General features: G+C 39.9%; 2 protein-coding genes, 2 long non-coding RNA genes and 1 pseudogene across 5 annotated transcripts; 2 read left to right on the forward strand and 3 right to left on the reverse strand.

The window, feature by feature from the left end:
* Window positions 1–14,084: 14,084 nt before the first annotated feature.
* LOC309835250 (metabotropic glutamate receptor 7-like) lies at window positions 14,085–27,117 on the reverse strand (the record flags this gene model as incomplete). The annotated part of the gene is made up of 4 exons (XM_082674664.1): window positions 14,085–14,144; window positions 15,983–16,064; window positions 25,365–26,161; window positions 27,003–27,117. The coding sequence occupies 3 exons, from the start codon at window positions 27,115–27,117 to the stop codon at window positions 16,029–16,031; spliced, it is 948 nt and encodes a 315-aa protein (XP_082530790.1). The 3' UTR covers window positions 14,085–14,144; window positions 15,983–16,028.
* On the forward strand, window positions 20,998–23,507 carry LOC309835582. Its single transcript, XR_014298028.1, has 3 exons — window positions 20,998–21,098; window positions 22,892–23,101; window positions 23,432–23,507. It is a non-coding gene; the product is annotated as an uncharacterized lncRNA (long non-coding RNA).
* Window positions 27,118–35,519: 8,402 nt separating the features above from the next.
* Window positions 35,520–95,578, forward strand: LOC309835251 (metabotropic glutamate receptor 7-like; the record flags this gene model as incomplete). Its single annotated transcript, XM_082674665.1, has 4 exons — window positions 35,520–35,628; window positions 43,229–44,025; window positions 53,331–53,412; window positions 95,314–95,578. The coding sequence occupies 3 exons, from the start codon at window positions 35,520–35,522 to the stop codon at window positions 53,364–53,366; spliced, it is 942 nt and encodes a 313-aa protein (XP_082530791.1). The 3' UTR covers window positions 53,367–53,412; window positions 95,314–95,578.
* Window positions 45,884–48,397, reverse strand: LOC309835484. The gene is made up of 3 exons (XR_014298002.1): window positions 48,297–48,397; window positions 46,290–46,499; window positions 45,884–45,959 (listed from the first exon to the last, which is right to left on the reverse strand). It is a non-coding gene; the product is annotated as an uncharacterized lncRNA (long non-coding RNA).
* On the reverse strand, window positions 93,551–115,533 carry LOC309835252 (centrosomal protein of 78 kDa-like; annotated as a pseudogene). Its single transcript has 11 exons — window positions 115,138–115,533; window positions 111,852–112,014; window positions 111,678–111,749; window positions 110,318–110,421; window positions 110,054–110,057; window positions 108,146–108,276; window positions 98,811–98,888; window positions 97,412–97,578; window positions 96,420–96,588; window positions 96,049–96,097; window positions 93,551–95,503 (listed from the first exon to the last, which is right to left on the reverse strand). The product of its transcript is annotated as a centrosomal protein of 78 kDa-like (transcript).
* Between the last annotated feature and the right edge of the window lie 28,646 nt (window positions 115,534–144,179).

Raw genomic sequence — 144,179 nt, forward strand, 5'->3', positions numbered from 1 at the left:
CTTTTTCTTCTTGTTCAGCTGTTCAAGGAACTTGCCTGCCCTCTGTCCCTGCCAGGACGATGTTACGTCTGCCTGGATAAGTAGGTCACCATTGTATATCAGGAAAGGTCTTATTTGTAATCATCAGGAACCAGATACGGCTAATTTGAGCAGAAAAGGAAACTTTTGGAAGTTTATGGTTAGGCCTCAGTAACTAGAAGCAGACGAAACAACCGAAAGCCAAGGCTATGCTATTGCAATTATAGGATGAGGCCAAAGTGATGTTATAAGTCCTAGCTGGCCTTCCTACCAAGCAGCAACAGGAAACAGGAGGTTGACCCAGCACTGCTGGCCTTGCTTCTTTACATCATTTATTTGTAATTCAAAATCCAAGAGAGGGGTGCAGTTGGCCAACCCGAGGTCGCCCGACTGCTTTCCATCTGTAAGGGAGACTGAGCATGTGAGTAAACAGTGTATCTGACATGTTCAGCTTGTATAACGAGAGGAAGGCTCTGTTTCTCACCAAGACCCACGAAGTGGAAAATTCCCCAGAGAAAGGAATTTCAGATCAGATGCTTGGAAAGTTAAAAACAACAACAACAAACAAATGCAGATGTGGAATTAAAGACATGGAGTCATTAGAACCTATATGTGGAGTGATTCAGACCTGAGTTCACATCTGGAGCAAGCTACTCAATCTTGCTGAGTTTCAATTTTCTCTAAAGGAAACAACGTGGAAGATGATATCCACATGTAACTTGTGGTACACATGAAGGAGGGTAGTACAGTATATGATGCCTGGCACATCCTATGCATTTGCTAAAACTACTAGTAGTACTATTATTATTGTCACTTATTATAAAATTTATTGTAGAAATTAACAGGGAGAGTATTAATAAATGTTAATACAGTGCTAAGTGTCACATTTATGATCTCAACTAATTATTTGTTGATTCAACAAACATTCCACATATCAGAAAATAACCTGTTAGTATATATGTGTATATATATATATATATATATATATATATTTTTTACAGAAGAAAAGAAATCCTGAGGCTTAGAAAGTGTAAACAATGTACCAAAAGTCACTCATTTAAGAGGTAATGCAATATTATTCAGCCTTAAAAAAATGAAGGAGATCCTTTCATTTGTGACAATATAGATGAAACAGGAGTGCATTATGCTGATGAAATAAGCCAGACAGGATAAATACGAACGATATCATTTATATATGGAATCTAAGAAGAAAAAAAGCCACACTCATAGAAACAGAGTAGAAAACTGGTTGCCAGGGGCTGGGGTGTGGGTGGCGAAAAGAGGGGAAGACTGGTAAAAGGGTACAAACTTTCAGCTGCAGGATGAATAAGGTCTGAGGATCTACTGTATAACATAGTTACTACAGTCAGTATTGTATAACTAACATTTTCTGAGAGAATAGAACTTAAGTGTTCTCACCAAAAAAAGAAAAAAAGGAAAAAGTGTCATGAGCTGTTAGATGTATTAATTAACGTGATGGGAAGGATCCTTCTGCAATGCATCTGTATATCAAATCATCATGATATACTCTTTGACTATCTTACAATTTTGTCAATTATACCTCGATAAAACAGGAAAAAAAGAGGTAATAAAGATGAGATTCCAATCCAGGATTATCTAGCTCAAAAAACTACACTCTTAACCATTACAATATAGTATCCATCCATATGTTGTAACTGTAAAATGCTTAACACAAAAGAAACGTTAAATAAATGGTATTTATTCTAACTCTAATGCTTACTAGATATGTTATGTGGTATGTTTTACTTCTAACTACAAGGGTATAAGGTGCAAATTCTTGCTACAGAACATAAAAGCCCCTGTGGTACCCTGTAGGATAAACACAGTACCTGTAAATCTCTCATCTCTCAACCCAGAGTCTCCTCAAGTTGGAGGTCTTTACCCCCTTTATAACGTGGGAATAATGCATTTCCCACATTTGCACTGGGCATGAAAATCCATACTTCCAGGTGTATAGTGAACCTCCACTTAGCTCCTCGTCACCTTGGAATCACCAGACCAAAGATCATTTATTCCATTAATATAAATGATGTAGGGATAGAAGTACAGAATATACAGAGAGTATTGGAGGAATCCAAACAACAAGTCCTCCACTCTCAAAACAAATTTTAGAGTTCCAAAAGTAAAGAGCAATGTTTGGAAATAAAACTAAAAATGAAACTAACATCTACAATTAGCCAAGTATTTATTATGGGCCAGGCTACTTACTAGGCACTTGATAAACATTACAGCTCATCTTCCTGCAGTCCTTCATAGCATATAATATTGTTTCTATTATATAGAGAAGAAAATTGTATCTAAGCAGGTTAGTGATTAGCCCAAGACCACAGGGCTAGGCTGTAAGAAAAGAAGGCCAAGTTTCAGTGGTCAAAATGGTGATGGATGTTATAACTAGAAGATTATGGCTAATCAAATAAAAATATTCAAAACGGTCCTAATGTATTATTAGGATTTCTTTAGAATAACTTGGGTGCCTTAGTGAATACAGTAGTGGTAGGCACTACAGTCTCTTTAATTTGCTAATCATACAAATCTACTTTAATATTCTTGGTGACAAGGAGCTAACTACTGATAAGACAGCTTCTTCAGTTTTGGGGCTACTCCAGGGTGAAATGCCGGAACGTCTTACTGCCTGCAACGTTACCTAGTTCTACCAGGGGGAATAAAGCAGAACAAGTAGCCACTGTTCTTGACAAATGGATACAGTTTCAGTTTTTCAAACTGTGTCAGATTCATTCACTGTATCACATAGATCTGTCAAATGGCTTTGCCCATTTACTAATGGATGGCACACTGCAGACACACGTTGGGTCAAAGGACTCAATGTCACCTCATTGATACTGTCATCAATATAATTTGTATTGGCATTTTGTCTCACCCTGACTTTAAGGACTATGTGGGGAGATCCAAGTCTCCAGACCATGGACTGATCACCTCTGCTTGACACAGTATTCTCTGCTCATTTCCAGAGGGGACCAAGGATGAGCTCTTGTACTTCTGAGTCTATTCACCCTACCTGGCAACACATACTAGCTGGGCTGATTGGATCAAGCAGGAGCCCCAGAGTTTAAATTTCCAGCTTCATTGGAGGAAACAGAGGCTATGCCCCAATCCCATAACCCCTCACTTCTTACTGCTAGCCTATCCTAGGCTGTTCTTGCTGATAGGAGTACTTCATGCTAAAAATTAATTTTGCTTACCTGATGGCAGTCACGCAACCTCAAGTGCCATTTTTATAAATAAGGCAACCACCAATGGAGTGTGATTTAGGGTTTTTTCTTCTGTAGACCCTGCCTACCCTATAAAATCTCCCATTACTGCATCATGGAGACTATAATCCCTTTCCGAGGGAATAGATTCTTTCCAACCATAAGATGAAATAAGAACTTACATTTCCATACTGCCCAAAAGGAAATACATTGATTACAAAATGCAGGAGAATGACTGATTTTCCACATTTGTTGTGTTCATTAAAGGGTTTTTGAATAGACTTGACAGTATTAAAGAAGCTCAACACACACAAAATAAAAATTAATAAATGAAGAGAAAAAAATTGCATTTACAACAAACAACAAAATAAACACATTGATATATAAAAGGTTGTTATACATCGATGAAAAATGGATGTCATAAAGTCACAAACTAAAAAGTATTAACAGCCAATAAAGATATGAAAATATGTTCAACCTTGCTATTATTAATCAAAGAAATACAAATAAAATAATTCAGGTGTCATATTTTACTGACTAGAATGACAAAGTTTTAAAAAACTTGATAATACTGGTATTGATATTGATAATACTGGTACTGATGAGTGTGTGTAAGAAACCACATTGGATGTTAAATTCTTGGTAGAAATAAAAAGCACGGTAACCTTTCTGGAAGACAATATGTCAGTATGTACCAGAACTGACAACCAGCCATTCAAGTTCTAGAAGTCCATTCTAAGGAAATAAACAAATGCTCAAAGACATATGAACAAGGATGCTTGTCTCATTGTTTAGCAGAGCAAAACAGGAATAATCTAAATGTTGAACAGTAGGGACTGGTTAAATAAATAATAGAATGCTGTTCAACCATTAAAAATGATGCTGCAGATTTTTATTAGGTGATGAGTAATCATACTTATATTACTAAATAAAAATGTTATAGAACTCTTTTGTAGTTTGATATAATAATTAAAGGTATTTTATACTTGCATTGTATTTATATGCACACCGTCACAAAAAAGTTTCAAAAGATACCCTCAAAAATGTTACAGAGATGATTTATCAGAAATGGGATTTTGAGTTACTTTTCCTTTTTTCTTTAAATCCTTTCAATTTTGGAGTTTCTGCAATGAGCCTGTATTATTTTTACAATTAAAAATATTTAAATTTACAACAAAAGGATCTAAATTCCTCCAGTTTTCCATTTATTTTCTACCCTGCCTCAGGGTATTTGTGTAAAAAAAAAAAAATCAGCTTATTTTCTCTTTTGTATCAATCTAAATTTACTTTTCATAACTTAACTATTTTAGTCTGGCAAAAGTTTCACACAGGAAAATTGTTAAGGTCTGAGTATTCTATTACCTTTAAAAGCACTGGAAACTTTGAAATTATTTCTTTCAGAATTTTCATATAATACTGAAAGGCGGTGGGGGGAGGTAGCAAAATGAAGGGAAATAGATAGTAGTAGTCAACTTCGATTAAGAAAAAGCAACAAGAGGCAGTTTGTACTCTTTTGATACGGTAGAAGCCCCATGTGTCAACTCATGCTAAAAAATGTATATATACACACACATATGTATGTTTGTGTGTATTATATGTATATGTGACACACACACATAATTAATCCCCAGTCTTAGGCTAATCAATCATTGTGGCAGAAATAACGAGCTGTTGACTACACTTTAATTAGCTCCTCCAGCCTGTAGAGGCATCACTAGGACCAAGATAGGAACAACATTCTCCATCTCCGCTTGCATCTGGGTATGGTTCTATCCCAAAGAATGTGACCAGAGGTGACTTGAAGAGTTTATATCTGAAGGATAACGAGTTGATAATTGTAGCTTGCAGCTTCCTCTCTCCTTTCCTTTTTAGGACAAACGTAGAGCCACTTGATGAAGGTGGTGGGTCCCTGAATAACTGAGCAGAAAACTGACCCTCAGACCACCAAAGTCCATACTACACTCCTGAGTGAGTGAGAAATGAACTGTCCATGTGTTGCTCCACTGAGGTTTAAGGTATATTATTTAGTGTTTAACTAACACATTTTTTCTTTAAACCTCAGTTGCCTTCTCTGTAAAATAAAGTCTTTGAAAAGGATCCACTGTAAGTTTTTTCCATTGCTTATGTTTTTATCTTAGTCTTTAATTCTCAGAAACACTGCGCGCATTTTACCTTTTACGTTAGTAAGTCTACTTTTCTTCCCACAAAGACGGGTTCTTCAAGTTATGGAGAAGTCATAGCAGACTGTTGCTTCAGTTTAAGATACGCATTCACACATGAGATGAGAAGGGTGAGGACCCAGAGAAACGCCTTTGACAGAGGGGAGTGAGAGCATACTGAAGAATGTTTAGTAATAAAGAATTCAGACGGGAGAAACGGATGGGTTACATCTAACAGATTTGCTCAAAGGAATTCTGGAAAGGCAAATATGTGAAAATGTATAGCAAAGACATGAAATGCCTTTTGGTCCCTAAATGGATTTCATTTCAAAGACGTGCATATTGCAAATACATGTACCATAACACTTCTCTGTCCACTTCTAGAATCTTCTAAAGCCTGACAGAACATGTGCAGAGAGAGGATGTCATTCCAAGATAATCGACTGCAAGTTACTAAATTAAGATAAAAATGTCCTTAACCTTGAACAGTTTTTAAAGAGATTTTAGAAGAAAGGAGCCCTCCAGGGGGTTGTATAACTATATAATTGTACCCTTTCTAAAAGGCTATTTACAGATACATAATATTTCCCCTCCATTCTTTAAAGTAAAATATAGGATAAAAAAATAGTTTGGGGATAATATTTGTTTGGGACAGCAGGCACTGCTAATCAGTACCACTCTCTCCTTATTCCTTACTATCAGAGCCCTGGTTTAGGAGACCCCATTATCCTTAAGGCTAAGGTGGCCAGTTTAAAATCCGAGCTGATGAGATCTAAGTGCAAGTCTGCTGACCACCTGTGGTAAAAAATTTGCTCTCTGAGATAGACACTGCCTGTTTTTTCTTACTTAATTTCTTTTTTTTTTTTCCTTTTCTTTCTTCCTGCCCAAATTGTTGGAACACTATTGGAGATTCTGGGGTCACTTTGAAGCTATGTGGACGTGCTAGAGATGTGGAAGCTGGAAGAGCGAAGCAACCCAGTCCCCTGGTGATGCCCTTCAGCAGCTGGACTAACGCTAGAGGGACTATCTCCAAACTTCCTGCTACCCGTGGAAAGTAAGGTAAATCACTCATTCACTTTCTGTTACCTACTAACTGATCCAGAACTCTAACCTCAGGGTTCTAGAACCCTTCTCAGTATCCCATAGTCATACTCATGTTCCGGACTCCTGATCATCAGACTTGCTTACAGCAGATGTATGGGGAGGGCGGGCTCTTCTGGAAGCCCTCATACTTCCTCCCCTACCCCCACCACACACAAATAATGATCTTTATGTCCACTCATCCTTCTATCTACACTCAGAGGCCAGGGCCCCCAGGAAGGCTTCACTGACAACCCTTTACTCCTCTCTACATGCAGAAAGGGTAGAGGTGTGGGCTCTGGAATCAGACTTCCTAGACTTGAATTCTTAATCTGTTACTTACCAGTTTAGGATGTGGGCAAAGTAGTTACCTTCTCTGGACACCCCTGTAAAAGAGGAACACTAAGTAGCACCTATGTACCTTACTGAAAGGATTAAATGAGCAAATGCAGGTAAAGTTCTTATCATTTTTTCTTGGGTCAATCAATTCTAGCTGCTATTGTTACCTTTGGCTAATTTAGGGCAGAGTCCCTTTGCCCTCCTTTGGTTCTCTGGGCCCGTCTCATTCACCACACACACAACCGCATACTGCATTCACAACACACACAACTGCATACTGCAGAGTTTTGAAAGGTGGTTCTCAAAATGTGGTCCGTGGGCCAGCAATATCAGCCACACCTGGGAACTGGTTAGAACTCTGGCACTGGAGCCCAGCAATCTGTGTTTTAACAATATTCTCAGGCAAATCTGATGCACACTAAAGGCTGACGACAACTGAGAACATCTGTCTCAGACTCTCCTGGAGGCATTCACCAAAAATAGAGTTACAGGACCTTACACCTGACCAGCTGGAGAAGGGGTCTAGTAATTGCCCTGGTTATCATGCTTGTCATGATTTTTCAGCACATAAATGTTTGAGAATCACTGCCATTTTGAATGTGTGTTTCACTTGTCTGTTTTTCCAGTGGACTTTACTTCCTTGCAAGGAAGGTTTGTGAAGATTTGTTGCTGTTGTTTGCATTATTAGTTTTATTATGCTAATTCTAGAATCTCTGGTGCATAGTGCAATCTCAGGCAGGAAGTAGTGGCTCATTAAAACAGGTATCCCAAAAGTCTTAGTAGAACTTCAAGATTAATTCCTTCAGGAAGAGGTAAAATTGTCATTAGATGCAGATGATATGATACTATATAGAGAAAACCCTAAAGACTCTACATGAAAACTACTACAACTGATAAACGAATTCAGCAAGGTAGCAGAATACAAGATTAACATACAGAAATTGGTTGCATTTCTTTATACCAACAATGAAATATCGGAAAGGGAATGTAAAAAAACAATGCCTTTTAAAATCACAACCCTCAAAATAAAATACTTAGGAATAAACCTAACCAAGAAGGCAAAAGACTTATACATTGAGAACTGTAAGACATTAATAAAGGAAAGTGAAGATGATTCAAAGAAATGGAAAGACATCTCATGTTCTTGGGTTGGAGGAATTAACATTGTTAAAATGCTCATACTACCCAAAGCAATCTACAGATTTAATGTGATCCCTATCAAATTACCCATGACATTTTTCACGCAATTAGAACAAATAATCCTAAAATTCATACAGAACCATAAAAGACCCAGAATTGCCAAAGCAATCCTGAAGAAAAAGAACAACGTTGGCGGCATAGCCACCCCAGACTCAGACAGTACTCCAAAGTCACAGTAATCAAAACAGCGTGGTATTGGCACAAAAACAGACATATGGATCAATGGAACAGAATACAGAGCCCAGAAATAAACCCACACACCTCAGTTAATCTTTGACAATTAATCTTTGACAAAGGAGGCAAGAATATATAATGGGAAAGAGACAGTCTCTTCCGCAAGTGGTGTTGGTAAAGTTGGACAGCCTTATATAAACCAGTGAAGTTAGAACACATCCTTTCACCATACACGAAAATAAACTCAAAATGTCTTAAAGACTTAAACATAAGACATGACACCATAAAACTTCTAGAAGAGAACACAGGCAAAATATTCTCTGACATAAATCATACCAATGTTTTCTTAGGTCAGTCTCCCAAGACAATAGAAATAAAAATGAAAATAAACAAAGGGGACCAAATCAAACTTACAAGCTTTTGCACAGCAAAGGAAACCATAAACAAAATGAAAAGACAACCTACAGAATGGGAGAAAATATTTGCAAATGATGCGACCAGCAAGGGCTTAATTTCCAAAATATACAAACAGCTCATACAACTTGATGACAATAAAAGCAAATAACCCAATCAAAAAAATAGGCAGAAGACTTAAAGAGACATTTCTTCAAAGAAGAAATACAGATGGCCAATAGGCACATGAAAAGATGCTCAACACTGCCAATTATTAAAGAAATGCAAATCAAAACTACCATGAGGTACCACCTCACACCAGTCAGAATGGCCATCATTAAAAAGTCTACAAATAACATATGCTGGAGAGGGTGTGGAGAAAAGGGAACCCTCCTACAACACTGTTGGTGGGAATGTAAGTTGGTGCAGCCACTGTGGAAAACACTATGGAGGTCCCTCAGAAAACTAAAAATAGACCTACCATATGATCCAGCAATCCCACTCCTGGGCGTATATCCAGACCAAACTATAATTCAAAAAGACACATTCACCCTGATCTTCACAGCAGCAATATTCACAACAGCCAAGACATGGAAACAACCTAAATGTCCATCAACAGATGAATGGATAAAGACGATGTGGTACATATATACAATGAAATACTACTCAGCCATTAAAAAAAAGAATGAAATAATGCCATTTGCAGCAGCAACATGGATGCAACTAGAGATTATCATACTAAGCAAAGTAAGTCAGAAAGAGAAAGACAGGTACCATGATACCACTTATATGTGGGATCTAAAATATGACACAAATGAACCTATCTGTGAAACAGAAACAGAATCAGAGACATAGAGAATAGACTGGTGGCTGCCAAGGGGGAAGCAGGTGGGAGAGGGATGAACTGGGAGTTTGGGATTAGCAGATGCAAACTGGTATATATAGATTGGCTGAACAACAACGTCCTACTATATAGCACAGGGAACTATATTCAATATCCTGTGATAAACCATAATGGAAAAGAATATGAAAAAGAATGTATATACATATGTATAACAGAGTCACTTTGCTGTACAGCAGTAATTAACACAACGCTATAAACCAAGTATACTTCAATAAAAAATAAGTTAATTAAATTTTTAAAAAGATTAATTCCTTCAGAAGAACAAGTACTACACATTCACAGAAAAAGCACCCTTTGAAAGTTTAAATTTTTGAATTTCTTTGCCACTTCCTTAGTTTTGATCATCTTGGACAATATATTTTCAATACTGACTTTTAAAAAGAATTGTGTTTCAGTGTTTGCTATCCTTAGAGAGACAGAAACAGATAAGTACAACTAAATACTTGTTTTTCAAAAGTCTCAAAAGTATAAGGGAAATGAAAGTAATTATATCTTCAAATGATTTTGGGGTATGTTTCTAATTTCATACTTCTGATGCGATTCAAGATTAAAACTGTATTAAGACATTTGAGACATGCCGCATTGGTATTAAATGAATTTAATTTTGTGTAAAGTGGCAGAAATATTTTCTTCAGCAAACATACCTGCAGATATAAAATCACAACCATAAATCTACAAAAAAGCAAGCTATTGAATGAAATCTGATTGGTTATTTCCCTGCAGTATGGATCTGCTAATAATTTAATTTACTACTTGCTAACAGAAGCCAAAATTTAAATATACATATATATATATGTGTGTGTATATATCTATCTCTTCAATTTTAAATCATTCATATATATGAACAAGTATACATACACATATATAACAATTGTTCATATATATAAACAATTTAAATTAAAGAAAGTACATCTGGTGGCCTATCTTTTCCCCCCGATTTCTAAAGAACACCATATTCTATTCTTGGCAGTGGAACGTCAATCCACCTTAAGGGTTGTTCAATGAGCTTATCTGAGAAACCACTGGTTTAGCCAATGATGTACTTATTGAGGGAGGCCCTAGTGCCACTGTCAAGAGCTTATCCACAGGAGAGATAAGAAGGTACTTGTTTGGTTTGTGAAAAGGAGGAGTAGTGAGGAATGGCAGGTAGCTGCAGGCTGATGACACGTGATGTCCATATATATGTAGAACCAACACACCCATAATTGCACCCATTTTCCATACCCAAATCCAAAGCCTTTATATCATTAATCCCAGGCAAAAACGGTAAGATTCATGTGTGTTACTATCCCACGGCTTCAAGATGCCTATTAACTCATATGAGTATGTCTTAGTTTTATCAGTGGAGGACAAACCAGGCTTCTATCACCAAGCCCCATTCCATAACAGGCAAACCAGTCCAAGACTTCTCTGAGTGCTGCAGGAGAGTCTATGGAAGGGGCGCTCACTCCACTGTGATGCCGAAAATGCCTTTGCACAGAGCAAACATTCAATACATGCTGAGTGAATGAATGAGTGAACTGGCTCATTTCAGGGAAATTCCATTCAACAGGCTGGCATTCCTTCCTACCCATCTTAACTGTTAAGCTTGTCATCAGACAAAAATTTAATTATAAAACGTTAGAGCTGAGGAAATTTTAGAAACTATCTACTCTCCAGAGGTATACAACTTTAATTTCGTGGTAAAAATCACTAGGAGTGATTTAGGAGTCTATCAGACCTCAGTCCAAATTCCACACCTACCATATTTTGGTGAGCAAATAACTACTTCTGAGGCTCTGTTCCATGTATGCATTATGGGATATCATAATAATACATACATTAATTGTATGACTATCAGGGGATGAAATGACACAATCCATTTGCCATGGTCGGCTAAGTAATTTGCCCCAAGTAAGCACTCAAGACATTAGCCAATATTCATAGCGGAGAGATGAAAACAAAACTCTGGGACTGATGCCTACCTTAGTGGCCCCAGTGGTCATAATGACTTTCTTCCATTCAGCCTGCTCTCTTCTCACTAAGACTAAGGAAGAGAAGATGAACAAATTAGGAATAACAATTTGAAAATGGTTTTATACTCCCTGAATGAATGGAATTATAATAAAACGATTCATGAGTTCTGCAGAAATATGATGAGACTTTAGATCTTTATGTTAGTTCTCTACAAAACCAATTGATGGCCCTAAGATGTACCTTCCCACCCAGCCCCTTCCTTACCAGGGTCAAATATCATTGTAAATGGAAAAGTCAACCACACATAATCAACAAGCTAAGTTACAAGCCAGTGAAGTCTCAGAGCTTTGATAGAGAAAATTCAGATTTATCATTATAAGTGAAAATAAGATGATATGAAGACGTCAATCTAAAAAATATTACCTGGAGATCTATAATCTCTACAATAGTGCTATAAAAAGTAAAGAGCTAGAAATCTATTTAGATGGTTTTCCTTATAAGAAAGCACTTTCTGTATAACTTTTAATGTACTACTGATGAGAACAATTCAACAAAATTCAAATAAATATCTGCAGATGTCGTACAAGAAGAAAAGAACAGAGTTAGATGTGACAGGGGATAACTGGACTTCAGGATGAGTAAGACCCTATACTTGACCTCAATAAATTAACATGAAATACAGTGGATGAGTCATGTACAGAATGTCAGAATTCTAAAAGGCCAAGCTAAGTACCAAAAGGAACATGTGGGGACTCTTAAGAAGGAAATAAAATATTGGTTAGTTGATTACGAAAAGGCAGAAGGGAGTAGGTTCCCTTTGGCTGCTCTTTGAAGAGATCACTTCCTTTCCCCCCTAGTCCTGAGGCTAGGGTGGCATGGGCAATAGAGGAATGTGGGGACTGAGAATCATTTCTACTCTCACCAGAGTGGCTGGAAGCAGATTTTCTTACCAGGATGTAGTAGTATGCTAATATTTAAGGGTTCTTGAGGTCAGAGAGAAGGGTTTGAATACTCCGGCTCCATCTCTTGCTGTGGGTCAAGTTTCTTACCTTTCCAACACCTTGGCGTCTTTATCTGAAAATTGGGGACGATGATAATGTCTCCCACCTGACTGTGAGAAATATATGATACAGTGCATACGCAGGGCTAAATTTGGTGCCTGGCAAACAGAAAGTGCTCAGTACGGCAGGCGAGTGTAGTGACAATAAAGGCAAAGATGACGGGGGTAGTGCCGGTGTTGCTTCTGCCCCCAGAACAGGCTCTGACTGGGAGAGAGTTAAAGCACCTTTGGGTTCATGGGGGTTTATATATAAGCAACGGTTGATCAATGTGAGCTGGTTGTCCAAATGATTATGTGCAATCTAAGAAAAAAATAGGCCTCGGATCTGCTCAGCTACTTAATAATATTAGCAGCAGTAGTAGTCAAAGAAGCTAAATTTTATTACGTGTTTATATGCCAAACAACGTGCTGAACGTTTTAAAAGGATTTACTCACTTATTACAACGAGGCTATACGCTAGGTCCTGATAATGTTATTCGTCTCTTTCAGATGTTGACTGAGCTTCAGACAGGTTACAAAAGCACCTAAGATCCCCTTGTCAGTACATGACGGAAATGAGTTCAAATCCAGCCTGTCTGACTTGTTCTTAATCACTAAGGTATGAAATTAAGCATGTTGCCCTTTGCCTGATTCTCCTTCTGAGGCCTGAATATTTCACTTAGCTGAGTGCAGAAGAGAGAAAATTCTCTCTCCTTGACCCAACTTGGCATCAAAATCCAACTCCCCTTCTCAAAATGGGTTGCTTCAACGAGAAGCAATGAATGCCGGGTCGTGGATCAGTCACCTTGATGACTAAGAGTCAGACACTACGGAAAGAAAATGCTCTGTGACAAACCTACCCTTGTACAGAAACAAGACAGAAATGGGGGGACAGGACAGAAGATAATGGAATAAGGCACATACGAAAAACAGCACCTGGCATCGTGATAGTAATAATAATAATAGTAGTAGTAGTAGTAATAGTAATAATAGTAGACTTTACTATGCTCTAGGCATTGTATTAAGTGCTTCATTTTAACATTGAAAACAAGTCTATGGGGATGAAATATTATTAACATCACTTTATAGGCAGGAGTATTGAGGTTCAGGTAATCAGGTAAATTACCCAAGCTCATATGGTCAGCAAGTGGAAAGCAGAGATTTGAACCAGCACCTACACTCCTAACCATTATGCTATAACCATTATGCTGAAGACATAAGAATTCCAATGGTCTTTCCCCATAACCCACTCCTGCACTCCAGACTTAAATAGTCCAAGATCAAGAGAGAGCAAGCTTGGAGTTGCCACTCTTCAGTGAGTGTCAATCATTTCAAAACACTGTATTTGCTAACAAGATGCAGTTCCTGTGATAATCTTCTCAACCAGCTATCAAGAAACAGGAAGCAAAGATTCAAGTAACAGTATGTTCCTACTTACGAGGAAGGTGGGACAGCACAGTTGACACTGGGCTTAACTGTTCTGAAAACGTGGTCCCAGTAGGCATACACGCTGGTACATTTTCCCCACCTACCAAATACAAAAGAAGTATTTCATTTCCATGTTGCTCTTCAAAGTTCCACCTCATTCGTGCCTGTCATTCATCCTCTGGCCTCTTCCTGTCTCCATTTCTGTACAGAAAGGTGCTGAGTCTCTGCTCTCGGATACGAAAAGGGTGTGTTAGGAGAGGGAGCCATGGTACCTCGATGTCCTTTTTTTTTCATCTTAATTCTATTATGCCAACTCCACTGAACTTAATTAGAGTGAATACAGAATTACACAATTACCCTCTGTTCTAGTCTTCAGATGTTATATTTTGATAAAATTTACGACATGCTGCTCTCCCCCTGAACACCAGATGAACACTAGAAATGGATGTGTGTTGACATAAAATCTGTTATAATTACAATTCAAGTATAGCTTACATAATGATAGTGTTAACATAAAATTATAGATGTGTAGAGACAACGTGGTCATGCATTTTTTAGTATAAGTACATGCTTAGACCAATATCTGTTAGCGGAATGAAGATGGAAGAGAATTTTGGTTAAGCCACAAAGGCTGTTTAAGGACTTGCAGATAGCTAAGGGGAACTCAAAAACCAGTAAGATAATATTTCCCCTGCCATGTTTGCAATTGCAAAGTGAAGGGAAGATGTGAAAGTAAGTACCCCTATGGAAATTACAACACAAGTACATTTTTTTCCTTGAGTACCTGGGTAAATGCTTAAATTCTAATGTATATCAGTGATGCAAATTTTCAACTGAGTTTGATAAATCATAAAATAATAATTATACATATATGTATATAAAACGGCATGGAACTAGACAGTTCAGAATTACTTCTAATTAAAGAGGTACCCTATGACAACTAACTTAAACCTTACAAAATATGGTTCCAAGTACCCTATCAGAGTGAAAAGCAGGAGACTGAAAGGTTTAGTGTAAATGTTTGTAGTCATGGTGTCTTAACTAAAACTACTGTGTCACAAATACTATTAAAATAATTGTGACATTTTATTCACTTTTACTGCAAACAACAAAACAAACTATAGGTATTCTTTCATTTCAGGTAATTATTTTAGCTAACAGTTATTAAATGTTTTGAGAAGACAGAGTGCTAATTGCATTACTTCATTTTACCTTTAAAATAGCGCTTCCATGTAATTATTCTTAATATCTCCATTGTATTAAAGTGTATCTCTAGTTTAGACCTTTCTTCAGAACTGCAGACTTGTGTATCCAACTGTGTACTCAGCATCTCTACTTGGACGTCACGAAAACATCTCAAATCTTATACCTCCAAAACTGGTCTTTAATCCCCCAAACATGCTCTACCCCAAACTTTTTCCGTCTTAGGTGACAGTAACCACACCTTTCCAGTTCCCCAGGTCCTACATCTCAAATTCACCCTTGACCCCCTCTTCCTTTCCATTCTTGCATTCAATCTACCACGAAATGCTGTCACAACCTTCCCAATGTGCCACTTCTGAGAATTACCAGCCGCTACCAGCCTGGTGCAGGCCACCAACATAGACCTCGAGGATCCTGTAGTCGCCTCCCGAGATTCTCCCTGACTCCACTCTCTCCCCACATCCTCAAGACCACAGATACAGTTATGCTTTTCAAACAAGAGACAGTTCATGCCACACCTCGGCTAAAATCCTGCCCCTGGCTGCCTACATTTAGAGTAAAAGACACAATGCATGTGATGGCCTCCCAGGACTTACCCAATCCATCCCATCACATATCCGACCTCCAGCCCTCCTGCTGTCTCTTCCTCCCCACTGACTAAGTCAGCCAGGGTGGCCTCCTTGATATTCCTCCAAGCTGCCCGGCATATTTCTGCCTTAGAGTTTTGGGACTGGTTATTCTTGCTCCCAGGGAGTGGTCTCCCCATCATACATTCTGACAACTCCCTCACTTCAAGTCTTTGCTCAAATGTCAACTTATAAAATCCACCCTGACTACCCTATTTAAAATCAGAACCTACCTGTACACTCCTCCAGCACTCCCAACCCAAGCCTCTTCAGTGAGCTTCACATCCTTTTCCTTATCCCGTAGCGCCCATCAACCTGTGACAAAGCATAGAATTTATTTATAACATCCGTTTCCACACGAGAGTGTAAGGAGGGAGAAAGCATGCAAGAAGGAGCACGCAGGCAAAGGCTCTTCTCTCATTTATTCATTGATACGTCCAAGCATAGAGAACAGGAAGATGCTTGATAAATAGTCCTGAAAAAGATACAGATGAGGAAACTAGTAGTAAAGCTCAGAAAGTTTAAGTAACTTCCTCAAGGTTCTAGAGCTAGAAGAGGGTCACAGTAGAATTCACACTTGGGGATGTCTAACTTCAAATCTCTTAGCCTCTCTATCTTTTTTTTTTTTTTCTTCTTCTTTGCGGTACAGGGGCCTCTCACTGTTGCAGCCTCTCCCGTTGCGGAGCACAGGCTCCGGACGCGCAGGCTCAGCAGCCATGGCTCACAGGCCCAGCCGCTCCGCGGCATGTGGGATCTTCCCGGATCGGGTCACGAACTCTCAACCACTGCGCCACCAGGGAAGCCCCTCTCTGCTATCTTAAGTCCATGCAATTCAGGATTTGTTTTAATCAGTGCCATGGAAATTCTCACTCCACTGAATAGGATCACTAAAGTGTTCTCTGTCTACATTTATATATATATTTTCCATTTAAACAAAGGAAACAGAAGAGGGGAATTCATCATGGGTTATTGCGGTAGTTTTACAGCAATGTTAGCAATAATGACATTTAAGTAATAGTGATATTTAATGATAGCATAATAATAATAAAATAATAGCTCTTAAATGTATTGAAGACGAATCGCATGCTAAACTCGGTGCTAAAATATTTCCATGTATATTTTGTGCAAAATCCTTATGAATATCCTATCAGATGAGCTTTATGTGTAACTCCACCAGGCATACTTCTCTTATTCCACTTTCAAAGATAAGGAAATGGATGAGAATGTAGTAACCGTTTGATCAAGATGAGACTGGTAATAAGTTGTGAGTATGAATTTAAATTCAGGTCTAACTCCAGAATTTGATTCTCAATCCATACATGAAAATTCTGATAATTCCTTTGATAAGGGTATGTTCTCTCCTGGAAAACATCCCCCATTATGTCTGCCTGTGCTCATACCTTCAGGACACAGTCAAGTTTGAAACATGATAAAAATGTTTAAATAGTGTGCTTTAATAAATGGAAATGTCTCCATCTAAACAATAACACAAAAAGGCAGGCTGAGCCCTTTGAAGTGGCTTCGTTGCTCTCTTCCATCCAGAACAAGAGAAGGAATCAACAGCTGCAGAGTAAAGAAAGCATGAAACCCAGAGATGGAGGATTCTGTAAATGACCAATTACAAGACTATTAAGCCACACTTTCACAGCAAGAGGCAAAATATTCCATTAAACTGAAAATTCTTCTACCCCTCACTCCAAGGCCCACACAAACATTAATGTTGCATTTATTAGGATGTATTTCCTGTGCTCTATCAACTTGACTTTCAGCAACTGTATTAATACAGTCCTTTCGCTTTGCACATATATCTGAATGATGGATTCCATTACTGGAGTTTTGTAGAAAGAGTGGAGTGAACGAAGTAAAGTTTGGGAAGAGCCATCATAATCCATAATGATGGGCACTGAATCAGGACAAGAAGAAACCTCTCTTCTCATTTATTTGAATGAAAATTCTACTATATATTTATTGCCTCTGTACAGGGCCATCTGTTGAATAATGGAAAACAAGCATCTTTCATTTGGAGGTAGGATTTGTGTGCTCAAGTTTCGATGGGCCTGCAGAATTAATCTTGTTTTAGAAATGAAATAAAATGTAATTTCTTACTGTAAGTAGATGTGGTTAAGCAACTGGCAACTTTGATGTCTTTAAATCACTGCAGTTTCAGGGTAGGCAAATCTATAATTATTTCAAGCACTTCTTTATTGGTGCAACAATTGAGCAGTGTACATAGTGGTCAACAACCTGGGCATTGTCAGACGACTCTAAGTTTGAATCTAGACTTTGCCACTCACCAGCTATGTGACTTTCAGCTATGAGAATCACTTTCTTCAGCTTTACACTGTGGATTATTATATGCCCTTTGCAGAACTACTGTAAGAACTAAATGTATGTGGGCACAGTGGCTCATAGTAAGGGCTCAAATTAGTACTGTGGTCACTACTAGTAGTACTGAAAAGAAATTAGAACTTCTATTCTCATAAAGTGGGATATGTGTCCCTTTACCATTGTAATTTCATATCATTTTACTTTTGACCTTATAATTTAATAGCTTGATCCAAGAAACATTTAGCAGTAAATATAATTGAAAGAAGATTACCTGTCAAACATGAAATACTGTAGTATCAAGTGTGCTGGCACAATACTCTTCTCAGATAATTAACCTGTAAAAATATGTTATTGTCTTCTTTTTAATTGAGCACATTGAACATATATATTTACTGTGCCAATTGGCGAAAGGTCCATTAATTCATCAGTCTAACTATATGTTGCATAAACGTCTTCTAAACATAATCGTATATGTATTTTATTTGTTGGGAAAATGTGTTTGAGATTGTTCTTTTCTGCCTATTTAAAGTAAAAGAGGATGAGAAGTAGAGTTAGGCTTAATGTACTTTGTACTCCATTATGCCATGAAAATGCTTCTGTGCCCTGGAGACAACAACAAAAGATTTGCTTTAATGACAAGAATCAAGTATGTTCTAAAGCTTCCAGGTAGGAGGCGTATAGGTTGCAGTTTATATCAGAAGTCTATGCTCTCTCTCTCAACTGCGTCTAGATGGGAAAGATGTGGTCACAAATGCTTCAAGGTGATATAGTAAATGTTGGAAAAGAGGGGGGTAGGAGGCAGAGTTTTGAATATCTCAAACCTGAGCTAGAAGGATTTTATTTAAAGAAAATAGCGGATATGATTTTTCACTTAAGGAAGCAAACCTGACATTAATGTAGGAAATTAGCTCTTTTAGCTATGATGTTTTCAAATGCACATGGCTGAAAACAAATTCAAAATAGTCAAAGGAAATTTAAGAACAAAAACCAAACAACAACAACAACCTCAACAAACAAGTACTAGAAATTCAGGGATGCAGCCATATTCAGATTCAGTTGGATCTGGAAGTTCCAGAGTATCAGCAGGGTTCCAGCTCTCTCTCCATCGCTCAGCCCTGCTTACCTCTGCAAGACTTTATTTTACAGAAAGTCTCTCCTTGTGCTGGATGGTCACTGGGAGTCCCAGAGTCATATCTCCCCAGCTTAGAAATTCCAGAGAGAAAAGACAATTCTTCCATTTTGCTCTGAGACAAAAGTCCTGGGGAGCAGTCTGATAGACTTAGCCGAGGTCAGATGCCTACCCATGAGCCAATCACCTGCTTTGCTGGAGTTCAGTCCCTGGGCAACTCATCCCCGGGGCTCGTGAGGAGGCAGGATGGCATTATCTGGCAGTTCTCCAAGAAAACCCTGCTGTTTTTTTGGTAAGATGAAAGGGGAGAGGACATGGATAATGAAACCTGTATCTGCTTCTGTAAAATCCACAGAATCTTACTCCCTGCCCTGTGTCGATGACCATGCAGTAAGCTGACCCAGGAGGTCATTTTTCCAACAACAGTCTTTCTATATATGACTAAGGAACACACTGGTAAAAGAATATGGGAGAAAGTCTGAGTATGACAAGTCAGCTAGACCGATATTAACTAAAAAAGCTGTGTGAAAATATCCTTAAAAAGTTGCCCCCAACTCACTCAAAGTCCAAAGTTGGAGTTGGAAATACAATGTCATGGAGTTTGGATAAGAACAGGTTTTCTCCAAGCTGAACTATGACACAGAGATTAGAGACTTCCAGAAACTATACTTTTTCAAAGAAAAAACATCACATGAGAAAAATGAGGCCTAGAAAAATTAAATGACTTAAGCTAATTAATGGCAGGACTGAGACTAGAGTATACTTTGTGTAATTGGCTATGGTCTTTTTTTTTTTTTTTTTTTTTGTTATCACTTCAGAACGAGACAAACTTAAAGAAAGGAAACACAACCAAAACTCAGTGGTTGGAAAAGAGATGGATGTGAACGCCCACTTGTTTCTTACGTATAAAGTTACCCCTCGCAGTGTTTTCGAGGAGAAAACGCTGGCTCTTCCCAACGTTGGTTACATACACAAAGATTCCAAAGACAAGACAAGTGCTTTGCAAACAAAGTAACTAGAACCAGCTCAGGCTTCCCCGCGCCGGGTCCTACGTTCCACGGTCAGAACCACCAACTGTATCTCCCCGGGGAACAAGGTGATTCAGAAAAGCTGGCGCCTTCAGAGAAGGCAGAAAACTTAGCCGGGAAGAGAATCAGGAGAAAACTTGCTCAGCTTCTTGCTGGGGTCTGAAACGATCCCAATAGAGTCCTTAAACCCTTCAGGTTTCCCCAATCAAGCACCCTCGCCTCCAACCTGGGCCACCCCAGATCTGACTATCAGACGACAGAAGTCTGCGGACGCACGGAGAGCTGACCACCCCACGAGAGGAACCTACGCGCGGCCGCGCCCACTCACCCGCCGCTCCCCGGGAGACGGGAGACCAGCCCGGGGTCCAAGTCCTGGGTGTGGCAGACTCGCCCCTCTCCGGGCCCGGCTCCAGCTCACTGTCGGCGCGACCCGCCTGGGCGCCGCCATCTTGACCACGAAGGGGGCCTCGCGCCGGAGGCCCCTGAGCGGGCGCCCTGAGCGGAGCCGGAGCGCCGGGGAGGCCCAGGTCGGCGCCCTACGTCCCCCGCGCGCTCGCGCCCCGTCCACGAGCGACGAGAGTCCCGCACGCAGCGCCCGACCCAGGCTTCCGCGGAACCGGCGCCCCGCGCAGCCCGCACCGCGGCTCAGGCGGCGCCGAGGGCGGCCCGGGCGGAAGAGCGGGCGCGGGGCACGCGCTCGGTAACCTGGCAACGCGGAGCAACCCGGCGTCCCTGGCGAACCCAGCCTTCCACCGCGAGGAAGCACGGACCCCCGCACCCACCGCCCAGCCCGCGCCGCCCCTCGGTCGCTCCGCCTGCCGCTGCCCGCTTGCTATGGTCTTTTAAATCCATGATACAACGTCTGTAAGTAACAAATCTGTTAAACCCTAAATGTTTATGATATTCCAGTAATCCATTATCTGAATTATTCTTGAAGATAAAACATCCAAAGACTTCTTAATTGTATGGCTATACATACATAAAATACACGTGCAGGTAACTTCAAATATAGTATGTGCCTGTCTCTATTCCTTCCCTCTCCGCTCTTTTAAAAAATGCCCCTTTAAAAATTGCCCACTCACCATCTGTTAGGTAAATTTGCTGAAACACAGTAAATGTGGAGACAGAAATTGTTATAGAGACTATTCCAAATGGCACTGACACCTGTATTTATGAAATTTTTAAAAGGGTAAGTTAGAGTTGTTTTTTTTTTTTTAAAAAAATCCCACTATAGTAACACCACATCATCCTAGGTGCCCAGTTCTAACCAATTACATAAGATGGAGAAAGGGAGAGAGAGAGAGAGAGAAACAGAGAGAGAGAGAGAGAGAGAGGAGAAAGAGAAAGAAGAAAGGAAGAAAACCGAGTACTTATGTATAAAATGTTGCTGCCAAAGTTTGAGATTATACTCAAGCATCAATGAACAGAAGGAAAACACTTACAAATTTACAAATGTATTTCATTTATGGTATGAGGGACACAGGTTTAGATTTGCAACACGCTCCCACAAGGGTCAAATTGACCACTTTTTTCTATCTAGTTGCTCTTGAGAGAACAAAACAATTGAAACAGATGCCATTCAATTCCAAGTCTATAGCTTAGACCATGTCACTGCACATGAAATATTGTTCATTCAGAGTCAGCACATAGCAAGAGTAATTTATACTCTCAGAGTGTTTGCTCTCAAGTCAATAGCAGAGAAACCTTGAATAAAAACGTTCCCATTACTTTCCATTGTAATAGATCTTACTTATAGCCCATGAAACAGTGGTCAGAGGAGATTTATTCTTTGTCCACCATATTATATAATCTCTCCACTTTAAGCCATCCCCCACTTGGCGATTATTTTTTAAATATGTTACTCGTAGTCAATATTAATTTACATTTAATCTTTCTTAGCATTAGGAGAGTATTATTTTGTACAGGCTCAGAAACAAATCTCCCGAAATTCCTCCCTGATGCTCCCTTCAGGCTGAAAATGCATTGCAGGGTGGCTGCAGTGACTTAATTCTAGTTGGCAGAGCCCTGGCCACACACTAATTTCATTAGCCTCAAACTCCTGGATTTGAAAGATCCACTGAATATGATTCCTGTCCTCTGACATGTCACTTACTAACCAATTCAGTGTGCATACAGAGGAGAGAAAGGACTTGCTCAGCTCTGGCCCACCGGCAGGCAGATGAGAATTCCCAGTCAGAGACACTGTTTACATCTGAGTGGTCATTCTTGCCCGGGTTCTTATTTTCAGGAAGGAAGTTCAATCCAGGCTTTGCTGGCAGCTGCAGCATTTGTTACATCCATTACTAGCTCCTTGTTCCTTCCTGCCCCCCAGTGCTTAGCATCCCCCATTTCAGTCACTAAGTCTTCCTTCCCCCAGCCTAGAAGCTTACCTCACCATAAATTTTTATCTCAAATGATAGGTTTGGCACGTTCCACACAGCAACCCACAGGGACTGGGGAAAAGAAAACTCAAATCTCTGGAGAGCTAAGAATTCAACCATTTAGAGGAGTTTCTTTTATACAGGACAGTCTTCATTGAGCTGAACCCTGCAATCCCAGAGAAGATTCACCTACCCGTTCTTTTCCTCTTTCCCTAAAGTGACTGTGTCTTTGAACAAGGGATATGTGTTCCACTATTCTCTCTATTCATTTTGCAGGTTTACAGAGGCTGGGAAACTGGGGACTGGACTTACATGCCAGGAGCTTCTAAGATCACACGCAAAAATAAGGCTACTGGAAGAGATTGTTGGAATCTATCTCTATATTTGAACATGGGCAGTGGTTAACCAGGATGCTCACACCAAGCTTATATCCAGCTTGCAGCACAAGCTACAAGTTGGTGCATCCCATTCATCCCATAAATGCAGGTGAAAACGGGGGGCTCTTTTCCCTCAGCTGTTCAATCCAACATGAATAGCTGCAATTTGCAAATTAGAGGAAAATTACAGTGTTTTCTCTGAATGGTTTTGGTCCCAACGCACACTGCTAATGCTGGCATTCAGTTCCTTTCCTTCCCAACCCAGGGAACGGGGGAACTAAGCATAAGGCAAGCGTTCTCTTTTCTTGCAAGTGCCTCAGATCCACACACCAGAGAAGGAATCAGCTCCCCCTGGAATCTTTTTCAGCAAACACAATCCTTCACCTAGTCTGCAAGCTCTCTCTTGACTTTAAGATTTCACTCTTTTTTCGACAGGCAGGCCCATCTGCAAGCTCCCAAGCTCCAAGTGAAGGCACCAAGATAATTTTTAAAATGTCAAACAGCAAATGTGCTTCAACCCCCAGAGATCCAGTAAAAATACTGTGAGTTGCCCCTGTGGTTCTCAGGTGACCTCTGGCCTCATCCTCCCTGCAGCGCTGCCTCCTCAGGTTCTCTAGTTTAAGCTCAGAGGTAAAGGAAGTGCTTCTGGGTTTTGCTTCCAACAACCCAGGCTCTTCCTGAAAGCATTACCTCAAAGTGAAGGCTGCCCAGAAGCACTTTTGGCCTTGCAAACATCTAGAGGTGGCATACTCAACAGGTGCTAGGGATGCTCAGAGGCTCAGAGGGGCCATACCAGACTGCAGCTTTAGACAGGCACCCCTCCTTCTGGCACAAACACAAACTTCATACCCCTGGGTGCTGATGTAGTGACAGCTTGAATCTCACAAGGAGTCCCCTCCAGAAACCCAACATGCTTCAGGAAAGGCACTTGAGAGGGAGCCGACTTTTTAGCTACGGGGAGCATAAGGGTCAGCCAGAACATCTGGAGAAGGGACTAACTGAGCTTGGGTCCTACCAGGCAGGGAGAGAGCTGTGCATTAGGAAAGGATCACTTCAAGACAGAGATGAACAAAAAACCTGGAGATAGGGGTAGAGAAGGAAAAGAGAGGCAGAAATTGAAAGGGAGAACATAAAAACAGAGAGACAAAAAAAAAAAAAAAGCAGGGAGAAAGAGACACAAGGAGAGAGACACACAGGAAGAAAGACAGAGAAACAAGAGAACCCATAGTCACGCAGACCCTGAAACTCAATTTCTTCATCCAGAAGCCATCCATCTATACCCAGGGCGGTACAGGAGCCGTAGGGCCGAGGCTGCAGGAGCAGGCGGTGAGAGAGCACTTGCAGCACCGCCCACCGCTCAGCGGGCCCGATCCGCCGTCCTCGCATCTTCCGCCGTTGCCCGCCTGCACCCGGAGCTAGAGGACCGCCCGGCCTTGCGCAGCGCACCCTACTGCCTCCCTCCAGGCGCCTTCTTGTCTGGCTCTGAGAATCGTCCTCAAAACCCAGGACTGGGGTTGGGGGCTGCGTTAGGGAGGTCGTGGGAAAGGATGGGCATAGGGTGGGTGCAGAAAAAGCGACTGTGTTTCGCAGTTAGCATGAGCTCACCTCCGGGCTCTGAGCTGGCAGGAGTAGAAAGCTGATCGCCCGGCTCCTGCCAGTGGCCGAATCGCAAAGGCAGTTTAGACGGTGCAAACAACTGCCCAGAGCAAATCACCCGGGGGCACGTCTGCGGGTGGCTTCTCCCCGCTTGAGGACAGTCCCCACGCCTTCCGCCCCATGCCCTCGCAGAGATAGGTGACAGGTCGGGAAATCCAACCCGAGCGAAATGGGCAATTCACGTCCAAATGTAGGTGAAGACCTAGCCTTCGGTTTAAGAACTGCCTCCCTAAGCTCTTCTCGAAATTTTCCAAGGGAGCTGCAGCTTGTCGGGCGGCTTGGGGCAGGGAAGCTGAGGAGTTGAGAAATGCCTAGTTTCTAGGCGTCTTCTCATCTTTCATATTCCTTGCGCCTAAGTGGCTCTCACAGGAGCCCGGCACTTTTACAAGCCTGTTTTGGAACCATATTTCACTCGAATGCAAACCCATTTAAATCATCGCCTTGTTTTTCGGAGACTTGTTTCTTGTCAATGGGGCCATAAATCCAGAATGTCAAGCCGGATGGAGTGGAGCGCGGACAGGGGAGAGATGGAAGGGAAATGAATCAAGCAGGGAAAGTACCTCCTCGGGTGAGGTGGGAGGGATTCGGCAGGATCTCCAGGGTGGAAATGAGCGAAGGCTGACCAGACCCCGCACCCCTGGAGTCCAAGCCAGCCTTCAGGATAAAGAGCGCGGGGAGCTACGGCGCGCTCTGCCCCGGAGGGAGCGCCCCCCTACCTGGAAAAGCCTCAGGATGTTGGCTACCAGGATGGAGACCGAACTTTCCGAAGCCCCAATCACTCCAACTACTTTCTCGGGCTTGACGAAAACCGGAGGCTCGCCGTTGGTGCAGCGCACTTCGGAGGTGTCCTTCTGGATGAGCGCCTGGACGAAAGTGAGCGACTGTTCGAGCGCATAAGTGTCCCTGGAACAAGTGTCCAGGATCCGCGCTCCCAGCGTCACGTTGGGCAGCAGGTTGGGATCGCTGTTGATCTGGTCCAGGGCGTAGAGCATCGCTTCCAGCCTGTGGATCCCGTTCTCCCTCTTGATGTCGCCGCAGGGCACTCCGCTGGGACCCTTCGCGTGCACCGGGAACAGCCCCCCGAGGGTGACGTCCCCCTCGATCCGAATGGAGTGCGGGGCGTACATCTCCTGGCCGCGCGCCGCCGCCGCCAGCGCGCACAGAAGCACCTCCAGCACGCAGCAGGGAACCGTCACCAGAGTCAGGGCGCGGAGCAGCTTCCCCAGCTGGACCATGCTGCTCCCGCGGCTGCGGTGGTGGCGGCGGCACTCGAGGGGACGGTGGCGGGCTCGCCGGAGTCCTGGCCCCTTGGGGTGAGCTCCTCCGGGGAAGCCCAGGGTCTCCTGCGGGCGAGGAGGGTAGGGGCGCCCAGGGAAGGGCAGCCGGCGAGGGTGGGGGGTCCCGCGGCGCCTGCCAGCTTGGGGCGCCGTGCGCTCTTGGGTTCCCCGGCCAGCGCGCCGCGCTCGAGCTCGCGCTCGGTGGCTTGCAGCTCGAGCTCTCCAACAGCCCAGCACTGGGGAGAGAGCGAGGATGGCTATCGCTTTAAATGCGCGTTCGGCTCCGTCTCCTCCTCCGCCCACTCCCTCCCACCCTCGCTCGCTCTCAGGCTCTCCCCACCCTTCCCAGCGCCCACCCTCCCCAGGGTTATGCATCATCACGCAGGGAGGGGCTGCGTGCTGAGGTAAGGGGGGAGGGAATGGGTGGGCGGCTGTGGGGGGGCGGTGTACCTCCGATTGGGAGTTTCGAGGTCCCCAGGGAATCTGGGGATTGCAGGTCGCAGGCGAAGGCTGAGCTCCTGCTTCGGTCTCACCGTAGAAGCCGCTCGCTCGCCCGCCTGCACCCACACGCACATTCTAGGCACAGGGTGGCATCAGCCCCGGACAGGGCGGTTCTAGCTGGGGCTGACTGCTTCCAACCCTGAGGTCCGGAGCCGGGACTGTCAGCGCCGGGAGGATGCGAGGTAGTCGAAGGTGATGCCGCCAAGCATGAAGGGTAGTAGGGAGACCCCAGTCTGTACTGCTAATTCGTCTGTGCCAGTTTTTCCTAAGAAAAACACACATACACACAGGAGCCTGATTTATGACCTAAAGAACCTTTACGCAGAGACTTCTCCGGGGCCAGGCACTGGGCTAGCCTGTAGGGAAAGACGCCAACAAGAAATGCTGGGAATGGAAATGCATCTTTGGTCTTCAGGGGTTACTGTGGCCGGAGCCGGATGAAGTAACCCTGGTCTCCAGTAAATCTGTGGCGGATTCGCTCCTTTTCTTCCTTTCATCGCAAGAGATGGAACAACTGAGAACTCTGCAGAGCACACTTTCTTCTCTGGCGCTGACAAGTGTAAGGCTCCCTCCTACCCATTTCCAGAGATGCTTTTGGGCTGATGTCAGGTTTCCTCGGGCAGGAAATAGCAAGAAACAGGTGGCAGTAGGAGGAGCAGACAGAAATCTCCCCATCGATCCAGTGATCCATTCTTCTTCTTTTTTTTTTTTTCTGGCTGAAGATTTGGGGGGTTTGGGGAGTGGAATCAGGATGCCAGAGCAGGTTGTAGTGCAGTTAGGAAGCTGTTTTTCAAAGGTGTCCCCTCCTGCAGGTCCAGCCCAAACTTGGCCCATTAAAGCAACAAGTGGCCCTAGTTCCTACACAAGGAAGGGCAATGTATCTGCCCTTGGTGCCCACGTGTACTGCTTATGGTGGTCTCTACTCTTGCTGAGCCTTTCTGTTGGAGTGCAGCGAAACTGCCTTATACAGAATTGAGGGCGCAGAGAAAACCAAAACAAGACTATACTTTCTGTTGTAATGTTAGTGTACTAAAGAAAAATGTCCTTGCACATAAACAAAACAGCACACACACACACACCTAAAATGTCAGAAGTTGGGAAGTTGGTTGTCTCTTCCACCAACCACCTGTCTGACCTTGGCACTTCTGTTCCTGTGCCTGAGTTTTACTTTGCCCATCTGTAAAATGATGAAATTGAATTGAATGTTTTACAGGTTAACTTTTAACTTTCAAATCCTCTGTTGAAATAGGCCATGCACCTTTGGCCATGGTGTTCTTTTTAGACCAATATCCTTTGTTGCTTTATGTGTAGGGCACCCGTTTTTTGATACCCAAACAACACTTCAAACATTTCCTGGTACAGAGGATTTTATATTTTTTCTTGTTGACCACCCATTTATCTTCCTTCTAGGGAGAGTCCAGTCCATCATTTTCTTTTCAGACATGCGCCTCCTCCAGGTTTCAATACTTAAGGTTTGAGGAGGAAAAAAACCTTCTGGCTACAGTGTTCAAGGAAGGGAATAGAGGCTAACAAGAGTTATGCAGGGCTAATCCCTGGACTTCTGCTGGGGTGACGAGGTTGATGACATAGGGTTACCACTGTCCAATAGACAATCCGTGCCGGAGTTAAAAGAAAAAGGAGCCTCCTTCCTCTAAATGCTTTATGTATATCTTTTGGACAATGTTACACTATTTGATTTTGTAAAAACATACCATTTTACTGCCATCTTCAAGAAAAGTTATGTAAAAACTATGCGAAGCTACCCCTGTATACAATGTGATCATCCATCACTCATAGATGTGATGCCCTGCTATATAAGTGCACACCTTGTGCAACCTTATGCTGTGATGCGCCCGCCCCTTCCAGCCAGCCCTGGAGCTGCGAGCGTATAAGCCCGCAGCTGTGCCAGAAGCTCCCACATAAACAGGGAAATATTTGAATCCCATAATGAGAAATACCAGAGAGGAGAAAAGGCAGAGAGAAGAAGGGGTGGGGAAGAGAGAAAGGGACCTGGTTAGAACATGTGAACTCCTGGATCCACATGTGCCTGAAAGATTGCCTCTTTTTTTTCAATTATAGAGTATTTTATTTCTGTTGTTTGAAGTCAAAATATCCTCTTGTAACTCACCTATTCTGCTATTCAATACATTGGATCAAAAAGGCTGGAACAAGTGAAATAGATATCCTGGTAAGGCAGCATTAGCTAATTTGGAAAGGGGGAAAGAAGCAAAGCAATAGAAAGGCATCCTTGGGAACACAAATACTGTGATCCTAGTATTTAGGCATCAGTACCTCAGGCTATATTTGATAGAGACTGTATCCTTATTTAGTTTTTAATTTAAGGCTATTTAGTAGGCATTTGGTGCCAAAAAATATATTTGAAGAGCTGTGTTACAAGTAATAACACTTGATTTTTCACCTGCCCATGTGAAGATCTATGTTCTCCTCTTCCATTTCCAGGTCACAGCTTGCAATTGCTCAACAAATAGTTCTTGGCTGACTGTTGAATGTTGCCTTATTCTGTGTTCTCTCTTTGCTCTCCTCATTCTCCCCAAACATCTGGCAGCAATCATTATCTTCTTTTTGTTGCAGTCATTTGTGTGCATGTTTTATTTCCCTTGCTAAGCTGGAAGATCCTTGAGGGTAAGGGGCTAGGTATTATTTATCTTTTTACCTCGGACAATGTTCAGAATGGTGTTTTGTACCTAAGAAGCACTCATGTGTTGAATGAATCAGAATTGGTTTGCCATTCCCCACCGCCTTTATCGCACAATAACAGAAACATAAAGTGGGCAGAGCAGAAACGACGGCAAATAAATTGTCCTCTTAGTCGCAGAATGCAGTTTCTAGAACTTAAAGAATAATTAGTAGATTTTGAAATAATTTTGTTTTACAAAAATTTCATAAGACTGAAATACTCCAACCTTAAAGCTCTCGATAAACTCTAAAGGAGGGCTTTAATTGGCTCTTCCTGAGTCAAGTGTTTATTCCTGGGCCGATAACTGGGGCCATTGTCATAATAGAAAGTGTGATTTGTTACCAGAGAAAGAGGAAAGTGACACTGGGCTTGCAAGATATTTATATCTTCAGCCAGAGTGCATAGGATCTGGAACTTAATTGGTGACGCAGTATTTGTTTGAGATTATATGAATGAAAAATCTTTGTGTAAGAGTGATTAATCTAAAACTTGGCCAGTCATTGTCCTAGTGTCATATTAAATTGCAGGAGAATCTAGTTTTAGGCACAAAGATCATAAATATAAAATGTGTTTCCAGGCTTGGTTCTGTGTAGTCAGTAATCTATACACACCCACTCATTAATAAAAATGAAAGTTAAGGACTCAGTCCTAACATATGTTTAGCATTGTATTTTGCTAACAATCTCAGTTTTATTTTCTTTGTTCTCCCCTGTCCATCATCTTCTGCAGAAAATAATGTCTCCACTTTCAATTCCCTGTCTATTTAAATCCAATTTGTAATTTATAAAGTTGTCCTCCTTAAGGGCTGCTGCTTCTGCCACAGTAATGTACTCTGGCCATTATTATACTCTTCCATCTTTCATGGAGGTCTCCATCCATAGGTTTTGTTTTCATAGCTTTTGTTTTTTGGCGGTACGCGGGCCTCTCACTGTTGTGGCCTCTCCCAATGCGGAGCACAGGCTCCGGACGCACAGGCTCAGCGGCCATGGCTCACGGGCCCAGCCGCTCCGCGGCATGTGGCATCTTCCCGGACTGGGGCACGAACCCGTGTCCCCTGCATTGGCAGGGGGACTTTCAACCACTGTGCCACCAGGGAAGCCCTATACTTATGATTTTATATTTGCTTATTTACTTTTGTCTCCCCCGTCAGCTCAAGAGAGACTGTATTCATCTGTGTTAATCACTGCTGTGTTTCCTGAACATGTCTATACATCATACTGAAGAATGGTGCCTGAAATTTGGTAAGGGATCAATCAATTTTCTTGGCTGGATGAAGAAATGTGTTCATAAATTAATGAACAGATCTTCGGGGCTTCTGACTTGAGGACTAATGGGAAGAGGATGGCAAACGGTTGGGACAGGGTACTGCAAGAAGTAGTAGTTGAAGTACTCTGATAGCTATCCTAACAGATAAGATTGTGTTCATTTAAGTAGTTCTAATGAGAGAGCTGGGAACTAGGGACACACAGTATTAAGGTTTTTATAATGCATTCTGTAGAGTTCTTTTTAAGTCTGTACAAATATCATTGAAAATATATGCAAACATATACACCTCTGTTACTTTAATTAGTGCCTACGAGAGCCCCTCAAGGAAGGGGTAGTAGCAACTCTCAGTATCCCTCCTTTATGATGAGCTTAATTTATTCAAAGTTACATCATAATTTATTTGTAACTGTGAAACTAGACTTAGTTATTGAATAGACCCTCCCTAGGAACGTATGACATTAATAAAACCAACAAAACTTTGTTCAGTTTCCAATGATAGACACACTACAGACTCAATTATGGGCCATCCAGTTTAATGAAGGGAAGAAGTGATTGAACAAATATAGAGCAAACAGAATATGAAGTTTTATCCTCCATTAATATTAGTAACGGATAGTGTGGGCTCCAATGCCTTCAAGATAGCTTGAGACCATCATCTCTGTGTCATGGGCAGGGGGATGTTCAGCCAGGATGTCTTTCACTGTCACTGAGAAAAATTTCCATAATATATAATGATACCTACTGAAACTGATATGGGGCATTTGGGTAATAAGGAATCCATTAGCATATTTTTCCGGAAGCCTTGACTACAAAATGAAGACAGTAGATTTGGACACTTTCAGCCATGAAGAAGTTGTTTGGATATTCATCTTTATGCCTAATGAAATAAGCTTATTTCATCTCTGCAGCTTCCCATATACCATTTTCCCACCTCTGTTTTATGTTTGGAAAGACTTTTAGAAATTGAAAGTCAAGTTAAAAAGTGAGTGACAACTTAAATGATATATGGAATATTTTGCTGACTTACAAGAGCATGCAGAATTAAATATGACCCAGTTCAAATGTTTATTTTAACATGTATGTTGAGGTGGCGTTTCCAAGGTGCCAGAAAATGAGAATTCACCTTCCAGTGTGTGTTACCAGTTCTGTTCATTGCACAGAATCATCTTCATAAAACATAGTGTTTTCTATGTACCTGGTATATATCTCAATTAGTTTGAAGAATTTCTCAGATACCTCTTAATATGTAGTGCTCCAATTCCAATCTTGCCATGTCCTGTACCAGTGACACAGCACACAGGAGTTTTATTTCTCTTTATTTCTCTGGGTTGTTCAGAACCCAATGAAAGAACAATGGAATGGGATCCAAGAGATCAGGGTTCTTGTCCCAGATTTACCATAAAATAATTGTGTCCTCTTGGGAAAATTATAGTCATTCTAGGTCCCTTTTCTTTACTTTGACAGAGCTGCACTAGATGACCCGAAATAATACAGCCCTCTTTCAGTAGTAGCTTAGATGTTATTGGTATTCTGAAACAAATGAAGACAATGACACATGGAGCTGTGCAACATCTCTGTAACTCTGTTGTCTTAGAGTTGCCTCCATTTTACAGATGATAAGATGACTGTGCATAGAAGTAGATGTTTGGAACCAGCGGTTCCAAAGTAAGTGGAGGTAAACCGCACATTTCCTTCCTTCCTGAAGCTCACTTAGCCAAAACATAGGCTTCTGAATATTAAGCTGTAAAGCATATTATCAGTACATTTTAAAAGAAGCTATTCTTCTAGGATTTCCAATTAATAGCAGGAGGTTTTGAAATTCTTAAAAGATCATCTAATTTTGTGAGATTTACAGCTCTATTTTCCTGTCAAGCAAGTTGTATTAGTGCCAGACAGTCATCTGAGCTTCTGGATGCTTCTCTGAACCTCTTGAAGTTTTCTTCTTGCTATCTGAAATTCATGCCAGATAAGCCTTTTTCTAGAGCGTATGTACAGACTTGTGTATTTTTATATAGGAAAGCGATGCAGTGAGTCAAGTCGGGGGTTAAGCCCTCATTCTCAGAGTGGTATTGAGCTCCTGGTGAAATATAATCATCATTTCCTCAGAATCAAAAAGCAGTTATCTCAGGTGTATAATCCCATTAACTATTTATACATTTACGTATGATACATGTATTCATTGTACCTACGAGGTGTGTTCTCTTTGGGAAGTACAAAGCTCTTAGAGACATAGGTTGTTCATTTTTTGCTTTCCCACAAATAGTGTGACCCTTGAGCAGGAAGGTTTATATTTTACTAACATCTAGAACCAGCAGTTAACACGGTGTCTAAGATGTAGTCAATAAATATGAAATAGATAAATGAACACATTTGAGCCATTGGGCCATTTGAGGACAATCAGTGTTCCAACCGGCTTGCTGGAGGGCGATATCTGCGAGCCTAAACCAGGCTTTCTCAGCCTCAGCATGACTGCTGGGTGGGGTTGGATGCTTCTTTGCTGTGGGCCTGTCCTGTGATGGAAGGACTTTTAGCCTCGCGTAAGCTGTGACCATCCAAAGTGTCCCAAGACACTTTCAAATGTCTCCTGGGTGCAAAATTGCCCCTGGTTGAGAACCACGGCCCCAAGCCCTTCCATATTGGGATGTACTTGCTCTCTCTCCCATTCTCTCCCCCCCCCCACATACACAAAACCCAAGAAAATCATGGTTCCTGTGTTAAAACTGGGGAGATCAACGTGCTCTTCATGTAGGTAGAATGAGCGGAAAGGAAAAAGACGCTGACTTGTGTGTAGTCAGTGGACAGAGTGGGAACCCCCTCAACGCCAAGACTGAAAAGAGTCTTAGGATGTGGGTGTGTTTCTGGCTCCCTCTGGGAAGTGGCAATGCCCCTGGTTGAACAAGCCAACATTCGAACGCCTCTACCCTGTGCACTTTGGAATCGGGCTTGCTGTGGGCGAGATGAGGAGTGATGGCGAGGCTGCAGAGATGAAGGCGCCTCTGAAGGTGCTGACTGTCTCCTCCCACACTACTTGGGACAGGGGAGAACTACCCAGCTTCGGAGAGATACCCATTGCTCAGACAATGACGATCCTGTCTTGGACCTAAACATCGGGATGAAAGAGGGCTACTGACAAGACAGACGTTGTGCAAGCATGGGGTTGCACTTTCATTACAGACATTGAGGCAAACATTTCACTCCTGGTGATATAAGACCTCCCCTATTTTTAGGAACTTACAAGAAGCAGTATTGCTTGTTCTTACCGGCCAGAAGGAAAGGCGGGAGAACGAGCACACTGCAGTGCGCCCCCATATCCACTAGATGGCGGTGTACATCTTCCTCAGAAGCCAGGCGGGCAGCGCTTTGGGCAGCTCGTTGGCCTAAGCAAGACAAGGGCCACTTTTCTTTCCGGAGACAGGCGTCTCTTCTCATTGTGGGCACAAACAGCCCCAAACAATTGCACTGACCACACAGCTCTAAGTCACGTTCCAGGGCACTGCCGTCTGTTCAGGAGTGAATGCTGGGAAAATGAACCACGCTGCTAATTTGCTTGATTGGGGTGAAAATAAGATCTCAAGTGACAGTGGGTGTAATTTATTTTTCCAACAAGAATAGGGGCAAAGCCATTTCATCCACCCCCCCACAACTGCTACCATAAATGAAAGCAATCACCTAATTAGTCCTGAATTACTAACTGGCAGGGTAAAGATCTGCTGGAAGTCAAGCTGAAGTGGGGAGTCTGGAGAAAGGGATGTGATTTCTGCAGGGGAGGAGGGGAGGGGTAGGGCGCGGTGGGAGGGGCGGGAGGGGAGGGGAAGGCCTGAAGCCCATTGTGAGGTCCTGCGCCCCTGTGGTCTGGGGGCCGTGCTGGCCCTGACCCTGGGAGAAAAAGAGGCTCAGTGATGTCTTCAGGCCGTTCATTTTGTGCAGGAGAATGACTTTATAAAGTGAAGGAAAAAGAACCTGTTGGAGAAAACCTATCCGAGAGTTTCTCTGAAAATGCTACAGATGGAGATGAACTGGCTTGGGAAGGAGAGCACAGCCCTGTGGCGCCTGGCCACCCCGCTGCTGGTGGACCCCCCCAGGAAGGTTCTGTCACGGAAACGACAGGCAGATCTGAAACCAAGTTGGGCTTTACGTCATTAAGAAATCCCCCAAAGGAATGAAATAAAGGACTCCTTTCACACCTTGGGTTTTGCATGTGTCCTGAGGAAGCGCCTCTTCCCCAGCTGAGACAGCGCGCTGTCCCCGCGACCCAGTGAGCGGCCCTCGTCCTGCGGGGAAAGCAAAACAGCAGCGGGGTGGGGGCGCGCCCAGAGCTGCCCCTCTCGCCATTGATTTGTTCAGGGGTGACTTCTTGCGTTCTAGTTAGATGTGACTTAAATCGAAGTGCTTTCCTAAGGCGATTTATCACAACTGTGAACGGTCAGTTTGCACAGCTGCTGCTCTTTTAGGGAAACGCACAGGCTCGGGAGGGGAGCGCGGGCTCCCCTCTTTCCCACGGACCGGCCCGCGTGCCCCTCGCCCACCAGAAATATGTGCGCCGCGTCCTCAGAGGCCGCCGCTTCTGTGCTCTGGCTCCTCTGCTGTTTCTGGCTGCTGAACAGCCATCTCCTCTCTCCTGGGAGGGGCAGCTGGTTTCCTTTTGGGGCGCTCCCCTTCTCCCCGTCTCAGCTCCTGCAGCGGAGACGAGGCTGCCCCTCTCTCCCTGCACGCTGTGGGCTGGGTGTGCAACCCGGCTCGGGCCACAGCCCCCCCCCCCCGCCCCCGTCCCCGCCGACCCCGCTCGGCGCCCACCACAGCCGGCAAAGCCCACACGGGGCGCCCAGTTAAAGCTGAACCGCAGATGAAAACCACGACTTTTTAGGGTGTCTTCAACATTGCATGCAACATACTTCTACTAAAAAAATTACTGTTTATCTGAAGTTCAGCTTTAACGAGGCGGGCATCCTGTATTTTGTCTGGCAGCCTTCTTGGTTCTAAAGAAAATGTTTGTCCAGAGCAGGTCAAATTGGAATCAGCCTAGGACTTTTAACTGGAGCTTTGGGGAACAAATACTTAAAAGGTATCTGTTGGGACTGCTAGGCTGGTAGGATTCATGCTTGCAACCGCTGGGAGCCAGCTTTGCTATCATGTGGGGAGAGCTGCTTGAACTAGAAGCCAACACCACAGAGAGCAGACCTGTTTCATTTGAACAGGTGGATCCAGCTGTTCTTGAAGCTGGCCTGGTGGGTGGTAGAGGTCAGGGTGCTGATGGCCAGGAGGGATAATAATTCCCTACCCCTCAAATTGGTAAGTGAAAACAGCAGGGCTGAATGTGCCCACGGGGCATGGCTTCTGTTCAACTGGAAGAGTGGTGAATGGCTATTGGGTGACCAAAACAGTCGGTCTACTATATTCTTACTTTGTTTGCTAATTGTTTTGCTGCATGTAAACTCTTTGTTGCATTAGCTCTTGTTCATGACATCATGTCTGGAGACAGGGTCTGATAGACTTACATGTGGAATTGGAGACTTCAATTTCAAATCTGCCTCTGCCTGGTTGAGTGGCTTTAGGTTTCTCGTAACCTCTACAAAGTTGAGTTTCTGGGTCTGAAACCTAAGGACAGAGGTGATCGTAATCCATTTGGACTGCTATAACAAAATACCAGAGCCTGGGTAGCTTATGAACAACAGAAATTTATTTCTCATAGTTCTGGAGGTTGGAAGTCTAAGATCAGTGTGCGAGCAGATTCACAGTCCGGTGAGTATCCTCTTCCTGGGTCACAGTTGGCGTGTTTTCTCTGTAACGTCCCATGGCAGAAAGGTTGAGGGACCTCTGCGGGGTCTCTTTTATGAGGGCACTAATTTTGTTCATGAGGGCTCTACCCTCATGACCTTATCACCTCCCAAATGCCACACCTCCTGATACCATCACTTTGGGGGTTAGGATTTCAACATATGAATTTTGGGGGAGGCAAATGTTAAATCTATAGCAGAGGTACTTTCCCCATAGGATGGGGGAGAGGGAAAGTATGTAAGCACCTGTCATAGGGCCAGGTGTGGAGCAGGTGCCCCATACAGATGTTATTACAAAATATTGAGTATAGTTCCCTATGCCATAGAGGAGATCCTTCTATCTATTCTATGCCTTCTTTGAATGACCATAGCACTTGTTGTCTGAATCATTTTTATGTCTGTTGTTGCTTTGTGACTGAAAATGAAAAATGTCTATTTGTCCATGTCCTGGCCCTTACATAAAAATGTGTTCATTTATCTATTTCATATTTATTGACTACATCTTAGACACCGTGTTAACTGCTGGTTCTAGATGTTAGTAAAATATAAACCTTCCTGCTCAAGGGTCACACTATTTGTGGGAAAGCAAAAAATGAACAACCTATGTCTCTAAGAGCTTTGTACTTCCCAAAGAGAACACACCTCGTAGGTACAATGAATACATGTATCATACGTAAATGTATAAATAGTTAATGGGATTATACACCTGAGATAACTGCTTTTTGATTCTGAGGAAATGATGATTATATTTCACCAGGAGCTCAATACCACTCTGAGAATGAGGGCTTAACCCCCGACTTGACTCACTGCATCGCTTTCCTATATAAAAATACACAAGTCTGTACATACGCTCTAGAAAAAGGCTTATCTGGCATGAATTTCAGATAGCAAGAAGAAAACTTCAAGAGGTTCAGAGAAGCATCCAGAAGCTCAGATGACTGTCTGGCACTAATACAACTTGCTTGACAGGAAAATAGAGCTGTAAATCTCACAAAATTAGATGATCTTTTAAGAATTTCAAAACCTCCTGCTATTAATTGGAAATCCTAGAAGAATAGCTTCTTTTAAAATGTACTGATAATATGCTTTACAGCTTAATATTCAGAAGCCTATGTTTTGGCTAAGTGAGCTTCAGGAAGGAAGGAAATGTGTGGTTTACCTCCACTTACTTTGGAACCGCTGGTTCCAAACATCTACTTCTATGCACAGTCATCTTATCATCTGTAAAATGGAGGCAACTCTAAGACAACAGAGTTACAGAGATGTTGCACAGCTCCATGTGTCATTGTCTTCATTTGTTTCAGAATACCAATAACATCTAAGCTACTACTGAAAGAGGGCTGTATTATTTCGGGTCATCTAGTGCAGCTCTGTCAAAGTAAAGAAAAGGGACCTAGAATGACTATAATTTTCCCAAGAGGACACAATTATTTTATGGTAAATCTGGGACAAGAACCCTGATCTCTTGGATCCCATTCCATTGTTCTTTCATTGGGTTCTGAACAACCCAGAGAAATAAAGAGAAATAAAACTCCTGTGTGCTGTGTCACTGGTACAGGACATGGCAAGATTGGAATTGGAGCACTACATATTAAGAGGTATCTGAGAAATTCTTCAAACTAATTGAGATATATACCAGGTACATAGAAAACACTATGTTTTATGAAGATGATTCTGTGCAATGAACAGAACTGGTAACACACACTGGAAGGTGAATTCTCATTTTCTGGCACCTTGGAAACGCCACCTCAACATACATGTTAAAATAAACATTTGAACTGGGTCATATTTAATTCTGCATGCTCTTGTAAGTCAGCAAAATATTCCATATATCATTTAAGTTGTCACTCACTTTTTAACTTGACTTTCAATTTCTAAAAGTCTTTCCAAACATAAAACAGAGGTGGGAAAATGGTATATGGGAAGCTGCAGAGATGAAATAAGCTTATTTCATTAGGCATAAAGATGAATATCCAAACAACTTCTTCATGGCTGAAAGTGTCCAAATCTACTGTCTTCATTTTGTAGTCAAGGCTTCCGGAAAAATATGCTAATGGATTCCTTATTACCCAAATGCCCCATATCAGTTTCAGTAGGTATCATTATATATTATGGAAATTTTTCTCAGTGACAGTGAAAGACATCCTGGCTGAACATCCCCCTGCCCATGACACAGAGATGATGGTCTCAAGCTATCTTGAAGGCATTGGAGCCCACACTATCCGTTACTAATATTAATGGAGGATAAAACTTCATATTCTGTTTGCTCTATATTTGTTCAATCACTTCTTCCCTTCATTAAACTGGATGGCCCATAATTGAGTCTGTAGTGTGTCTATCATTGGAAACTGAACAAAGTTTTGTTGGTTTTATTAATGTCATACGTTCCTAGGGAGGGTCTATTCAATAACTAAGTCTAGTTTCACAGTTACAAATAAATTATGATGTAACTTTGAATAAATTAAGCTCATCATAAAGGAGGGATACTGAGAGTTGCTACTACCCCTTCCTTGAGGGGCTCTCGTAGGCACTAATTAAAGTAACAGAGGTGTATATGTTTGCATATATTTTCAATGATATTTGTACAGACTTAAAAAGAACTCTACAGAATGCATTATAAAAACCTTAATGCTGTGTGTCCCTAGTTCCCAGCTCTCTCATTAGAACTACTTAAATGAACACAATCTTATCTGTTAGGATAGCTATCAGAGTACTTCAACTACTACTTCTTGCAGTACCCTGTCCCAACCGTTTGCCATCCTCTTCCCATTAGTCCTCAAGTCAGAAGCCCCGAAGATCTGTTCATTAATTTATGAACACATTTCTTCATCCAGCCAAGAAAATTGATTGATCCCTTACCAAATTTCAGGCACCATTCTTCAGTATGATGTATAGACATGTTCAGGAAACACAGCAGTGATTAACACAGATGAATACAGTCTCTCTTGAGCTGACGGGGGAGACAAAAGTAAATAAGCAAATATAAAATCATAAGTATAGGGCTTCCCTGGTGGCACAGTGGTTGAAAGTCCCCCTGCCAATGCAGGGGACACGGGTTCGTGCCCCAGTCCGGGAAGATGCCACATGCCGCGGAGCGGCTGGGCCCGTGAGCCATGGCCGCTGAGCCTGTGCGTCCGGAGCCTGTGCTCCGCATTGGGAGAGGCCACAACAGTGAGAGGCCCGCGTACCGCCAAAAAAAAAAAGCTATGAAAACAAAACCTATGGATGGAGACCTCCATGAAAGATGGAAGAGTATAATAATGGCCAGAGTACATTACTGTGGCAGAAGCAGCAGCCCTTAAGGAGGACAACTTTATAAATTACAAATTGGATTTAAATAGACAGGGAATTGAAAGTGGAGACATTATTTTCTGCAGAAGATGATGGACAGGGGAGAACAAAGAAAATAAAACTGAGATTGTTAGCAAAATACAATGCTAAACATATGTTAGGACTGAGTCCTTAACTTTCATTTTTATTAATGAGTGGGTGTGTATAGATTACTGACTACACAGAACCAAGCCTGGAAACACATTTTATATTTATGATCTTTGTGCCTAAAACTAGATTCTCCTGCAATTTAATATGACACTAGGACAATGACTGGCCAAGTTTTAGATTAATCACTCTTACACAAAGATTTTTCATTCATATAATCTCAAACAAATACTGCGTCACCAATTAAGTTCCAGATCCTATGCACTCTGGCTGAAGATATAAATATCTTGCAAGCCCAGTGTCACTTTCCTCTTTCTCTGGTAACAAATCACACTTTCTATTATGACAATGGCCCCAGTTATCGGCCCAGGAATAAACACTTGACTCAGGAAGAGCCAATTAAAGCCCTCCTTTAGAGTTTATCGAGAGCTTTAAGGTTGGAGTATTTCAGTCTTATGAAATTTTTGTAAAACAAAATTATTTCAAAATCTACTAATTATTCTTTAAGTTCTAGAAACTGCATTCTGCGACTAAGAGGACAATTTATTTGCCGTCGTTTCTGCTCTGCCCACTTTATGTTTCTGTTATTGTGCGATAAAGGCGGTGGGGAATGGCAAACCAATTCTGATTCATTCAACACATGAGTGCTTCTTAGGTACAAAACACCATTCTGAACATTGTCCGAGGTAAAAAGATAAATAATACCTAGCCCCTTACCCTCAAGGATCTTCCAGCTTAGCAAGGGAAATAAAACATGCACACAAATGACTGCAACAAAAAGAAGATAATGATTGCTGCCAGATGTTTGGGGAGAATGAGGAGAGCAAAGAGAGAACACAGAATAAGGCAACATTCAACAGTCAGCCAAGAACTATTTGTTGAGCAATTGCAAGCTGTGACCTGGAAATGGAAGAGGAGAACATAGATCTTCACATGGGCAGGTGAAAAATCAAGTGTTATTACTTGTAACACAGCTCTTCAAATATATTTTTTGGCACCAAATGCCTACTAAATAGCCTTAAATTAAAAACTAAATAAGGATACAGTCTCTATCAAATATAGCCTGAGGTACTGATGCCTAAATACTAGGATCACAGTATTTGTGTTCCCAAGGATGCCTTTCTATTGCTTTGCTTCTTTCCCCCTTTCCAAATTAGCTAATGCTGCCTTACCAGGATATCTATTTCACTTGTTCCAGCCTTTTTGATCCAATGTATTGAATAGCAGAATAGGTGAGTTACAAGAGGATATTTTGACTTCAAACAACAGAAATAAAATACTCTATAATTGAAAAAAAAGAGGCAATCTTTCAGGCACATGTGGATCCAGGAGTTCACATGTTCTAACCAGGTCCCTTTCTCTCTTCCCCACCCCTTCTTCTCTCTGCCTTTTCTCCTCTCTGGTATTTCTCATTATGGGATTCAAATATTTCCCTGTTTATGTGGGAGCTTCTGGCACAGCTGCGGGCTTATACGCTCGCAGCTCCAGGGCTGGCTGGAAGGGGCGGGCGCATCACAGCATAAGGTTGCACAAGGTGTGCACTTATATAGCAGGGCATCACATCTATGAGTGATGGATGATCACATTGTATACAGGGGTAGCTTCGCATAGTTTTTACATAACTTTTCTTGAAGATGGCAGTAAAATGGTATGTTTTTACAAAATCAAATAGTGTAACATTGTCCAAAAGATATACATAAAGCATTTAGAGGAAGGAGGCTCCTTTTTCTTTTAACTCTGGCACGGATTGTCTATTGGACAGTGGTAACCCTATGTCATCAACCTCGTCACCCCAGCAGAAGTCCAGGGATTAGCCCTGCATAACTCTTGTTAGCCTCTATTCCCTTCCTTGAACACTGTAGCCAGAAGGTTTTTTTCCTCCTCAAACCTTAAGTATTGAAACCTGGAGGAGGCGCATGTCTGAAAAGAAAATGATGGACTGGACTCTCCCTAGAAGGAAGATAAATGGGTGGTCAACAAGAAAAAATATAAAATCCTCTGTACCAGGAAATGTTTGAAGTGTTGTTTGGGTATCAAAAAACGGGTGCCCTACACATAAAGCAACAAAGGATATTGGTCTAAAAAGAACACCATGGCCAAAGGTGCATGGCCTATTTCAACAGAGGATTTGAAAGTTAAAAGTTAACCTGTAAAACATTCAATTCAATTTCATCATTTTACAGATGGGCAAAGTAAAACTCAGGCACAGGAACAGAAGTGCCAAGGTCAGACAGGTGGTTGGTGGAAGAGACAACCAACTTCCCAACTTCTGACATTTTAGGTGTGTGTGTGTGTGCTGTTTTGTTTATGTGCAAGGACATTTTTCTTTAGTACACTAACATTACAACAGAAAGTATAGTCTTGTTTTGGTTTTCTCTGCGCCCTCAATTCTGTATAAGGCAGTTTCGCTGCACTCCAACAGAAAGGCTCAGCAAGAGTAGAGACCACCATAAGCAGTACACGTGGGCACCAAGGGCAGATACATTGCCCTTCCTTGTGTAGGAACTAGGGCCACTTGTTGCTTTAATGGGCCAAGTTTGGGCTGGACCTGCAGGAGGGGACACCTTTGAAAAACAGCTTCCTAACTGCACTACAACCTGCTCTGGCATCCTGATTCCACTCCCCAAACCCCCCAAATCTTCAGCCAGAAAAAAAAAAAAAAGAAGAAGAATGGATCACTGGATCGATGGGGAGATTTCTGTCTGCTCCTCCTACTGCCACCTGTTTCTTGCTATTTCCTGCCCGAGGAAACCTGACATCAGCCCAAAAGCATCTCTGGAAATGGGTAGGAGGGAGCCTTACACTTGTCAGCGCCAGAGAAGAAAGTGTGCTCTGCAGAGTTCTCAGTTGTTCCATCTCTTGCGATGAAAGGAAGAAAAGGAGCGAATCCGCCACAGATTTACTGGAGACCAGGGTTACTTCATCCGGCTCCGGCCACAGTAACCCCTGAAGACCAAAGATGCATTTCCATTCCCAGCATTTCTTGTTGGCGTCTTTCCCTACAGGCTAGCCCAGTGCCTGGCCCCGGAGAAGTCTCTGCGTAAAGGTTCTTTAGGTCATAAATCAGGCTCCTGTGTGTATGTGTGTTTTTCTTAGGAAAAACTGGCACAGACGAATTAGCAGTACAGACTGGGGTCTCCCTACTACCCTTCATGCTTGGCGGCATCACCTTCGACTACCTCGCATCCTCCCGGCGCTGACAGTCCCGGCTCCGGACCTCAGGGTTGGAAGCAGTCAGCCCCAGCTAGAACCGCCCTGTCCGGGGCTGATGCCACCCTGTGCCTAGAATGTGCGTGTGGGTGCAGGCGGGCGAGCGAGCGGCTTCTACGGTGAGACCGAAGCAGGAGCTCAGCCTTCGCCTGCGACCTGCAATCCCCAGATTCCCTGGGGACCTCGAAACTCCCAATCGGAGGTACACCGCCCCCCCACAGCCGCCCACCCATTCCCTCCCCCCTTACCTCAGCACGCAGCCCCTCCCTGCGTGATGATGCATAACCCTGGGGAGGGTGGGCGCTGGGAAGGGTGGGGAGAGCCTGAGAGCGAGCGAGGGTGGGAGGGAGTGGGCGGAGGAGGAGACGGAGCCGAACGCGCATTTAAAGCGATAGCCATCCTCGCTCTCTCCCCAGTGCTGGGCTGTTGGAGAGCTCGAGCTGCAAGCCACCGAGCGCGAGCTCGAGCGCGGCGCGCTGGCCGGGGAACCCAAGAGCGCACGGCGCCCCAAGCTGGCAGGCGCCGCGGGACCCCCCACCCTCGCCGGCTGCCCTTCCCTGGGCGCCCCTACCCTCCTCGCCCGCAGGAGACCCTGGGCTTCCCCGGAGGAGCTCACCCCAAGGGGCCAGGACTCCGGCGAGCCCGCCACCGTCCCCTCGAGTGCCGCCGCCACCACCGCAGCCGCGGGAGCAGCATGGTCCAGCTGGGGAAGCTGCTCCGCGCCCTGACTCTGGTGACGGTTCCCTGCTGCGTGCTGGAGGTGCTTCTGTGCGCGCTGGCGGCGGCGGCGCGCGGCCAGGAGATGTACGCCCCGCACTCCATTCGGATCGAGGGGGACGTCACCCTCGGGGGGCTGTTCCCGGTGCACGCGAAGGGTCCCAGCGGAGTGCCCTGCGGCGACATCAAGAGGGAGAACGGGATCCACAGGCTGGAAGCGATGCTCTACGCCCTGGACCAGATCAACAGCGATCCCAACCTGCTGCCCAACGTGACGCTGGGAGCGCGGATCCTGGACACTTGTTCCAGGGACACTTATGCGCTCGAACAGTCGCTCACTTTCGTCCAGGCGCTCATCCAGAAGGACACCTCCGAAGTGCGCTGCACCAACGGCGAGCCTCCGGTTTTCGTCAAGCCCGAGAAAGTAGTTGGAGTGATTGGGGCTTCGGAAAGTTCGGTCTCCATCCTGGTAGCCAACATCCTGAGGCTTTTCCAGGTAGGGGGGCGCTCCCTCCGGGGCAGAGCGCGCCGTAGCTCCCCGCGCTCTTTATCCTGAAGGCTGGCTTGGACTCCAGGGGTGCGGGGTCTGGTCAGCCTTCGCTCATTTCCACCCTGGAGATCCTGCCGAATCCCTCCCACCTCACCCGAGGAGGTACTTTCCCTGCTTGATTCATTTCCCTTCCATCTCTCCCCTGTCCGCGCTCCACTCCATCCGGCTTGACATTCTGGATTTATGGCCCCATTGACAAGAAACAAGTCTCCGAAAAACAAGGCGATGATTTAAATGGGTTTGCATTCGAGTGAAATATGGTTCCAAAACAGGCTTGTAAAAGTGCCGGGCTCCTGTGAGAGCCACTTAGGCGCAAGGAATATGAAAGATGAGAAGACGCCTAGAAACTAGGCATTTCTCAACTCCTCAGCTTCCCTGCCCCAAGCCGCCCGACAAGCTGCAGCTCCCTTGGAAAATTTCGAGAAGAGCTTAGGGAGGCAGTTCTTAAACCGAAGGCTAGGTCTTCACCTACATTTGGACGTGAATTGCCCATTTCGCTCGGGTTGGATTTCCCGACCTGTCACCTATCTCTGCGAGGGCATGGGGCGGAAGGCGTGGGGACTGTCCTCAAGCGGGGAGAAGCCACCCGCAGACGTGCCCCCGGGTGATTTGCTCTGGGCAGTTGTTTGCACCGTCTAAACTGCCTTTGCGATTCGGCCACTGGCAGGAGCCGGGCGATCAGCTTTCTACTCCTGCCAGCTCAGAGCCCGGAGGTGAGCTCATGCTAACTGCGAAACACAGTCGCTTTTTCTGCACCCACCCTATGCCCATCCTTTCCCACGACCTCCCTAACGCAGCCCCCAACCCCAGTCCTGGGTTTTGAGGACGATTCTCAGAGCCAGACAAGAAGGCGCCTGGAGGGAGGCAGTAGGGTGCGCTGCGCAAGGCCGGGCGGTCCTCTAGCTCCGGGTGCAGGCGGGCAACGGCGGAAGATGCGAGGACGGCGGATCGGGCCCGCTGAGCGGTGGGCGGTGCTGCAAGTGCTCTCTCACCGCCTGCTCCTGCAGCCTCGGCCCTACGGCTCCTGTACCGCCCTGGGTATAGATGGATGGCTTCTGGATGAAGAAATTGAGTTTCAGGGTCTGCGTGACTATGGGTTCTCTTGTTTCTCTGTCTTTCTTCCTGTGTGTCTCTCTCCTTGTGTCTCTTTCTCCCTGCTTTTTTTTTTTTTTTTGTCTCTCTGTTTTTATGTTCTCCCTTTCAATTTCTGCCTCTCTTTTCCTTCTCTACCCCTATCTCCAGGTTTTTTGTTCATCTCTGTCTTGAAGTGATCCTTTCCTAATGCACAGCTCTCTCCCTGCCTGGTAGGACCCAAGCTCAGTTAGTCCCTTCTCCAGATGTTCTGGCTGACCCTTATGCTCCCCGTAGCTAAAAAGTCGGCTCCCTCTCAAGTGCCTTTCCTGAAGCATGTTGGGTTTCTGGAGGGGACTCCTTGTGAGATTCAAGCTGTCACTACATCAGCACCCAGGGGTATGAAGTTTGTGTTTGTGCCAGAAGGAGGGGTGCCTGTCTAAAGCTGCAGTCTGGTATGGCCCCTCTGAGCCTCTGAGCATCCCTAGCACCTGTTGAGTATGCCACCTCTAGATGTTTGCAAGGCCAAAAGTGCTTCTGGGCAGCCTTCACTTTGAGGTAATGCTTTCAGGAAGAGCCTGGGTTGTTGGAAGCAAAACCCAGAAGCACTTCCTTTACCTCTGAGCTTAAACTAGAGAACCTGAGGAGGCAGCGCTGCAGGGAGGATGAGGCCAGAGGTCACCTGAGAACCACAGGGGCAACTCACAGTATTTTTACTGGATCTCTGGGGGTTGAAGCACATTTGCTGTTTGACATTTTAAAAATTATCTTGGTGCCTTCACTTGGAGCTTGGGAGCTTGCAGATGGGCCTGCCTGTCGAAAAAAGAGTGAAATCTTAAAGTCAAGAGAGAGCTTGCAGACTAGGTGAAGGATTGTGTTTGCTGAAAAAGATTCCAGGGGGAGCTGATTCCTTCTCTGGTGTGTGGATCTGAGGCACTTGCAAGAAAAGAGAACGCTTGCCTTATGCTTAGTTCCCCCGTTCCCTGGGTTGGGAAGGAAAGGAACTGAATGCCAGCATTAGCAGTGTGCGTTGGGACCAAAACCATTCAGAGAAAACACTGTAATTTTCCTCTAATTTGCAAATTGCAGCTATTCATGTTGGATTGAACAGCTGAGGGAAAAGAGCCCCCCGTTTTCACCTGCATTTATGGGATGAATGGGATGCACCAACTTGTAGCTTGTGCTGCAAGCTGGATATAAGCTTGGTGTGAGCATCCTGGTTAACCACTGCCCATGTTCAAATATAGAGATAGATTCCAACAATCTCTTCCAGTAGCCTTATTTTTGCGTGTGATCTTAGAAGCTCCTGGCATGTAAGTCCAGTCCCCAGTTTCCCAGCCTCTGTAAACCTGCAAAATGAATAGAGAGAATAGTGGAACACATATCCCTTGTTCAAAGACACAGTCACTTTAGGGAAAGAGGAAAAGAACGGGTAGGTGAATCTTCTCTGGGATTGCAGGGTTCAGCTCAATGAAGACTGTCCTGTATAAAAGAAACTCCTCTAAATGGTTGAATTCTTAGCTCTCCAGAGATTTGAGTTTTCTTTTCCCCAGTCCCTGTGGGTTGCTGTGTGGAACGTGCCAAACCTATCATTTGAGATAAAAATTTATGGTGAGGTAAGCTTCTAGGCTGGGGGAAGGAAGACTTAGTGACTGAAATGGGGGATGCTAAGCACTGGGGGGCAGGAAGGAACAAGGAGCTAGTAATGGATGTAACAAATGCTGCAGCTGCCAGCAAAGCCTGGATTGAACTTCCTTCCTGAAAATAAGAACCCGGGCAAGAATGACCACTCAGATGTAAACAGTGTCTCTGACTGGGAATTCTCATCTGCCTGCCGGTGGGCCAGAGCTGAGCAAGTCCTTTCTCTCCTCTGTATGCACACTGAATTGGTTAGTAAGTGACATGTCAGAGGACAGGAATCATATTCAGTGGATCTTTCAAATCCAGGAGTTTGAGGCTAATGAAATTAGTGTGTGGCCAGGGCTCTGCCAACTAGAATTAAGTCACTGCAGCCACCCTGCAATGCATTTTCAGCCTGAAGGGAGCATCAGGGAGGAATTTCGGGAGATTTGTTTCTGAGCCTGTACAAAATAATACTCTCCTAATGCTAAGAAAGATTAAATGTAAATTAATATTGACTACGAGTAACATATTTAAAAAATAATCGCCAAGTGGGGGATGGCTTAAAGTGGAGAGATTATATAATATGGTGGACAAAGAATAAATCTCCTCTGACCACTGTTTCATGGGCTATAAGTAAGATCTATTACAATGGAAAGTAATGGGAACGTTTTTATTCAAGGTTTCTCTGCTATTGACTTGAGAGCAAACACTCTGAGAGTATAAATTACTCTTGCTATGTGCTGACTCTGAATGAACAATATTTCATGTGCAGTGACATGGTCTAAGCTATAGACTTGGAATTGAATGGCATCTGTTTCAATTGTTTTGTTCTCTCAAGAGCAACTAGATAGAAAAAAGTGGTCAATTTGACCCTTGTGGGAGCGTGTTGCAAATCTAAACCTGTGTCCCTCATACCATAAATGAAATACATTTGTAAATTTGTAAGTGTTTTCCTTCTGTTCATTGATGCTTGAGTATAATCTCAAACTTTGGCAGCAACATTTTATACATAAGTACTCGGTTTTCTTCCTTTCTTCTTTCTCTTTCTCCTCTCTCTCTCTCTCTCTCTCTCTCTGTTTCTCTCTCTCTCTCTCTCCCTTTCTCCATCTTATGTAATTGGTTAGAACTGGGCACCTAGGATGATGTGGTGTTACTATAGTGGGATTTTTTTAAAAAAAAAAAAACAACTCTAACTTACCCTTTTAAAAATTTCATAAATACAGGTGTCAGTGCCATTTGGAATAGTCTCTATAACAATTTCTGTCTCCACATTTACTGTGTTTCAGCAAATTTACCTAACAGATGGTGAGTGGGCAATTTTTAAAGGGGCATTTTTTAAAAGAGCGGAGAGGGAAGGAATAGAGACAGGCACATACTATATTTGAAGTTACCTGCACGTGTATTTTATGTATGTATAGCCATACAATTAAGAAGTCTTTGGATGTTTTATCTTCAAGAATAATTCAGATAATGGATTACTGGAATATCATAAACATTTAGGGTTTAACAGATTTGTTACTTACAGACGTTGTATCATGGATTTAAAAGACCATAGCAAGCGGGCAGCGGCAGGCGGAGCGACCGAGGGGCGGCGCGGGCTGGGCGGTGGGTGCGGGGGTCCGTGCTTCCTCGCGGTGGAAGGCTGGGTTCTCCAGGGACGCCGGGTTGCTCCGCGTTGCCAGGTTACCGAGCGCGTGCCCCGCGCCCGCTCTTCCGCCCGGGCCGCCCTCGGCGCCGCCTGAGCCGCGGTGCGGGCTGCGCGGGGCGCCGGTTCCGCGGAAGCCTGGGTCGGGCGCTGCGTGCGGGACTCTCGTCGCTCGTGGACGGGGCGCGAGCGCGCGGGGGACGTAGGGCGCCGACCTGGGCCTCCCCGGCGCTCCGGCTCCGCTCAGGGCGCCCGCTCAGGGGCCTCCGGCGCGAGGCCCCCTTCGTGGTCAAGATGGCGGCGCCCAGGCGGGTCGCGCCGACAGTGAGCTGGAGCCGGGCCCGGAGAGGGGCGAGTCTGCCACACCCAGGACTTGGACCCCGGGCTGGTCTCCCGTCTCCCGGGGAGCGGCGGGTGAGTGGGCGCGGCCGCGCGTAGGTTCCTCTCGTGGGGTGGTCAGCTCTCCGTGCGTCCGCAGACTTCTGTCGTCTGATAGTCAGATCTGGGGTGGCCCAGGTTGGAGGCGAGGGTGCTTGATTGGGGAAACCTGAAGGGTTTAAGGACTCTATTGGGATCGTTTCAGACCCCAGCAAGAAGCTGAGCAAGTTTTCTCCTGATTCTCTTCCCGGCTAAGTTTTCTGCCTTCTCTGAAGGCGCCAGCTTTTCTGAATCACCTTGTTCCCCGGGGAGATACAGTTGGTGGTTCTGACCGTGGAACGTAGGACCCGGCGCGGGGAAGCCTGAGCTGGTTCTAGTTACTTTGTTTGCAAAGCACTTGTCTTGTCTTTGGAATCTTTGTGTATGTAACCAACGTTGGGAAGAGCCAGCGTTTTCTCCTCGAAAACACTGCGAGGGGTAACTTTATACGTAAGAAACAAGTGGGCGTTCACATCCATCTCTTTTCCAACCACTGAGTTTTGGTTGTGTTTCCTTTCTTTAAGTTTGTCTCGTTCTGAAGTGATAACAAAAAAAAAAAAAAAAAAAAAGACCATAGCCAATTACACAAAGTATACTCTAGTCTCAGTCCTGCCATTAATTAGCTTAAGTCATTTAATTTTTCTAGGCCTCATTTTTCTCATGTGATGTTTTTTCTTTGAAAAAGTATAGTTTCTGGAAGTCTCTAATCTCTGTGTCATAGTTCAGCTTGGAGAAAACCTGTTCTTATCCAAACTCCATGACATTGTATTTCCAACTCCAACTTTGGACTTTGAGTGAGTTGGGGGCAACTTTTTAAGGATATTTTCACACAGCTTTTTTAGTTAATATCGGTCTAGCTGACTTGTCATACTCAGACTTTCTCCCATATTCTTTTACCAGTGTGTTCCTTAGTCATATATAGAAAGACTGTTGTTGGAAAAATGACCTCCTGGGTCAGCTTACTGCATGGTCATCGACACAGGGCAGGGAGTAAGATTCTGTGGATTTTACAGAAGCAGATACAGGTTTCATTATCCATGTCCTCTCCCCTTTCATCTTACCAAAAAAACAGCAGGGTTTTCTTGGAGAACTGCCAGATAATGCCATCCTGCCTCCTCACGAGCCCCGGGGATGAGTTGCCCAGGGACTGAACTCCAGCAAAGCAGGTGATTGGCTCATGGGTAGGCATCTGACCTCGGCTAAGTCTATCAGACTGCTCCCCAGGACTTTTGTCTCAGAGCAAAATGGAAGAATTGTCTTTTCTCTCTGGAATTTCTAAGCTGGGGAGATATGACTCTGGGACTCCCAGTGACCATCCAGCACAAGGAGAGACTTTCTGTAAAATAAAGTCTTGCAGAGGTAAGCAGGGCTGAGCGATGGAGAGAGAGCTGGAACCCTGCTGATACTCTGGAACTTCCAGATCCAACTGAATCTGAATATGGCTGCATCCCTGAATTTCTAGTACTTGTTTGTTGAGGTTGTTGTTGTTGTTTGGTTTTTGTTCTTAAATTTCCTTTGACTATTTTGAATTTGTTTTCAGCCATGTGCATTTGAAAACATCATAGCTAAAAGAGCTAATTTCCTACATTAATGTCAGGTTTGCTTCCTTAAGTGAAAAATCATATCCGCTATTTTCTTTAAATAAAATCCTTCTAGCTCAGGTTTGAGATATTCAAAACTCTGCCTCCTACCCCCCTCTTTTCCAACATTTACTATATCACCTTGAAGCATTTGTGACCACATCTTTCCCATCTAGACGCAGTTGAGAGAGAGAGCATAGACTTCTGATATAAACTGCAACCTATACGCCTCCTACCTGGAAGCTTTAGAACATACTTGATTCTTGTCATTAAAGCAAATCTTTTGTTGTTGTCTCCAGGGCACAGAAGCATTTTCATGGCATAATGGAGTACAAAGTACATTAAGCCTAACTCTACTTCTCATCCTCTTTTACTTTAAATAGGCAGAAAAGAACAATCTCAAACACATTTTCCCAACAAATAAAATACATATACGATTATGTTTAGAAGACGTTTATGCAACATATAGTTAGACTGATGAATTAATGGACCTTTCGCCAATTGGCACAGTAAATATATATGTTCAATGTGCTCAATTAAAAAGAAGACAATAACATATTTTTACAGGTTAATTATCTGAGAAGAGTATTGTGCCAGCACACTTGATACTACAGTATTTCATGTTTGACAGGTAATCTTCTTTCAGTTATATTTACTGCTAAATGTTTCTTGGATCAAGCTATTAAATTATAAGGTCAAAAGTAAAATGATATGAAATTACAATGGTAAAGGGACACATATCCCACTTTATGAGAATAGAAGTTCTAATTTCTTTTCAGTACTACTAGTAGTGACCACAGTACTAATTTGAGCCCTTACTATGAGCCACTGTGCCCACATACATTTAGTTCTTACAGTAGTTCTGCAAAGGGCATATAATAATCCACAGTGTAAAGCTGAAGAAAGTGATTCTCATAGCTGAAAGTCACATAGCTGGTGAGTGGCAAAGTCTAGATTCAAACTTAGAGTCGTCTGACAATGCCCAGGTTGTTGACCACTATGTACACTGCTCAATTGTTGCACCAATAAAGAAGTGCTTGAAATAATTATAGATTTGCCTACCCTGAAACTGCAGTGATTTAAAGACATCAAAGTTGCCAGTTGCTTAACCACATCTACTTACAGTAAGAAATTACATTTTATTTCATTTCTAAAACAAGATTAATTCTGCAGGCCCATCGAAACTTGAGCACACAAATCCTACCTCCAAATGAAAGATGCTTGTTTTCCATTATTCAACAGATGGCCCTGTACAGAGGCAATAAATATATAGTAGAATTTTCATTCAAATAAATGAGAAGAGAGGTTTCTTCTTGTCCTGATTCAGTGCCCATCATTATGGATTATGATGGCTCTTCCCAAACTTTACTTCGTTCACTCCACTCTTTCTACAAAACTCCAGTAATGGAATCCATCATTCAGATATATGTGCAAAGCGAAAGGACTGTATTAATACAGTTGCTGAAAGTCAAGTTGATAGAGCACAGGAAATACATCCTAATAAATGCAACATTAATGTTTGTGTGGGCCTTGGAGTGAGGGGTAGAAGAATTTTCAGTTTAGTGGAATATTTTGCCTCTTGCTATGAAAGTGTGGCTTAATAGTCTTGTAATTGGTCATTTACAGAATCCTCCATCTCTGGGTTTCATGCTTTCTTTACTCTGCAGCTGTTGATTCCTTCTCTTGTTCTGGATGGAAGAGAGCAACGAAGCCACTTCAAAGGGCTCAGCCTGCCTTTTTGTGTTATTGTTTAGATGGAGACATTTCCATTTATTAAAGCACACTATTTAAACATTTTTATCATGTTTCAAACTTGACTGTGTCCTGAAGGTATGAGCACAGGCAGACATAATGGGGGATGTTTTCCAGGAGAGAACATACCCTTATCAAAGGAATTATCAGAATTTTCATGTATGGATTGAGAATCAAATTCTGGAGTTAGACCTGAATTTAAATTCATACTCACAACTTATTACCAGTCTCATCTTGATCAAACGGTTACTACATTCTCATCCATTTCCTTATCTTTGAAAGTGGAATAAGAGAAGTATGCCTGGTGGAGTTACACATAAAGCTCATCTGATAGGATATTCATAAGGATTTTGCACAAAATATACATGGAAATATTTTAGCACCGAGTTTAGCATGCGATTCGTCTTCAATACATTTAAGAGCTATTATTTTATTATTATTATGCTATCATTAAATATCACTATTACTTAAATGTCATTATTGCTAACATTGCTGTAAAACTACCGCAATAACCCATGATGAATTCCCCTCTTCTGTTTCCTTTGTTTAAATGGAAAATATATATATAAATGTAGACAGAGAACACTTTAGTGATCCTATTCAGTGGAGTGAGAATTTCCATGGCACTGATTAAAACAAATCCTGAATTGCATGGACTTAAGATAGCAGAGAGGGGCTTCCCTGGTGGCGCAGTGGTTGAGAGTTCGTGACCCGATCCGGGAAGATCCCACATGCCGCGGAGCGGCTGGGCCTGTGAGCCATGGCTGCTGAGCCTGCGCGTCCGGAGCCTGTGCTCCGCAACGGGAGAGGCTGCAACAGTGAGAGGCCCCTGTACCGCAAAGAAGAAGAAAAAAAAAAAAAAGATAGAGAGGCTAAGAGATTTGAAGTTAGACATCCCCAAGTGTGAATTCTACTGTGACCCTCTTCTAGCTCTAGAACCTTGAGGAAGTTACTTAAACTTTCTGAGCTTTACTACTAGTTTCCTCATCTGTATCTTTTTCAGGACTATTTATCAAGCATCTTCCTGTTCTCTATGCTTGGACGTATCAATGAATAAATGAGAGAAGAGCCTTTGCCTGCGTGCTCCTTCTTGCATGCTTTCTCCCTCCTTACACTCTCGTGTGGAAACGGATGTTATAAATAAATTCTATGCTTTGTCACAGGTTGATGGGCGCTACGGGATAAGGAAAAGGATGTGAAGCTCACTGAAGAGGCTTGGGTTGGGAGTGCTGGAGGAGTGTACAGGTAGGTTCTGATTTTAAATAGGGTAGTCAGGGTGGATTTTATAAGTTGACATTTGAGCAAAGACTTGAAGTGAGGGAGTTGTCAGAATGTATGATGGGGAGACCACTCCCTGGGAGCAAGAATAACCAGTCCCAAAACTCTAAGGCAGAAATATGCCGGGCAGCTTGGAGGAATATCAAGGAGGCCACCCTGGCTGACTTAGTCAGTGGGGAGGAAGAGACAGCAGGAGGGCTGGAGGTCGGATATGTGATGGGATGGATTGGGTAAGTCCTGGGAGGCCATCACATGCATTGTGTCTTTTACTCTAAATGTAGGCAGCCAGGGGCAGGATTTTAGCCGAGGTGTGGCATGAACTGTCTCTTGTTTGAAAAGCATAACTGTATCTGTGGTCTTGAGGATGTGGGGAGAGAGTGGAGTCAGGGAGAATCTCGGGAGGCGACTACAGGATCCTCGAGGTCTATGTTGGTGGCCTGCACCAGGCTGGTAGCGGCTGGTAATTCTCAGAAGTGGCACATTGGGAAGGTTGTGACAGCATTTCGTGGTAGATTGAATGCAAGAATGGAAAGGAAGAGGGGGTCAAGGGTGAATTTGAGATGTAGGACCTGGGGAACTGGAAAGGTGTGGTTACTGTCACCTAAGACGGAAAAAGTTTGGGGTAGAGCATGTTTGGGGGATTAAAGACCAGTTTTGGAGGTATAAGATTTGAGATGTTTTCGTGACGTCCAAGTAGAGATGCTGAGTACACAGTTGGATACACAAGTCTGCAGTTCTGAAGAAAGGTCTAAACTAGAGATACACTTTAATACAATGGAGATATTAAGAATAATTACATGGAAGCGCTATTTTAAAGGTAAAATGAAGTAATGCAATTAGCACTCTGTCTTCTCAAAACATTTAATAACTGTTAGCTAAAATAATTACCTGAAATGAAAGAATACCTATAGTTTGTTTTGTTGTTTGCAGTAAAAGTGAATAAAATGTCACAATTATTTTAATAGTATTTGTGACACAGTAGTTTTAGTTAAGACACCATGACTACAAACATTTACACTAAACCTTTCAGTCTCCTGCTTTTCACTCTGATAGGGTACTTGGAACCATATTTTGTAAGGTTTAAGTTAGTTGTCATAGGGTACCTCTTTAATTAGAAGTAATTCTGAACTGTCTAGTTCCATGCCGTTTTATATACATATATGTATAATTATTATTTTATGATTTATCAAACTCAGTTGAAAATTTGCATCACTGATATACATTAGAATTTAAGCATTTACCCAGGTACTCAAGGAAAAAAATGTACTTGTGTTGTAATTTCCATAGGGGTACTTACTTTCACATCTTCCCTTCACTTTGCAATTGCAAACATGGCAGGGGAAATATTATCTTACTGGTTTTTGAGTTCCCCTTAGCTATCTGCAAGTCCTTAAACAGCCTTTGTGGCTTAACCAAAATTCTCTTCCATCTTCATTCCGCTAACAGATATTGGTCTAAGCATGTACTTATACTAAAAAATGCATGACCACGTTGTCTCTACACATCTATAATTTTATGTTAACACTATCATTATGTAAGCTATACTTGAATTGTAATTATAACAGATTTTATGTCAACACACATCCATTTCTAGTGTTCATCTGGTGTTCAGGGGGAGAGCAGCATGTCGTAAATTTTATCAAAATATAACATCTGAAGACTAGAACAGAGGGTAATTGTGTAATTCTGTATTCACTCTAATTAAGTTCAGTGGAGTTGGCATAATAGAATTAAGATGAAAAAAAAAGGACATCGAGGTACCATGGCTCCCTCTCCTAACACACCCTTTTCGTATCCGAGAGCAGAGACTCAGCACCTTTCTGTACAGAAATGGAGACAGGAAGAGGCCAGAGGATGAATGACAGGCACGAATGAGGTGGAACTTTGAAGAGCAACATGGAAATGAAATACTTCTTTTGTATTTGGTAGGTGGGGAAAATGTACCAGCGTGTATGCCTACTGGGACCACGTTTTCAGAACAGTTAAGCCCAGTGTCAACTGTGCTGTCCCACCTTCCTCGTAAGTAGGAACATACTGTTACTTGAATCTTTGCTTCCTGTTTCTTGATAGCTGGTTGAGAAGATTATCACAGGAACTGCATCTTGTTAGCAAATACAGTGTTTTGAAATGATTGACACTCACTGAAGAGTGGCAACTCCAAGCTTGCTCTCTCTTGATCTTGGACTTTTTAAGTCTGGAGTGCAGGAGTGGGTTATGGGGAAAGACCATTGGAATTCTTATGTCTTCAGCATAATGGTTATAGCATAATGGTTAGGAGTGTAGGTGCTGGTTCAAATCTCTGCTTTCCACTTGCTGACCATATGAGCTTGGGCAATTTACCTGATTACCTGAACCTCAATACTCCTGCCTATAAAATGATGTTAATAATATTTCATCCCCATAGACTTGTTTTCAATGTTAAAATGAAGTCACTTACACCAAGCACTTAATACAATGCCTAGAGCATTGTAAAGTCTATTATTATTACTATTACTACTACTACTACTATTATTATTATTACTATCACGATGCCAGGTGCTGTTTTTCCTATGCCTTATTCCATTATCTTCTGCCCTGTCCCCCCATTTCTGTCTTGTTTCTGTACAAGGGTAGGTTTGTCACAGAGCATTTTCTTTCCGTAGTGTCTGACTCTTAGTCATCAAGGTGACTCGTCCACGACCCAGCATTCATTGCTGCTCGTTGAAGCAATCCATTTTGAGAAGGGGAGTTGGATATTGATGCCAAGTTGGGTCAAGGAGAGAGAATTTTCTCTCTTCTGCACTCAGAGAGCTAAGTGAAATATTCAGGCCTCAGAAGGAGAATCAGGCAAAGGGCAACATGCTTAATTTCATACCTTAGTGATTAAGAACAAGTCAGACAGGCTGGATTTGAACTCATTTCCGTCATGTACTGACAACAGGATCTTAGGTGCTTTTGTAACCCATCTGAGGCTCAGTCAACATCTGAAAGAGACGAATAACATTATCAGGACCTAGCGTATAGCCTCGTTGTAATAAGTGAGTAAATCCTTTTAAAACGTTCAGCACGTTGTTTGGCATATAAACATGTAATAAAATTTAGCTTCTTTGACTACTCCCGCTGCTAATATTATTAAGTAGCTGAGCAGATCCGAGGCCCATTTTTTTCTTAGATTGCACATAATCATTTGGACAACCAGCTCACATTGATCAACCGTTGCTTATATATAAACCCCCATGAACCCAAAGGTGCTTTAACTCTCTCCCAGTCAGAGCCTGTTCTGGGGGCAGAAGCAACACCGGCACTACCCCCGTCATCTTTGCCTTTATTGTCACTACACTCGCCTGCCGTACTGAGCACTTTCTGTTTGCCAGGCACCAAATTTAGCCCTGCGTATGCACTGTATCATATAGTTCTCACAGTCAGGTGGGAGACATTATCATCGTCCCCAATTTTCAAATAAAGACGCCGAGGTGTTGGAAAGGTAAGAAACTTGACCCACAGCAAGAGATGGAGCCGGAGTATTCAAACCCTTCTCTCTGACCTCAAGAACCCTTAAATATTAGCATACTACTACATCCTGGTAAGAAAATCTGCTTCCAGCCACTCTGGTGAGAGTAGAAATGATTCTCAGTCCCCACATTCCTCTATTGCCCATGCCACCCTAGCCTCAGGACTAGGGGGGAAAGGAAGTGATCTCTTCAAAGAGCAGCCAAAGGGAACCTACTCCCTTCTGCCTTTTCGTAATCAACTAACCAATATTTTATTTCCTTCTTAAGAGTCCCCACGTGTTCCTTTTGGTACTTAGCTTGGCCTTTTAGAATTCTGACATTCTGTACATGACTCATCCACTGTATTTCATGTTAATTTATTGAGGTCAAGTATAGGGTCTTACTCATCCTGAAGTCCAGTTATCCCCTGTCACATCTAACTCTGTTCTTTTCTTCTCGTAGGACATCTGCAGATATTTATTTGAATTTTGTTGAATTGTTCTCATCAATAGTACATTAAAAGTTATACAGAAAGTGCTTTCTTATAAGGAAAACCATCTAAATAGATTTCTAGCTCTTTACTTTTTATAGCACTATTGTAGAGATTATAGATCTCCAGGTAATATTTTTTAGATTGAGTTCTTCATATCATCTTATTTTTACATATAATGATAAATCTGAATTTTCTCTATCAAAGCTCTGAGACTTCACTGGCTTGTAACTTAGCTTGTTGATTGTGTGTTGTAGACTTTTCCATTTACAATGATATTTGATCCTGGTAAGGATGGGGCTGGGTGGGAAGGTACATCTTAGGGCCATCAATTGGTTTTGTAGAGAACTAACATAAAGATCTAAAGTCTCATCATGTTTCTGCAGAACTCATGAATCGTTTTATTATAATTCCATTCATTCAGGGAGTATAAAACCATTTTCAAATTGTTATTCCTAATTTGTTCATCTTCTCTTCCTTAGTCTTAGTGAGAAGAGAGCAGGCTGAATGGAAGAAAGTCATTATGACCACTGGGGCCACTAGGGTAGGCATCAGTCCCAGAGTTTTGTTTTCATCTCTCCGCTATGAATATTGGCTAATGTCTTGAGTGCTTACTTGTGGCAAATTACTTAGCTCACCATGGCAAATGGGTTGTGTCATTTCATCCCGTGATAGTCATACAATTAATGTATGTATTATTATGATATCCCATAATGCATACATGGAACAGAGCCTCAGAAGTAGTTATTTGCTCACCAAAATATGGTAGATGTGGAATTTGGACTGAGGTCTGATAGACTCCTAAATCACTCCTAGTGATTTTTACCACTAAATTAAAGTTGTATACCTCTGGAGAGTAGATAGTTTCTAAAATTTCCTCAGCTCTAACGTTTTATAATTAAATTTTTGTCTGATGGCAAGCTTAACAGTTAAGATGGGTAGGAAGGAATGCCAGCCTGTTGAATGGAATTTCCCTGAAATGAGCCAGTTCACTCATTCATTCACTCAGCATGTATTGAATGTTTGCTCTGTGCAAAGGCATTTTCGGCATCACAGTGGAGTGAGCGCCCCTTCCATAGACTCTCCTGCAGCACTCAGAGAAGTCTTGGACTGGTTTGCCTGTTATGGAATGGGGCTTGGTGATAGAAGCCTGGTTTGTCCTCCACTGATAAAACTAAGACATACTCATATGAGTTAATAGGCATCTTGAAGCCGTGGGATAGTAACACACATGAATCTTACCGTTTTTGCCTGCGATTAATGATATAAAGGCTTTGGATTTGGGTATGGAAAAATGGGTGCAATTATGGGTGTGTTGGTTCTACATATATACGGACATCACGTGTCATCAGCCTGCAGCTACCTGCCATTCCTCACTACTCCTCCTTTTCACAAACCAAACAAGTACCTTCTTATCTCTCCTGTGGATAAGCTCTTGACAGTGGCACTAGGGCCTCCCTCAATAAGTACATCATTGGCTAAACCAGTGGTTTCTCAGATATGCTCATTGAACAACCCTTAAAGTGAATTGACATTCCACTGCCTAGAATAGAATATGATGTTCTTTAGAAATCGGGGGGAAAAAATAGGCCACCAGATGTACTTTCTTTAATTTAAATTGTATATATATGTATGTATATATACATATAATTGTATATATATATATATGTATATATACATATAATTGTATATATATATGTATATATACAATTTAATATATTAAATTGTATAAATTGTATAAATTTATACAATTTAATTGTATTAAATTGTATATATATATATGAACAATTGTTATATATGTGTATGTATACTTGTTCATATATATGAATGATTTAAAATTGAAGAGATATATATATATACACACACATATATATGTATATTTAAATTTTGGCTTCTGTTAGCAAGTAGTAAATTAAATTATTAGCAGATCCATACTGCAGGGAAATAACCAATCAGATTTCATTCAATAGCTTGCTTTTTTGTAGATTTATGGTTGTGATTTTATATCTGCAGGTATGTTTGCTGAAGAAAATATTTCTACCACTTTACACAAAGTTAAATTCATTTAATACCAATGCGGCATGTCTCAAATGTCTTAATACAGTTTTAATCTTGAATCGCATCAGAAGTATGAAATTAGAAACATACCCCAAAATCATTTGAAGATATAATTACTTTCATTTCCCTTATACTTTTGAGACTTTTGAAAAACAAGTATTTAGTTGTACTTATCTGTTTCTGTCTCTCTAAGGATAGCAAACACTGAAACACAACTCTTTTTAAAAGTCAATATTAAAAATATATTGTCCAAGATGATCAAAACTAAGGAAGTGGCAAAGAAATTCAAAAATTTAAACTTTCAAAGGGTGCTTTTTCTGTGAATGTGTAGTACTTGTTCTTCTGAAGGAATTAATCTTTTTAAAAATTTAATTAACTTATTTTTTATTGAAGTATACTTGGTTTACAGTGTTGTGTTAATTACTGCTGTACAGCAAAGTGACTCTGTTATACATATGTATATACATTCTTTTTCATATTCTTTTCCATTATGGTTTATCACAGGATATTGAATATAGTTCCCTGTGCTATACAGTAGGACCTTGTTGTTTAGCCAATCTATATATACCAGTTTGCATCTGCTAATCCCAAACTCCCAGTTCATCCCTCTCCCACCTGCTTCCCCCTTGGCAGCCACCAGTCTATTCTCTATGTCTCTGATTCTGTTTCATAGATAGGTTCATTTGTGTCATATTGTAGATTCCACATATAAGTGGTATCATGATATTTGTCTTTCTCTTTCTGACTTACTTTGCTTAGTATGATAATCTCTAGTTGCATCCATGTTGCTGCTGCAAATGGCATTATTTCATTCTTTTTTTATGGCTGAGTAGTATTTCATTGTATATATGTACCACATCGTCTTTATCCATTCATTTGTTGATGGACATTTAGGTTGTTTCCATGTCTTGGCTGTTGTGAATATTGCTGCTGTGAAGATCAGAGTGAATGTGTCTTTTTGAATTACAGTTTGGTCTGGATATACGCCCAGGAGTGGGATTGCTGGATCATATGGTAGGTCTATTTTAGTTTTCTGAGGAACCTCCATACTGTTTTCCACAGTGGCTGCACCAACTTACATTCCCACCAACAGTGTTGTAGGAGGGTTCCCTTTTCTCCACACCCTCTCCAGCATATGTTATTTGTAGACTTTTTAATGATAGCCATTCTGACTGGTGTGAGGTGGTACCTCATGGTAGTTTTGATTTGTATTTTTGTAATAATTGGCAGTGTTGAGCCTCTTTTCATGTGCCTATTGGCCATCTGTATTTCTTCTTTGGAGAAATGTCTTTTTAAGTCTTCTGCCTATTTTTTTTGATTGGGTTGTTTGCTTTTATTGTCATCAAGTTGTATGAGCTGTTTGTATATTTTGGAAATTAAGCCCTTGCTGGTCGCATCATTTGCAAATATTTTCTCCCATTCTGTAGGTTGTCTTTTCATTTTGTTTATGGTTTCCTTTGCTGTGCAAAAGCTTGTAAGTTTGATTCGGTCCCCTTTGTTTATTTTCATTTTTATTTCTATTGTCTTGGGAGACTGACCTAAGAAAACATTGGTATGATTTATGTCAGAGAATATTTTGCCTGTGTTCTCTTCTAGAAGTTTTATGGTGTCATGTCTTATGTTTAAGTCTTTAAGACATTTTGCGTTTATTTTCGTGTATGGTGAAAGGATGTGTTCTAACTTCACTGGTTTATATAAGGCTGTCCAACTTTACCACCACTTGCGGAAGAGACTGTCTCTTTCCCATTATATATTCTTGCCTCCTTTGTCAAAGATTAATTGTCAAAGATTAACTGAGGTGTGTGGATTTATTTCTAGGCTCTGTATTCTGTTCCGTTGATCCATATGTCTGTTTTTGTGCCAATACCACGCTGTTTTGATTACTGTGACTTTGGAGTACTGTCTGAGTCTGGGGTGGCTATGCCTCCAACGTTGTTCTTTTTCTTCAGGATTGCTTTGGCAATTCTGGGTCTTTTATGGTTCTGTATGAATTTTAGGATTATTTGTTCTAATTGCGTGAAAAATGTCATGGGTAATTTGATAGGGATCGCATTAAATCTGTAGATTGCTTTGGGTAGTATGAGCATTTTAACAATATTAATTCCTCCAACCCAAGAACATGAGATGTCTTTCCATTTCTTTGAATCATCTTCACTTTCCTTTATTAATGTCTTACAGTTCTCAATGTATAATTCTTTTACCTTCTTGGTGAGGTTTATTCCTAAGTGTTTTATTTTGAGGGTTGTGATTTTAAAAGGCATTGTTTTTTTACATTCCCTTTCCGATATTTCATTGTTGGTATAAAGAAATGCAACCAATTTCTGTATGTTAATCTTGTATTCTGCTACCTTGCTGAATTCGTTTATCAGTTGTAGTAGTTTTCATGTAGAGTCTTTAGGGTTTTCTCTATATAGTATCATATCATCTGCATCTAATGACAATTTTACCTCTTCCTGAAGGAATTAATCTTGAAGTTCTACTAAGACTTTTGGGATACCTGTTTTAATGAGCCACTACTTCCTGCCTGAGATTGCACTATGCACCAGAGATTCTAGAATTAGCATAATAAAACTAATAATGCAAACAACAGCAACAAATCTTCACAAACCTTCCTTGCAAGGAAGTAAAGTCCACTGGAAAAACAGACAAGTGAAACACACATTCAAAATGGCAGTGATTCTCAAACATTTATGTGCTGAAAAATCATGACAAGCATGATAACCAGGGCAATTACTAGACCCCTTCTCCAACTGGTAAGGTGTAAGGTCCTGTAACTCTATTTTTGGTGAATGCCTCCAGGAGAGTCTGAGACAGATGTTCTCAGTTGTCATCAACCTTTAGTGTGCATCAGATTTGCCTGAGAATATTGTTAAAACACAGATTGCTGGGCTCCAGTGCCAGAGTTCTAACCAGTTCCCAGGTGTGGCTGATATTGCTGGCCCAGGGACCACATTTTGAGAACCACCTTTCAAAACTCTGCAGTATGCGGTTGTGTGTGTTGTGAATGCAGTATGCGGTTGTGTGTGTTGTGAATGAGACGGGCCCAGAGAACCAAAGGAGGGCAAAGGGACTCTGCCCTAAATTAGTCAAAGGTAACAATAGCAGCTACAATTGATTGACCCAAGAAAAAATGATAAGAACTTTACCTGCATTTGCTCATTTAATCCTTTCAGTAAGGTACGTAGGTGCTACTTAGTGTTCCTCTTTTACAGGGGTGTCCAGAGAAGGTAACTACTTTGCCCACGTCCTAAACTGGTAAGTAACAGATTAAGAATTCAAGTCTAGGAAATCTGATTCCAGAGCCCACACCTCTACCCTTTCTGCTTGTAGAGAGGAGTAAAGGGTTGTCAGTGAAGCCTTCCTGGGGGCCCTGGCCTCTGAGTGTAGATAGGATGAGTGGACATAAAGATCATTATTTGTGTGTGGTGGGGGTAGGGGAGGAAGTATGAGGGCTTCCAGAAGAGCCTGCCCTCCCCATACATCTGCTATAAGCAAGTCTGATGATCAGGAGTCCGGAACATGAGTATGACTATGGGATACTGAGAAGGGTTCTAGAACCCTGAGGTTAGAGTTCTGGATCAGTTAGTAGGTAACAGAAAGTGAATGAGTGATTTACCTTACTTTCCACGGGTAGCAGGAAGTTTGGAGATAGTCCCTCTAGCGTTAGTCCAGCTGCTGAAGGGCATCACCAGGGGACTGGGTTGCTTCGCTCTTCCAGCTTCCACATCTCTAGCACATCCACATAGCTTCAAAGTGACCCCAGAATCTCCAATAGTGTTCCAACAATTTGGGCAGGAAGAAAGAAAATGAAAAAAAAAAGAAATGAAGTAAGAAAAACCAGGCAGTGTCTATCTCAGAGAGCAAATTTTTTTACCACAGGTGGTCAGCAGACTTGCACTTAGATCTCATCAGCTCGGATTTTAAACTGGCCACCTTAGCCTTAAGGATAATGGGGTCTCCTAAACCAGGGCTCTGATAGTAAGGAATAAGGAGAGAGTGGTACTGATTAGCAGTGCCTGCTGTCCCAAACAAATATTATCCCCAAACTATTTTTTTATCCTATATTTTACTTTAAAGAATGGAGGGGAAACATTATGTATCTGTAAATAGCCTTTTAGAAAGGGTACAATTATATAGTTATACAACCCCCTGGAGGGCTCCTTTCTTCTAAAATCTCTTTAAAAACTGTTCAAGGTTAAGGACATTTTTATCTTAATTTAGTAACTTGCAGTCGATTATCTTGGAATGACATCCTCTCTCTGCAGATGTTCTGTCAGGCTTTAGAAAATTCTAGAAGTGGACAGAGAAGTTTTATGGTACATGTATTTGCAATATGCACGTCTTTGAAATGAAATCCATTTAGGGACCAAAAGGCATTTCATGTCTTTGCTATACATTTTCACATATTTGCCTTTCCAGAATTCCTTTGAGCAAATCTGTTAGATGTAACCCATCCCATCTGAAACCTTTATTGCTAAACATTCTTCAGTATGCTCTCACTCCCCTCTGTCAAAGGCGTTTCTCTGGGTCCTCACCCTTCTCATCTCATATGTGAATGCGTATCTTAAACTGAAGCAACAGTCTGCTATGACTTCTCCATAACTTGAAGAACCCGTCTTTGTGGGAAAAAAAGTAGACTTACTAAGTTAAAAGGTAAAATGCGTGCAATGTTTCTGAGAATTAAAAACTAAGATAAAAACATAAGCAATGGAAAAAACTTACAGTGGATCCTTTTCAAAGACTTTATTTTACAGAGAAGGCAACTGAGGTTTAAAGAAAAAATGCGTTAGTTAAACACTAAATAATAAACCTTAAACCTCATTGGAGCAACACATGGACAGTTCATTTCTCACTCACTCAGGAGTGTAGTATGGACTTTGGTGGTCTGAGGGTCAGTTTTCTGCTCAGTTATTCAGGGACCCACCACCTTCATCAAGTGGCTCTGCGTTTGTCCTATAAAGGAAAAGAGAGAGGAAACTGCAAGCTACAATTATCAACTCGTTATCCTTCAGACATAAACTCTTCAGGTCACCTCTGGTCACATTATTTGGGATAGAACCATACCCAGATGCAAGCGGAGATGGAGAATGTTGTTCCTATCTTGATCCTAGTGATGCCTCTGCAGGCTGGAGGAGCTAATTAAAGTGTAGTCAACAGCTCGTTGTTTCTGCCACAATGAGTGATTAGCCTAAGACTGGATTAATTATGTGTGTGTGTCACATATACATATAATACACACAAACATATATATGTGTGTGTATATATACATTTTTTAGCATGAGTTGACACATGGAGCTTCTGCCGTATCAAAAGAGTACAAACTGCCTCTTGTTGCTTTTTCTTAATTGAAGTTGGCTACTACTATCTATTTCCCTTCATTTTGCTACCTCCCCCCCGCCTTTCAGTATTATATGAAAATTCTGAAAGAAATAATTTCAAAGTTTCCAGTGCTTTTAAAGGTAATAGAATACTCAGACCTTAACAATTTTCCTGTGTGAAACTTTTGCCAGACTAAAATAGTTAACTTATGAAAAGTAAATTTAGATTGATACAAAAGAGAAAATAAGCTGATTTTTTTTTTTTACACAAATACCCTGAGCCAGGATGGAAAATAAATGGAAAACTGGAGGAATTTAGATCCTTTTGTTGTAAATTTAAATATTTTTAATTGTAAAAATAATACAGGCTCATTGCAGAAACTCCAAAATTGAAAGGATTTAAAGAAAAAAGGAAAAGTAACTTAAAATCCCATTTCTGATAAATCATCTCTGTAACATTTTTGAGGGTATCTTTTGAAACTTTTTTGTGACGGTGTGCATATAAATACAATGCAAGTATAAAATACCTTTAATTATTATATCAAACTACAAAACAGTTCTATAACATTTTTATTTAGTAATATAAGTATGATTACTCATCACCTAATAAAAATCTGCAGCATCATTCTTAATGGTTGAACAGCATTCTATTATTTATTTAACCAGTCCCTACTGTTCAACATTTAGATTATTCTTGTTTTGCTTTGCTAAACAATGAGACAAGCATCCTTGTTCATATGTCTTTGAGCATTTGTTTATTTCCTTAGAATGGACTTCTAGAACTTGAATGGCTGGTTGTCAGTTCTGGTACATACTGACATATTTTCTTCCAGAAAGGTTACCGTGCTTCTTATTTCTACCAAGAATTTAACATCCAGTGTGGTTTCTTACACACACTCATCAGTACCAGTATTATCAATATCAATACCAGTATTATCAAGTTTTTTAAAACTTTGTCATTCTAGCTCAGTAAAATATGACACCTGAATTATTTTATTTGTATTTCTTTGATTAATAATAGCAAGGTTGAACATATTTTCATATCTTTATTGGCTGTTAATACTTTTTAGTTTGTGACTTTATGACATCCATTTTTCATCGATGTATAACAACCTTTTATATATCAATGTGTTTATTTTGTTGTTTGTTGTAAATGCAATTTTTTTCTCTTCATTTATTAATTTTTATTTTGTGTGTGTTGAGCTTCTTTAATACTGTCAAGTCTATTCAAAAACCCTTTAATGAACACAACAAATGTGGAAAATCAGTCATTCTCCTGCATTTTGTAATCAATGTATTTCCTTTTGGGCAGTATGGAAATGTAGGTTCTTATTTCATCCTATGGTTGGAAAGAAACTGTTCCCTCGGAAAGGGATTATAGTCTCCATGATGCAGTAATGGGAGATTTTATAGGGTAGGCAGGGTCTACAGAAGAAAAAACCCTAAATCACACTCCATTGGTGGTTGCCTTGTTTATAAAAATGGCATTTGAGGTTGTGTGACTGCCATCAGGTAAGCAAAATTAATTTTTAGCATGAAATACTCCTATCAGCAAGAACAGCCTAGGATAGGCTAGCAGTAAGAAGTGAGGGGTTATGGGATTGGGGCATAGCCTCTGTTTCCTCCAATGCAGCTGGAAATTTAAACTCTGGGGCTCCTGCTTGATCCAATCAGCCCAGCTAGTATGTGTTGCCAGGTAGGGTGAATAGACTCAGAAGTACAAGAGCTCATCCTTGGTCCCCTCTGGAAATGAGCAGAGAATACTGTGTCAAGCAGAGGTGATCAGTCCATGGTCTGGAGACTTGGATCTCCCCACATAGTCCTTAAAGTCAGGGTGAGACAAAATGCCAATACAAATTATGTTGATGACAGTATCAATGAGGTGACATTGAGTCCTTTGACCCAACGTGTGTCTGCAGTGTGCCATCCATTAGTAAATGGGCAAAGCCATTTGACAGATCTATGTGATACAGTGAATGAATCTGACACTCACATTTTGAAAATCTGAAACTGTATCCATTTGTCAAGAACAGTGGCTACTTGTTCTGCTTTATTCCCCCTGGTAGAACTAGGTAACATTGCAGGCAGTAAGACGTTCTGGCATTTCACCCTGGAGTAGCCCCAAAACTGAAGAAGCTGTCTTATCAGTAGTTAGCTCCTTGTCACCAAGAATATTAAAGTAGATTTGTATGATTAGCAAATTAAAGAGACTGTAGTGCCTACCACTACTGTATTCACTAAGGCACCCAAGTTATTCTAAAGAAATCCCAATAATACATTAGGACCGTTTTGAATATTTTTATTTGATTAACCATAATCTTCTAGTTATAACATCCATCACCATTTTGACCACTGAAACTTGGCCTTCTTTTCTTACAGCCTAGCCCTGTGGTCTTGGGCTAATCACTAACCTGCTTAGATACAATTTTCTTCTCTATGAAATAGAAACAATATTATATGCTTTGAAGGACTGCAGGAAGATGAGCTGTAATGTTTATCAAGTGCCTAGTAAGTAGCCTGGCCCATAATAAATACTTGGCTAATTGTAGATGTTTCATTTTTAGTTTTATTTCCAAACATTGCTCTTTACTTTTGGAACTCTAAAATTTGTTTTGAGAGTGGAGGACTTGTTGTTTGGATTCCTCCAACACTCTCTGTATATTCTGTACTTCTATCCCTAGATCATTTATATTAATGGAATAAATGATCTTTGGTCTGGTGATTCCAAGGTGATGAGGAGCTAAGTGGAGGTTCAGTATACACCTGAAAGTATGGATTTTCATGCCCAGTGCAAATGTGGGAAAGGCATTATTCCCACATTATAAAGGGGGTAAAGACCTCCAACTTGAGGAGACTCTTTGTTGAGAGATGAGAGATTTACAGGTACTGTGTTTATCCTACAGGGTACCACAGGGGCTTTTATGTTCTGTAGCAAGAATTTGCACCTTATACCCTTGTAGTTAGAAGTAAAACATACCACATAACATATCTAGTAAGCATTAGAGTTAGAATAAATACCATTTATTTAACGTTTCCTTTGTGTTAAGCATTTTACAGTTACAACATATGGATGGATACTATATTTTAATGGTTAAGAGTGTAGTTTTTTGAGCTAGATAATCCTGGATTGGAATCTCATCTTTATTACCTCTTTTTTCCCTGTTTTATCGAGGTATAATTGACAAAATTGTAAGATAGTCAAAGAGTATATCATGATGATTTGATATACAGATGCGTTGCAAAAGGATCCTTCCCATCACGTTAATTAATACATCTAACAGCTCATGACACCTTTTTCCTTTTTTTCTTTTTTTGGTAAGAACACTTAAGTTCTATTCTCTCAGAAAATGTTAGTTATACAATACAGTGTTATTGACTGTAGTAACTATGTTATACAGTAGATCCTCAGACCTTATTCATCCTGCAGCTGAAAGTTTGTACCCTTTTACCAGTCTTCCCCTCTTTTCCCCACCCACACCCCAGCCCCTGGCAACCAGTTTTCTACTCTCTGTTTCTATGAGTGTGGCTTTTTTTCTTTTTAGATTCCATATATAAATGATATCATTTGTATTTATCTTGTCTGGCTTATTTCATCAGCATAATGCACTCCTGTTTCATCTATATTGTCACAAATGAAAGGATCTCCTTCATTTTTTTAAGGCTGAATAATATTCCATTACCTCTTAAAAGAGTGACTTTTGGTACATTGTTTACACTTTCTAAGCCTCAGGGTTTCTTTTCTTCTGTAAAAAAATATATATATATATACTAACAGGTTATTTTCTGATATGTGGAATGTTTGTTGAATCAACAAATAATTAGTTGAGATCATAAATGTGACACTTAGCACTGTATTAACATTTATTAATACTCTCCCTGTTAATTTCTACAATAAATTGTATAATAAGTAACAATAATAATAGTACTAGTAGTAGTTTTAGCAAATGCATAGGATGTGCCAGGCATCATATCCTGTACTACCCTCCTTCATTTGTACCACAAGTTACATGTGGACATCATCTTCCATGCTGTTTCCTTTAGAGAAAATTGAAGCTCAGCAAGATTGAGTAGCTTGCTCCAGATGTGAACTCAGGTCTGAATCACTCCACATATAGGTTCTTAATTATTCCATGTCTTTAATTCCACATCTGCATTTGTTTGTTGTTGTTGTTTTTAACTTTCCAAGCATCTGATCTGAAATTCCTTTCTCTTTGGGGAATTTTCCACTTTGTGGGTCTTGGTGAGAAACAGAGCCTTCCTCTCGTTATACAAGCTGAACATGTCAGATACACTGTTTACTCACATGCTCAGTCTCCCTTACAGATGGAAAACAGTCGGGCGACCTCGGGTTGGCCAACTGCACCCCCTCTTGGTTTTTTTTTTTTTTTTTTTTGTGGTACACGGGCCTCACTGTTGCGGCCTCTCCCATTGCGGAGCACAGGCTCCGGACGTGCAGGCTCAGCGGCCATGGCTCATGGGCCTAGCCGCTCCGCGGCCTGTGGGATCTTCCTGGACTGGGGCACGAACCCGTGTCCCCTGTATCGGCAGGCGGACTCTCAACCACTGCGCCACCAGGGAAGCCCCTCTCTTGGATTTTGAATTACAAATAAATGATGTAAAGAAGCAAGGCCAGCAGTGTTGGGTCAATCTCCTGTTTCCTGTTCCTGCTTGGTAGCAAGGCCAGCTAGGACTTATAACATCACTTTGGCCTGATCCTATAATTGCAATAGCATAGGCTTGGCTTTCGGTTGTTTAGTCTGCTTCTAGTTACTGAGACCTAACCATAAACTTCCAAAAGTTTCCTTTTCTGCTCAAATTAGCCATATCTGGTTCCTGATGATTACAAATAAGACCTTTCCTGATATACAATGGTGACCTACTTATCCAGGCAGATGTAACATCGTCCTGGCAGGAACAGAGGGCAGGCAAGTTCCTTGAACAGCTGAACAAGAAGAAAAAGACCTAAGAAGGAAGAATTGAAGCCAGTTCTGCTTGTGTTATAATTCTACCCGCAGCTGCCTCTGTTTCACAGACCACGTGCTAAGGACCAGACAAGCAAAGTAGACCCAGGCCTTCCAACCCAGAGACCAGCTGAGCTGTACCGTGGACAATCTAGGATGTGAAAGAATTCACTCAATGTCTTTGTCACTTGACACATTGTTCCTCTCTTTGGGAAGTAGCTTCTTTGTGTGACAAGAATATGCTAAACCGACACTTAAGTGGACAGAGTTGAAAGATGCCAAAATTAGCTACAGAAAAAAAGGCGTAAAGACTTGTATTTTCTGTTATTTGAAGGTGTTAAGACCCCACATAGAATATGAGTCCTTTAAAGGAAAGTTGTGAATGGCCCAGGCAATGTTGAATTTCCATGTGGCAATATGTCCTTGATCGGTCATGATGATGATGGTAGCATCAGTAGCATTTATCAGTGTTTCCTGGGTGAGAGGCACTTTATCCTAATGACCTTTTATCCCCATGACGACCCTGTGAAGTAGGAAATACTGTTTCAGCATCTTCAGGGTTTTTCGTCTTTTTTTTTAATCAGGAATTTACCCTAGATCACAGTTGGGTGGTAGAACGATCAGAACTGGACACTAGCCTTTCCTGAATTCCCAGGGTGTGATCTTAGCAGTTGTATTGCCTGATGCAGAGCCATGTAAATGTTGCCAAAGCAATGAAACGTGTACCTATTTCTAAGAGATTCTAACTCAGAAGCTCTGGGGTTAAGTGCAGAGCAGTTGAGTGTGATTGTCTTTACAGACAGTAGATAACTTAAGAGAAGTTGTTTAAAAGTATATTTGCATATTGCACTACACTGTCATATCTGTGATTGGTTAGCTATTGAGTAACTAACACAAATCCCAATCCCAACTCTAATCTCATTCATCTCTTGTATGATATTTGACCTAACTGAGGCAGGTTTTTTTTTGTTCTTTCCCACAAACACACATCGAACATCCAAAACATGCTTACCATTTGTGAGCATATTCTCTTAGTTATTTAGGAGTGGAGTAAGAGTGAGAGAGAAGGGCTTCCCTGGTGGCGCAGTGGTTGAGTGTCTGCCTGCCGATGCAGGGGATGGGGGTTCGTGCCCCGGTCCGGGAAGATCCCACATGCCACGGAGTGGCTGGGCCCGTGAGCCATGGCCGCTGAGCCTGCGCATCCGGAGCCTGTGCTCCGCAACGGGAGAGGCCACAACAGTGAGAGGCCCGCGTACCGCAAAAAAAAAAACAGTGAGAGAGAAAAAGACACATAAATATGAAATACAGTCATCATTTTTTTAATATCCTTTATGTGTGTTTTTAATATCCTTTATGTTGTTAATCCCTCTTAGTATTTACTGCCATTCACTCATTTGTATTATTTGGGGTATAGCAGTTTATTCGCACAGCATTTTTACATATGGCTTATCATTTGTATTCTATTTTAATAACACTAATAATTATAGACTATTGACAAACTCATCAGACCCTACATGTTCATTTCAAAATCTTGAAAATAAGGTGGAAAATGAGGTGTAAAGTGGAAAATCTATGTGTATGTTTTCATTGGTGGAATGAGGAGCTAACTGAATATCACTCCTTTAGCTTTTCCTTCAAATGGTGCACTTTTTCCTCCATGCATAGGAGTCACTTCCATTAGGTAAACAGTAGTCTTGAGGGCAAACCTCAGAAGTAGAAACAGGAGAACTTTTCAGTTATGGTAAAATCAAACATAGTTTTCTTCAGTAGTGAAAAAAAAATTCTTCATGAGAAGTTCAACCACCGTGAGTTCCATGGTGAAAAACTTTCCCCTTATAGATGCAACTTGCCCCAGAATTCTGAGAAATGTCGGTAGTAGAGAGGGGTGTTGCATACACCTGTTTCATTTCCCTCTGACTTTTCCTTCTCTTTCTCTATTGACATTAAAATCTATAGTGAAAGCACATAGTAAGCAGTCTAGGACAATTGATATGACATTTGATCTAAATCTCCAAAGTCTATTTTAGATGGGGATGCTATGAGAGTCACAGGAGGGGAAAAAATCTAGAATTATTCTTATGTGATCAAATGTACTAAAATAACAAAAGCAAATCTTATTTCTAGCTAATAAAATAGCATTCCTTATATGATGTCATATTATGGCAGAAAAGAAATATATGCATCTATTTTCTTCTATATTAAAACTGCTAAGGAGTGGGGACCAATGAACTAAATCAATTGTTTTGGGTTCAAGTTGTAGTTTTTAGTAGCCATCCTTCTTAGCAAGTTTTCTGAAGCAAATGTAGTTCGTTTACTATCACCACTAAATGTGCAGTTGTGTAGATTTGTGGAAAAAAGTATTATCAAATATATATACTTTAAAATGATTTGTGTAAATTTATCTATTCATATTATTCTCCCCAAGTAAATCAAAATCTACTATATACTATGTTTTTCTTCTATAGCTTAAAAGGGGAATGTATGTTGAAACTTATTCAAATATTTATTAGGTGTCTACTAAGTGCCAGGCACTCTACTAGGCAGTAGAGATGTTGTATTAGAGGTGGAAAATGTCCTTGACCTCCAGAACTGATACTCTTGTAAGAGAAATACCAGGTCAAACTAAGTCAACAGTTTCTTTGCTACAGAGCTTTTCACGAGTCTTGTGAATTATGAGTCTCTGATAAGGAGATGTAGTGGACAACAGATCCCAAATTTATTTGAAATCTTTTCCTTCATGGACTGTCTCATAGGATTTATGATCCACTGAACACACCTTGAGAGACACTAGTATTCTGCAGTGGTTAGTTAATTGTTTTCTATTAAACAACTATATACTGAATCCATGATATTATTATCTGGATTTTTTGGAGGATACAATGATGTACATGGCCACTGTGATGATAAGGGGGTCCAGTTTAATTAAGAAGAGAAACCACAGGAGCTGTAACTTAATGTAACAAAGAAATACACACATATACATATATTTATATGTAAATTACTATTTATATAGTATACAATGTCTTCTGAAGAAGATAGAGTTGTTTGTAACTTGGGATCTCACAGGAGGTTTCACCGAGAAGGTAGACCCTGAGCTGGGCAGAATTTCAGTAAGTTAATTTGGTTCTGACTGTACGATAAAATCAGGTATTTGCACTGGTCAGTCTGACCTTGATGGAACAGCATTCCATTTGCAGGGAACAGTGTGATCAAACATGCAGTGGTGGAGATGGCCAGATTGTAATATTCCAGTACCTGGAAAGTGTTGAAACATCTGCTTTCTCCACGGTCTAGAAAAGTGAATCTCAAGTGAAATGCAAGTATAATGGAGGCCAGTGCTCTTTGCTTTGTACACTGCGTTGATTCTACAGCATGCAACAATGTAGTGATCTGTTTCAGATTGTCATTATTCGAGAGGGTTCTTAGTAACAGGAGTGGAAAAGGAAGACCTCTCTTCCTGTGTTTCTGCCCTATGCTCTTAAGCCAGAAAAGGTACCAACATCACTGACCTGACCTTGTCTCAGGTATCTATCAGGATCTACTAGAATCATTCTAGTGAAAGGTAACTAGACGTCCAAAGGACTCAAAAGATACACTATAACCTTTGTATACTTTATATACCTGGTGAAACAAAAATGTCACCTGAGTGGTCCCCCTCCCTAGAAATACCAGTATGTTTATCCAGTGCATGGCAGAACTTTGCAGGTAAAACTGGGATAAAGGTGAAGAACAGTCTTAAAATTCTAGTCCTTGAACAGCACCTAACACACAACAGGTTTTCAATAATCTTAGCAACAATATTCACAAATAATGACTATCAGCGTAACTGCTCTTTTGTGCCAAAATACATTACCATATTACTTTTTTTCCCTTCAGCTTTACAACTTGGGTTCTATTATTGTTTCCATTTTACAGATTAGGAAGGTGAGGCTCAGAGATGCTAAGTCACTTGGGCAAGGTCACAGAGCTTGTAGGAGATAAACCTGCAGCCTTACTGTTGGATCCTACAAACCAGACCATAATTTAAGTCCTTCAAAATATACCTCAGAACATTTGAGTAAATTAATGAATAAATCCTCCTAGTCAGACTGACCAGATCATTATATTAGGTTCAGCTATAAGTGGAGGAAAGTCATAATCATAGTTGGACAGTTAATACAGTAATTTACTTGCTTTGAATTTTCTAAATGACGTTCAGCTGCTAATTTCATGATGATAACCATCGAATAAAAACAGGTATATTTTGATGTTTGGAATAAGATCTCATATTGAGTAAAATATATGTTGATTCCTAGACCTATATGATGTGAGTAACAGATGACATTGAGATGCCATCTAGAAGTACTCCTGTGCAGTTCATCATGTCAACCCAGCTAATAATTTTAGAATCTTCAGAGTGAATAATATATGCAGCCATAAAGCATATTTCTAATCAATGCAAATAATATTTTTCCTATGCTAAACCCAGAGTGAAGTTATAACACGCATCATAAGATTAATGGGCCATTTTTTCTTCATCACTTTGCTAAATTACTTAGTCTGGAAACCATTCAGAAGGTTGCGGATTGGAGCTGAGCAGTAGTAGTGAGACTGTGCCTCTGATGATGAAACTATTTCCACCCTGACCCTTACTGCTCCCTTCTTGGGAAAGAAGGCAACATTTCTCCTAGAAAAAGTCACAGGTTTATATGCTGGCTTGAATAGTACGTTTGGAGCAATAGTGTGTCTTTTAAGCAGAGCCTATCTCGGCATATAAAATAATTTTTACCTACCATTTAATGAAATTAACACTCACTTTGAGGCTAGGTCTTTTGCCATTTGACTCCTGGATCACGTCTATGGATATATTTTTTTCTTGAGACGAAGTGTGAACCCAATATAGTATCCATCATTCAGTCTATCTAGCTGATGTACATCCTCTGAAGCACAAGCTCCCTGAGGCCAGGCACTTTATCTGCTCTATCAGTGTAGCCCTGATGCCTAGTGTCTAGCTTTTGGAGATTCTTAATAAACATTTGTACTGAATAAGGTATGTATATGGTGAGCAAAAGTTGGCTTCCCATTTTACAGTCAAGAGTATCCCACTCATGTTCTGTGAACACTGGATAGCAGAATCTTACTATGTTATTTTTCTTTTCCCTTTGCAAGTTTCCTGAAAGGGCATTCCTGTCCTTAGAATGTCCATCTCCTCCCATCTTCCTGGAGAATAACTCTTCTTTCTTAAATACTTAGCCCCCTTATTGACTCTTTAAGATTGAATGTATTACCTCCTTACAAACAGAAAAATGCAGTGCTTTTTTTTTTTTGGACATTTATCACCAGAAAATTATTCTAACACCTGAAATTCTGGACCTAAAATGCCTGGACTAGTGGTTCTCAAAGTCTGGTACCCAGACCAGCACATCAGCTGCACGTAGGAATTTTTAGAAATGAAAGTCTTGGGCCCTGCTCCAGACCTACAGACTCGGACACTCTGGGGGTGGGGCCCACTACCTGTTTCAGCAAGCTCTCTTGGTGATGCTGATGCATACTCAAGTTTGAGACCCACTGCTTAGACCTAGAACTTAAGGTTTAGGCTTTGGACAGATCTGAGTCCTAAACACTACTGAGAGACTGGGGTGACCATGAGCAAGTTACTTCTGGGAACCTCTTAGCATCTGTGTGCCTTGCTTAGCTAATAGTGATTTTAATTAATTAGAAGAATGCACACGGTGTACTCAAGAGAGTAACCAAAGCATGCTTTATGTTCCATAAATTCTAGCTGTTTACGATTATCATCAATCAGAGCTTACTGACACATCCTGAAGACATTCTTCTAATAAGTGTAATAATGTGGTTTGTAAAATTAACAGCTTAGAAGAGCATATTACAAAGTTCATCAGACAGGGTCTCAGCAGGAAATCAGGGGTACATCAATAAGGATAAATTGAGCCCAATATAGAGAATCAAGAGATAGTGTAGTGCCCTGGGTTCAGTAAAAGTGTGGCTACTTTATAGGAGATGAAAGAGAAAGGAAGCCTTGCTGGAGAGAGAGTCCTCCCCAAAGATGCTGTGACGCCCCACAGAGAAGCACTATACGTTAGTTGGGGGATGCAGCCAACTCCCAGCAATTTGGCAAGAATTATTACCCTAACTTCACTCCCCTCCTTCGTTGCCTACAATCTTCTATTGGTACTCTTCATTGGTGAGCCAAACGAAAGCCAGAGCAAGGACACTTACTAAGATAAGCCATGCAAGCCATCCATATAGAGTTGGGTGGAGAAAGGATGTGGAAGGGCAAATAGGACATATTTCCTGTAGGTGTTGAGCGAGCTGTAAAATCACTCGCCCTTCTAACATCATTGCCATTGCAGGAGCACGGAGGAGCAAGTGGTTAGTTCTGACCTGGCAGATCCAGGAGACTGCAGGACAGAACTGGTATTTGAGTTGGACTTTAAAGGTAGATTTGAATTTTAATGGAGAGTATGGAGTAAGAAATGGTGAAGAACCAAGGGAAAGGGAGATTCATTGCAAATGGAGAAAAGAAAAGTGGCATAAAGACAAGAAAAGTCAAGACTTATGGAAGAGATAGCAAATACTCTGCGTGTGACTGGAGCAGAGAATGGGTAGACGAAGGCTGGAAGTTAAGATGAAGTCATCCTTGAATAACGTTAAAGTTTCCTCCTTTAACCTCAATTTCCACCTTCTACTTCCTTCATTAACATTGGAAAATTAAAAGTGAATTTGACTGGGCTGGTGACAATGGCAGTATGAAGCAAAGAGAGGAGAATAAGAGTAAAAAATTTAGTAGTACCTTTGTGAAGCTGGGTAAATGATGGGTGGTGGTGTCACGTCAAAGCATGGGCAAGTGATTGTGACAAATATAGGCTTATTTCTTGACTATATGACTTCAGTTAAGGTATTTAAGCCCTCTAGGCTGCAGTCTCCCAACCTGTAAAATGGGGATAAAACCTCGCTTCCTCCAAGGTTTCTGTGAGGATCTAATGAGCAATGGAAGTAAGAGTTGAGTCCAGTAATCAGTTTTTAATACATATAAACTAATGTGAGGATAAGGGTAAGAATACTTGCTATCATTTATTGAATACTTATTATGTGTCCAATATTGTGCTAGTCTATTTACATATCTTTTCTCACTTAGCTTTCTTTTCTCTTATCTGCCTTTCTATAGGCAAGAGATAACTGATGGCTCAGTTATGAGGAAACACAGTTGTGAGGAAAATGTCAGAGGGAAAATGTACCAGAAAGTTAATTCCTAATGGATCTGTCAGCCTTAAACAGAGCATGTCTGTGCTAAACTGTGTAAAATATCTGTGCTAAAACTACTCAATTGGACAAGTTTTGATAAAGTATTAACGTAATGAATAGGCATAAACAGCTTGGAGATTTTTGGAGGGTATGTGGTAACATTAGTATTGGTGTGTTGACTTTTGAAAGTTCTTTGGCGTATAGAAGTCAAAAAGAAGACCCGGAAAGGGGGAAAACTCTCTCTGAAAGTTATTGGGGAAGTCTGGCTAGTAAGACTCCAAAAGGGAGAATCAGTAAGAAGCCAGGTTATTCGTAGGCCTTCTAAGAATGTGTCCATGAGAAATATTTACAATGATTGGATGCCGGAATAAAGGAGAACACTGGCTCCATAAATGGTAACTTATTTTACACAAACAGGTTAATGATAAAAAATAATGAAAATCTGATGGATTTTTGAGAGTTTCATTGACCAAACTGAGGCAAAATTGCATAACAGCTGGATGCTCATAGGTTTAATCAGTTCACTTTGGAGTCAAGCAAAGATAGCACCTGAAATGGTAAGGGACGTTTATGCAAGGTCACAAAGATTTTTGGTGGTGCATTTGGGATATAAACCCATTACCATAAGAATTCCTTCAGAGGTCAAATGTTTGCTTGTCAAAAATAGCATGAACTTACTTCCAGGAAAAGTTCTTAAGAAAAAATAATTTGAGTAATGAAGAACACTGATGTAAGAGTTAATTTAAGAACCCAGAAATAGAGGTAAAGAGTAAAGCAATTATGGGTTAAGAGTCTGCATAAATTCCCCTGGAAGGGGGATATGGTCAGAGATGGCAGTTTGAAAACAGTGAGTCACCAAAAGTAAAAGTTTAAATTACAAGCTGTTTTGGGGGTCTTCAAGAGAGATTTTATAGATAGAACAACAACAGCAGCAAGGATAAGGTATAACGCTGTCATGTAGACTGCAGCCTGAAAAGAAAGCATTGCAGAAAAGCCGCATCATCCTGAATTTATATTTCCGTGCATTTGAACAGATTGGAGAGCAGTAAAGTTGTTTTAAGAGCGAGTGATTTAAGTCAGCCAGCTTGTGAATAATACGAGATATTTTTGCATTTACATTAACTTATGTCCATAAATAATGAACTTTAACAATGAACAAAATCCATAATCCTGATAATGCTAAGAAAACTGGAAAGACACCTTTACCTTGAAAAGGCAGGATAAAGAAGACAGCATAGAAATTTAGGGAGATTGCAGTTTTGGAAAAATTTTATTAACATTTATTAGCTGCTACAGCTTTGAAATGTGATGATCTAAAGAAAGAAGTAGACTGTTGATTTCTAAAAGGTAATGTGTTGGCTGAAAGAGAAGAGAATCTTGTTGAGACCTAAAGTGTTCTTTTAAGGATATATTTCAATGTCATTTCAAAAAATAAACACATTTCCCATAACAAGACAGTGAGGTTAATGTAATACAGGTGAAAGCTTTTTGGCCCGAAGGAGTTCCATCCTTTGGAACAAAGTTTTATTGTTGAACACACCATGACCCAGGCCTGTGAGTGCCAGCACAGTGGCTGTTTTTACAAGATCTGGTACAATATTCACAGTAGTTCTGGCCTTAGCACTAGGCAAGGATCATTCTTTTTGTATCTTCCTGATTGCTTCCTCTACAGAAATGGGATAATCCCTCCTCTTCTAAACTGGAAAGTAGTTTCTTCCCTCAATAAAACTAGTTTCTTCTCCAGGTTGAGCTTTTCTAACTCTTAGAGGTCTAAAATGAATGATATGAAACATACTATATTTGCATCTGTTTTTATTTAAGAGTTATATGAGGAGATTCATCTAATTAAATAGGAATTTCCTAAGAGATGCCAAAATAAACAATCAACAAGTTTTCTTTAAAGATCATATATATTATATAACAAGATCCACCTAAGAGTTAAAATATAAGTAGGTATACAATTTAACTATTTGAAGATAATTTTTCTTCTTACCACTGAAGCAATAAGCAGGTAGTAGTACAATTTGGGGAAAACAATATTTCTGGCTTTTGTTTGTTTTATTTTAATTTGTGATATTCATGAGATCTTTTGTGAAGCCTTTGGGTATATAGTAAAATTCATGGGTTTTTAACTTTGTATTGACTCGTATTTTTGTAGGTTTTAAATTTTTCTTCTGGCTTTAATTTATACTATCTCCGTTTACTTTTTCATTTAGAAATAATGTATTTTTCTCAGGATTACAATCTCAGTGCAGTCCTCTACTTTTCTATTTGTTGGACGTTCTCTTAGACGTCTACATTTTTGTCTAGTTAGTACATTTCTAGATTTTTATACAATTGATAAGAACTCTTTAATCTTATGAATTCTTTATATTTTCTCTTTGGAGACAAGATTTATAGGGATTTCCTTGGGCTTAAACTAGAAAGAAAAATGAATTTGCATATGAAATGTTGAAGGCTTTGTTACAAAGTGGATTAACATTATATGTGTGTTTGAAATAAACTACTTCAACCAGAGCACCTAGCTGTTAACCTCCAGATTAATATCTATCATAAAATATGTGCATGCTTCCAACACATGGCATTGCCTCCTATTACTGCATGTCCAGGAGAAATTGTTTTGTCTTGTAGCAAAAGGCATTAGCTCTTTGCACAGTTTTTTTTTTTTTTTTTTTTTTTTTTTTACTGACAGATATCCAAAAATCAAGCTGAACCCTTGTATGTGAGGACAGAAAAGGACAATTTTTAGACAGGTCTAATATCCAGTTGTACCTTTCAGTCACTTAGAGAGAAGGCTTAGACCCCTGAAGCCCAAAGTCACAGGGTTTTTAGGATTATGGTGGTATATACCTCCAGTTTATAGGAAAAAAATGCATTGTAGAAAATCCAAGTTAAATTAGGACTAAAATCCAAGTTAAATCTAGAACTAAAGTTTTACTGCCCCAAATACTCGTAAACTCTAGGTTACTGCTCTGTTGTCCATTTCATCAGTTGCAGAATATTGAAGTTAGTCTTTCAATACTAACAAGAACATAAAAATGCATTATGTCTAAAAGCAGAACATGATTGCCAAGCCAGATCTGCGCATTACCTGAGAGTTTGGGGGGCCACCCAAGCGGCATCTACTTGTTTGCTACTGACCTTCATTTAGACTTGCTCAAGAATTGTTACAATGTAATAACATACACCCTTATGTACTCTTGAGTTTATTGAAAACACACAGCAAATGTGCACACACACACACATACACACCAGCACACCAGCACGCACCTACTCTAGAGCCTAGAATTTTAAGAGTCAGAACTTTTTATTTGCTTCTGGATTAAGATGGAGCCTGTATTTCCTCAGCATGCTAATTAGAAACTCTATAAACAATTCAAAACCAGCTTCTTAAAATTCTGTTTTACAAAAATTGATGTTAAATATTGTCCTCAGAGAGTTCTACTCTGACTTTTCAAATTGTTTTTTTCTCCCTTCATGGGATAAACAGTTAGGGTTTCTTTTTGTTTGTTTTTTATCTCTCATTGTAAAAAATTCTATCTTAAAAGCTGATTTATTATTTCTTCCTTAGCATGGATGACATGGGAACAAAGATGATATTTCATCAGTCTTGTTTTTATTTAAGTTGAAAGGTTATATATTTCTACTATCTACTGCAATACTGCTAAATATTTTTATAGTGCTTGTTAAACTTATGACATTATTTTTTTAGTTTGTATTTAAGGCATTTACTCAAAAGGGACCATATGCCTCAGTTCATGTTACTCTATCATCAGTGTGTATGGTCACTCTATTTTCTAATACTTTTAAGATTGGTTTTGGCCCCGACATCCCTCTGCCAGATTTATTTCCTTTATTTTCCCCTATATAGCACCATTTGGGCCATTTAATATGTAATTTCCCAACTCACCTTTCATAGTTATTTTAAACATATGTATATATTTGAAATACGGAATTGTTTTGTATTTTCTAATTTTTGCAAAAGTAGTATCGACTAAAAATCACATCCTATTCTTTTATTTTTTCTACACAAAATTATTGTTTTGTGTAGAAAAATAAACATTTATAATAAATATATATATATAAATAAATATATATAATATAATATATTATATATAATATAATATATTATATATAATATTTATATTATATATATATTATATATAATGTATATTTTATAATATATATTATATATTATAATATATAATATATAAATATAAATAAATATATATAAATAAATATTTATATATTTATATATAAACATATAAATATAGTTTATATATTATATAATATATAGTATATATAATATATATAATAAATATATATAATATATAATATATATATTGTATATATATTATATATATAAACTATATATATAGTTTATATAAACTATATATATTTATATAAATATTTATAATAAATATATAAATAAATAAATAAATAAATAAATAATTTTTTTCTACACAAAATTATTGTTTTAAAATTAATGTTGCTCCATAGAAATTATTGCTTCTGGCCACTGTCTAATATTCCACTATGTTAATACCATGTTTTGCTTATCCATTACCCTGGTGATACATACTTAGGCTATTTTCAACACTTTATGTCCACCATAAAGTATTAATACACTCTTTCCACATGTCCCCTTGAGTAACAGTGCAGAGTAACAGTGCAGCCGTGGAATGGCTGAGGTAGAAGTCATATATATGCCTTATTTCACAGATTCCTCCCCAGAATAGCTGTACCATTTTCCTCTCACCAGCAATACTTGGAATTTCTCTCTTGCCATATCCTTTGTCACCACATGCTGTTAATCTGCATTTTTTAAAATTAATCAATTTATGTATTTTTGGCTGCATTGGGTCTTCGTTGCTACACTCAGGCTCTCTCTATTTGCAGCGAGCGGGGTCTACTCTTCGTTGCGGTGCGCAGGCTTCTCATTGCAGTGGCTTCTCTTGTTGCGGAGCACAGGCTCTAGGTGCGCGGGCTCAGTAGCTGTGGCTCCCAGGCTCTAGAGCGCAGGCTCAGTAGTTGTGGTGCGCAGGCGTAGTTGCTCCACAGCATAATTTGCATTTGAACTTCTGGAAATTTGGCATCTGTGGATTCATATGAAGTAAGGTGTTTTAATTCTGCATTGCTCTGATTCTAGAAAAGTTAGGTCTTCATATACTTTCTTGCTATTCATGTTTTCCATTCTATGAATTGCCTATCATGACCTTTGCTCATTTTTCTATTGAGTATTGTGTGTCTTTAGAGATGTAGAAGTTTTTGTATTCAGATGTTGAGTCCTTTGTTGGGTTTTAGATAATGTACATGTCTTCTACCCATCAACTGTTTTTCAGTCTGACTTTGGTATCCTTTATTGTACATAAAATTCTAATTTTTTATTAAAGTATAATTGACTTACAGTATTATGTTAATTTCATGTGTACAACATGGTGATTCAATATTTTTATAGATTATGCTCCATTGAAAGTTACTATAAAATATTGGCTATATTCCCCATGCCCTACAATATATCCTTGTATCTCGTTTATTTTATACATAGTTATATGCACTTCCTAATTCCCAGTCTGTATCTTGCCCCTCTCGCTTCCCTCTCCCCACTGGTAACCACTAGATTGTTTTCTATATCTGTGAATCTGTTTCTGTTTTGTTGTATGCATTCATTTGTCTTATCTTTTAGATTCTACTTGTAAGTGATATCATTACAGTATTTGTCTTTGTCTGACTTATTTCACTAAGCATAATACCCTCCAGGTCCATCTATGTTGTTGCAAATGGCAAAATTTAACATTTTTTATGGCTGAGCAGTGTTCCATTGTGTACATATGGCACGTATTCTTTATTCATTCATCTGTTGATGGACACTTAGGTTGCTTCCATATCTTGGCTATTGTAAACAATGCTCTTATAAACACTGGATGTGGGTGCATGCATCTTTTCAAATCAGTGTTTCTGTTTTCTTCAGATATATACCCAGGAGTGGAATTACTGGATTATCTGGTTGCTCTGTTTTGTTTTTGTTTTTATTAACATCTTTATTGGAGTATAGTTGCTTTACAATGGTGTGTTAGTTTCTGCTTTATAACAAAGTGAGTCAGCTATACATATACATATGTCCCCATATCTTCTTCCTCTTGTGTCTGCCTCCCACCCTCCCTATCCCACCCCTCTAGTGGCTACATCAGTTAACATTCCCACCAACAGAGTACCAGGGTTCCCTTTTCTCCACATCCTCGCCAAGGCTTGTTAGTTTTGTTCTTTTTTATGATAGCCATTCTGACATGTGTGAGGTGATCTGTCGTTGTTTTGATTTGCATTTCCCTGATGGCTAGTGATGTTGAGCATCTTTTCATGTGCCTGTTGGCCATCTGTATGTTTTCTTTGGAAAAATGTCTATTCAGCTCTTCTGCCCATATTTTAAATCAGATTTTTTATATTACTAAATTTATAATTTTAATATAGTTAAATTCATCACTTTTGCTTCATACAATGTATGCTTCTTTATTTTTCAAAGATCTATTTCATCTCTTACCCTGAAATCACAAATATATTACCTTGCAATTTCTTTTATTCTCTCTAGATTTTATTTTTCACATTTAGATCTTAAAACTATTGTATTTTAGTTTTGTACATTAGGTGGAATTATATAACATAATGGTTAATAGAATGATTTCTGTGGGGTTTAAGTTCCAGCTCCACCATGTACTTCTTAAGCTAGTCATTTTATCTCTCATACTTCAGTTTTTCTACCTGTAACATGAGGATAATAGTTTATGCCTTGTGGATTTTTTTTATGAAGATTAGGTGAGCTATATAGGACTGGGTACAACATAAGTGATATCACTAGGTTAAGATCCAGTCTCATATCTCTTTTGAAAATGAGACTGTTTCCCCAAAAGCTGTAATTCAACTTCCTCCATTGGACTATGATTCCATCTCTTTCATGTGCCAACTTCCTATCTGTATATAGCTCTATTTCTAGGCCACCTGTTTGATTTGTTTTCTTGTTTGCTGTTTCTTCCAAGGGCATCACACAGTTCTTATCTATCATGACTTCCCAATATATCTTAATGTATAGGGCACATTCTCCATTTTGAGTTTATTTTTCAAATCTACCTTAGCTGTATGGAGAACTTTATTCTTCCAGATACATTTTATTTTATTTTATTTTATTTTAATGTTTTTATAGGAGATAGAGCAATCTGCTCTCTTTTTTTTCTTTTTTTCTTTTTGGCTGTATTGGGTCTTCATTGCTACGTGTGAGCTTTGGCTAGTTGCAGCGAGCGGTGCGGCAGGAGGCTACTCTTTGTTGTGGTGCACAGGCTTCTCATTGCAGTGGCTTCCTTTGTTGCGGAGCACAGGCTCCAGTCTCGTGGGCTTCAGTAGTTGTGGCTCGTGGGCTCTAGAGTGCAGGCTCAGCAGTTGTGGTGCACCAGCTCAGTTGCTCCGTGGCATGTGGGATCTTCCTGGACCAGGGATTGAACCCATGTTCCCTCCATTGGCAGGCGGATTCTCAACCACTGCGCCACCAGGGAAGTCCACCAGAGACATTTTAGAATCACTTTTTTATGCTGTCCCTCAAAGAAAAAAAAGAGCTTGGCCTTTTATTACAGTTGCATTTAATTTTATAGATTAATATAAGGACATTTATATTATTATAGTAAGTCATCTCATCCATACGTGTGATATAAATTTCTTTTACTCATGTGTCCTCTAATAAAGTTTTCATTATGAAGATTTTCTGCATAATTTATTAGGTGAAACCCCATACTCTCTAGGTTTTGTTACTATGGTAAATTCATCTTGTATTGTATCTAGATATTGATGCTATGGAGGAACACAATTGATTTTGGTGTATTAATTTTTTCCAGCCCCTATGTTGAGCTCTTCTCTTAGATTTAATAGCTTATTGATTTTCCTGTGTTTCAAATTAAATACATAATCAAGACAATCTATAAATATGACATTTTTATCTATATTCTTCTAAACCTTCTCTCTTTCTATTTCTCTCAATACACAGCTCCAAAAAGGTCAGTTCCAATAGACCAGTAATGTTAGAAATCTTTATCTCAATTCTCTCCTTAAAGGAAATGCTAATTTTTTTAAAAAATTAGTAGTATAATAATTTTTGTTGGTGTATACATGTGCCATGTATTATTGGTATATAGCCTTTATCAAGGAAAGATAGTTATTATTTGGATCTAGTTTTATAAAAGTTACCCCACCCAATAGATTTTGAACCTCATGGGATGCTTTTTATGTCCTCTATCTTAAAAGAATGATGATATGATTTTCTCCTTTTATTTAACTAATACAGTGAATCACATGAATTGATTGGCTGATACTGAACCAACCTTGCATTCTCAAGGATAAACCCACTTGACCAAATCGTATTATAGTATAGATTAGCTTTTGCTGTATTACAAACCACCTCAAAACTGAGTGGCTTAGGGAGATCAGCTTGGTGCTTTGTGACCACCTAGAGGGGTGGGATAGGGAGGGTGGGAGGGAGGGAGACACAAGAGGGAAGAGATATGGGAACATATGTATATGTATAACTGATTCACTTTGTTATAAAGCAGAAACTAACACACCATTGTAAAGAAATTATACTCCAATAAAGATATAAAAAACAAAACAACAACAAAAAAAACTTAGTGGCTTAAAATAGCAATTACTTGGCCATTTGGGACTGGATTCATCTGGGTAGTGTTTTACTTTTGGTTTTATCTGGGCTCCTTCATGCAGTTTTAGTCAACTGATGGATCAGCTGAGTGAGAGCTGGTCTGAGACAGCCTCACTCACAGGTTTGGTGGTTGGCTTGGACAGTGGGAGCACCTGGTCCCCTTGTCTTCAGAACCTAGTGGGCTAGTGCTCGACAACTGAGCCATCAAGCTCTTTTGCTATTGTCTCATCATGTGGGTTGAGTATGCCAAAGCCCAGTCCTGCTGAAGTGGTGACTTAGGAATGAGAGTGTCAGAAGGGGATTGTACCATAATTTTTGAAACATCCTATCACAATGTTTTTAATATACCTTAAAATTCTGTGGAATAATAGTGTATTTAGGTTTTTCACTTATATTTTTAATAAGGAAAATTTGATTGTGATTTTTTTTATATTGCCCCTGTTTGGTATAATATTCTTCTTGCACCTCTAGCCCCATTATTCTAGCTTGGGGTACTTAAAATGTATTGAAGGGGATAGAAATGAGTATTGCATCTTAAATAAAATAGTCTTGGACAAGTGGTTCCCACTTATCACTGAGGTTGTTCAAAAGGCTGCACTCTCACAGTGGACTGTTGAACCCTTATGCACACCAAGCATTACATCTCACTTATACCTTACTAGCATTCTTGTGCTGGTTCCTTGATTTTAATTTAAAAAGTAATAAGTACTTGAAAAAATACAAAGTAAGAAGCAAAAACCCTCCATCACCCTAGTCTCTTTCCCTCACAGGGGAAGCAACTATAAAGTTAAGATGTCAATTTAAAAATATTTACAAGATGAAAATGATTCTTAAAAGTCCCTGGGGGCATTTAATCATTGAAGGGTATGCTGAAGAAGGTAAGTAACAGTTTGACCTCCAATCCAGAGTCTATTAGCAATAAGTGTAAACAGTGCTCTAACAACATGGCCTAATAGAACTATAGAACTAAAGAAAAAGCTAGGATTAGGATTATTGGGCCCAAATTCACATTGTTCCTAATGAAGAACCTTAAAATCATGAAATATTGACTGATCTCTAATTCTAAGTCATTCCAGAATGCTATTTTCTATGTCGAAGAGTGGAGTTTGAGAGAGAAATAAGAAGGAATAAAGTCCAATTTGGTTTTAAAGAATCATGGAGAAATGAAGATTATTTCTTTCATAATTTCCCTGTAGATAGAGCTCTTCTATGACTGACTGTTTCACTAAAGCAGGGAAATACAGGGTGTTATCCAGCAAATCATATCAGTTTACTTCAAGTCAGTCCTCTTCTGGGCAAACACATCTTTAACTTCATTTGTATTATATAGTATTTTAAATTATGAATTGTTTTGTCTTCTCAGGTCAGTTTCTTCTAGCCACGTGGGTTTGTTCTCTATTTATTCCTTCCTCCTTCCCTCTCTTCCTTCTTCTCTCCTGTACTCCCTTTTTTATTAGTGAATTGGAAAGACGATTTCCTTATATATGCTAAACCCCAAAATATAATATAATATAAATATTATAATAATAGCAAAATATAATAATATAATAATAGCAAAATATAATAATAGCAAAACCCCAAAATATAACTAACATTTTATGAAGAAGACAATAACGAAAAAAAATTATAGTGGAAAAATCTTAGGAAACTGGAAGGAATTTAGGGGTCTTTCTGTCTCGAAGTAGATTTGGAATGTGCATTTCAGGTTCTCTTTTTTAATGCAGGGTTGCTAGTTGAGCCTTTATTTTGTTTCCAGAAAAACAATCAGCTTACATATTTTTTTAACAAGGTTTTCTTCACCTTTGGAAAGTAGTAATGATTAAAAAGAATATTATATAGTTAAGTGATGTCTAATTTTTTTCCTCATGAGTTCACCGTACTTCAGGTTATAGCCCTGATCTGTTTAATCCTCCAAGAATCCTGAGAGGGAGCAAAGGGGCAGATGTTCTTTCCTCATTTCACAGATGAGAAAACTGAGGTTCAAAGATTCAAAGTGAGGTTAAGAGCTTCTGCCAAAGTCATTCTCTGAGGTGAAGCCGGAGCCAGGAATAGCACCTCATCCTCTTGTTTTCTCTCATGTGATTCTCCATCCGCTGACCCACTTTGACTATAAAAACGCACTGTACCAGGCCTCACACAGTCCCTGAAACGTCCTTTTAGTAGGACACGATGGTAGTGACAAGATTGAACAGATATAAAGAATGCTGTTGAAAAGGACCTGTCTTTTTTGTTGACTCTATCCCATAAAATTCCACAGCCACACTGCATGAGAAACATGAGGCATCCATTAAGATCATGTTCCCATTAGTTCCCAAAATCTAGCTAGAACTAGATTTTGCAGAAATTGAAGACACATCTTGTGGCCTGACTGCTGAAAATGAGTGTCTCAGGAGTCAGAGAGGCATTGCTGCTCAACGAAGTCAAGAATGCCCTTTGCTAATTGTTTCTCCTCCATTTCTGAGGGAATTTAAATTCATGATCAGCACCATATGTTATACTTCAATACTATTCACCATCCATCTTGTACGTATTTGCAGGAAAGAATGTTGCCCAAGTCATTATATCCCGCCATGATTCACAGTCGTATGACCTTAGGTGGCAGCTCAGCAGGAGCTTACCGGTGCCTTAAATCATCCCTGTTGTGGACATACAAGATCGTGACCTCCGACTTCCCAAGCTGTCTCTTCATGAAATGAAAATGGAACTGAGAGTTTAGGGGAACGTTTTGAAAGTGTCTGGCTCTTGTAGTCATCTAATGAGGTCCTCATTTCTAGCTGCTAAGCATGCCCTTTAATTGGTGGTCACTCGAAAATCAATGATAATATAACTGTCCAACTCTTTGGAGCTATTTTTCTCTCTGCTTTCTATCCTGCAAGTGCGCAATAAAAGAAACCACCCATTCAGCCATTATCTTGTGTCACTTACTATTCAGAGATCAGTCTTCCTTTATGTGCTCCTTCAGGAAAGACCTGGGTTGTATTTTTCACTTGCCTTTCAGGCAGAGAGTAGAGTCCTTGGCACAGATTAAGTCCTCAAAAATGTTAGATGGGTGCATGGGTGGGCAGTGGATTGCAGCACATGAGCAACTACAGTAGCGTTGTGATACATGACAAGGAAATGACCTCAGTTGGGGAAATAAATGCCTAGCACATATGCCACCACTTTCCCCTTCCATCTTCATTACAATCCTTACTAATCTATTATGACATTTTTTCCCATTGGGTCTAGACGTGACCTCAGGATCCTTGTAGAATATAAACAGTCCTGTGCAATGTAAACCTTGTATAATGTAAACAATGCTTTACTGTTTGATTTGAGTTGGGACACGAGAAGAATCCTATTTTCCGTCCATAACATAGACGTTGGGAATAATAGCTAATGCTTATGTAAACATATAGATTCATAGGATAGAAAAAATAATTTTTAAGAAATGACCTAGTACAGACTCAGGGGGAAAATATATGTTAACTTGATTATAGAAATTTGGTTCAGCCACTCAGCTTCAACCTTCAAAAATCATGTCACTTTATTTTAAACCAACATATGAATCCAAGGTATAGCAAAATAAACCATAAACCTTGCAGAACAGGGCCCTTCTAGATACGCTCTCATTAGGACCTGATCCTCCATGGTTGTATCTACACAGAGGGGTAATGCCAGGTCCCCTACTGGGAAGTTGAATTGGAGGAAGAGATAGACATAGAGGTACTATGGATAATTCTAGACTGACATGGTCATCAGGAAGTCCTATGAAAAATAATTTCTGGTGAGTATAGAGTAAATCAGCAATGAGAAATGGAGAGGATTGGAATTAAGTAGACTCATCACTAGTCCGTGGTTATTACCAGTGTACCAGTTTAGCAATGAATTACTCAAGGTAATTGATGCTAGGTAGTCTAACAAACACTCCTGAAAGCCAAGTGTCTTAACTTAATAAATGTTTATTTCTCTTGTCAGAGACCAGTGTGAATTAGGTGGTTCATTCTTAGCAGATTATTTTCAAGTAGTGAATCAGGAACCCATGCCCCCTCCACCTTGAGGTGTTGTCTTAAATGCATGACTACCTAAACTACAGCAGAAGGGAACATGGGCAATCATGCATAATATCTCCTGGCCAGGCCTGAAAGTGGTAGACCCATACCCTTTCAACAAGAATGCAAAAACTTAACCTCTGCCTGGCTCCAAGGGAGGTTAGAAAAGGTCATTGTTCTGTGTGTCCAGGAAGAGGAGAATGGAATGCATCTCACTGTCTCATCCATAGCTGAAGGCACGTAATCTGCGACAGAGAGCAATGTTTGCAGATGGTGATACATGAAGATTGAGGAAGATTGATTTCTCAATCATTGAGGAGTACTGTTCCATCTAACTGAGTTCTGAATGGTAATAAAGTCATCCACTGAAAACTTACCAATCTAGTTTGTGTGCAAGATATTATGAATTATAGTCTTACTGTTAATTTAGCAGACCCACAAATATTTACATCTACCAAGCACCGTGCTGGCAACTGCAGCTTACCAGTACTTCCTTCCTGGGCCCTGGATAATTTCCAGTAGTTGGTATCAGAATCTAAGCTATCCACTTGATGTGGACACTAGTCCCCTTGTAGCCTTCTCACAGGAGCCTTTAACCATTCGTGGCCAAAAACAAAGGAAATGGGCAAGAGTTACTGCTCTGCTTATCAGAAAGTGTCTCCTAAAGTCTTGTCTCCTAAATCATTTTTCTGGCCCCTTTATAGTAATTCTTTCTTTATTCACATTTCTTGGCCTACTGAACGCTATAATCAAATCCTCCTTCAATTTTCTTTTTTCTGAAGTATATAAAACTACATTTTCTTCAGCCTTTTTTTAAAAAATGATAATTATCTTGTTTATTTGTATTTGGAAAATCTAATGATATCGCATATTTAAAAATCACATACTATCAAAAGATAAATAGTAGTAGTAATTCCTTCTGGAATATTTTTGCCCCTCATCCAACCAACGTTAGGTCCCTTACCCCCTTTCTTAGCAACTGTTATTAATTTCTTATGTGTCTATCAGAAGTTTTTTGTGGCAGAGGTACATGTGTATGTTTCAGAGGTTACTGTTGTCATGAATTCACAGAAGCCAGAGCCTGGAAAGCATTAAGTGGTCCTGAGCACCATTTCCAATGAGAGAGCGTAGCAGTGCTCAAACGGCTGGGTGTCCTATGATTCAACTCAATTCTGGCACTATCTACCTGTAGATAGCATCAGATCTCACATGTGAAGGAAGGGCTCAGTCCAGCAGGAATGCACACACACACTTCAGGTGCCAGTCACCAAGTATATGTTGTCACCTGTACTTCTGACCCTTGTACCACAGATCAGAGGTTCCAACGACCCCCTTCTTAGCTTTAATTAATTTGCCCAAGTGACTCATAGAACTCACAGAAATATTCTATTAACTAGATTAACCGGTGTATTATAAAATGATAAAACTCAGCAACAGCCAGATAGAAAACATGTATAGGACGAGGTATGGGGAGAAAGCATGGAGCCCACTCTCCCTAAATCTCCATGTGCTCACCAACTGGGAAGCTCCCTGAACCCTGTCCTTGGGGGTTTATGGAGGCTTCAGTACACAGGCGTGTCTGAATAACTCATTGGCCATGGGCAATTGAGCTCAGTCTTGAGTGGCTCTTCCCTGCCCTGAGGTCAGGGGGGTGGGACCAAAAGTTCCAACCTCTAATCACAAGGTTGGCTCCACAGGCTGCCTGCTCCCATCCTTAGGTGCTTTCTAAAGATCACCTTGTTAACATAACAAAAGACACCATTATCATCTCATCACTTAGGAAATCCCAAGGGTTTTAGAAACTCTGTGGCAGAAACTGGGACGGAGACCAAACATATAATTCTTATTACTCCTAAAGCACAGTTATCTAGGTAAATGTTTGTATCACCCCAAACAGGCAGTAGTCACCAGGGAAAATAAGTTAATTGCCAGTCTTTTCTATTAATTTTTAAAAATCAGATTTAAGAAGAGAATTTTTTTAATGGGCAATGAAAATGTCTCTTACTTTAGCTCTTGCCTTTTTCTACTTATTATTTTTTCAATTTTTAGTTTAGTTTTGAAAAGTGTCTTTAAGTTATTTTAAGGTTAGAACCGAACCTTCCAGGGTTAAAAAAATATTGCGTCTCTTGAAAGAGATTATTTTAGACTTAGTGAAATGGATATGATGCTAGAGAACATGTGACATCATACATTTGACCTTTTTGAAATGATTTACATTATATCAGCTACATTTTAAGTCCAGCAACTGTAACCAAAAAAAAGAAAAAAAAAACCCTACTAATTAAGGCAACTTTGCAGATTGATGGCATTAGATTATCAATTAAGATCTCAGTTTTAAACCAGATTTTTCCTCTAAATAGTGATCCAAAGAACACTAGTTTTACGGTCATTCTAATTAGTCAGACAGCCTTCTGATTGTTTAGTGCCTTCACTTGAAGTTTGTTAAATATTTTGAATATCACCTATGCTCCCATGGGACATTAGTGACTGTGAAGTCAACAAAAAAGAAAAAAATGTAAGAAAAAGGATTTTGTAGTAAAATAAACTTGAGAAATCCTGGGTTCAGGAAATTTAAACATGTTTCGTGACTGGAGGACTTTTGAGATGTGGAATGAGCTATAATGTGCTCTGTGAATTTCACTGTTAAGTAGAGTTTGGTCTGAAGTGTTTTTAAACTTTATTTGGCTCTACAACCCTTTGTCAGTGGAACATTTTAAAGGACTCTTTGTTTCTAGCAACTTTGGAAAATGCTGTTCTGGTCTCAGTTAAGCCCTTGAAATCTTAGCATTTGGAAGGAGATCCACACACAAGCTCATCCAATTTCTGGTACAGAAATCTACCATGTATCCATGCTATAGGCTCACTAGCTGTGGATGAGTATTTTGATAACAAAATGCTCACTACCCATAAATCAGCTGATTCTATAGTCAGAATGCTGGTCTGTTAGGAGGTTTTAACTTTTTAAGTGCCTTTTACTCTTAGAAAATTTTAAGTTTTAAAATTTTGTCTATTGGACCTAGATCTGATCTCTGGATTAAGATAAGTCCTACTCAAGTAAAAGAATCCTTATTTTTCAAGGATGATTTGTACATGAAAAAAAAAATCCATATGCTTAAAATCATCTGTAAATAGTGACTGAAGAGTAGTTGAAAATGCATTTGAAAATAATTTTCATTTGTCAAAATATGTTATGATATAAACGAATCCAGTATATTTTCTCTTATAGCCAGTAAAATTTAGGTTAAATTTTAATTAAGCACAAGTGCTACAATTAAAAAAAAGAATTACATTTTGTTTTGAGTGATTATTTCAGCAAAACTGGTTTATGGGACAGTAAACTGTCCTTCACTGCATGTTCAATGTTAGCAGCTCAAACAGGCTAATTCTGGTAAAAATTCAACAGTTTTCCAAGGCCTTCTCCTAATTATTTGATACTCAATTGTTTTTTCTTTTACTTCTATTGTATCTCTTTTTTAAATTGTTAACTACACATCCTCATTTATCAATGGCTTTGTATGTTTAACCCAGCAGATCTCTGGTATTATTTACAATGGCTTCATGATATTATATCTTTAAAATTCAGAATTTCACTTTAAAGTTGATTTGAATTTTATTTCTATTATACGGTATTATGTTTATGTTATGAATCCATCAGTGAGTAATTTGCTGAAACAGGATGAGCAGTTTGCTGATGTAGAAGGGCTGGAATCTATAGACCCCTTAAAATTAGGATGTAGATAACGAATAGTTGGATGACAAGAAACCCTGTTATATGAAAACAGGAATAATGAGTGTTCCAAATCTTATCTTTTCTGTTCTTACTTTTCTCCAAAGGTTAGCTCTAGAGTCCTTAATTCTCCGTTCAGTATTAAATTATTGACTATTTTGCCACAACTACTGAGCCTGCAGTCTAGAGCCTGCGAGTCACAACTACTGAAGCCTGTGTGCCACAACTACTGAACTCCATGCACCTAGAGCCCGTACTCTGCAACAAGAGAAGCCACCACAATGAGAAGCCTGCACAGCGCATAGAAGAGTAGCCCCCGCTCACCGCAACTACAGAAAGCCCGCGTGTAGCAATGAAGACCCAACACAGCCAAAAATAAAATAAATACATTTATTTTTTAAAAAGTGGATGTATTTAAAAAAATCCAAAAAGGTCCTACTGTATAGCACAGGGAACTATATTCAATATCCTGTGGTAAGCCGTAATGGAAAAGAATGTGAAAAAGAATGTATATAAATGTATAACTGAGTCACCTTTCTGTGCAGCAGTAATTAACACAACACTGTAATTCTACTATACGTCAATAAAAAATAAATTTTAAAAAACTGCCATAAAAATCACCACAGAAGGGGGACTTCCCTAGTGGTCCAGTGGTTATGACTTCGCCTTCCAATGGAGGGGGTGAGGGTTCGATCCCTGGATGGGGAGCTAAGATCCCACATGCCTTGCGGCCAAAAAACCAAAACATAAAACAGAAGCAATAAATACTGTAACAAATTCCGTAAAGACTTTAAAAATAGTCGACATCAAAAAAAATCTTTAAAAAAATCACATAAATCAGAAACAAATGAAACATAATAAAGTCCATACATTAAAAATAAAGAGCATGGGTTCTGGTCACATCCCAGCTTCTCACTCACTTACAGCTGTGTAATTCTGGGCAACTCACATAATGTCTCCTCATCTATAAATGGGGATGGTAATAGTTCCCTACCTCATAGTGTTGCCGTAATCCATAAACACGGTTAAGTGCCTTGGTAAATTGTTTGATGCTCTCTGGTTATTGTGAATTAAAATATGTCAATGGCTTCTGGCCATACGATTTATAATAGTTTGACAGTTAACCAAATGGTAAAACTGTTCTATTTATTATTCCCATCTCTTTTTTACCCCTTACCCTGTTTTGTTGTTTATGTTTTCTCCCACCACAGAGTGTTAGTTCCAGGAGAGTAAAAGCTTTATTTTGTTCACTGCTGAAAGCAATAGCACCCAGAAAAGTACTGTACATATGAAGCCCTCAGTAAACACTAGCTGAATGAATGGTGCAAACTGTCACAAGGAAAAATACACCAAAACTTCCATTATAATAAAAAAGTATAGATAAATCTTTCTCTAATGGCTTCCAGTCAAGTACTTTAAAACACCATATACTATAATAAAAACATAAGTAATTTATTAAAATTTGAAGGCAAAAACATAATTTTAAAAGATTTTAAAAGATTTAGACCTATATTAGGCGTGATGGAATATGGATGCTTTCTGGAAATTCACAATCAGATCCAAGAGTATCACTTTCAGAATGTTCTAGTAGACTGAGTTTACTTTTAGTTGTCTTTGAAGAAACAGTCTCTATTGTACTCTTTCTTAACAGAAATGTGTTTTTTTGAAGACTCACTTCTAATTGGTTCATTAAGCAAAGAATTATTTTGCCCAATTCCTTTGCTTTTCTGCTTTACAGGTGAGTCAGAGCAGGAATGCAGGTTCTTCCCAGGTTGTTTCTTAGCAGAGTAGTTTTTGGTATATTATGCTCTGGTCATTTTCTCTGAAGAAGACCTGCTATTTCTAGGTAATTCCTCTTCTTTTCTTTGACTTCCAGTTCCAGAAATGACGTCTGCTGAAGGAGAACATGTTCTAGCAATGAAATCTTCAAAAGACTCCTGCCGCTGCTCTGTGACTGCGACCCCCAGGTTGTCTTTGGAAGTTTCTAAGGCCTCCTGAGTAGAGACTGGAACATGGAAGGAGTCGAGAGGCAAAGGAATCCCAGCATCACCTGTAATTTTCTGAAACTGGAGGGAAAGACAAAAGACAAGACAAAAATTCAGTGATGAACAAAGCCAACCATTAAAAAGTAGAGTTCAAAACTTCAGTGTTACTCTGTGATCTTATTATTAACACAGTCAATTGATTCTTCAGAAGATTTCAGAGCCACTTTTTCTCTAATTATATCCTGCCAAGTGATTCTCAGCTTAACCTAGCTATATCCAAGGCTGTGTCCGCTACATTTTCAGACTTTGGTGACTGGGGTAGTTATTACCCATTTCCTTTCCCTCACTAAAAATAAAACCCTACTCTGTAAGAAAATTAATTTCTTTGCTATCCTCCAGGCTCATGTAAACAGTATATAATATAGTTTGTGACCAGACTGTGTTCTCAAGCTGTCAGTTCCCAAGACCAGTCTGAGATTGGCTGAGCTGGGCGAAGGGGGCTCCAAGTGAGGCTGGAGGAAAAGCTGACAGGTTTCCCCTCCCATTCCCATGACCAGGTGAGTCACTATAATACCTTACGTATCAGCTATGTCAAGATTACTTATTTTAAAAATTAGTACGTGTACCTCCATTAGTGTTCCTTCATTATTAAGCTGACTGCATACAAATAGAAACCTAGATAAAATATGAATAGAACAGACATTTATACAATTTAAAATTTGGAATATTTTCTGTAATGTTTTCTTTCTTCATTAAGGAGAGTTTGCTTTAACTCATACATTTTCTAAAGAACTTCCAGTTTTCTTATGTACAACAATACAGTATCATGAAACGGGCCCACATTTACTAATCTCAGATTTGGAAAGGACTCCAGAATCTTCTAGCTCCCAAGCATGTGAACTATTAGAGACTGACCATTATTATTTTCTCTCTGACTTGGTCATTTCCTTTTTGCTAATCACTCTTAGAATCCTTAAGTGCTGTCCTCTCCACTTACTTGGAGATTTTGCGTTGGTCCTGGGGCACTCTGCTTTGATTCTGATTTTTCTTCTTCAAGTGCCTTTTTTTCTTTAGGTGGACTACTAACAGTAGAATTCATCTGGGGACGACCTAGTAAATGAAAATCTGACTGATCTATACCAGCCATTGTGGCTAGCTGCCCAAGCCTGGACCAGAGGAGGAAAAGAGAAAAGACAAAGGTTATTATAATCACAGAAGAGCAGTTTAGATTTCCCCAGACCTACAATCATGAAATACTTATAAAATCTTAAAAGCCAACATCCTACTCCAGACTATAAGCCTCTCTCTCCCTCAAATTCTCAGCCCTTTCCAGATTCATCCTCTAGGAAACATCCCACTGTCTCACTAGCAGCTTCAACATGTACCACGCACCCCGTTCACTGCCAGTCACACCTCCATTCCCACACTTCTTTACCACCTTTCCTCCAGTTTCCAAGAATGTGTTTGTTCCTTCCTTCCCAACACCAACTCATTCACTGACAAAACACCACTCCATCAACTATCAATCTCCACTTCCCTCTTTCAGCAAAATTGCTCACGGTTGAGAACCACTGACCTATATCTTCCCTGCAGATTAATAATAATTTTTATGTCTAAGACAAAAATAACTTTAATTCAAACTTATCAAACAAGCAAAGTAAATGAAAGATAGGAAAATTCTTACCCATTCCCGAATATTTTCAATGAAAGCTGCCTTCAATTTAGTCTTTACAAAAAACTGTACCTACTAATTACTCTGTCTACAGGTTACTCTTTTATAATGGGCTCCCCACTCTACCAAAACAGGCTCCCCTATTTGCATTTCTTAAAAAATTTAATTCCTCATTTTAAAACGTCAACTATATTACCTATAATTACACTAAATTTGGCTAAATATGGCCACGTAAGTGATGAAAATTGCTCCAGTTCCTCAGCAAACTACCATTATAGTCGCAAAGAGAAGAACGCCATGAAGAGAAATGAACTAACCCAGCATCTTTAAGGAGATCCAAGAAAGCATGGAACTTCTGAAAAGAATTCTCAATGCTGCCCAAAACACCTTCATCATCCAGGATCATGCTTGTCAATGAGTGGACATGAAGGGCTTCAGACAAAGAGAAATTTACATTTCTTAACTGGGCATTTTCATGTTCCAGCTATAAAAGAAGACGGAAAATGTCTGCATGATTTTTTCTCATTGTCATCAAAAGTAGTCTTGTCTAGTTTCAAGTAACAAAACTAAAACTCTCAAAATGTAATTAATCTGTAATTAACCTAACTCTCCACCAGTAAAGATAGAGACCATATCACATAATAACAAAAACCCCAGGCACCCAACAAAGTTTCCTATATAACGCTTAGGTGGTATATAAATAAACCAAAGTTATCATTTTATTAATGATCTTTCACAAAAGATCACATTTCTAACTGGTTAAATTCATAATGGAGCCTCATTCCACATTAGAAAATTACCTGCTTTAAGTTTCCCTTAAATTAGAAAGTGAATTATAGAATCTGATCTGAACAAAACATATTACAACTCTGCTGAATGTTAAGAATTAACTTTAGTGAGCAAAATATCTAATGCTTACGTTTAAAAGTCCTAAATTATACCCAACCCAATTTATTAAATGTACGATCACCAATGTTTTCTTTGGCTCCTTCAAAATATTCACTCCCGTGCACTCTTCCCCTTCTGCTCATCACCTATGCACTTAAAACCCCCTATAAGCTCAACTCCAGTATTTCTCAGAAAGGCTGTTATGTTCCTGATGCCCCTTTTGCCTTATATAAGCAGGTGCTCACCATTTATTGAATGAGTGTCCGCCAATCCAGTGGATGCACTTTGAAAAATTCCTGCCTACACTCAACCTCTGATAAAGTATATTTACATAGAACATTTTAGATTATGCCCTGCTTTCATGCACATTACCTAATGTAATTCTTATAGTATATATTTTTATCTTTCATTGCATTCTTAGAAGTTTTCCAATATCTTAAATTTATTTAAATGATTCACTTTCCTAATTCATTGCCAGGAGAGTCTCATCATGTCTTTTATGCTACTGTATATATAGTATATGCACAAAAAGTGCTTTCTTGAATCAAAGAATCATGAACAGAACATAAGCTAATGTCATAAAGCGCGCACACACACACAAACACACACACACACACACACACACAAACGAGATTTTCACATTTTTAAAAACATGCTTTCTGGAATATAGATCATATGATCACTAAATACCAGTAAATGCAAAAGTCCATATGATACAACCAATTTGCAACATATTACAGTTTTAAAGTTTACAAGCTATGTGTATATGGATTAAAAGCAAATCAAAATAAAACCAAAACACTCCCAAAAGTATAAGAAATTGTTTACTTCATTGACTCATTTATCAGCCTTCAGTCTTATTACTCTTTCCTCCTTTAACTGCTTTAGGCACTCCTCCAGGTTTTCCTAAACAAACAGAGTAAATGTTATAAGTAATTCGTAGTATAATATCCAAAAGCCTTTCCAGCTATTGGTCTCATCAGGATTTAGGGGCAGAGCCAGAAGTGAACTCAGATTTTAGTCTGCTACTGGTAATATCATACCATGCTCGTGAAATGAATTATCAAAATCTATCAAATTAGCATAGTAAAGATTTATTTAAATTCCACTTTTTCCAACATAAATTTGTGGCAGCCCATCATAAAAGGCATATGCGTATAACATAGCAAGTCAGAAATAAGAAGACCAAGAAAGAAAAATTCTATTTTTATTTGTGGGTCTCTTTATAGCAGGAAGTCCTATTAATGAACATGCTTAACATACCTGAATTGCATAACTGCAGATTCAAAAGCATGTTTTTAAAAAGTAATCACTTTTAAAGCAATTTACAGTCAAGCACTGTTCCTGGAGTTCCCTGGGTATCAAATAATCTAATCATCAAAACACTAAGAGGGGGCTTCCCTGCTGGCACAGTGGTTAAGAATCCGCCTGCCAGTGCAGGGAACACAGGTTCGAGCCCTAGGCTGGGAAGAACCCACATGCCGCGGAGCAACTAAGCCCGTGCGCCACGACTACTGAGCCTATGCTCTAGAACCCACGTGCCACAACTACTGAAGCCTGCGCGCTAGAGCCTGTGCTCCGCAATAAGGGAAGCCATCGCGCCGCAACGAAGAGTAGCCCCCGGCTTGACGCAACTGGAGAAAGCCTCTGAGCAGCAACGAAGACCCAACGCGGCCCAAAATAAATAAATAAAATAAATTTATAAAACAAAAAACCCTACGAGGAAAGAACGATCACTAACTCCATGTTATTTTACAGATGAGGGAAACAGAGGCAGAGAAGTAGAGTAAGTAGAGCAGCACAGCCAAGGTCACACCACTAAGTAGCAGAGCCACACCGTGGACTCAGGAAGCTGGGTGCCATTCCTGCTCACAGAGGCGGTAGTCTTCCCATTCACCAAGGTCACTGAAATAAAATGAACACTGATAAACTCTACTAGGAGTTTTAGGAACTAAGACACTTTGGTCCTTGAAGTGGGGACACTGCTTGCAATAGGCAGAATTCTAACAGAGCCCCTAAGACTCCTACTTACTGAAGTACACAAACCTTCCACTTATCCAATCAAACTCTAAATCTAGGTGCTGTAGTGAAGGGATTTTGCAGATGGAATTAAGGTTCAAAATCAGTTGATTTTTTTAAGATAGGGAGATTATTCCAGGTGGATATGGCCTACTCAGGCACCCCATGAAAAGGACCTGAACTCTTCCTGAATTGAAGTACAAAAGGGACAAGAGGGAGACTCTCCATTGCTGGCTCTGAAGAAGTCAAATGCTGCAGCAGGGAAGGCAAGCGAGAGGCCTCTAGGAGCTGAGACTGTCCCCCGACTGACAGCCAGCAAGGAAATGGGGACCTCTGTCCTGCAACTGCAGAATCTGAATTATGCCAACAAGCCGAAGAAGCCTGGAGGCATTCTTTCCCAGAGCCTCTGGATGCTAACACAGCCTGACTGACATCTTGATTTCAGCTCTGTGACCCACACAAACTATGGTGAACATCCAACGTTTGGGGCTCAATGTCTTACACTTAAATTTCACGTGCTTTAACACTCTCAGGAGGGAACTCACATGTTCCCGTGTGTATCTGAGCAGGAAACCCGGTCACGCTGTGCCTGGACTTCTGACCTGCAGAACTGTGAGCTAGTCAAATAGGTACTGTTTTCAGTCAGTAAGAGTGTAGTAAAAGAATTAATATTCTACTCAACCTCCAGGTTCGTGAACAAAATAAATGACTGTCATTGTTTTAGGCCACTGTTTCGGGGTGGTTTCTTATGCAGCGATAAACAATCAGAATACCTATACTTATGAAAACAGTACGGTATATTTATACCTTTTAACTGCTCTGAACAATCACTTAAAGAAAGAGGAACTCTATTATATGCCATCATTGGGAGAGGAACTGGTATCACTTTCTGGAGAGTAGCTCTTGGTACCTAACAACAATCCTACATCAGGAGTTTACCCTAAGGAAATCAAAGATGTGGGCAAAGATTTATCTACCAACATGATGTCATAAGATTGTTTATAACCAAACCCTAGAAGAAAGCTAAGAGCCTCCAAATTGGGACTGGTTTAAACAAAAACAGCTCACCGTCTGAAGGAATGCGCTATGAAGCCACTAAGAAAAGAATGACAACAGGTGTCAACCAGAGTTAATGAATGGGCTTCAGGAGTTCTACATTCATAATGTATCTGTGCGTTTTTCCTGGGAGACGGTGCATAAGCTTAATCAAATTCTCTGATGTAGAAGAGTATTTAGTGACATGGCAAAATATTTTTGATACTTCTTTAAGACAAAAGAGCAGATTAGGTGTGTGTACATGCAGAGGTGCCTTTTATTTCCTTCAATGAGTTGTTCATTGTTTTCAAAAATTTGCTCAACGAACATATATTTTTATATTCAGATCATGTTTAAAAAACTGACAGTCTAAGAACTTCAAATTCTTTAATGTTTCATTACTAAAGCCAGCCAAGTTTTCAATGGGGAAAAAGGGGAAAAAATTGCAAAATTCCTCTGCTTTCAATATAATGGTTCAATAAATCTTCAAAACCGATTTTAAAGAAATTCTAAACAAATAATCAAACAAACAAAAAAACCCTCACCACAGTCAGAGGAAAGTAGAGTAAAACATCCTGACTGGTTCTAAATAGCACATCAAAGTGCAATTACATGGAATAGTTTCTCCCTCTAATGGAGGGAATTAGTACACAGTATTAAATTTTTGTGAAAAACTGTGTCCTCTTACTACAAAGTATTCATAATTCATGTCCCTTACATGGAAATATGGAACCAAAAAAGTTAGAAAGTAAAATTGCTTGATATTCTATTACTTAAGTAAGACTAATGATAAGGCTTTGGAATAATTTTCCTTCCTGTCATCTGCTCTCCTTCCTCCCTTCTGTACACCAGCTAGGGTGATTTTTCTGGGACAAAGCTCCCATCGTATTGGATATCAAATTTTATGTTCACCTTTTCTCCATTTAACATTGAAATCAATCATTTCTCATATAATCAGGGGATTCATAACCTTGATTTTTTTGTGTGGGCTACAAAATATTCCACTGAGTGGGTTTACTGGTTAACCATTTTACACATTTAAATTCTTTCCAACTTTTCAATATTATCAGACAAAATAACCGTTTTTATGCATGAAGGCTTTTTTCCATATTGAGAATAACGTTCTTGCAATAAATCCATAAAAATGAGTTTCACGTCAAAGCAAATGAACATTTTTAAGGCTCTGAGATACCTATCTCCAAACTTCTTTCCAAAAGATGTCTGAGATTTTATACTGCCATCCATCAGCGATGTATCACTTGGTATATAACCTCTACTATAACTGTTGGCTATTTCCTCACTTAGAGTGCAAGTTATCTGAAGATAGGGGGTGTATTTTATTAAGTGTTTATTCCCAGCACCTGTGCCTAGCACAACATAGACGGTCAATAAATAATTGCTTAATAAGGAAAATCCCTGCCAATACAAGATGTACGTGTGTGAAAGACAGACTGTGTGCTTTTCTCTAACTGGACAGATGAAAACTTGTCATCTTCTTTAATGTGCAATTTTTTTGCTTATAATTAGTAATTAAATTTCTCTTTTAGATTGTATTGTAAAAATTCAGACTCTGAGGCAAATGGGCCTGGCACTACCCATTAGCTATATAACCTTGGACAAGTTCTATAACTCTAGGCCTCAACTTCCTCATCTATAAAATGGAGATAAGCTCCCACATCACAGAGCTCTTGTGAGGATTACATGAGTTAAAACACATATAAAATTAGAAGAGTGCTTGGTACACAGCATATGTTCAGTTAAGGCTGAATGAATGAACATGTGAACGCAAGCAGTAGTGAAGGGCTTAAAATGAAATAGTCTCATCCCACTCCCACATCCAGCAGTCAAGAAGCGACCGATTCTTTACTCAGGTTTTTAATTGTAAAATACGATAATGTGTACTGAGAAGTGGTCAGGACAAAACTGTCAATGTGACAAATAAAAAAAGAATACTTACATAACCACTACTCGAATCTGAAAGTATTGATACTTGTCAGCATCTCAAAACCGCCCCCCCATATCCTTTTCTCATCACAATCTCCTTTCCTCTTTCAGGTTGAACACCATCCTCACTTCTTGACAATCATTTCCTTTAACCTGCATGCATCCCTAACAAAAGAGTTTAGTTTTGTCAACATCTACCTTTATGTAGAGGATCATAGTATATGAAGTCTTTTCTATCTTATTTCTTTCTCTCAACATTGGTTTAAAAAATTCACCCACATTGCTGCCTGTAGCTCTAGTGCATTCAATTTTATTGCTGGATAGTTTTCCCACTGTACGAATACACAAAATTTATTTAATTTTTGACTCTTAATAGATATTTGGTTTGTTTTCAGTTTGTGCTAATGCAAATCATGGACAGGAATCCTGCTGTACTGGTTATTCTGATGCATTTACACAGGGCGGGGGTGAGGGCTGCTGGCTCACAGGCTATTTATATACCTTCAGTTGATGGAGAGTGCTAAATGCTTTCCAAAGTAGTTGTGTCGATTTATACTCCAGTATAAACAGGGTAGAAGATTCCCATAGTACTCCAGGTCTACAATACCTGATACTACCACACTTTATTTATGTATTTGTCAAACTGATTGGCATGTAGTTTCATTGGTTTTGACTCACTTTTCTCTTATTACTTAATGAAGTCGTACACTTTTCTCTGTTTACTGGCTGTTTGGATTTCCTTTTGTATGACGTTTACGTCAACTATTGTTATTTTTTATTATTTTTAAATTATTATTTATTTTTGGCTGTGTTGGGTCTTTGTTGCTGCGTGCAGGTTTTCTCTAGTTGCGGCGAGCAGAGGCTACTCTTCATTGCAGTGGCTTCTCTTGTCGTGGAGCACAGGATCTAGGCACGCAGGCTTCAGTAGTTGTGGCACATGGGCTCGGTAGTTGTGGCTTGCAGGCTCTAGAGCACAGGCTCTGTAGTTGTGGCGCACAGGCTTCGTTGCTCCGCGGCACGTGGCACCTTCCCGGACCAGGGCTCGAACCCGTGTCCCCTGCCTTGGCAGGCAGATTCTTAACCACTGCGCCACCAGCGAGGTCCAACTATTGTTATTTTGAATTCTTCTCCATTTCCAAGTAACACTCTTACATGACTATTTTCTCACTAAATTGGAGGCATTATCTGTTCATTTCCTATTTTACTAAGTAAGGGTTTAGTTCCTTTACACTGTTTCCACACTGCTTAGTAAAGTTATGTCATCATTAGTTTTCCACTGCTCAGGATCTCTTTGACTTGTAGTGATATACTTAAAAACCTAAATTGTTGATCAACTATAAATTCTCTCAACGTCACGCTTTGTAAAATGAGGACATTCATACCATCTTTCCTTCTTTCTACCTCCTGTCTACCTTCCAGACCTAGCTTTTACATTGTGAAAGTTGAAATTTATATTCTGTTCTATGTGCAGTTAAGTCTTCTGTTATTTGAGAGTCAGTAGGGAGTAAGGTTTAAGAGAACAGGCAGAGAGCCTAAACTCAAAGCCTCGATCCAACCCTAAATTAGGTACAGCCTGGGCAAGTTCCTTCCCTGTTTTAGCTTCCTTTTCACAAAAGTGGGAATGCGGCTTCCCTGGTGGCGCGGTGGTTGAGAGTCCGCCTGCCGATGCAGGGGACACGGGTTCGTGCCCCGGTCCGGGAAGATGCTACCTCCCGCGGAGCGGCTAGGCCCATGAGCCATGGCCGCTGAGCCTGCACGTCCGGAGCCTGTGCTCCACAACGGGAGAGGCCACAACAGTGAGAGGGCCGCGTACAGAAAAAAAAAAAAAAAAAGTGGGAATGATATTAGCACCAACCTCATAAGGCTATTCAGAGGATTAAATGAGTTAATATATGCAAAAACACTTAGAGCCTAATATATACTAAGTACATACTAGTACACAATACATTTCAGTACATACCAAGTTAATACAAATACATACTAAGTATAGGTTAGTTATTTGTTATTACATGCAAGTTGACAATAAAACCGGCAAACGGAGACAGTATTGCCATTATTACAATTACATTAATATTGCCCACTGCAGATGTACTCTCTCTGTGTATAGACTACACCTCGTTCCATACTGTGTCAGTGTCACTGCCCTTGTGCAGGGTGACCACATACCCCAAGCCGCCTTGGGCTGTTCCAGTTTATACCTGTTGTCCTGATGTTACAGCATTAGAGCACCTCCTTACACTATTGAAGTGTTCTGGTGTGGACAACAAATTAGATAGGTGGTCATTACCCCTGTGTGTCACTGAAAAGGGGGACATCTATAGTGTCAAGTTTAAGTGGATTCATCTATAGTGTCAAGTTTAAGTGGTTAAAAATCAACCATAGCTTAGTTTGCTTCAGGTTTATGTCCGTATAGCCTTTTCTCCTCTGGAGTTCAAGTTCCTTCTCCTCTTCCTCTCCCTCCTCCCTTCCAACAGTGCCTAATAGCTAGTAAGTACAATATGCCTCAAGGTGTTTCTAAGCTCTCAATCACACAATCAATAGAAGTGTCTCCAATCTAGACTATCTGCTCTCTGCACTGAATCCCCTATTACCCTACTTCTTGGTTTATTGCCTCATATTGCTGGATTATTTCTATAAATAGCTTAAGGTGTAGCACAGGAGGTCAATTTTTCAAATATCTTTGTGTACAAAATATCTTCTTCAGCCTCCACTTATGACTGATAGTTTGGCTGGATACAAACCCCTAGGGTGAAAATTATGTGCCTGAAAAACTTTGGAGGTATCTTTCTAATGCCTTCCAGGATCCATGGTGCTGATGACAAGTATGATAAAGTCAGATTTTAACATTTTTTTTTAGGTGACCAGTACTTTTCTCTCTGGAATGGATGTATCCTCTCAGTATTTTATTGTATGTTAATTTATTTTTTCAGTATTTTAATGTTTCACAGTGAAGGATGCCTAGGTATGAGTCTATTCCTGTTTATCTTGCTCAAAAATTGAGTAACTATTTTCAATCTGAGGCCTGATGTCTACTTTCAGCTGTGGGGAATTTTGTTGCCCTTTGATAGCTTCCCTCCGTTTTTTTTCTGGGTCTGGAGTTTCCAATAGTAACATGTGGGATCTCCCAGATGCAGCCTCTCTAACATATTGCTATCACATTTTCCACTGTGTCTTTCTTTTTCATATACTGAGAAATTTTTTAAATTGCTCCTGAATTTATTTCAGCAACCGTATTTTCATTTTCAAGAGACCTCTCTTGCTTTCTGACCATTCTCTTTTTAATTAACACCCTAGTCTTATTTTATATTTGCTAGCTCTTTTTAAACCTCTCTCAGGATACTAATTAGGGATTTTTCTTAAATTATTTTGTTCCCTAAATTGTCCCTGGTCCTACCAGGATATGTTTTCACTCTTTTTTCCCCCTCTCTCATGTTGTAAGCTTTAGTCAACTATCAGGCAAATGACAGTTATTTTCTATTGAAGAATGAGTGCAGAAAGCTCCCTGAAGTCAATAACTGATTGGTTTCTTATGCAGCAAAAAGCGGGGAGTAACTGTAATAGGATCTCCCCCAAACACAATTTTCTAGGGTGTAAAAACTCACACTACCTGCCCTAGTTCTCGCCAGTTTCACTGTTTTCAAAATGAAATCATCTCATTTCAGGAGTGTGAGGGTGGGGCTGGGAGTCCACTCCTCCAAACACAACCCTTCAATGAGCTCCCCTATTTCAGTCACACTTTTAACTAACTCCACCCTCTCTCCTACATGCCCATCTGAGCATGGGGCTACTTCTGCAGGTGGGGTCAGAATCCTCCTCAGTTGCAGGTGGTCGCTGTGCATATTCTAGGTGATGCTTTTCCTCTGTTCTACTGCTTCAGTTTCACACTCTTCCACTTGTCTTCCGTCTTTCAAAACTATGTTGAAATCTCTTGATTGTTGTGGGCTTATATACTTAAACACTTTGATACCATCATTGTAGTGTCTCGTCAAAATGGAGAAGAGCTAAAAGGGTTCTCAGTGCCTTCTGAATCTGCTATTCTGTGGTCCCAGTGTTTAAACTTCTTGGTCTTCCCCAGTGTCTATCATTGCTTTTAGAAATACAATCTCCTGGTCTACTCGTGAAGGAAATGAATACAACACATCTAAAATGACAAGGAATGCGGGTAGATGCTCTAGGGTCTTCTCATACTCTGCCATTTACTAATAAACCACTACGTGCTACAAATTGTAGTGCTCATTTATAAAACGAAAGGGGGTAACTCTACATGAACTATAGATTTCTCCTACTCTAACATTTCATAATTTTCTAAGTTCTTTTCTTAAAATTTCTCTATATTATCATTAATTTTAATTAAAAAAATAAAAATCTAACTTTCTCTTTTGAAAATCAAAGAGTTAATTCCCATAGTCCTACAATAATGGGATAATTAGTTGTGAAACCGGTCAAGTTTCATACGAAAAGAAAATCATATTAAATAATTTTAAAAAATTAAACATGGACTTTGTAGCACAAAGACAAGGTCCCCCCCAAATGGTGTTCCTTTATTTACTAGAAATGTTCAGCTCTGCATTAAAGTTGAAATAAAATAAATATATTATTTTTGAGGTGCAAAAATTTCTTATGAAAATCAATTTTTCTTTTCTGTCCATACAAACAAAAGTATGGAATGACATTAGAGGTCAGGTTTGTTTGGGAATATAATGTAGCTTCTTGATATTTTTTATTTTAGGAAAGGAGAATATCAAAATCAAAACTTTTTTCAACTTTACTTTTATTTAAAATGAGGCCATATTTTCCTCTTATTAAAACAGAGTTCAACTAGAACTGTCAATTTTCTCATCTGTAAAACAAGAACCCTGAATCAGCTGACTAGATTCATTCAGAACTCAATTTCTTTATCTTATGATCACTACGGTTCTCCCTAAATCTAATATACTAAGGTTCTAAGGAAAGGAAAATATATTACTAACGACATGTTTTGATTTTTATTTCTTAGAGTTCAAATGTCCACCATTCACCTTGGTCTAAGCTTAAGGAACCATTCAAGGGGATACAATGAAGATGGGAGGAGAAAACAGAACCCTCACACCAGCTGTGGCGTGTTGCAATCAGGCTGCTGTTTGAAAAATAATCTTCTCTATAGCTTTAAAGTGATAACTTTGTACCTGCAATGCTTCTTGTTTCAAACTGATTTTCTCTGGCTCTTCCTGAACACTTTCTGAGGAATCATCAACCTCTTCGATTTCTGAGGAGGAAGGACTCTCTACTGTCACAGTCACAGGAAATTCTGATGGACCTGAGTGTCACAAGAAGAAGATAGGAAACCACAGAGTTGTTAAACTAAAGTGCAAAGAAAGAAGACAAGATTGTATAAAAGACAACACAAGCCAGATACCAAATATCCAAATATTAGAGGACATTTAACAAAAGTGATCTGAGGTATCATTATTTATAAACGTCTCTCACTGCCCCATGGTCTAAAAGAGGCAATGACTAAGTAAAATTACAGGAACTTATCTTTGCTATGTTACTGTACAGACCTCTGTTGTACATGGTTAGGATTAGTAATGGGAATTGCCCATATTATTTTATTAAGTTTCTTTCACAGAAGCCAAGTGAAGATCCAAGGTAAACATTTTTTCTCAGATCAACTTTATACTGCAAATGAAAAATTTATTCTTCACCATCAGACACAAACAGTCTGGAAGAAAATGTAGTTTTACAGAGGAAAATACATCAGTAAAGGGACTGATAAAGAATCAGAAGAATAATCAGAAAGTCAACATATCTAAGCTGGGAATAATAGATGTTAGAATTTATAAAAGTAAATCACATACACATATATAACTAAAACTGACCCATCAGAAATTTCATCTTCTCATCACCCTTAAGCCAAAACTAGGGTAACAGTAATACAATTCTCCCATCAAGATTCACTGCCACTGCAATGCTGTTCAACTGGACATTTCCAAACATTTAAAACCTGACCTGGCCACAACTCCATAAAAGTCTACAGATCATAAAGAAGTGTGCTGGGATTATATAACCACGCAGAAGACAAGTCACTAGGACATCATTTTGACAACAAGCAGCAAACCCTGCAGCATAGGAAAACCCTAACAGGAGAACGCGGTACACACCCCTCTCTCTGGGCATGCAAGGGCAGGACTGACACCCAAGATGCTCTTCTCTCAACCTCAGCAGTGGTGCCTTTCACAGAGCAACTATGCAGTCTCCCAGAACCACTGGGAAGGAGAATCTGATACTGACAGTATTAGCTTGCCATGAGGCCATAAGCTAGGGAGTGTGTGTGGCCTTGGTGAGAGAGCAGAGGTTTGGGAGATGTTGCTTTATATTGGCTTTCAGATCAGGAGTTTGTACACATAGCCTGCAAACAACGTTTCTTGCAAACATATGAACGTTCTTGAGTATGAGAGCTCCATGTGAGGGGTCAGAAATGGCAGTCAAGTTCGTTTCACGGGTAACAGCTGATTTGCAGACTGGACAACAGGCTTCCTTGTTTACAGACAACCACAAGGCTGCCAGTTGTGTGCCAAATCCACACAACTACACCGTTGCATTGGGAGAGCGACCAAACATGTTTTACATGATTTATTTCAGAGAGGGAAATGCTTCTTGTAAGACTCTGTCCGTTTAAAAAGCAAGAATGACCATCTACCTTTCCCAGTTCAAGCCCTATATATCATAAATATGATAGCTAAACACCAGCAACTGATTACATACATCACGAGCTTTGATGAATGGAAAGCCCCTAAAAAGAAATCAACAAAACAAAGTTAGATCTTGATGTAAATACATCACCAGTTAAACCCAGTTAATACAACTATTTAGTATTATGTACAGTATCCATATAGAATTGTGTATAAAAATAAATAAGCTCAAAGCAAGGACCTGGAGGGCTCTGCTATGGAGAAAACTGAACACAATTCAGCCGGCTGGCTTGGTAATAACTCTCTGAACTGCTGAGAGGCCCCTTCAGTTCCTATGTTCAGGATGCTTGAGATTTCAGTCTCACTTCTTTAAATGGTGATATTAATCATTCTCTAATTTACCACCCTGTATGAGGAGGATGGACCTGAGATTAAGTGTCTCAGGAAGAAGATAGGAAACCACAGAGTTGTTAAAGTGCAAAGACTGGGGATTCAACACTATAGTTTATGCAACAGCAATTCACATCCCCATTTGGTCATATTCTTTCTACAAAACAAAAGATGCACTCACATGTATTAAAAGACAAAAATTAACTGCCATCTGTATCAATATGTTAATGTGCTTCAATCACATATGTTTTCATGAAAGTTTAAACATAAAATCACCTTTAAGATCTTGGCCATGTAATCTGCTCCCTGCCATGTCAAATTATACCCCGTGAAGTTTACTGTCTTAAGAGTGATAGAGTTCTTTATACCTTGACAAGTAACTAAAAGGAAAAAAAAACCCCCCACACACAATAAGATGAAGAGCCTATACATTTGTCAATCTTCACTTATTTGCTTTTCTTGAGTCAATTGGAGGTTTACAGCCACATTCTTAAAATCATTAACTACAATCTTCCCAAACAGGTAACTGATGAACTGATGCATTCTAAAACTTGTCAGTAACAAAGTGTTATTCCAGTTTACAGCAACAGTTTAATTCTATTCAGTACTAAAACTGAATACACTGGATACTGCAAACTTTCTTCCCAACCACTCAGTAAAGTACTACATACTTTTGAGACAAAGGAAAAAAAAGAAAAACCTAAAGAGCGTAAGACTTCCGATTTTCATTTCCAATGATACATGCCAATCTTGATGATCAATCAGCGATGTAAATGTCAACTATAAACCCAGTATTTTATTAGCTGCTATGCAGTATACTAGAGCAATAGAAGAGGGAGGACCTCAAACCCTCTGTTCCCTCAAATTGAAAGGCAGGCTTCCTTACCCCTTCAGACCACTACTGGACACAGGGAAGGCACACTAATGTTTCAGGACCCTAATCAAGAGTCACCTGCTTTGTGATTACTTCCATGACACACCCTCACCGACACCACTAAATTTGCTGCTCCTATGGGACGTTACGTGTATTTCCTATTTAAACACATACCACAGTGCATTATAATTATGATTGCAGATAGATGACTTTTTTGCTTTTTTTTTTTTTTTTGCAGTACGCGGGCCTCTCACCGTTGTGTCCCCTCCCGTTGCGGAGCACAGGCTCCGGACGCACAGGCCCAGCAGCCACGGCTCACGGGCCCAGCCACCCTGCAGCATGCGGGATCCTCCCGGACCAGGGCACGAACCCGCGTCCCCTGCATTGGAAGGCAGACTCCCAACCACTGCGCCACCAGGGAAGCTCAACTTTTTTGCTCTTTACATCTTGCTATTTCCCTTCCCATAATATTTCTTGAAGAGAAACCATAAAAATATAAACAAACACAAAAAACAGAAAATATACAAAACATGTGGTTTGTGGCTTAACACAAACTTAAATAAGATTAATTCTGACAGTATCCAGCATGACAAACTTCCATGGTACAAATGAGAATGGACCAAGGTTTGAGCAGGTACAGGAGACAATCCAGGCATGAACAACACCAAGAAAAGGTAGACGGGAAAAGGTAGACAGACATGGTGAGTAGGAAATCACGAGACCAGTCCGATGGGAAGAGACTTAAACAAGACTGAAACTCACTTTCTAAACCTCCATCTCCAACTGGAGAATTCACAGGACACAGGTGCACCAAAGAAGCCAATTATTCAATCCCTTTAATGGGGAGGAACAGTTTAAACTTTTTTTGGTTTCGTTTGCCCCAAAAGCACCCCAAAAGCAACTATCAAATGTTGGGAGGACACAATGAAGGCTTACCTTTGTTAACATAGTTAAGTCTCTCTCTCTCACAACTAGCCCACTTAGCTCCACGTTCCTTAGCGCACCCGACGCACTTACACAGCATTTATGAGCTTTACACAACTGGAAGGTCACATCTTTATTCCATATCGCAGGAACACGACTTCTGTAAACTATATTTCTGTCACAACCTAAAGCAAAATTATTGTAAAATGAGTGATTTAAACCATACATTTTATCATCATTTAAAAGTATCTAAATAAAAACAAAAGCATCTGCTCTGTGCTAAGGATTAGAAAGGACTCCTGCCCTTAAAGCCTTCATTAAGGAGGGACATGTATAAACTCAAAATATCAATCACATGAGATAAATAAACGTAACCTTTATACGCAGAGGTTCCTATGGAGGCAAAAAGTTATGTCTAAGTGATGGCTTCATGGTAACCCTGAAGTACAATCTAGAAAGATGAGGCTATGCAGAGTTGGAGTAGGAGGTGCATTAACTGCAGAAGGAACATCTGTGAAAACATACTCAAGCCTGACTCCTGCTGGGCACTGTAAATGCTGCAGGTGGGGATGACTATGGGCCAGGGGTCCAAGTACAAGTAGAGACAGAAATGAAAATAGAGATGTTGGCCGAAGCAAGCCTGGGAGAGAGCATGGCTTGTACCCCACAGGTGATGAGGCCTGGGGCTACCACTGGCTGAGTAAGGGTGCCTCCGCTGATTAGGAAAAGGCACCCCGCTGCTGAAGGACCAATTAGATTAAGGGAGTGATCACAAAAAGCTCCCCTTCTTCAGGGCAAAGAGCCCTATGAGGCTTGGCCAAACACAGTTCAGACTACACGCCTCTGTGCAGAGCACACGCTGGGCGGCTAGTATGCACTAACTCTGTGTGGGCAAGCCATTAGCAGCATTATTTTAAGCACATCTTTTTATGGTAGAAGATCACTCAACACGAGTAGGCAGATGAACTTAGAGGAACTGAACCAGGGGCTACAAAACCACCCAGGAGTTTCTGCCACAGTCTGGGCAAAATGTAATATGGATGAAGAAGCAAATTTAGGAGAAGGCCAAAATCTACAAGCTGGACCCATTGGATGGAAGACATAAAGCAAGTTCAGTGAAGGAACTCTGAAGAGAATGGGCTCTACAATAAATTTTTCTTACATTCAATGTAAAATATTAGGCAAAATTAAGTACCGTGGCCTTTCCGGTCCCTTCCAGCTCTAATTTCTTTTGATTTCTAACTTACTACTCTGGTTAAGTAAAGTCCCTTCAGAGGTACAGAACACTTCTTATACCTGAATGGGATGCAAAGAATAATCTGACTTCTCTTCACCAGGGGATGAGCTGAACTGTCGTTGCAGAAGAGATAACAGATGGTGTGAACCCCAGATCCTAGAAAAGGGCCAGGCACACGATAAGTATTCAGCTTTTCGAAAACAAATGAACAATCATTTCCTCTCCTAGATCTTCACACCCTTCCTCTGCTGGCTACTTTCTCTCAGCTTATAAACATCCTCAAATATACCCACTTAAAAAACTCTCAGACCTATGATTCTTCGGATATTCTTGTGGATAACCTAAGTCTCTACCCTGCCTTCAAACACCTGTCCTCCCAAAAGCCCACATCTGTACCTTGGGCCCAGACCTGTCTACCAGGCCCCTCTAAAGCACTGAAGATGAAGGAAGATCCTCTCGCCACCCCCAATCCCTTTCTACTGTGCTCTGTATCTCTCAAAAAGATGCAGCTGTAAACTGTCACCCACGCTTGCTGCCCTCCCTTTTCTAACTGGTCACCAGGCCTCACCCATTCTCTCTCAGATCTGCAAAACCCGGTCTCACCTTTTATAACTTAAGTGGGACCCTTAGATTACAATTCACCCTGCACCCAATCAACTGCCTTCCACATGGAGGTCCAAGTGAGCCTCTAAACCAGAATTCCATTTCACTGTTCTTTGGTGTTTCCCGCAGCCTTCAGGATAAACATCCAAACTTCTGACAGGACAAACAAGGCGCCTTTCTGTTGGGCCCCACTAAGTTTTCAGTATCAACTCTCATTTCTCTCCCAAACCCTGAGTTCCAGTCCTGTATATTAGTTTTACTATATTTTCTTACATTTCTCAAACTTCAACACACACTGCTCTCTCCTGCCACCCCAGGAGCTTCTACATATCCTTAGAAAGGACGGCACTTCCTCCAAGAATCCTACCCTGAACTTTCCCTTCCAAGTTTCTGTGCTCTGCAAAGGGGAAGGATGGCGGGGAGGGATACATTAGGAGTTTGGCATTAACATATACACACGACTATATATAAAATAATCAACAAGGACCTACTGCATAGCACAGGGACCTCTACTCCACACACTGTTACAAACTGTACGGGAAAAGAATCTGAAAAGGAATGGATATATGTATAACTGAATCACTTTACTGTACACCTGAAACTAACACAATATTGTAAATCAACTATCCTCCAATATAGAATAAAAATTAAATCAAAGAAAAAGAGAGATTCTGTGCTCTGTAGCAGCAGAACTCACTTCTTCCAGAGCACTGACTCCTGTGCTTGTGTTTACTTGCTGCCCAGTAGAAGGGAAGATTACCTAGGGCAGAAGCATGGTCTCCAGCAGCCCTTGGTTCTGACAACTCATTCATGTGCCAGGATACTTTACACACATAACCTGCTTAATTAATTCTAAGAACCCACAGAAAGAGTGGTTTTTAATGTCATTTTACAAGTGTGGGGGTTGTAGTGCAAAAGAAACCTGTCCAGGCCACAGAGAGCATCAGCCCTGTAATTCAAACCCTAAGCTGCCTTGACACCGGTGCTCTTTCCACTATATATGATACACCTATTGAAAAAAAATTTTTTTTTCCTGAGCCCTGTTGGAATGGAAAGGAAATGAAGCTGCGATATATCCATTTCCTCATCGCTTTGGTGTGTACCAGGCAAAGTCATTCAACAGACCAGGTAACATCCGTGCAACAATTAACGATGCTCCAAACTGTGCTAAGTGTTCTACTTTGTAGAGTCTAGAAGCATTAACACAGTGCATCCTTGTAACCACCACGGAGGCTGGGTCCTGTTAAGCCCATGCTACAGATGAGAACACTGAGACCTTGAAGCCTTAAGGCACTCGGCCGGGGTCACCGAGCTGGCAGGAGTCCTAGGCCGCACGCCCCGTCTAGTGCACGCACACCCGGGCACTGCGCACCGGTTCTAGTGCCCACCCTCCACCTTTAACCATTTAATACCCCGCTTCTCAGCGCCCACACGAGGGCCCCTGGAAGCGGGAAGTACAAAACTGTCTTGAGAAGCCGTGGCTGGAAGAAGCTCTGGATACATATCAGGGGCAGAGGGTGCTCAGGAGCGGCGCCCAGTCTACCCCGCGGAGGCGGTCGTTATTAAGTCCAGCAGGCCCTCCCTCAGGGAAGGCCGCACGGAGGGCAGAGGCACCGAGTCCTGCAGCGCGCACAGGTCCTCAGAGCGCGAGGAGTCGGCCGCGCTGTCCGGGCGCAGCTTCACCGAGTGATCAGGGCCTGAGCGCGGCCTCGGGGACTCTGGCTGCAGACAGGATGCCCACATTCGCCTGGGGGCCCCGGCTCGCCTCCCGGCCCCTCGGGCGCCCACCGCCCGAGGGCTGCGGCCCCGCACCGTGCGCAGGACCGGCGTCGCAGCCAGAAGACATAGGGCCATGGGCCCCAGCTAGGCCGGGCCCTCCATGCCGCGCTCCGGAGCCCACGCGCGCCCTGGTGTTAGCGCGGGCATCAACGCCCTCCCGAGCCGCGGGGTTGCGGTTTAAGCCTCCGGGCGGGGCCCGTGGGGGCGGGGCTCGAGGACTTCCGCGCGCTCGCCGTGCGTCCGCACGCAGACCCGCCTCCCAAGACGACGCGGCCTGAGGAGCAGCACGGAGACCCGCCTCCATGATGATGCGGCCTGAGGAGCGTGGCGGCAGCTTCGAGACTACGGCAGCGCGAAAGGTAGGCGGTGTGGAGGGTTTGGGGTACGTTTGCTGACTGATCCAAACAAAAGTGAGACATGGTTGTATCAGCGCATTTTAAAAGTAGTTAAACTCCCGCTAAGTGTCTGTGCTCGCCCCGCCCAGGAGAGAGCTTGAACTCCCTGAGGGACACAGGAAAGGCTGAGTGAACGTCTGCCTGTGGTCCCTTACCTGGTGCACGGGTGTGTGAATTTCTGCGGAGAGCTCTTAATTTCTGTCGTTTCTGCTGACTTGACACGGTGGTTGGCAAGCGGTGACATATTCCGTGCATTCAGGACATGATCGTGGTTCCTAATAATCACTTTGTTTTGTCCTGACATCTCCACAGAGAATTTACTACTGAATATCCACTTTAGAGAAGAGAAACTGAGGCGTAGGAAGTGAAGTGACTGAGTAAGAGGAAGGACTCAGACAATTGGTGTTAGTAAATTAACCCTGCAAGGAGGCCGTTAGCCTGCGGTGGCTCTAGCGATGCGGCCGCCCACTTAAACCAACCAAAATCTAAGCCTGTCAGCGCCTCAGGGTGACGAACACCGCTGAGGACACCCAGTCACAAACCACCAACTAGGCGTTAAAGCCATAGCAAATCACTCGTTTCCTTGCTTTGCTTCTGCCCTTTTAAAATAAACATCTCTGCAGGTCCTGTGGCTGGAGTGCTCCTCACCTCTTCCGCTTTGTGCTGCCTGAATTGAATCTATTTTTGCGCACATAAAATGTTAAAATTTTAAATATGCCTCAGTTTGTCTTGTAAGATTGGCCGTAGAAGTTGGATTTGTGTCCAGTTTCTAGAGCAGTGGTCGTCCTCTGGTCAGGCCTTAGGCGTTACGTGTACAACGTTCCTCTTCTACCACCACCTTCTGGATGGCTCCACCCGTACTACCAGCTCCCGCGCATCAGATCCCCTAGATGTGGTCAGCAATGGCTTTTATATGCAGCGTGCTCACATTATAACATCGCAGACACTCCTCCGTCCTCTAGCCAGCGTGTGAAGTGAAACATTACCATTCCTGTTGAAGAGTCTCTGGTGTGACCACTTTCCCAAACACAGCCACTCCCCAGCTGACCCTGGGTAACCACTCTTCTGAACTTGGTCTCCATCACTGGCATGGATGTCTTTCTATGTAGGCTACATTTTTAAGTATTCTTAAGCTGCATATCATACTCTATTTTGTTTTCTCTTGTTACTTGCTTTATTTAGTGTTATCTTTGCTAGGTTCATCCATGCTGACACGTAAAGTTCTGTCTAGTTCATGTACTTTCCTCGCTACGTAGGATTCCCATATAGGGAAATACAATAATTTATATGTGCATTTTCCTGTGGATGGACATTTAAATTGTTTCGAATTTTAAGTATGATTTCTTTTTAAAAAGAATTTTATATACTTTTTAAAGGTTACTTTACATTTACAGTTATTACAAAATATTGGCTATATTCCCTGTGTTGTACAATACATCCTTGAGCCTGTCGTACACCCAGTAGTTTACATCTCTCACTTCCCCACCCCTGTATTGCCCCCTCCTCCCCCTCCGCACTGGCAACCATTAGTTTGTTCTCTATATCGGTGACTCTCCTTCTTTTTTGTTATATTCGTTCAATTGTTGTATGTTTTAGATTCCATTTATAGGTGATATCCTACAGTGTTTCAGAATTCAAAAGACTCTCACGACAGAAGCCAAAAGGTAAGAGCCATTTTACATTGATAAAAGCATTTTAACTATGTAGAAGCAGAAAATGAAAAGAAAGAACTTTGCATTACATTTAATAAAAGCTTAGGGAGATCTTTGTGGTATATTAGTGAACTTATTTGTGGAAATTTAGCCATGTACATTGTGTTGGAGAGGCACCAAGAGTTCAAGGACTCTCACAATTTGAGTACACAATTGCCTTACTTGTAGGCATGGTGGCACCATTTACATAACAATGATTTGGAGGATGTTGTGTTAGTCAGCTCTTGCTGTGATAATGCTTTGGAACAAATCGACCCAAAACTCAGTTCCATAAACAAGAATTTATTTTTCTTGGACCTATTGGCTAGCTGCAGTGGCTCTCTTTTAGACCTCTAGATGGCTGGTTTTGCCCCGTGTTTTGGGTCAGTTTGAGGTCTGTAACACACATGTTCCTCTGGAGCCCAACTGTGAGGCCGCAGCTCCCAGGCCCTGTCTTCTCACAAAGTTCACTGAAACATAAGAGGTGAGCCCAACTGCACAAGCCCATTTAAGGCCTCTGCTGCTCATTGAAGGCCATCATGTCTGCTCACACTTCATTGGCCAAAACATGTCACAGATCTAAGCTGTATTTAGAATATGTGTATTTGTTTAAAGTTGGGTGCCCTCACAGAAGAATATTGCATTTTGGACAGTGTCACCTTAGCATTTTCATTGGCATTTGCAAACGTGATAAACGCCGTGTGCACTTTTTCACCTTTGAGAACTTTTTGAAATTGTGGGACCATTTCTATTGGAAAAGAGGAAGGTACACTTTAGAACTCAACTCTAGTTATGGCATTGTTGGGAGAAGAATTAATGAGATAAGGTCAATACAAGTGAAAGATTTGGGATCACATATTCATCATTAACATTAGCATTCTACAGAACATTCCTGGAGAATTGTGATGCTTGCTTTATGTGATTTCTATCATAAATCATTAGAATTTGACCAAAACACTTCAGTGAAACATACATCATACAGCACATCGCATTTTGGTTTTTCCTACCACTCCACAACTTATCATCAATACTTCACCATAACTCAGAAACAGAAACAGAAATTGAGTGAGTTCATTGTTAGCAGACGGGCTTCACAAGCAATACTAGTGGAAGTTCTTCAAATGATAGCAGACAGTAACTCAAGCCATACAAACAAAACAAAGAATGCTGACTAGAGCAGTTGTGTAGGGAATTATAAAAGATACTGTAATTTCAAATTTCTTCTCCTTTCTTCTCTTAACTAATTTAAAAAGAACTGCCTAAACAATATGACTATATTTGGACTGTTCTCTATATAACATAAAGAAATATCATATATTTGATGATATGGCACAACGAAGGCAGTGAGAACAAAGCTGTGTTAGAATAAAAATGACAGCAGATCATAAGCTGATTCCGCAGGAAGAAAGGAAGAGAACCAGAAATGGTAAATAGATTAACCCGACAAACTCAAAAATATTTATTTGCTCAACTTTCTTCTCTAAGCTCCTTGAAAAAATAAGCTTGTGAGAAGTAATAATTATAATAATATGTTGTTAAGTATGTAACATATATAAATGTAATAAAAACAAAAAAGAGGGGAAGGCATACAGCTCTATAAAAGTACAGTTTCTGTTTCTATCTGGAATGAACCTAGTAAAAATCTGAAGAGATTCTGAGATGTATTTCATAAGCCCTAGTGCAGCCATTAGTCAAACAATGTGGTTAAAAATCATTAAAGGAATTACATGTTACAGTAGAAAATATCTACTTACTGTAAAAGGAAAATGGAGGAACAAGAACAATAACAAAAAAACAAAAACATGAGACATGTAGAAAACCAAAGGTAAAATGATAGACATAAATAAATCCTACCATATCAATAATAAAAACTAAATGTAAATGAATTAAACAGTACAATCAAAAGGCAGATATTGTCGAACTGGGTATTAAAAAAGGTTTTCTATAGGAAACACTGCTTGGATTCAAAAGTCTAATGTGTACAAAGTAAAAGGATGAAAAAATATACATCATGCAAATAGCAACCATAAGCATTGTTGAAGTGGCTATACTAATACCAGAAAAAATAGACTTTAAAACAAACAAAAAAGTTACTAGATATGAAAAGGGACATTTTATGATAAAGAAAGGAGAGATACAAAAATCTTTAACATATTTGCCCTGAATAGGATAAAACCAAAATACATGAAGAAGAAAATACCAAAATCCATGAAGAATTGAAGGAAGAAATAGATAATTGCACAACATTAGGTAGAGGCTTCAATACTCCACAGTCAATAATGGATAGAACAGTTAGGCAGAAGATCAACAATGATATAGAAGACTTGGACAAGACTATGAATTAACAAGACCTAATAAATGTTTACAGAACACTCAACCAAACAGTAAAATACTCATCCTGCTCAACTACATGTGAAACGTTTTCCAGCATAGATGACATGCTAGGCTGTAAGAGAAGAGATTGAAACCCATATACATTGCTGGTGGGAATGTAAAATGGTGCGGCCATTTTACAAAACAGCTTGAGAGTTCCTGCAAGTGTTAAACATAGAGTTACCCTATGACCCAGCAGTTCCACTACTAAATATATACCTAAGAGAAATAAAAACTTATGTCTGCACAAAAGCTTGTACGTGAATGTTCATAGAAATATATTTCTAACAACAAAAGGTGGAAATAATTCAAATGACAACCGGATAAATGAATAACCAAAATGTGGAATATCCATACAATAGAATAGCATTCAGCTATAGAAAGGAATGATCTACTGATCCATGTTACAACATGGATGAACCATGAAAGCATTATGTAAAGTAAAAGCAGCCACTCACAAAACATCACATATTGTACGGTCCCATTTATATGAAATGCCCAGAATAGCAAATCTGTAGAGACAGGAAGTAGATGAGTGGTTGCCTAGGGCTGAGTGGTTTGAGGAGATTGAAAAAAAGCTTGTTAATGTGTAATGGGTTTTTTGTGGGGGGACAGAAATCTAAAATTGGATTGTTGTGATGGTTACACAAGTCTTTTAGTGGTTACACTGAGAACCACTGAATTGTATACATTAAAGTGTTGAAATTATGGTATGTAAATTCCATCCCAATAAAGCTATTAAAATTATGATAATTTTATATTTATAAATTTGAAAATTCATTGAAAATTCTTTAAAAATGCAAGCTAACAAGACTAACCCAAGAAAGAAAAAATATCTCAAAAACCTATATCTACTGCAAAAGTTGTTTGTATAATTAAGTACCTTTACAGAAAATGATTTCCAGGGATAAATGGCTTTCCAAGTAAATTCTTCCAAATATTTAGGGAATAACTATTGGTAATCTTACATAAAAATCTTCCAGGAGACAGAAAAGTATATATTGCTCAAAATATTTATAAGGCCCACATAAGCTTCAGATCAAAACTAAAAAGAATATTACAAGAGTAGAATCACAGGCCAGTTTCTCTTTTGAACATGCATGCAAAATGTGTAAACGGAAGCACAAACCGTATCTATGGTATGTAAAACAATCATATATCACAATCAAAGTAGCTTTATTCTAGTAATGCAAGGTTGGTTTAATGTTCAAACATGAAACTGATCCCAGGAATGAATTAGAGTGGGAAAACAGTCATTTAAAACAGAAGTCTTGGGACTTCCCTGGTGGTCCAGTGGTTAGAACTTGGCGCTTTCACTGCTGGGGCCCTGGGGTCCAATTCCCGGTCAGGGAACTAAGATCCTGCAAGCCATGAGGCAGGGCCCCCCCTGCCCAAAAAAAAGGAAAAAAAGAAGACTTAACCAGGAGAAGCACAAGATCGAATAAACATAAAAGATAACAGCTTATGAAAAGTAGGTGAAGATTATGGAATATGCTAAAATTTTAAAACAAAAAGAAGCATTTAAAGATTCAAGAGGATGTGACAAATATTGTACATAGGCAAAAAATAAAATAAAATAAAATATACGGATGATGGGAGCCCAAAAATCCAGATGCCCATGTCCTGTCTCTGAAGATTCTCATTCGATGGGTTATGGATTTCCTCTATGTTTAAAAACCTACAGGTGTTATAAAGCAGAAACTAACACACCATTGTAAAGCAATTATACTCCACTAAAGATGTTAAAACACAACCAAACAAACCTACAGGTGATTCTGATATGATTCACAGACAATGGAAAGCTTCTGCTTTACAGGAAATAATACCAGATTATTTTGTTATTTTATAGTTACATTAACAGATTGTACTACTGTCCGGTAAATCTGATGTCAAAATGCACTCCCCACTAGGGATATAAAAGGAACTAATAGTCTGTACGGCTACTTGGTGGCAGCATGCATGTATTGCCAGGGCAATTATTGTAGGAATCCAAATGAGTAGAACATTTTAGAATTGGAAGACTACATACAGATCATCTAGTCAAGCTTCCAACTATTATAGTTGTGAAAACTAAGGCCCATATAAAAGAAATGATTTATCTCCAAAGAGCGTTAGTGAAAGAGTATGAAATTAAAAATATCTCTGAACTTATAATTTCGTGCTGTTTTTATTAATCTCATGTATTAGCTTAAACTTCAGTGTGACAGATTTGGGATTGAATTCTTGCTCAGCTTTACTGATTGCGTGCCTTTTAGTAAGTTACTAAAACCCTTTTTTTTTTTTTTAAAGTAGATTTATTTATTTATTTTTGGCTGCGTTGGCTCTTCCTTGCCATGTGCGGGCTTGCTCTAGTTGCGGTGAGCGGGTGCTACTCTTTGTTACGGTGCGTGGGCTTCTCATTGTGGTGGCTTCCCTTTGTTGCTGAGCGCGGGGTCTAGGTGTGTGGTCTTCAGTAGTTGTGGTTCACGGGCTCTAGAGTGCAGGCTCAGTAGTTGTGGTGCATGATCTTAGTTGCTCCATGGCATGTGGGAGCTTCCCGGACCAGGGCTCAAACCCGCGTCCCCTGCACTGGCGGGCAGATTCTTAACCTCTGCGCCACCAGGGAAGCCCTACGAAAACACTTTTAACTTCACTTTTCACATATGTAAAATGGTGAGCCTTGGCTGATACAGAATATGAGATAACCTAGCACTGTTCTTAACACATACACGTAGTTAACATTTTTTGGCTCTCATCCCTCTTAAACAACCTCTATCCTCTTGACAATGAAGGTGTGTTTCAGCTAGCAAAGCACCCTAGAGCTGAACACATTCTGGCAGGAGATATAGGATTCTTTTTCTTACTGGTGGTTCTTTATACCTGATATTTGAACTGCACTGAAACATGAACATCTCTTGTTTATACTGTATTAATGGATTTGATAGATGATTTTTAAAAAGTAATATGCAGGAAAAGAAAAGTAATATGCAGGAATTGAGCTGCCTTACTCTCAAGAAATATAATTCGATAGTGGTGGTAAAACGATAAACAGTGTTTGCACAGGGAGTCCATATTGGATGTGAACTACCTGTACTCCCATTCGTCTATTAAGAATAAATAGAATCCTTTCAAAATCTGTTCTAAAGCGCAGTTATTTCCTTCTGGCTCATTTAAGTTACCTGCAAGAAAAAGACAATCTCCTGAATCCTTGCTTAAAAGGCTTTTAATATAAAGCAGATAATTTTTTGCAACATTTCCCAAACTTTTCATTATCAAATTGGCTGAGGCTTCTCAACAATTATCATTTCACAACAATATCTCCATTTTCACCTTTTTAAAGAATTGCCCTCGTAGATGTGCCCTTAAAACAGAGCTTCACTCTCAACATATTTTAAGTTTTGTATTCAAACAGTATGAAGAAAACAGGATCAGGGAATTCAGCCATAAAAGTGAATGGATTACTGATACATGCTACATCATGGATGCAACTAAGTGAAAGAAGTCAGGCACGAAAGGCTCTATATTGTATGGTTCCATTTATATGAAATGTCCAGCAGTGCCAAATCCATACACACGGAAAATATTATACATTAGTTGTTGCCAGGGGTTTGGAAGAGAGGGAAATAGGGAATGACTCCTCAAAATGGGTGTATATTTCCTCTTGGGGTGATGAAAATATTTTGTAGTTGGACAGTGGTGATAGTTGCACAACATTCTGACAGTAGTAAATTCCACTGAATGGTACAGTGAATTGTAAAATGATCAAAATGGTGGATTTTGTGTTATGTTCATTTTACTACAATAAAAAGGAGAAAGAATTAGGGAAAGACTTAGAGTATGGGAAACTAAGGTGAACTGGTCAAGAAAAAGACAGCTCTACTGTTCAGTGTTCTCTCAGCTCTCCCAGTGCATTGATCCTCAGCAAAAAGTAGCCTGAACTTGTCGATGATAGTCATTCAACACAGTCCAGGGAAAAGTAAATAAAATAAAACCCAACTCTTCTTCTTTAGCACATCTATGAAAGGTTAACTTGCTGCTCAGCCACGTGGACATTCATGAAGACGTTTTACTTTAGGTGTCCTCTACTTCAGTACTTTACTCACAGCTCATTCACACATGTAGGCAACAGCATTCCTTAACTTGATGGAATCTGCAGTGCTGGTTGTGATCAGTCTCATGAAAAGAAAAGGAAGGAGGAAAAAGCCTCCACATTGACTTGGTGGCCTTGACGAAATGGATGCAGAAGACAGCTTGAGTGTCAAACTGGAAACTGTTATTTTCCTTTTCCTTTTCTTTTAATCTTTCCTATCAGGTCTCCTGCCCACTTCCCACCCCCTTCTCTCAAACAGGAAAGACACTAATTAGCTTCTTTTTTGTGTTTTTGGTAAAACAACTATTGTTTTGCGTTTCTTGTTGTTCGGTGAACATTATTGTTTTTACTGCCAAATGAGCTTCAGTGGTTGATGTAGGGGGTCTCTTGGGAACTTAACTTTTTCCAGTTTAAGTGGAAAAGCTTTTTTGTTTGAATTGGCTTTTACTGGGTGCTTCAAGGTTTGCTCTTGGCTCTTTGAAGGGGGACTGAATAGCACTGTGTTTCCTTTGAGGTTCCAATGAATAAAGGATCCTATGTCCTGGGCACTTTTTGTTGATTTTGCTGTGTGTCCTATCTAATAGCCAGAGGCAGATTCCAGGAAAATAACATATAAATGAATATAAGTAATCTAATATTTTTACAATTTGCTTTGGCCATACTCCTGCTCTTATTCTACTTGTAGCAGATGGCTTTAAAGAGCATTAGCTATGTATATATTAAAAATAATATAAATATACCAATATTAAATATTATATTGATGTATAAATGTAATATACTAATATTTATATTAATGTATAACAATTATGTATATTAATATATATTTTTGCCTAGCATATATTATATACAACATACATGAGTAATGAAATGTATTTATATGGTTAATATGTTCGTAATATTAATATGATATATCCTGTAATATTGATTATAAAACAATTATATCATAATATATAAATATATAATTATTATCTGATATAATACACTATAGTTAATATATTCTATATAACACAATATATAATGTATTAGTATAAGATAATTGTATTATATAATATAAATATAATACATATATAAAACTATATATCTTCTAGTTATACATTACAGATACGAGTATGTATAGCTATTTATAATTTTATTGACATAGGAATCTGGTCATCATAACAATTGATGTAAAAATATGCAATATTTTCAATCAAATGGGCCTTAACCTCACTACCTACACACGACTACTTTTAAAATCTTGAACCCTGTCTAACTCATGCTTCCATATCTCTCAACCTGCTTTTCTACACATGCACGTAGACACACATTTATACACGATATATATGTATACTACCACTTTTCAATTCAATGTATATAAAATGTATAATGATATTCCTGTGTATGTATACAAATATAAATCAAAAATATGTGTATAGGTATGTATTTCATATGTTTATATAAATATATCATACAAATAATGTATGTGTATATAAATACATGACTGTATACATACATACACAGAAATATACTTATTTAAACAAAAGGGACCTAAATAAACATAGTTCTCTAAGAATAAAAATGTATGTCTCACTGTTTCAATAACAGTTTATAGTTTTCTACTGTATGTGCTTCTACAATTGTTATAAACAATTTCCATTTTTGTTGAATGTTTTAATATTTTGCCTTTTTTTTTTTTATGGTATGCGGGTCTCTCACTGTTGTGGCCTCTCCCATTGCGGAGCACAGGCTCCAGACGTGCAGGCTCAGCGGCCATGGCTCACGGGCCCAGCCGCTCCGCGGCATGTGGGATCTTCCTGGACCGGGGCACAAACCCGTGTCCCCTGTATCGGCAGGTGGACTCTCAACCACTGCGCCACCAGGTAAGCCCAATTTTTTGCCATTATTAATGAAGTTCTGAAGAATACTGTGTGCAAGATTACTTGAAAAACTCTCCTAAAAGAAAAGGGTTAGGTATGCTAGGTTAAATGTACACAACTTATTTTTAAGTGCGTGGTTGATTTTGGAAGTGTGCCGTCAAAATTTCCAGGACCCATGAAGGAAGGGTGGTACATGTGTGAGAGTTATAGCTCTATTAAGAGTGGATTGAAGATCTTGATAGCTTAGAACAGAAGCTGGAAATCCTGTTTTTATGGAGCCAAATGGCAAATATTTTAGGCTTTGTAGACCAAAGAGGCAAAATTGAGGATATTATTTAGGTAATTAGGTAACCATTTAAAATGTTACCAGTTAAAACGTGAAAATTATTCATAGCTCATAGGCCATAAAAAATAGGCAGCTGTCTGGATTTGGAATACAGGCCGTAGTTGAATGACACACCTGGTATAGAGACTTGTTTTTAAATGGCCATGACCACATGGGAGGCAGGAGGTAAGACTCCATCCCTACTAGATGGGAAGTTAGAACTAAACCTACCTATCCCTAGCTTCACCTTTAATGAAAGGGTGGGCCAGGAGAAAAAAGTATCTGCTGGCAAAGGGAGACTAAGAGCAAATTCTCTTGGTCTCTGCTCTGGGTAGGAGACAGGTAGGAAATCTTGAGAATTCTGAACCGCAAATCTGTCTTCACAGTGTTTGGGTTGCAAATTTATTTGCGGTCTTGCAAACAGAAGCTAAGAAATTAACTTAAAATGCTCCCAAATCGGTGGTATTCCAAACACAAAACTAAACCCTTTCTGGAGAGGTAGACCTTCAACACAGGCCTACAGCGTTCCCACAGATAAAGTTTAGCTAAAGGTGAGCTCATGATCTAAATTTACACAATCATGAAGAAATCAGCTACAAGTGGATAGAATCAGCAAAAACAATCAATACCAGAATTAGATTCCCAAGGCCAATCATCAGGTGTTGGAATAATCAGGTGCCAGGCAGAAAATATACATAAAACTAGAACTGAAACAAGGAGCAAGGATGTTTTAAAAGACTGGGTAGGACCTTTAAAACATTTTTAAAGTACATATCATTGATAAAGCTAAAAACTCGAAGGTCGTGTAATACAGCAGATTAATCGTGGAGAAGAGTTGAAATTATGCTGTTTTTTAAAATATGGCAGATCAGATTTCCTGCCTAGTTACATAAGTTGATTTATCTTAAGAAAATACACAGTATTTTAAAGACTTATTGGCTGTAAAATAAGGGTATTTCAAAGGGCTTCTCTGCAAAGAAAAGTGAGAAGTAGCAAAACACAGAAAGTCGAGGGGAAAAAATGTCAATATATACATTGCTATAGGGTGAACTAAACCTTAGGCCAGCAGCTATGAGGAAGAGCTGACCCTAAGCTGGAATCTTCAAAAAGTTCAACTATTTATAACTAAAAAGATTTATTAAAATTAATAACCAAGTGTTTTAATTAACATCAGAAGAGTAAAACAATAAACCCTGAGAACATAGAAAAAATAGACAATAAAGATATGAGCAGAACTTAATAAAACAGAAAAAAGTATAAAATTGAGGTGATTTAGTAAGTCAAAAGAATATTCTTTCAAAAGATTTAGAAAAACACAATTTGATTAAGCAAAACAAAAACGTAACTAAATACTGTACAGAAAGAATCAGGACAATGTTATAGCAGAGAGTACAAACAGAGAATATATGAAATGCCAGTAAATTTGAACATTTCTGTAAAGTGGACAATTTCCTAGCTCCTAAAGTTTACCAAAACTGACACAAGAGGAAATTTGTAGCTGGAGTTCTTGCACCAGTAAAGGAATTAAGTCAACAGTTTACAAGCTTTCACCAAGAAAATACCAGACCCGGCCAGATCATTTGGGAGGTGAATTCTGTCCAACTTCTATTAAACACATAACATCAATATTAACAAAGAAAAACTTCTAGAGAGTAGCAAAGGAAGAATGCTCCTTTATTCATCTTATGAAGTCTATGTAATCCTAATAATGAAAATAGATTAGGACTGTAAGGAAAAAGAAAATTACAGGTCAAATTTACTTGTAAATATAAAAGCAAAAATTTTAAACTATGCTATTAGCTACCCAAGTTCACTAGAGTAAGAAAAAGCATGAGCAAGTTAGGTCATCCAATGAATGAAAAGGTAGTTTAATGTCAAGAATATATATCAATAGATTGAAATCACCACATTTTATTTCTTTCATGTGTCTCTTTAAAAAATTGGTAAGTACTTATATTGATCTCTCTTGTACTAGGCACTGTGCTAAGTCACTTACATATTTACTCCTTTAAACCTTCTATCATCCCTGGGGGAAAGTTCTATTTTGCTTCCATTTCTTAGCTAAGACTCTAACCCCCAGGAAAGTAAAGCAACATTTGGAAGTTTTTGTGGATGGTCAGTGACGGGACCAGTACAGGAACATCCAAAGTCTGTGCTTGGAAGCAGTGCCCCATGTTGACACTCACATTACAGATGAAAGGAAAGGAACCATGCACTTACCATATAGATTAAATCTCACATTACAGGTTAAAGGAAAGGAACCATGCACTTACATTATAGATTAATACCCACATAGCAGGTTAAAGGAAAAAGAAACATGTGCTTCTCTCAAAAGTTGTAAAGAAGGCATATCCATTTCTAAATATATTTCCCAATTTCTTTTGCTTGTTTTCTGACCTTTGTAGTGCATTTTGCCATGAGGAAAATTTTAATTCTTATATAATTAAATGTATCCTTTTTTCTTTGTATCTTAGAAAGGTATTCCTCATGAATAATTTATTTCACGTCTCCCAGGTTTCTGATACTTTTACACTTTCATTATTTTTTCACTTTTAACTAGTTGCTGTATCTAGAATTTAGTAATGATAGCCATATTTTCCCACTTTTGTTGAATAATTTTTGCTACTGATCCAAAACATGAATTTTATTTTAATCTCAATTCCCTTATGCTCTCGCATCTAATTTTAAGATGCTTCCTATTCCGTTGTTTTGTCTATCTAAAACGAAATGCTCCCTAAAAAATAATGTAATTATAATATAATAAATATAATTAGTAAACATAATACAATATATAATAAATAACATAATATAAAATAACAAAATATAATTTACCATATAACAAGGTCAAAGGAGAGCAAAAGTATACAATCACTTGAAATATCCTCCAAAAGATATTTTATAAAATTCAATATTCATTTGTAATTTAAAAGAAAGGGTAAAATAGGGATTGATGAATGCTTCCAAAATAAGAAGAAATTATATGTCTAAAAGAGAAAGAGGTAAGTGATAGACTTTAGTAACACTGGCAATAAATGCAGGACAAGATGAGGATGCCTGATGTAATGTTAAAGAAAAAGTATTATGTAACATTGTTTTTGCAGCACTGATGAATTCACTGAAAAGAGAATCTCATAGAAAAGAGTATCTCGTTCTTCTTAATGTATGTACACTCGTCCATTGCGTGAACATAACAGCTCATTTAACCAATATGTTACTGATCTGCATCTGGATTTCTAGGTTTTCATGCAATTTTATTATGCACAGTTGTTTCAAACACTAGGACTTCCTCTTATGTTTATATCTTTTGAAAGAAACACTATCTCCACAGATGATTTGTCTGTGCTGGCTGCTAGCTGACTTTGGGTACTTCTCAGTTCTTCCCTTTACCTTCCTAGTCAATAAGAAAAGGGAAGGCAAGAAGGTCTCCTGTTTAGAGACTGTAAAGATAGGTCTTGGTGATAAAGTCTTGGTGGTAAAGGCTAAAAGTATTAACCCAGAACAAATGTTTTTCCAGCTGTAACTGTGTGTGATTCCCTTGGCTTGATTCCGTAGAGGATGTAAGACAAGACTGTAGAATCTGCCCTCAAGGTGCTTCCAGTAGGATGAGCTAAGTCACGTATGGTGGCATATCTAATTCAAGACAAAATATCACGTCTCCTTTTCTCTCCTGGCAAAACTTGGTGGAGTGAATGTAGAAGTCACTGTATGCTTTAAATTAAAGGAACACAATAAATCTTGTATTGGAAGGTGATTATTCTGGTCTCTTTGTGGAGATGAATTGGAAATTGTCTAGAAGAAGGAAAATTAGGTTAACCAAAGTTAAACTCATAAATAATTGAGCATTAATTAAATATCTGTGGTCTATGTTTCTCTTTGATCATAATTTCTCCCAATTTATAGACCTCTTTGACACCTGATTAATCCTTGTCAAAGATGCAGTTAACAATGATTATTACTGTGTATTAGGTTTTGCCTGGGCCCTGAAGGAACTATCCTAAGTTACCTGCTATGATTGTCACTTGATTTCCTCACAGAGAACAATCAGAACTTCTTGTCTTAAGTGACTTGGAATGTGAAACTAGTTAGTCTCTTAGATACTGTTAGAGGACCCTACAGAGCCCATTGGTGAAAGTTTGGCAAACATTGGGCTTCTTAAAATTGATTCTTGTAGTGCTTCTGGAAAGATCACTGAACCAAAAGGATAACAGTGTTTCTGGTTCTGTTGTTAGTGTTCTCCATGGAAAGATTGCTGAAGCTTCTGGACTCAATTTCCTTCCCCATGTGTGAATGTCACTGAAAATATCCAACTCCATTCTATCCCCATATAACTTCAGAAACTAAGCAAAATGAAGACTCAAAATTCATTTCAAATAATGAAATGAATATATAACGTAGAATGGAACTGGGAAAATACCTGGTTTAAATTCTGGAAAGTACCAACTATACAATTCTGGATAAGTTGCTTCATCTTGCTTAGTCTAACTTAATGCCCATCTCACAGGATGTTATGGTGATTAATTTAATATCTTTGTATAAAGTACAGTGTTATGTAATTTCTTCTTGTTTTTCTTGAGTAAATTCATATCCTTAAGCAACTCACTGTAAACAATAGTTACTTGCTTAAATTACTCTTATCTTCTATTATCAGCTGAATTGTGTCCTGCTCACGTTAATATGTAGAAGTCTTAACCCCCAATACCTCGTAATATGACTGTATTTGGAGATAAGGCCCTAAATAGGTAATTGAGGTCAAATGGGTGGGCTCTAATCCAATATGACTGGCGTCCTTATAAAAAGAAAATATTAGGACACAGACATGCACAGAGGAAGACGATGTGAAGACAAAAGGAAAACATGGCATCTACAAACCAAGAAGAGATACTTGAGAAGAAATCAATCCTGCTGACACCTTATCTCAGATTTCTAGCCTCTAGACCTGTGAGTGAGTAAATTTCTGTTGTTTAACCTCCTCAGTCTCTGGTACTTTGTCATGGCAGCTCTAGGAAACTAATACAACTTTTTATGGCCTCCTTGTCTCAAGTTGAAAGTTCAATATTTGGCATCATAGCTAGGAAACAAAAATATCTACATTCCTTGTTGTAGTCTTTCTTCCCCATTCTCATTGCTAGTAATTTCCATATTTGGGTCTGTTTTCTGTGCCTTGTAAACAGAGCGTTACGCTCATTTCTGCTCTTACTGCTAATATACAGTAAATGTGCAGATACCGAATAGATTTTGGAGAAGTGCAGCATATAGTTGGTACATGTGTGTATGTGTGTGTATTCATATAATTTATACTTTTTCTCTATTTTCTTCCTTTGGTGAGCTAAGATTCTCTGCTTTTGTGACTAGTACTCCTGAATACTAATCCCTGAATTTAATTCACCAAAAATTGCCAAAAATAATCATAATATGGGGAAAGAGAGAGTGATAGAGGGAGAAGAACAAACAATCAGGCAAGGGCAGTACTGTGAATTATTAGGGTCTTATTAATAAGATTATGTTAGTCTAGAGGAAATGACCGTAAATATCATCAGTGAGCCCAGTTGGTCTTTACTGACTGCTAGACACATCCCTGAGTTCTGTTCTTAGTCTCCAACTGTGTGATTACTACTGTCTGGAAGTATTTGAACAACTAAAGGCACTTAATGGAAAAGGAATATGTCTTTAGAGAATCAACAGTAATTTTTCTATCTGATTACAAAGGAATGTTGACTGTCTGGAAACCTCAGTCATATTTGTAAGCAGGAAAGCATTGGTTATTAAAAGTGGATGATGTAAAGAGATGAGCAGAAACTTTGGCGATAGGTATACCTGGATTTAATTCTCACTCCTACCGCTTGGCAGGTGGATAGCCTTAGGCAAGTTTCATACCTCCCTGAAATTCACTTAATTCAGTCTGTAAAATGGCATAATAACTTATTATAGCATCCTTTTAGGAATTTTAAATCAGTTATTGAAATAAAAGTACACAATATATAGACAAGTATGGATTCCTCAATAGGTGTTTGACCTTTCATTTCTCCAGTATCCCACCCGCATCAAATAAAGAAAAATACTTTTTTTTTTTTCTTTTTTTTTGTGGTACGTGGGCCTCCCACTGCTGTGGCCTCTCCCGTTGCGGAGCACAGGCTCCGGACGCGCAGGCTCAGCGGCCATGGCTCACGGGCCCAGCCGCTCCGCGGCACGCGGGATCCTCCCGGACCAGGGCATGAACTCACGCCCCCTGCATCGGCAGGCGGCCTCTCAACCACCGCGCCACCAGGGAAGCCCCAGAAAAATACTTTTTAAAATTTACGAATATTTCATTGTTCTAAAGTTAAAGCCATAAAAATAGAAATAATCAAATGGCCTACTGTCATACCATTAAAAGAAAAAAAAATAGGTGTTCATGAGAGTTCCATATTAGAATACAAGTTTTCCTTAGGCACCTGTTTATGTATGCTATTCTGCTCTTTACAATAAATAATAAAATTCAAAAGACTTAATTCCTCACTTTTAAGACTTTATTAGTTTAGAAAATTACATATTGACCTATGCTAAATTTTTTACCAACCCATGCTAATGAATTCAGTACAGAAAACAAAAAACACTGCACTCAAGCAAACTACATATATATATCTATATATCTATATCTACCTATCTATCTATCTATATATATATATTACTTAAATGCATTTATATCCTACCATGTCTCATAAAGCATTGTGGTAACTCAGCAAAATACAGACAATCAAATATAATGGCAAAAGCACTTAATATAAACAGGGCCAAGGAAACGTAGACGGAAGATGAAGAAAAGATGAGGGAAATTTGAACAGGAGGAAGTGTAGTTAATCGAGTTGTATGTTTTGGCCTTAAGGGTCTCTGTGTGGGAACTTCCCTGGTGGCACAGTGGTTGGGAATCCGCCTGCCAGTGCAGGGGACATGGGTTCGAGCCCTGGTCTGGGAAGATCCCACATACCGCGGAGCAACTAAGCCCGTGCGCCACAACTACTGAACCTGTGCTCTAGGGCCAATGAGCCACAACTACTTAAGCCCACGTGCCACAACTACTGAAACCCCAGCGCCTAGAGCCCGTGCTCTGCAACGAGAGAAGCCACAGCAATGAGGAGCCCACACACCACAATGTAGAGTAGCCCCCGCTTGCCCCAACTAGAGAAAGCCCATGTGCAGCAACAAAGACCCAACACAGCCAAAAATAAATGATAAATAAATTTATTTTTTTAAAAAAAGATTCTCTGTGGATAAAACAACATGTAAATAATTGGTTACAAAGCCACGTTATTTGAAGGTGCCAGACTGCACATTAACAGTCTGACACAAAGGGACAGCACAGGAAAACTATTCAGAGATAAAGATTTTTAAATCTTTGCAGTTTGAAACCTTTTAGAATAAGTATAATGAGCTCGACACACATTTCAACACTCCACATGTTAATCACATGTTCAAAGTATGTCTCAAAGTCACTGGAAATAGTTGCGGTCTCTCTCTCTGATATGTAAAACAGATCTGTGATGTGTAAAACTCAGGAGGTATTGATATCCACTTTTTGGCATCTGAACAGGAAACAAAGTTGTTTTGCAGTGATAATAAAGAGTGAAGTAAATGCAACAGTCAAATAAAAGACAAAGTACTGAGGGAATGTATTAACAAAACGAATCCAACTAAATTCTGGTGACCTGGGGCCTACGATTGTACACACTCCATGGAAATACCCCAGCCTAAATACTGGCATAGGAGGAAGGGTACTGCTAAGCCCATCACAGTATAATGCTTTTAAATGTCCCTTTCAAGGTTGTCTCCACTCAACACTGAGTATAGGATATCTTCCCATCAGGCAGAAACAGTGGCTGCGCAATGATTGACCAAGAAATTAACACACTAATGAATAAATGATGCTAATTTATTTCTATCCCTGACAACGGGAAACAGCACACCCTCTGTGTCAATGGTATGTCCTCTTTCCCACTTTTCTAAATGGTCAATTATGTTTTTCCCTTCATTGCTTTATATCATGTGTGGCAGGCATGATGGGAAATGGCTACCAATGTTTCTGTTATTGATTTCTACCTTCATTTCACTGTGGCTAAAGAAGATACTTTGTATGATTTCAGTTTCTTAAAAATGTATTGGTACTTGTATTGTGGCGTAACATATGGTCTTTCCTGGAGAATGTTCCATGTGTACTTGAGAAAAATGTGTATTCTGCTGTTGTTGAGTGGAGTGATCTATATATGGCTGTTAGGTTTAGTTGGTTAAATGAGTTATTCAGTCCCCCTACCTCTGTACTGATCCTCTGTCTAGATGTGTTAGCCATTATTGAAAGCAAGGTATTGATCTCCAACCATTATTTTAGAACTATCTATTTCTTCCTTCAATTCTGTCAATGACTGCTTCACATATTTGGGGGTTCTTTGGTACATATATGTTTATAGTTGTTATATCTTCTTGATAGATTGAACTTGTTATCAACATATAGTGGCCTCCTTTTCCTCTTGTGATAGTTTTTGATTTAAAGTTTATTTTGTGTGATATTAACGTAGCCATCCCAGATCTATCTTCCTTCCTTGCTTCCTTCCTTGCTTCCTTGCTTCCTTCCTTCCTTTCTTTTCCTCTCTCTCTCTTTCTTTCTTTTTGTTACTATTTGCATGGGATATTTTATTCTGTGCTTTAACTTTCAACCAACTTGTGTCTCTTGAAATCAAGTGAGTTTTGTGCGGACAGCATAAACTTGGATTATGGTTGTTTTTAAAGTCCATTCTGCCAATATTTATCTTTTTATTGGAGAGCTTAATCCACTTACTTTTTCAAAAATTACTTATGAGGAGGAACTTAATTCTGTCTGTTTCCTGGTTGTTTTCTGTAAGTCTTATGCATTTTTTGCCCCTCATTTACTCCATTACTGACTTCTTCTGTGCTTAGCCGATTTTCTTGTAGTGAACTCTTGATTCCTTTTTCATTTCTTTTTGCATAAAGTCTATTGATATTTTCTTTGTGGTTATCAAAAAGATTACATTTACCCTTCAAAAGTTCAATCAATATCATTTGAATTGAAACCAACTTCAATAGCACACAGAAACTCTGTTCCTCTACAGTTCCATTCCTCCTCTTTACATTATTGTTGTCAAAAATTACACCTTTATACTTTGTGAGCTCAATAACATGGATTTATTATTATTTTCTGCATTTCTTTTTTCAATCATGTAAGAAATAAAAAGTAGAGTTACAAGCCAGTAGCACAATACTGGCTTTAGTGTTTGCCCATGTATTTATCTTTACTGGAGATTTCTATTTCTTTATACAGCTTCGAGTTGCTGGCTAGTGTCCTTTCATTTCAACCTGAAGGTTCAATTTAGCATTTGTCATAGGGCAGTGGTAGGAAATTGTAAAACAAACGCCCTCAGCCTTTGTTCATCTGGGAATGTGTTAATTTCTCCCTACGTTTTGAAACCAGTTTGGCCAAATATAGAATTCTTGGTGGACAGTTTTTTCTTTCAGCACTTTAAATATGTCTGGCCTCTTGCTTCCGTGGTTTCAGATAGGAAATTAGCTATAAATCTTTTTGAGGATCCCTGCTTTGTAACAAATTTGTTTTTTCTTTCTCCTTTGGGAGAAAAGATTCTTTCTCTGTCTTTTGGCATCTGAGAGTTTGATTACACTGTTTCTTGTTGTGGCGTTCCTTGAGTTTCTCTTAGTCCTGAAATCAGGCAAAGATTTACAGCAAGCAAACACATACTGAACCAGGGAAGAGGCAATTTGAAAATGGCAGGAAAGCTTTGTGGCATTTTTACTTGCCCTTGCCCCATCCACTGTTAGTGTAGTGATGGTCTTAAAGTGGTGGAGTCTTGATGCAGTGATAGTCTTAAAGTAGCAGCAGATCATTCCTAGTATGGGACCCTCAATCCTGCTTCAGGAGGGAGCAGAAGAGACCGTACTCTCAGATTATTATGTGTATCTGTTCTAACCTGTCTGGGAGCTACCTGAAGGACTGACAGAAGATGCTTAACTCTGTCTTAGCTAACTTGGAACACAGTCTGGAAAAGCAGCGGTTATTGCTCAAGAAAAGTGCAAGGTGAACTAACAAAGCACAGATGGCTGGGGCAGAAGACTGTGCATTGAAATACAATAGACCACATAAGATGCAGGAGCAAACGTTGGGGGAGATTCTTTGGGAACTTAGAACATACAAAATGTACACGTGTCCAGAGAAATTAAGAAAGCCTCATGCATACTCAAGATCAGATGCATGTTCTGAAAACGTAAGGGGAGTCTCTAAGCTTTTACCATGGGCTGAGCCCTGAGCTCAGTGCAGGTCAGCTAAATGTTGAAGGAGTGATCCAGTAATCTGCACAATGGGGAGAGGTGTGTGGTTTTGAGTGTGCATGTGGATGTGCTTGTGTATATTTGTTTTTGTTTGTCTTAGGTGCAGGAATTCAAGGACATCTCTGTCAAAACATTAGCTAAACATGAACTAAAGGAACAAGACTTCAGTGCCTACATACGATAAGGAGTACGGTCATTGCAAAAATAGTTTGGAAAGGTCCCTAAACAAACAGACTACTACAGCCTTCAACAATCAAAAGCCCAGAAAACCCTGGGAAAGTGAGAGAATCTGATTTCCATAGACACCACATTATAATATTTGAAAGCCAAATGTTCAACCAAAAAAATCACAAGGTGTATGAAGACATGGAAAAGTATGGTCCATTTAGGAAAACAAATTGATGAAACCATCCCTAAGGAAGCCCTGACTTTTCTCCATTGCATATTCTTGCCTCCTTTGTCATAGATTCATTGACCATAAGTGCATGGGTTTCTTTCTGGTCTCTCTATTCTGTTCCAGTGATGGATGTTTTTGTGCCGGTACCATACTGTTTTGATTACTGTAGGTTTGTAGCACAGTCTGAAGCCAGGGAGCATGATTCCTCCAGTTGTGTTCTTCTTTCTCAAGACTGTTTTAGCTATTCAGGATCTTTTTGTGTTTCCATACAAACTTTAAAATTATTTGTTCTAGATCTGTGGAAAATACCCTTGATATGTTGATACAGACTGCATTGAATCCGTAGGGATTCAATGGGTATGATGGTCATTTTAACAATATTAATTCTTCCAATCCGTGACCATGGTATATCTTTCCAGCTGTTTGTGTCATCTTTCATTTCTTTTATGAGTGTCATATAGTTTCCTGGGTACAGGTCTTTTACCTCCTTAGGCAGGTTTATTCTTATGTATTTTATTCTTTTTTATGCGATTGTAAATGGGATTGTTTCCTTAATTTCTCTTTCTGATAGTTCACTGTGAGTATATAGAAATACAAAATTTATATATAGAAATCTATTGTATCCTGCAAGTTTACCAAGTTCATGTTTGAGCTCGAATAGGTTTTTGATGGTGTCTTTCAGATTTTCTATGTATCATGCCATCTGCAAACAGTGACAGTTTTACTTTTTCCTTTTCATTTTGGAGTCCTTTTATTTACTTATTTTTTCTTGTCTGATTGCTGTGGCTAGGACTTCCAAAACTCTGTTCAATAAAAGTGGTGAGAGTGGGCATCCTTGTCTTGTTCCTGATCTTAGGGGAAATGCTTTCAGCTTTTCACCATTGAGTATGTTAGCTATGGGCTTGTCATATATGGCCTTTATTATGTTGAGGTATGTTCCCTCTATGCCCACTTTCTGGAGAGTTTTTACCATGAATGGATATTGAATTTTTTCAAAAGCTTTTTCTGCATCTATTGAGATGATCGTATGGTTTTTAGTCTTCAGTTTGCTACTGTGATGATAAGAGACCTAAGACAGCTACAGAGGCTAAGTGACCTTTCCTTCCCTGAATGGGTAGGTATCCTTGTTCTGCCTTCTAATTGAGTTAGTATCTGAGTAAAGAACTGCCAGGTGTCATTTAGTTCACAATACACTGCTGTGGCAATATAGAAATGAATTTGCCTAAGTCATTTGGCTTTTCTCAATTATAGTAAATGAATATACTGAATGAATACTTCAACTTAAGGAAATGTTCTTAAAAATATATTAATGTAGGCAACTTCAGTGGAGAACTGAAATCAAAACAAAACATTCAGGTAAAGGGTTGAAATAAAAGTACACTCAGTTGTATCCAGTTTCCTCTTGTAAATCTCTCTTTTTAATTTGAGTGGACAGTCACTTGAGAATATCTGACTTGGGGCTAAGGAAATCTAAGCCTTCTTGGCCACACTGTATTCTCTTATGTCATTTACTAAAGACACCAGTTGGGTTGCTGAAAAAAGCGTGGGAAAAATCAATCCCTCACATCCAAAGGGCGGCTCTTGAAAATATGTGTGTTGTTGTAGTTATTTTGCTCTTCTGGCCTCAGAAGTTCTAATCTTAACCTTAGCCCCTCATGGAGAGAGACTTTGTAAACCAATTCCCACATGGCTCATTATGTGACTGTTGAAAAAGAGAAACCTAGCTCTTTTCCTGTGCTTTCAACCAGTTATCTTCTTCAAAAATCTGTTTGGATTGTTATACCTTAATCTTGCCTGGCAAGGGACTTATGGGAAGGTTCTTATTGTTTGAAAGTTTGGTGCCAGTATCTGCAAAGAAAGAAGAAAGATGTGTTTATGAAACATCCCAATAGTGAAGGTGTGTGAAAGCAACTTTTGAAAAAGTTAATCTGTCAGAGTTTAGCCGTATTATTACATTTTATTTTATTCATTGAAAATAAATAATTATCAATGAATCCTTTCTAGATTTTCTAGTTTCCCAAAGTTCCCTGTATTCACATTCTAAGAGGAAAAACGGTATTTTAAGTCACTGCTCTCCACCTTATATTATTTATAATCACTCCTCGTGACCTCTTCCTTCCAAGAAACTTGATCCTGAGAAGTGTCCTTTGTTTGTCTTTGTGGAATAAGTGATGAGGATGCATCCTGGAGACCTGTGAGATGTTTAACTTGTGGCATAATGAAACTAGGATGGAGAGTTCTGGAAAGATCTGGAAAGGTGGCTGGTAGAGTGTGGCCAGATGTGGTGGGAGAAGAGAGACGTACAGAGAGAGGGAGAGGAAATTTTCAGAGGGAGAAAATGAAACAAATAATTAAATAAGTTTTGTTGTGTGGTGTGGGACGCAAGCCTTTCTCTCCCCCTTTCCTTCACAATGTCTTTGTTAAAGACTGTGTTTTTCATTAGTTTTACTAAGATAGGATTTGCTGTTTTGTTTGGATACTGAGAATGGACCCATGGAAACAGTTACATTTGGGTTATCTCTGACTGTCTTTAATGAAGAACATAAATATTGGCCACACTATCTATGCACATGCTATCACCATGCCTTTTTTGTTCTCTGTTCATATATCTAAGTCCTCTTCTTTCTTTAAGGTCAATCTCAAATCTCATCTGAAATGTACATTTATTGATAGATTCAACCCATAATGAACTGTCCCTTCTTTGTCCTCCTTAGGCTCTGATTATTTATAAAAACTCATTTTTGAACTTAGAGACTGTCCAATATGATATATTAGTTATTTCATCAGCATATGTTATATCCTCAACACAATTACATGCTTTTGTGGGGCTGGGATCATACATTCTGTAATTTTTCTCAGTTCTTACACTTACTTTGATAAAAAGTGCATTCATTCATCTAAACATCATTTATTGGGTGTTAATTAAATATCTCAACTCAGTAAATATTGTTTGAATGAATGCATGCATGAATGAGGGAGTGTGCAATAGGTAGCCTAATGTACCGCCCAATGTGAGAAAACCAAAAACATAAACACAAAAGCAAGCCAAAAAGTGGACCAGGACTTTCTGTAAAATATCCTGCTTTTTGTTGGATGATGCCATGAAAATCAAGATGCTCCTGAAAGGTCTTAATAGCTGACCAAGAATAGTAAACAATTGAAATTCTCTGAGGCTTCTTCAACCCTATCACTGGACACATTTATACGTCTCAGGAGTGGTATTAAAAGAAGAGATTAATAAAGCTTTTATAGATGAGTTGATAAATCTCTAAATATTTAAGTCTTCATTGCCTGCTAGGTTTTCTCTATTTTGGGTTTCCAAAAGATTTCAATAAACCACAGGATAATTAAAAATTAGACATTATCTTTCTTACCTTGATGTTTTTTGATGGTAAACACCTTTTTATTGTCTCCATAGTGCTGCCCAATTTCCACCAGTACAGTACTTAAGTGAATTTTGCTCTGGATGTTGAATATTACTTAAATAACTAAAGTAACTTCCTCAGAATTATTATTCTATTCTGGTTAGGATACTATCTGCTCTGGTTTGTTAAAATTTCCCTTTAGAGTGGTTTTAATTTTGTTTCTGATAGGGTCCTAGGATTTATTGCCACACCCATCCTGCATCTGTTTTTCTTTGAATTACTCTCCTTGCAGTTTCTGATTCATACAGGGCCTTACAGGTTAGTGACAACCTGGCCATCACAACGCTGGGAAGGAGAGGCCTACTTTTCAGAGGTGTTGATGTTTTCTGTACCTGAAGGTTTTCAAGAGATATCAATCTTCCTCACCACCTCCCTTGGCCCTCTTATTGGACTAAGCAGTTCCTCGTGAAATTTCTGTAGGATATCTGTACCAACTTCTCAATATTGTTCCATCCTGAGTCTATAAATTCCTGGCCTCAAGGTAATGTTAGATTTCTAGCTCCAGCCCCTATTTACATAAGGCCTATACTAAGGAACGGAACCCACAGACATCAGTCCGCTCTTCTTTCTCTGGATTTAATTTCTCTGTTACTTTCTGAAACATGCAGGTGTTCCTTTCTTTCTTTTAATCTCTGCTATGTGCTTTTAACTTTTTCAAAATTGACCCAGAATTTACGTGTGTCTCCAGTAAGAGTACATTAAATTGAGCTTAGTCTGCTATTCTACTGGCATATTTGAGATCCAGATAATTTGCTACTTAACTAGATTCAATGACCTGCATATTTCAGGCATCTAAAACTCACCATGTTCCAAATTTCCCTCCTTATAGTTAGTAATTTTCTTGGGAATCTGGATGAGATTAAATGGAATAAAGTTAGTGAGTGGCCCAGGAATGCCTGAAAGTTTGTTTGTCAGAGTGGCCAGGGAAAGTTAAGCAAGGAAGAAAAGCAAATGAAAAACAGAATCCCATTATTATGGCTGAGTTTACTCCCAGGATTCCATGCAGAGCTCTCTGTAGAGCTGGGTTGGGTTATAACTTATGCCAGAGCTCTACGTGGGGCTGACACCATCTCATGCCAAGCTCTCAGTTCTGGGCTAATGTCATCTCTGGTCCACTCTGTGGAGTGGAAACTTTCGAGGAATGGCCAATGTGTTCTGCGGCGTAGGAAGAGGGAAATTGTGAATGTGACTTTCTAAATTGTAGAGAAACTAACCACTGTAAATGTGCCTTGAACTATGTTGTTTAATTTGACCAGTCAGATCAATGACTTTCCCCTTGAATGAAATGCTGCTACGTATATGAGCAGAAAAACAAAACTGGTATAAGGAACAGATAGCTAGTGGGAAGCAGCCACATAGCACAGGGAGATCCGCTCGGTGCTTTGTGACCACCTAGAGGGGTGGGATAGGGAGGGTGGGAGGGAGGGAGATGCAAGAGGGAAGAGATATGGGGACATATGTATAACTGATTTACTTTGTTATAAAGCAGAAACTAACACACCATTGTAAAGCAAATATACTCCAATAAAGATGTTAAAAAAAAAACTGGTATAAGGAGATGGAGAGACTGGGAGTCTTATTTTCCCACCAATTAACTTTGCCCCTGACCATGACCTTCCCTTTGAGTCTCTTAGACCTTGGGGATGATCGCAACCCCTGGGTTGGTTGACGGCAACCCCATCTTCACTAGAACCTCTATAGTTAACTTTGATTTTTCCCACTCCGTCTATCCATCCCATGTGTGCAGTCAGACATTTGATCTTGGACTTTTCCTGACAAAATATGCTTGAATATAACCATTTCTTTTCACTCCCACTGCTACTGCTCTTGTCACTGCCTTAACTAGGGCTTTATCTTTAAGTTCTTTATATAAATATATAAATATCTATATATAAATATAATATACAAATAAATAAAATATCATATTAATTCTGGTGATTTTAAAGTCTTTTCTTGATAAAGACTTTTTGTGATAAAGATACACAATATCTTATATAAATATTTTTGTATTATCTGTTCTTTTCTTAGAAGTTTAGTCATATGATTCTATCTCTTGGTTTGTCTAGAACTTTTTGATTGAATGCTGGCTATTTTATTTGGCTTTTTTTGTTTTTCTCAGTGCAAACGTTGTTTTGCTTCAAAATATTTTATTCTACCTGGAAGTAGCAAATCTTCAAATTAAAATTTTTTAAATGCTTTCAATTATCAATACTATAGGTGTCACAAAATCTAGAAAAATGACATTTAAAAATGAACTACTGCCAGATGTGTCTCTATAAAACTTTTCCCCCACTCTTTTACCTATATATTCTTTAACTGCCTCCTCATACGACAGTTTATATATTTTCGAAATAAAATTTTAAGAAATAAACTTTGTAGTGTATAGACATAGATTTCTTGTACCATGGTTGATTAGAATTTGCTTCTAGTTATTAATAGTTTAGAAAAGTTTATTTCAGCTTCACAATTTATTATTGATAATGTCACATTAATTTTCATTGTTAACTTTGAGAAAACCTCTATGGATTACTTCCTCATAAATATTTACTATTATAAATGCATTACTGATTTCAGTACTGCTATAGGTTTGTGCATTACAGGGATTCTGATAAAATACTCATTCACACCATTCCATTACACACATTGTTGATGGAGTATATTCTTTTATTTATTTATTTATTTATTTATGTATTTTTGGCTGTGTTGGGTCTTCGTTGCTGTGCGCAGGCTTTCTCTACTTGCAGAGAGTGAGGGCTACTCTTTGTTGCGGTGCACAGGCTTCTCATTGTGGTGGCTTCTCTTGTTGCAGAGCACGGGCGCTAGACACGCAGGATTCAGTAGTTGTGGCTCGCAGGCTCAGTAGTTGTGGCTCACGGGCTCTAAAGCGCAGGCAGTGTAGTTGTGGCACCACGGCTTAGTTGCTCCGTGGCATGTGGGATCTTCCCGGACCAGGATTCGAACCCTTGTCCCCTGCATTGGCAGGTGGCTTCTTAACCACTGCGCCATCAGGGAAGCCTCTGGAGTATATTCTTGACAGAAGAAAATTTCCGTTTTGACTAAGCATTGATGAAAACTGAATCTTTGACTTATCTTTCACATGCCTGATGATTGAAATAATTTTCCACAGAATAGCTTCTGGTTTTGTACTTTTCAGTTCTTTTTTTCTTCTTCAAACGCACATGCTTTGAGAGCTCTGAAGTGCAAGACATGGCTATATTGTAAGGTGGTTTTTGTCCTTATGCTTCTGTGTCTTGTGCTAGTTAAGTCAGTAGAGTAGTCAGTATGAGTACTGGAAGTTATTCCTGTAATGGGATGGTATATAGTCAATTACATATGGCGGTGTCTGAAAATCACATAATAGCCTCACTTAAAACATCTCCTTAGGGCTTCCCTGGTGGCACAGTGGTTGAGAGTCCACCTGCCGATGAAGGGGACACGGGTTCGTGCCCCGGTCCGGGAAGATCCCACATGCCGCGGAGCGGCTAGGCCCGTGAGCCATGGCCGCTGAGCCTGTGCGTCCAGAGCCTGTGCTCCACAACGGGAGAGGCCACAACAGTGAGAGGTCCGCGTACCACAGAACAAAAGAAAATCTCCTTAGCCAGATTTCAAAAAAGCCTGTGGCCATTCCAATATGATCCAACATAGCGGAATATGATAGAAGGAAAATTGGCAAAGAAAGAGACGCTGGTCTTACCTGATGGAAGTTAAAATATCTCACTTTTGACAATTTTGCAAAAACCTATAATTACGTGAATTAATTTCTAGGGTTCTTCATAGGACCTAAAAAGGAACCCATAGAGTTGTGGAACAACAATAGAAACTGCTGTGATGAGAAGCCCGGGCACCGCAACAAAGAGTAGCCCC

The sequence above is a fragment of the Grampus griseus genome, assembly GCF_964374135.1.
Source record: "Grampus griseus genome assembly, chromosome: 17".
Taxonomy (NCBI): domain Eukaryota; kingdom Metazoa; phylum Chordata; class Mammalia; order Artiodactyla; family Delphinidae; genus Grampus; species Grampus griseus.